Below are 144,179 nucleotides of genomic sequence, written 5' to 3'. Positions count from 1 at the left end.
GCTACCTCAATTTCTTTTCTTTGCTTTGGAAGAAAAGAGGCCGGTGATTCAGAATAGTAGGAAGAGTTGCCAAAGTTGTCTGGGTACTGCAGACAAAAATAAAATGAATGCAAGCATCCTTTGAGAGATGGACCTGGAAACCCAATTCTTCATTAATCCATCAGACATTGGTTGCAATTTACTGAATGTTAAGTATAATACTAGTTCTTAGGGTTACAAAAGCAAATATTACATTCATCCATCCAACACATATTGATTGGAACTTGCCAGGTGATAGAAACATAGCAGTGAACAGCACACTGGCCCTCAGGAGCTCACAGATTAGTGAAGAATTTAGGTGATTTATCCAAAAACTACCCAAAAGGGTGAGGACCAAGTTCATGGAAGAAGCACTTTATGGGCAAGACCACCTTGGAAGGGCAGATTAGTCATGTCTAGAGTCTGAGGGGGTCTCCCCAGGAACTTGGTACTCAAACTGGTATCTGAAGAAGGAGTTTGGCAGTCCCATGAGGGAGGACTATCCCCAGAAGAAGGGAAAACATCCACAAGTGTCAGGAGACAGAGGGGCCATGTCACCATGAGAGTGGAAACAAAGTTGTGTCCTACTACATGTTTTATTCCTGCAACAGAATCCATTTAACCATAAAAAGGAGACACTTCTGATACAAGCAACCACTTGGATGGATTTCAAAGGCCCCATTCTGTATAATTCCATTTGTGTTGCCTCTTTAAAAGAAAACCTTAGAGGTATGGAATAAAACTGTGTGTTTCAGGAGCTAGGGAGAGCAGAATGACTACACATAAGCACACCGGGGAGTGGTGGAGCTCTTTAGTGTTCTGGTTATAGTGATGCTGTGTGCATCACTACACATCCATTAAGACCTATAGAACTGTGGCCCAAAATAGAAGTCAACAATTTCAAAAATAAAATTTAAATTTACCAAAGAAGAGTTTGCCACTAATTACCTCAAAAAAGAAAAATGGAGGTGGAGAAGAGCGTACAGTGGATTTCAACAGTATCTGCAATGTTTTGTTTCTTAAAAGATCTAAAGAAAAATAATGTATGCTAAAGCCATGATTGTACATTATCCCGATGGTGCTGGGAGCCATTGAAGGGTTTTCAGCAAGGGAATTACATAACCAGATTTGCATTTTGAAACAACCCCTCCCTCTGGCTGCAGTGTATAGGGTGGATTATAGAGGGTCCCAGGGGGCGACTTGGGTGATTTAGGGAGGTCTGGATGGGTGAAAAGGTGACTTCAGGCAGGACAATGAAGAGGAACCACTATACACTCAACAGTAACTTCTGCTCCAGTACAAAGTCAATGGAAGGGAAGGAGGTAAGAGACCCAGGAGGGTCTGAGGGGCTCTGGAGAGAGACTCAAGGCCTGAGGCCACTCTGTCCCAAGCTCCATGGCACCTGCCTGTCTATCAGGTAGAGCATGTGATCACCTTCCTCATCTGTCACTCAGGTTAGTCACTCTTATTGCCCTGATTCTTCTCCCCAGAACAGCAGCAGCCTCAGATTCCAGGTCTCTGAGAGATATTTCTCTCTAATCTCCCCCACCTCCTTTTTCACTGGAGACAGTTTAAAGTTTGGGAGAGGAAGGGGTAAGAGATCCAAGGGCAGAGGAGAGCTGAGTTGTATTACTGTCCCCCAAGTCCTGCTGAGAAATGGCTTCTTAGTGCTTTATCTGCCCTGGATATCGACTGCTAGGATCTTATCAAACTGTAATTACCCAGCCTGGGTCTGTACTAATTGGTTCTCTGGAGTAAAGTTACCTCCAATCTATGTGTTATGGGTGCACAGCAGGAAGTGATTTGAGCCAAGGAGGCTCTTTGATGATATGTCAGGGAATCACCATGGTCTGTAAGAACCCAGGCTGGGCCAGACTGAGGGAGGGGAGTGTTCCTCTAACCTAAAATAATCAGCTGGCCTCATGGCATTTAGTTCCCCGGGGCCCACTTAGAGAACACAGAGTGGGAAATCATTTCCTCATTCTCAGAAAAGAGGGATGGAATGGGGAAAGAAGGAGGGGAAAGAAGGCAGGGAGGGAAGGAAGAAAGGGGAAGAAAAGGAGATTCAATATTGGACTCTGTTCTTTTGGTCATATGACCCATATTCTGGTACCACTCCATCACCACCACCACCACCAGAGGATATAGCACTTTGGGATAGGTGTACACACCTGACCCAAGGCCAGCCAAGACATAGGCTACATATTGCTGCAGTGTGACAGGTATACTTTTCACAAGTATAAAGAGGCAGGAATACTGAGCCTCTGAGTCACTTCATGGTGGGTGGGCTGAGAGGTCATTGTTGACCTGGAAAAACTGGGTTACTAAGGGAGAGGAAAAGATGAGTGATCAGAGAAAGGCAGTGGAGGGGAGAAGAGGGTGGAGAAGCTGTGTAGGGAGAAGGATCAATTCTTAGAAGAAGTGATTGTCAGAGAAAGAAGGATAGAAAGAGAGAGAGAGACAGATGGCCTAAGAAAGACAGAGGTAGTAGAAAGAGGAGCCTAGCATGGATCTTCCTGGGTTTCTCATTGACTTTCAGTTTCAGCGCCAATCCCCATCTTGTGCATCCTTGCAGTAGCTCCCTATCCATCACCTGTCACCTTACTCTGTACCTCGCTGTCAAACAGCTTGACCGGTGCCCAAGTTATCCTGATCTTCACTTCTTACCCCTGTGCCTTTCATCCCCACTGCCACATGTGGTCCTGAAATCTAGAATCTGGCTACTTGTTTTAAAAAATCTGAAAACCTTTTATCTGGCTACTCTCCTCCCCCCCACACGCCCCACCCCCACAACCAGAGGCTCTTAACTGCAGCTGCCTTATTTCTCTGGCTACAGAAGTGGGCCCTAGGACCGCTCATCATTCTACTTCCTTATTCAAGGCTTTAGGTGGCTTCCCAGTGGTTACTAGACAAAGTTCAAACTAACAGAGCTTTGAGGCCTTACATGTTTTGGTTTTTCAGACACGTCCATAACATTATCTCTCAACATGACAACTTGACACAGCCAGGCAGGGCCTACTCATGCCATCATGCCTCCACACCTCCCCAGCTTCCCCCTCACTTCCTAAAGCTACTTCCTTCTCCCTCTGCATTTTTTTTCTTCCTCGCTGTCTTTCCCAGTGTGTCTCTATTTCCATCTTCTTTTCTCTCTATGACAGCTGATTGTTTCCTTTCTTCACAACTCTGTGCTTAGTAACACAGGTCAGCAGTTTGAAATCAACCATGGTGAGAGTATTTACACCAGGAAAATTGGCAAACGTTAGAAATCAGGGCTTGTTTAAATCTTTACCAGCTCACTATTGGATCTCGCCAATACAGAAGAGGAAACTGACACACAGGCAAAATGACTTATCCAAGGTCACATAAACAGTTGACAATGGAAATGTCATGTCAGGTCACCTGACATCTATGCATTCCTATCAGTCTTTTCATTGGGAAGCTGAAGTATTGACTAATCCTTAGAGAATGCTTCTAAATAGATAAGAATGTATAAAATCAATGGCATTGATTATTATACAAAAGAAACAGATGCTGTGGTCTTCAAGTTAATAGCTTGCCAGGGCTAAAAGAGGAACATCCAAACTTTCCTCCATAGGTGGCTTTTTTGGACCCCTCCCCCACATTCCTGCTTCCCATGGGGAGGGGCTCCTGAGAGAGGAGAAGTAGAAGAGGAGAGACCAGTTTCTTCCAGCTTCTCACTAGAGGGGGTGACAGTGGCATCTCCCAGCCAATTGCCTTGACACTTTGGACTCCACTTTGCTCTGTAATTAGTGTCTATTTGTCTCTTTAGCTTAAACTGGTTTTTAGCAATTTAGATCCAGGGAGTCCATGTTATTTCAGTGAAGTGATAAAAAAAATGGATATGTAATTGAAATCCCGTTCTAGTCCTTTGGGAACCTGGGATGTTGCTTCACTCAGCTGAATGATAGACTCAGGGCCCTGATCACCGGCAGATAAGTAGGCTGGTTGATTAGGGTGAATCCCATAGGCCATCCCTAATCTACTAGTCTGTTTGTTAACTATCTGTCTTTTTAGGATATTTGGTTTGCATAATATGCTAATATAATAATGCACAAGCTCTTTACAGGTGGAAATGAACCCAAACTGAGGACAAAAGAGCCATAGATAGCATCTGCCCTCCCTTCTGCAACAGATCAACGGTCAATTAGCCACCAATTTTATTGAGCATCTATTGTTTGCACCACACTAGGGTAGAGGTAGAAGAGGTCAATGTCACAGGCATGCCTGCAGGAAATTAATAAAGGCTATAAGGAAGCAAATACTTTAGTACTGAATCAGACTGAAAGAGTTGCTCTAACAGGGAATGTGAATATTGGCAAAACAGAGCTGTGTAATTCTGAAGAATCTCAGAAGTCCCCAAAGGAAAGTCCTGGCCCAAAGTCAACCTCTGCATCTGACATGCAACACTCAGAAATTCCCTGCTTTGTCCATCCCCGGCCTGTCTAGAACCCACTCTGGTCCCTCTCTGCCTTCTGAAGTGAGGCCTGGGATGTTAACTGAGTGGATGATTTTTCTGTCTTCTCTGTTTCTACTGCACTTTAATAAGCATGCCAAGAGTGGCCACCCTCCAGGAGCAGCTGTCTAGTGCTACACTAGGGCCAGGTGCCTCACACACCCTGCTCTGACCCCACTCCTCCCACAAGCATCTCCAAAGCAGACGTTCAGGCTCAGAGAGGTGGGGGCACTCATCCAGCTTACACTCTGGCTTCACCCTGCACACTTGTTCCATGAACCCTGCCCAAGTAATTCAGAATTTGATATCTAGTCAGATATCAAAATGTACAGGAGCATGGGCCTCACCCCATACATTCTGATCCTCCAGATCTGGAGCAGAGGCCAAGCATGTGACTTCTGGATTTTTAAAAAACTTCCCAGGGGACACTATTCACCGTGCTTGAGAACAGGTGCCATCACCTGTTTGCTTGGGCTTTTTTTTTTTTTTTCTGTGCTTGAGTGCTAGTATTTTTTTTACATTTTTATTTGCATATATTATCTATTGTGATATTTACATATGTGCTTATAATGTATCTTAATTAGATTTACCCCCTCCGTCATTCTCCTTCATCTCCCTCTCCCGTTCTTAGAACAATTGCAACCGGTTTCGTTGTTCTATTTTCATACACGTATACAAAATATTTCTGTCATATTCACACTCCTTCACACTCTCTGTTTACTTTCTCCCTTCTCACTGTATTCATCACTGGACAAAACCTGTTTTATTTTTAAGTGTATATTTATTGTTCAAGGGGGGTTCGCCATGGTATTGTACCCATGTGCAGATTGTATTTTAATCAGATTAACCCCCTCTATTACTTTCTCTCTCACCCTGCTCCCCTATTATTCAACAGCTCTCGGTGCACTTTGTCATGCTGTCTTCAGACACAGATGCAGTGTATTTTGTTATTACTATCGTTCTCGTCTCGCCACCTCCCCATAGCTCCTCCAGCAGACCCACGATTACAATCATTTTCTCTCTCTCTCTTATTCTCGTTCTCTCTTTCTATAAGATCATATATGTATTTATGTATACATTTATCTTTTAGGTCTAGCTTCCACATATGACAGAAAACATGTGACCTTTGTCCTTCTGAGCCTGGCTTACTTCACTTAACATAACGATCTCTGCTTTCATCCATTTACCTGCCAAAAACTTAATTTCATTCTTCTCTATGGCTGGATAATAATATTCCATTGTGGGTATATACCACATTTTCCTATCCATTTTTCAGTTGTAGGGCAATTGTTTCCAAAGTTTGGCTATTGGGAATAGTGCTGCAAGTGGCTTCCTGTTCCCTTCCTCCCCCAGCCTGAGAGGACCCCATGGCGGGGACTGTATCTGAGTCACCTCTAGGCTTCTAGCTGCCAATGCAATACCTGGCCCAGTCTAAGTACTCAGGGCGTTTTTGGTGGTGATGTTAAGTGGCCTTACGTGGTTTTCTTCTCTTCCCTGGCATTCTACAGGTAGACTCTCAGCTCCCTGAAACTCCACTCACATACACCTCAGAGGGCTAGTTTGCACTATGGGCAATATGCATGCCTCTCAGGGCACTCCCAGTTACACACATGGACCTCAGTATCTGCTGGGTCCTCTGCCACCCGTGCCCGCCCCAGGAAAGCTGGCACAATCGGGAAGATTCAAATCCAAATAGGACATTCCAAAACAGCACAGTATTGCCCACTGGACAACTCTCAGTGTGGGGTTGGGTGCCCCTCTTCCTCCCCAGCTTGTATGGAGTTGCCACTGTATAAGTTTTATGGAGGCACAATATGTTTCAGAGGCAATGATCCAGGATGTCACTTTGTCACATATACCTCAAGGCATGATCTTGGGAGCATCAATGTCATGGGATGTTAAAGAGTTCGATACAATGCAAGCCAGACCAGGTTAAACAAAGACAGTTCTCCTTATTCTCAGATTTTAAAGAAACCCAGTATGCAAATCTGCACTCTGCTTATCATATGTGTCATGCATTTTTTTCTGGAACTCTTTTAAAGTTTCTGAACAAGTATACTTTAGAAATCATGATCCAATACAATTCTCTTTGTTCCCATGACTATTGCCCATTTTACAGACAAAAGAAACTGAGAGTCAAGAAAGGACAAAGCTCTTGCCAGTCCTCAGAGCTGGTTAGGGCTGGATGCTGGTCTCAGGCTCAGGGATGCTGAAATTGCTTTAGCTCCCAGGGTCTCACCTGAGATCGCCATATGCCTCCAAGTTGGTCCATTTAGCCAAGATCAATTTTGGCAGCTTTAGACTTTAAACTTCTGGGGAACATCTCTTCTCTCTTCTCCAGTGTCTACCCTTTCACTATACCCTAAGATGAGAAAATGAGTATCCTTGGGGTGCTCAGTCCTTGACATTCTACAGCATCCCAAACTGTTTCACTGGCTACAATTCCCAGAGCTCATACCCAGGAGTTCTGGACTTCAAGGATTCAGAGGCTTTAAGTGAAAGAATTTGTCTGAATCATTTAGTAAATAAAATGACAGAACTGTGACTTGAATCTAAGGCTCCAACTTATTCTGCACCCACCATTGACCACAGCTCCTGGTGCGGGAAGCTCTCTCTACTCACTCTTTGGTTGTTGAACACTGTACCTGGCCAGGGCTGCTTAGTAGGACGAGAAGCTCTTTGATACCCAGCTCAGGGCAGGGCTCCCTAACCTCGTCCTCCAGGGATGGAGAAGCTGAGTGAATGATACGTTCCTCCTGCTGTGACTACGTGTCTAATTCCTTCTCAGGGCCTTCTTAAGCCCTTGGCCTCAATTATGTTCCACGACCAGCAAGTGACACAAATTAATTATCTGCCAGGAAAAGAAGGGCTTTCTTTTATCTGTTTGAAAGTAGTCACCTTCTCATTTCAAGGATTGGCCTCAAAAATTCCAAGGAAGGACAAAGAAGATAGATTCCAGGAGGAGGGAGGGAAGGAGAGAGAAGAAAAGAGGAGAGAAAGACAGGCAAAGAGGGAGAGGGAGCAGGGCAGGAGAGATGAGGGCCCAGGTTATATAAGAGTTCATGCAATGTTAAAGGCATGAGAGAAGGACTTTGGACACCGGCAGGTATAAAAGACAGAGTGCTTTGATCTAAGAGAGGATGGATATCAAGAAGGCTATAATACATAAGCAACACATCAAGTGGTTGAGAAGATAAAAGCTTCATGAGGAAATAAACAATCTTTGTGCCCCAGTGCATATCACAGTGACTAGCATACAGTAGTTGCTCAATAAATGTCAATCTGTTGAATGAATGAATTAGTAAACATTAGCCAAGTGAATGGGACAGGAAAAACCATTTAGGAAAGAGATGGCAAGGTGAAAGAAGATAGTAGCAGTGATCAGCCACTCTCCATGTTGGCACACAGTGTGTGTGTTGAGGGGCAGAGGGGCACATGTGAGGTTAGGATGGGCAGGCAGGACCTGAAGATATTACTGGTCTGTGCTGGGTATCCTTGACAATAATGAAATGAAAATCCATTTACACCTAAAATCCCATTTCATCCTCAGAGTCGCTCTGCGAAGGACACGAGGAGGCTCCAAGAGATTTCAAATTCCCTGAGCAGGAGCAAGTTTCTGATTCTGACCCCAGATTTTTGGTCTTTCAGTGACAGGTGCTCACCCCTCAGAATGACCCCCACTTAGAGCTCTTCCTCTAGTCACTGATTGGCCTCTGGACTGGGTTTGGAGCATAGACTTGTTTTCATGGCAAATAAAGATGGCAACACTGAGTGACAGAAAATTCATATGATTTGTTCCAAACAAATTTCATTTCAACATTTTTCATCATATAGCACTTCCAACTCCTTATTGCCTTGTAGCTACCTTCATTTGCCTCAAGGGGAGGGTTGTCCAAGGATGGCTGCAGAAAAGGAGACAAGAGATGAGTGCATTCTCCTTATTGCTCCAGGCTAATGAAAAAGAGGGATGCGCCCTAGATATGCCCACAAACAGACATGGACCCCAAGACCTGGGCACTCTCTGAAGCATGATCTACCAGGAAGTATGTCAAGGATGGGATGCAAAAGATATAAAAGGTACAGTGACTGCCCTCAAGAGACCTGAACCCATGTGAATCAGGGGGCCAAGCAAGGCTAGGAGAGCAGATGGTGTGGAATGAACTGCCCTTCACGAAAGCTTCCTGCTGAGGCAATGATAGGCAGAGACACAGAAGAGTTGTGAAACCAGACAAACCTGAGTTTAAATCCTGCATCTGCTGCATGTTGGCTAGATGAGCTCTGATACCATAATAAAATCACACTCATGTAAAAGAATGCACATTGCATGTGTAGTCTCATCTGAACCTCATAATATGAACAGGTACTATGGGAGCAAGTGTTTCTTACAAATCCCATCTTCTAGATGAGGAAACTCAAGACCAGAGAGTGACTTGGCCAAAGTAATCCTGAAAGCAATAGCTCTGAGACTTACACACTCCTAACCCTAACCTCTCACTTGCAGCTCTGAAAAGGAGAAGCCAGGGCTCCTGAGCAGTGCCAGGAGCCTGCAATGGTATTCTGCAATCTTAGCAAGAACCAGAAAGCCAAAAGCCAGGGTGTAGATTTTACATCCTCATCGTCTGGTGCTAAGGGGCCTGGAGAAGGGAACACTGGGCCTCATTAACATAGAGGTGGGGACCCCAGCACTTCTGGGCTGCCTTCCTAGCTTCCTGGGTGCCTTCCCCACTGCCCTTCTCTACCAGGTTGCTGCTTAATTATAGAGCTGTAGATGCAAATTAGTCTAATAACTGGTGCTAATTTATGCACATTTACATATAATTTGCAATTCACTAGCTGTCCACATTTAGCCAAACTTCACTAATTCAGACCAAAGTAAGGAAACCTAATCTGAAATGAAAGTCTAGGTTACAGATTACTTCAACAGTCTGTCATGGTCAAATTCTATCTTAAGCAGGAGAGTCTGCTTTAAAATCAAGCACACAAAGTAAAATATAGGCATTGTCAAAATGGTCCTTGAAAATCCTTAAAGCCTTCAAAAGCTGGGCTCTCAGAAGATCAAAGGTCAAAAATTAATTCCTGTTATTTCTCTTAGATTCTGAGTGGTAGAAAACAGGACAACAAGAAAATAAAAGCTCTTTCTCTCTCTCTCCTCCTCCATCCTTCCCTCCCCCAATCTCTCTCTCTCTCTCTCTCTCTCTCTCTCTTTTTCTTAGTTTCTATGTAGAAATCTAGAATTGAAGTATAGTTATGTGATATCAGTCTCCCTACTAACTCAGTTTGAACTAGTTAAATTCTCCTAGTGCGAAATCCTCCATCCTTCAAATCATGTACATTGGGATTATTTAATGGAGATATGAGAACCAAAAAAAGCAAATTGGGCTTAGATATTGTGGGTCCTGTAGTCACTGAACATATGAACATGATCCAGGGAATGCAATGTGACAATTGGGCTTGTGATATAAGCACTGGACGGTGGCATTGGCAGGTTGTTGTGCTAAAATACTAAAACACACATAAATGCAAATATTATCTAGAAGCACATACCGAGAATAATTCACTCTTGCTCAAGTGAGTTATTGGGGCATAGTCTTAGCAGTGAAGGGGGTAGGAGAGGGAAGGAGAGCTGAGGAGCTGAGTAAAAGTATGGTCTCAGCTAGAAAGTGGCTTCATATAGAGTCCATGGTCAAGTGCTAATGGAAGGCACTCAATCCCCACAGAGCTAATCCCACCCCCATGCTAGTCATAAGCTGAGCTCTGCATCCAGAGTCTGGATATTATAGCCTCTCAAATCAGGTAGCCAAAACTCAAGCAGGACTACCAGCATCTGCTTCAGTCACCTTCTTCACAGCTCTGAGCCATTTACTTCTCCAACTAACTTCACCTCTCCTGACACAGCATCTCCAGAATTCTTCCAGGTCACAATTTCCTAGGATACATGCAAAAGGAAGGTGTATTAGTCTGTTTTCATTACTATAATGAAATACTTGAGGAAGGCTAACTTTATAAAGAAAAGAGCTTTATTTATCTCACAGTTCTGGAAGTTCAAGAGCACAGTACTAGTGTTGGCTCTGTTCTGGTGAAGACTTCATGGACTTCACAGTCATGGGAGGAAGTCACATCTCATAACGGGAAACCAGAGAAAGGCTGGGTGGGACTAGGTTCAGGTTCTTGTAAGAACAAGCCAGAGCACCATGAGAAATGCATTAAACCCTTCTCATTGGTCCAATTAACATGACAGCATCAATACATTGAACCATTCTTGTGCTTTGTAGGATGTCTGAAGAACCTAGGACACTTTAGACTGCATTATGAACAGACAATTAACATTCTCCCTGAGACAAGATGGTGAATGTATATTGTTGTCTATTCTGTATTGATGCTAACTATGTTTGATCTTTCTTACTGATGGGTTAAAAATGCCTTCACTAGATCAATAGTAACATACCATTTACCCAAGGCCATGTTCGTCTGCTCTAGTAATGCTACGATGACTGACATAGCAGCTACAATTGGGACTATTGTTTGGTCAACTTTGCAGTAGCCCAGTGTCATCTACCATTATCTATGATCCACCTGGGTTTTGCAGAAGCCAGACTGGAGACTTACATAGGACAGGAACTACCACCTCAGTGTCTTTTAAATTAGTTAGGGTGTCACTGATCCTTGTCATCTTCCCTGGAATACAATATTGGTTTTTCCTTTACTCTCTTGGTGGAGGCAGGGAGCTTTAAGAGTATTCTACTGGCCTTTCTTATTCACTAGTCTTTATTCAATAGTTCACATTATTAATGAAAAGGTTATATCTCTTGATAAATATGTCCATTCCAATTATATTTCAGTAAGCATGGAAGTAACCAACAGGTGGATCATTTTGAGACATGCCAGGGCTAGAACTCTATTAGCTAGACCCCTCTGACCTCTCTAACAGGGATGTCATAAATGTGCTTTCTGTTCTCAGCATCTACTCAGATCTTGCCTCCAATGGACCTCAAAGGGCCCTGGGTATTCTATTGCTTCATTGCCTGACTATACAAGTAAATAACTACAGTTCCTTTGGGGAAATATTGGGAGAATCACTACTGTACACAATTTATAGGCTCTTGGTGTTTACAGGAGCCCCTCTTCATGGAAACTTGGTCTCACCTTTAGACAGTAAGTTCTGGATGTGAGAATTGCTCAGATCCAGAAATCAGGCAAGGGATCTTGACTTTGTATGGAATGGCTGAAGTTGGCCTTATGCTCATCCATTCGAGATCTCTTTTGAATATATATGTGAGAGTTCTTGCCCGCTGCTCATCTATCTTACCATAGGAACACCATGATCTATGTGTACCATTTCTAGAAACCCCTGTGACCAGGCTCTCCTGGCTGCTGGTCCAACTTTGTCGGCTATTGCAGTAATGTCCAACTTGCTTCTGACAATTAGGTGCTACCAGCTGGCTTCTGCCATTCTGAAATTTTATCATCCCATTCCTTGTAGGGAGCTCAATTCAGTAACAGGAGCTCCATTTGTCCTACTACCAAACTCTGGTGATGTTAGTATCCTCTCACTAATGCTTTCCTTATCCACTGGGTAAACAGAGTGCTCTCCAGGGCCTCCTGAGGAACAGGGTTAGTTGGTGGACTTTCTGGTATTATATAACAGACCCACTCTAGTGTGCCCACTTCTCTGAGCCTCCTGATCTCTTCTTATGCACTTTACCATAGCAATGCTGGCAACTGTTTTGTTTTACACAGGCCATTGTTTTTCCCAAGCTTCCAAGAGGCATCTCAACAGGGCCTTAGAACTGTCACTTGGGGCTCTTGCCAGGGTGTTGTGTTTTGTGTCATGGGAGAATGCCCTGTGTAGAAAAGCTTTCCCTATTCAGCTTTATATTCTGGCCCCCTCCCCAATCCATGCTCTTTCTGGATCTGCCCCTGGTTCCTGGCTCTGCTATATTGTAGCCAGGTCCTACAGCTTTGGATATAATCCTCTAATCCCTTAGAAGGCCCAGGAATTCCCCAGCCTGGCTCTGCTGAGATTTGGCCCCAATTTATGATCTGGTGTCCAGGAGGGGAGGTGGGAACAGATCCTGAGTAGAGCAAGCACTGAACTGTTGCAAGACCTCATTTGAAGCCTCTGCTCATCTTCATGAAAACAAGGTTCTCTGTATTTTAACAGGACATTGGAGCAGTTTAGAAAACTCTGGAGGTTCATTTCTGAAGTACCTCCAGGCAGATATTCCCATCTCAAGAGTGAGAATCACATATCTTTCCTTTTAGGGCCATGTTTTCAGCATGATGCACCCAGGCTGAGAAGTCAGGCTTTCTGAAGTTCTGCCACTCTGACAATTAAGCCCCATGCCTGGCTTTCTGCCTGTCCATTCTGCCTGTAGGCATGGAGGGTCTCTTCAAATGCTGACAGTTTCCTTTAAATTGTTAATTATACATTTGAGCCCACCATCTTCTCTCTTCAGCTGGCTCAAATCACTTCATAGCTGCACACTTTTCTGGAGAATTGCCCTTGGCCAAAGGAGGACTGCTTTCCCCTGAAAGCTGTCACCTGCTGCTCCTTCCCCAGTGGGAGAACTCAGCCAATGGCTGACTGGCATGGGAGATAAAGGGTAGCCCTCTCACTTCAAGGATGGGTGGATAGATAGATAAATAGATACATACATGCATACATACATACATAGACAGAAATGCTAGATGATATGTAGGTAGATAGATAGATATGGTAGATACATATATACATACATAAATAGGTAAGTAGGTAGATGATAGATAGATACATAGATAGACAGAGAGGTAGATAGGCAGATAGGGTTTTGTAAGAATAGTGCATGAGAAGTTTGTCAAGATCAAACCAACAAACCTCTTCCAAAAAGAAAATAATAGCCTTGTTGCATTAGGCCCCTCCTACAGTGCTTCTTTCAACATCCTACTTACTGCTGCACACTGACGATGAGTACTAGAAAGAATATTACAGTAAGACTGAAGAGAATCACTGTTACAGGTTCCCCAGCAAGCAGACCCTGAGCTGGATTAGCATGCAAAACAGAAGGCAAGAGTGGGTAGAGGAGACACCGGGTTGAGATGGCCTCAGCTGACACCAAAGGAAACAGAAGCAGCATAGCATTCAGGCTGAAAGGAGAGGCCCTGAGCACCACATCTTTGTACGGGCAGTCCTTGAGTGAACAGCAGTGTCCACTACAATTACCTGACCTTAAGTCTACACAGTGAGATGGCCTACAAGCCAGATCATGAGAGATGAGTGGAGTCAGGTTGCTGGACCAGGCATAGCCCTGTTTCATTCAACGCTAGATTAGGACATACTCAATTAGACTACTTTACACTAAAGATTTTTGGGGAAAGAAAAAATTAGGAACAATTAACTAGGATACCTGTTCTCTCTCTTTTGTTTTTCCTTTTAAGAACAAGCTGGAAAATCTGCCTTAATTAACCTGCTTTTCATTTGAAGATAGTGGCAGAGCCTCCGAGCATGTCAGCCTGCTTGAAGATGAAATGGAAAAGAGCTTGTCAAACTTTTTCCTACAAGGGCAGGAAAGGGAAGTCAGGAAGGCAACAAAGGTTGGCTGGGAGGATTGCTCAGACTCAAGAAACTATCTGCAAGGCACTAATTGGGCTGCCCAAATGTGCCAGGGCAAAAAGGAAAAAGGCAGATAAGCAGTCTTGCAGCAAGGGGTCAATGGTGAGGCCAGGGGAAAAGTGCCACCAAGCCAGGGGCTGGGGATTAAGTGATTTCAGAATGAGGCTGGGGTAGCCCCCAGGAGCTGCTAGCCATTGAACTTCCTATTTCAATCTCATGTCTCCCCTCACCTCTGCAGCACATTGTGGAGGAAACTTCTGGTGGGAAACAGGGAAGGCGTGTTACTAACCACCTGTTTCCAAGAAGGAGGCTGAGAAGGGAGAGTCAGAGAGGCAGGTTCTTAGGGGCTCTCCAAAGGGAAAGGCCAGGGTCACCCAAGGAGGGAAGGGACAGGCACAATACTACTATGGCTAGGCAAAGAAGCTTTCACAGCTTGTGGGCAGAAAAGAAGGCTTAAGATAGAGAACAGGGTACAGGAAGGTAAAGGTCAAGTTTGACCTGATCACTCTCCACTCTGGTCCCCACTTTTCACCTCTCATTCACTTTCTTAGCAAATCAGGTAGACCAGGCAAAATGGCTCCACCCTCTCCCTTCTCCAAACCCACTGCTCGGTGCTGTTGCCTTTGGCCTCCATCTTAAGAGAGTCCCCAGAGACCAGCAGACAAAGGTGGAAATCTGTTTGGCCTCCATGACTAATTCCACTGTCTTCCTCCTCCCTGATTCTTCTAGTAAGAGAAATCTCTGGAAGCCAAGCAATAAGGACATTTCCCTGATGGCATGAATATTTTAGAAGAATAAAATTCTCCTTGGGAGTCTAATGTCATTCATTTATTCATTTGTTAATTTCTCACACACTGTTTAAGCACCTGGTGTGCCGGGCACCATATTGGAATGAACGCTATGTGGCTCCTACCTCTCTACACTCCCACCAGTAGGAGGGATAAGCTGCAGAATCCTAGCTACACTGAAGGAATGGCATGCTGTGTGGATGGAAAACGTAGCTCTGCTGGGATGGGGAAGTTCTGATAGGAGTTACAGGCTTTGAAAAGGTAAGTAGGCATTAGCTAGACAGAAAAGGAGGTGAGAGAAGACACTGCAGATAGCAGGAACAACATGTCCAAAGGTATAGGCACTGAAATTGTGCTGTGTATATTTAGAGAATGGTGAATAATCTAGTAAAGTGAGATATGGTTGGTAGAGGAAAGTAATGGAAAGCCATCACAGAAGGCTGCAAATGTGTGAGCCTTATGGGTTTAGTTGAAGTAAGAACTGAAGTGGACTTGGCAGTGAATTCAGCCCTGAATGGTTGTTTGTCAAATAAGCACAAGAGTGAGTTCTGAGAGAAGCTGAGCTCTCCCCAAGCCTGGGGTGGTTAGGGACTGTGGCAGCCCAGATGAAACAGTCAAAAGGTTGCGATGAACTTGTGTTCAAGCCCTTCCCTTGTATTTGCTTTCTGGCTGTTCTCCCTCCAGTAGAGGAGGGGATAGAGAGGCTGGGAGCACAGGTAGGAAGGCATGTTGTGGCTTTGACTGTGGTCGTGTCAGATGACTTCTGCTCTGACTTCCCCTTTCAATGTTTCACAGGACATGAAAAACTATGCTTGCCCCCTGGCAGTGAGATAAGAAGAGAAATTCCGGCCAGGCACAGTGGCTCACACCGGTAATCCTAGCTACTTGGGAGGATTGAGATATGCAGCCAGCCTGGGCAGAAAATTCTTGAGACCCTATCTCAACAACAGAAGTGGGGTGTGATAGTACACACCTGTCGTCATAACTACACGGGAAGCGTACATAGGAGGATCTCAGTCCAAGTCAGCCTGGGCATAAATATAAGAGCCTATTCAAAATATAACCAAAGCAAAAAGGGCTTGGGGAGTGGCTCAAGTGGCACAGAGAGAGAGAGTGAGAGATTACATAAAAGTAAATCAGATCCAGAGCTGATATGCTCATTGTCGACTGGCAATTCCTAGCTATCATCCTAATCCAGATATCCAGATCACACATGGTTGTTTAATCAGGTGACCAAAAATCATGGTTCTTCTAGGTCAGTACCAGTTATTCTGGCATGACTATTAATCTAGACCCTTCCACTCTCACCAGTGACCAAATTTTGGATAATAAATACATTAACTATATTTACCTCACACATTAGCTGCAGCCTTCTTTCTCCCTGAGCGCAGATGCAACCTCAAAGCCCTTCTCTGAAATCCACCTGCCACCTTTGATCGGAGGAGGAACATAGGTCTGATGCTACCTGAGCAATCTAGGCACGCGATCTGACCTCTCTGAGCCTTGGTCTCTTGGCTGGACAACCGTAATGATGGCATTACTTAACCCACAAGGCTGGTGTGAGCATCAATGAGAATGTGTGAAAAGTACCACATGAATGGCTTTTTACAATCACTCAAAGCACAGAAATAGCTGACATGATGGTCTCAGAGGCCTTGGCACCATCCTTCCCCCTGCCCTGGTTGGAGATCATGAGCCTCCTTGGGAAAGAGGCTGGTAATGCCAGAACTCCTCCCGGAGTTTAAACCTCTCCCCCCTTGCTCCTCCCTTCCTTTGAAGACAGACAGCAAACCCCTCAAGTGCCCCCACCACTCAGATCAACTCCATCAAGAAGCAAGGCTTCTCTTTGTACTTCAGCAAACACACGTCTGTTAGTGACAATCCCCGGGGACCCTCTGTGGCACCACGCACAGCTTTGAAGTTGCAAGTGTGTTTAATGGGAAAGGGCCCCGTTTTGGTTCAAGGACAGTATTTTAAGTCTCTAAGAAGAACAAAGTTTTGATCGCAGAAAGAAACAGATTCTTAAGAGACTTGAGTGATAAAATATCACAATCTCATCCGATGATAGCAGCCAGCTATGAAGGAGTAAAGGAAGAAACAATCGATGGGGAAACCTGACTTCTCTCCCAGCCAAAGCCAGATCCTGCCTTCAGCTGGTACCACTGTCTTGACTTAGTACAGCTGTAGAATGAAGGATTCAGGGTGCAGGCTGCTGAGGACAGTGGGCAGGGAAACAAATCTACCCAAAATGGAGGATTCCAGGACAATGATGGGGTATGGAGCAAACACCTCCTTTGAAAGATTACTGCCTGGAGGAGGGGTCACCTAACCAAATCATAAAAGCCCTAAGAGAGCCAGGTCCATCACCTGATCTAGATTGATTGGTAAGGGCATAGCACTTTCTTATCTTTATAAATGAACTTCGTTGTTCCAGAAACAAACCATAAAATCTGCCAGGTTTCAAGAAGGAAAATAAGAAAGAGTCTTCCAGGAGATCCTAGAGAAAAGAAATATGAGACAGATGGCAGATATTATGGTCCCCTAATGTATTCTAGAATGACCAAACTGTCCCAGAACCTGGGTATGGAACAAGGTCACTATCTCCAAACTAGCTTCACCAATTGCACTGCAGGCAGACAGACTTCGAAGATGGCAAGACCAGGACAGAAGCCACCCTGGGAGGCCTTGATAATCTTAGTGGTACCTGTGGTATGGGGAGTACATCTTACCCTGAGGAGGAAAGGAAAACAGGCTGGGCTCCTGAGGGAAGGGCAAGGAGAAGATTGTTTAAAGGAGTCATCAGAAAGTTTGGGACCCTGTTCATCAACCCTGAAATCAGAAATAGAATCCCCTAACTGCCAGGGTGATCAGTGCTGGGGGGATGATTTCCACTGAGAGAAGTGCATCTGATTCATCTTTGTATCTTCTGCAGATATGCACCATATATGGCATATGTCAGGTCAGTGATTCACACTGCCCCTTCCCCCCTACTGCTCATTAGAACAACCATTGCTCTATTAAAATCCAGTACATGGAAGCCATTCCTAAAGCTTCTGTATTATCTGGTAGGGGGTCAATCCTAGGCATGAGTGTTTTTAAAAGTGAAGTCAAGGCCATGAACCATTGCACCAAGTCATCAGGTACAGCTGAATGAATGAAAGAACCAAAGAATGAACTGAAGCATCAGCGTTGGAGTGAGCCAGCATGCTCAGTCACAAGGGCAGTGTCCCCTGAATAGCCACTGGCACGGGCATGGACTGGTAAACAAGTCCACTTGGGAGGACAAGGACTGGGGAGGGAAGACTATTCTTGCTCTTTTATAATAACCTCTCTTGTGGGAATTCACTAAAGTTCCACAAGAACTATGATATTAACCTCTTCTGAGATCAGAACTCCCAATGACCTCACAACTTCCTACTAAGCCACACCTCTTAAAGGTCCCATCACCTCTTAACATCACTACATTGGACACCAAGCCTCCAACATATGAACCCTTAGGGAACACATTCAAAACAGATCCAAACCACGACATTTAAGGATCACCTGGAAATCTAACCTCTTCTTCTGTGCATTTATTACACCCTGTGCCTCAGCACATAGGGGAGCACATATTTGCTAGGGCAACACAATCAGGCTTCCAATTAAACAGATAGCCATCTCAAGAAGGTCCATTTCCTCCACTGTGAACCTAGGAGGAATGATAAGGAAATGCAGGAGCCTCGTGTTGAAACACAAATTTACTAAACATTTTTGTCATTGTCTGGAGTCTGTTTTCTGTCAAAGCCTAAGGACATCTTGAGCTAACTTGTTGAGAGATTGCAGACTTCTTTGAGATCTCATGAGATGACATTCAAGGCAAGTTGAGCATGGGCACAAACACAGGTTCATTGAATAGGTACCCTGGTGCGCTCTCTCTCTCTCTCTCTCTCTCTCTGATTTGTGCATGTGCACACACACACCCTCCTCACAATGCCATAATGTCTATGTAAATTGGATCTTTAATTATCCTTCAGATAAATGGCTTCAGAAAGAACATGGATACAATAGTCTGTCTCTGAGTTAACATGATAGGCTCTGCCTCCCAAATTGGCTCAGAGAAATTAGCAGGAAGGAAGGAAGGATCAGACGAAATAATAAACCTGCTTACCTGCTCATTAACTTAATCTCCCCACCACCATCACCCTCCTTTTGCCTTGTGGTTTCACTACCCATAAAATAACTAGATAACTTCGAAGTCCTAGATGAAAGAGAAACCAGGACTGGAAGCGCTAAGATTAAAGGAGAATTTTTAGGATTAGTCTTTGATTTCCTTTTTTCTCCCTCTTTCTGTGTCTCTCTTATGTTTTTCTTTTTATCTCAAAGGTGACTGAGGAGGCTTCCCCCTTCTGTTCTCCTCTCTGCTGCGCTGGTCAAGCCTCCCCTGGGGTGCAGAGGCAGAGATCACAGCAGTTTGGGACCTGAGATAGAAGGTACAGGTTGAGGTTACTCTCGAGGAAATTGCCACCTGATGTTCACTGTGGGTACCTGTTGTTTAGGTAAGGTATGGTGTAAGGAAACTTCTCTTTTCTTACAGTTTGGGTGAGCCATCTTCTTGCAGATTCTTGAGCACCTTTCTGGATTGCTCTGGCTTTTAAGGCACCTCAGGTAAGATAGAGAAGACTTTGGCCTACCTGGTCTGCAGAGTTTAGACATCAGTGGTGTGTATCCAACCATTGCTCAACAGGACATGTTTCATACTAGTTTCACATGAGTGGCCCTGTGGAGGGCCACAGGGCAACTCTGCTCCTTGATATGGCTAATGAAGATGAGACCCCCCTGCCACTGTAAATTAGCTCCAATTCAGAGTTTGTTCTTAGACTTTTACACTTTTCTTGAGGGCTCTTGGCAGCTCAGGGTAATGAGTACCTGTCTGAAAAGGCCAAGTGACCAGGTCTTTCTTCATTTCTCCTGTGCCAAGGGTATCCCTGGCATCCTCCCTAAAGTCTAGTATGAAGAAACCAGGCAAGGTACACAGATACCATGTTCTCTGGGGAAAGACAAAAAGGAGCACAGAGCAGCAGCAGCAGGCTCTGATCAGCACATGGAAGTCCTGAGGGAACAGAGGAATTGGCATATGAAGCAGAGCAGCAACTCATCCTGATGCTCACATAGGGTGGCAGTAGAATTCCACTAAAGCTGCTTCTTACAAGGTCACCAATGACTCTCTCGCAGGTCATGCCTCTTCCAAACAACAGGAACTTCTCCATCACCAGTGCTCAGGTTCAGTGAAGGTTCAGGCATGTAACAACATTAACAGAAACAAAATGCCAGAGAGGCAAGTTCAGGGCAGTGGAAATGAACCAGGAGTCTTTTTGAAGCATCTCTGACATCCAAATGCAAATATCAATGAATCCTGAAACCCTCGACCCAAAGCTATCCTTATGGCTAATGTGCCACAAGACCTTGCCTACTCAAGTTCACTTTCAAGCTCAAGGACCTCACATTGAAAGGAAAGTTACTCTACTCTAGAATAGCAGCTTTCAAAATTTGTGGTCTTAGGATCTCTTCACAATCTTCAAATTACTGATAAGAGCTTGTGTTTATGTAGATTCTATTTATCCATATTTGCTGTTTCAAAAATTAAAACTGACAAAAATTTTTGATAGTTACTGCTTTATCTAAATATAACAAAAATAAATCTATTATGTGTAAATATAAGCTATGTGTTATTTTTTTTAAAAAAAGACTCTTCCAAAACAAAACAAAATTAATGAGAATAGTGACCTTGTTTTACATTTTCTCAAATCTCTTTAATGTCTGTCTTAATAGAAAACAGCTGGATTCTCATAGCTATTTCTAGATATGTTCTGTTGTAATATGTTGTTTTGTTGAGTATATGAATAAAATATGGCCTCACACAGACATGTACTTGAAAAAGGGAGGAATATTTTAATAGCCTTCTGATAATTGTAGATGTTCATGGAAATTACAGCAAGACTCAACAAATAGTAGTTTCTTAAAGGATAGTTACAGTGTAGAATCAGGAACATTTTCATATGCCATTACATTAAAATCCATTGATTCACCTTATTCTTCAAATGGAATTTACATCAAGAATTGATCACTTGGAAATACTGCTTCACTGCGTTATGCAGATCTTGCAAATGTTGATGTATTTCATGATATCACATATTGGAAAACCACATTTGTTAATATCACCTCTGATCTTGATATATTTCATGATATCACGTATTGGAAAATCACATTTGTTAATATCACCTCTGATCTCATCAGGAAAGTCTTTAGATAGTGAGAAGTTCACAGTGCCAGTGCCACAGGGATTCAGACTTCACCGAGAAGGTGTGGCTGTGGCCCAATGGATGGCAGAGTTCTCTGAGTAGCCCTGGACCAAACTGGACCACAGCCAATGTGCTGAGTCTGGCAAACAGAGAACTAGAAACTCCTGCAGGACTTCTGGTGGGACTTGCACGGAAAGCATCCTCAAGGGGGTTGTTGAACACATTGGTAAGCCAGCTGGCAACCTACAGAGCTCACCAGGAAGCTGCCTTCTGCCCACAGAGAAGTGTGATGCCAAGCAGAGGGAGCATCCTGGGCAGCCTCCCTTTGGGGTGTCAAGAGAAGTCACCTGTGGGGAGGTAGCAGGCTGCCAGGGATAAGCCCCTATCATCATTTTATATACAAACTTTATAATTTAGTTTTAGAAATTATTCAGTGGTAGCATGGTTAAACATAAAGAGATGTTAACGTAGCCAACCATGAATATAAGAACTGTGAAGACTGCGCATCCCCATGTTGGGGAAGGATGAGAACTTCCTTTCTTCAAAGGATAGCTATACTTATTGCGCAGAGTTGTTTAGTGTTGCTCACAGGTTCATGTGCAGAAGCTGACTAGGCAAAGGAGTGGATCGTGCCAGTTATCAAATGATTGCTGCTCAGACTCAAGTCCAAATGTATTCCTTCTTGTGATCTTAGACATTTCTTCCTTTCCAGGTGGAAGTTTTGTCAGTGGGTAGCACTGGAAAGACACTGAAGGATGAAAAGTGATAATAGCTGATTCTGACAACCTTCTAAATCTGCTCCTCTGATGCATGACACCCAGCTGATGGGGGACACTGAGTGGTACATTCACTCTGGTTCTGATAGCTCACCATCAGCTGCTTCCCTTGGCACCTCAAAAAGGAGCTTCCCAGGAAGTTCTGCCCACCATGGTTGAACCACAGAGAGGAGCTTTTTAGGGAGCTCTGTGGGTGCCACAGTCGGCTTTCTAGAATGTTCATCATTCTTCCATAACAGCTTCTGGGCCTTCTGTTGACACTGCACAACAGAAATGATCACAAGCTTTGGCTCACTGACTGTGGATGGCCTATAGCCCAGGGTAACTTCTCCATCATATGAAAGGTGGCTGCCATATATGCTCCAAAGAAATCTGTATGCCTCCCAGGAACGAGTCCCTGCCCAAGTTCCTTCCTTCCTTGGGTATTCTTCCTTAATCTTAGGATATTCTTTATTCTTTTTTATACTTGTAAATACTTCATTCTTTATAGTAAACCATCCTCTTGAAGTTGCTAGGTGGCTTCTTTCTCTTAACTAGACCATGACTGATATAGCATGAATACAAATTTTTTCATACCCTAATAGGCTTGAAAACGTGAATCTTCACAATGGCAACAAATGCTGTCAATTGCTTTCCTTGAAGTGACAGTCTCACTCTGTTCATTTGCAAGAAAATGTTTTCCACATACCCAAGTCTGGACAGTCATAATTTGTCTGCCAACCATTCTTTCAAGTAAAGGTTTTCTTGTGAAGAAAGCTGATGGTTCAGCTTACAATTCACTCACATGTGTGTTATTCCTTAAGACAAACGTGTCATGCATACTGCTTATTTCATTGCATAGACTATTAAATGGACATGTATTCAAGAGCCAAAGTTTCATAAAATTATTCATTTTTACCACCTCATCAGGACATTTCCCTTACAAGTGCATTCTATTGAAGAATATATTTAATAGTACAGTTTGGCGACACCACCTTGATTTAGGCTAATGTTCCAGCAGTTTTACTCACCATTCATTAATTTTGCATTGTCATTGCAAATACCAACACAGTGAAAAATGCTACTAACATCACGAAAATGGTTTTGATTTCATTGAACTCTGTAAGGAGTTTAGGGTGGGGCAGGGATGTAGCTCAGTGGTAGAGGGCTTGCCAGGCTATGTGCAAGACCCTGGATTCAATCCCCAGCACCATGAAAGGAAGAAAGAAAGAGAGAGAGAAAGACAAAGAAAGAAAGAAAGAGGGAGGAGGGAGGGAGGGAGGGAGAGAGGGGGAGGGAGAGAGAGAGAAGAGAGAAAGAAAGAAAGAAAGGGAGGGAGGGAGGGAGGGAAGGAGGGAAGGAGGGACGGATGGAGGGAAGGATGGAGAGAGGGTCGGAGGGAGGGAGGGAGAGAGAGAGAAGAGAGAAAGAAAGAATGAAAGAAAGAAAGAAAGAGGGAGAGAGGGAGGGAGGGAGGGAGGGAGGAGGGAATCTAGGACACCCAGGCATCTATGAGCCATACATTGAAAGCTTCTGGTCTTGAGGGAAAGAAGCACTTTGGCATTGAACATTCCCGAGTTTGAATCTTTTTGAATCTTGCTCTGTCAATCTTTAGCTAGATGATCTCAAACAATTTACTTGACTTCTCTATACCTTGGTTTTCTCATATGTTAAAGGGGATTAATAAGATTACCTTCCACACAGGGATATATAGGAATTCAATGAAATACAGACAGATATACAACATATAGTAAGTTCTCAATAAAGGGAGATTATGGTGGAGTAGTATGGAAGAGAAGTAGTGAAAGGAGAAAAAGTGTAGAGTCCTGTTACCTCACAGTGGGAGTAGAAGGAAACCATTACAGCAAAAGTACACTACAGGCTCATGCCTGTAATCCTGAGATCAAGAGGATTGAGGTTGGAGGCCAGCCCAGGCAACTAGTTTGCAAGACCCCAATTCCAAAAATAACCAGAGCAAAATGGACTGGAAGTGTGGCTCAAGAGGGAGAGTGCCTGCTCTGCAAGTAAGAAGCCCTGTGCTTGAACACAAACCCATACCATCAAAAAAAAAAAAAGTGACCTACTCCACAGTGGGTAGGTAAACCTGGACCCTGGTGTTCTTCTACCTTGTCCTCAGGGACTCTTGGAGGAGTTGCTATGCAGGTGCTGGAAGGAAGCTCCAAGGGTGTTTTGGAAAACCCTTCACACAGTTATGGGTCCCTTTAGAAGGCAGTCACAGAAGGGCTTTGTGTCTCTTCAGAGAATTTCTCTCCACCTCTAAACAAAGACACCCAGCGAGTGAGATACAGGATGGATGAGAATGGGCTTGATGAAGTTGGGACCTCTAACTAAAGTGTTCTATGTTGTCACTACAGAGCAAATTGGTGGTGAAGCAGCAGCCTAATTACATTAAAACTTCTCCTCTCTTCCTCTATTATTTGTTTCTGGAATGGCAAGAGACATAGAAATCTTCTCAGAAAAGTTGGGGGTAAAATCTGCAACACAAATCAGTCCATCTTCTATCGCTATAACAAAATACCCAAGCCTATGTAATTCATAAGGAACAGAAATTTATTTTGCTCTTGTTTTGGAGCTGGGAAGTATAGGAGATTAGTGCAGGTCCTTCTTACTGCATCCTAACATGGCAGAAAGCATCACATGGTGAGACAGAGCAAGAGTGTCACCTGTGGTTTCTTCCTCTTCTTATGAAGCCACTAATGCCTTTCTAGGGTCCCCATCCTTATGACCGCATATGACCTAAGTACTTCCCACCTCCACATTCCATTAACACATGACTTTGAGGATTAAGTTTCTAACACATGAATTTTTAGGAGACACACTCAACCACAGCACAAGGCAATGACTGATGAGTTGCTTCCATGTTCAGCTGTGTGCTGCTCCTAGGTTTTCACACTACTCTGTTACTACTTGTCGGGCTAACATACAGTTAGCCAGGTTACTTTCAGCTCTTGTAATGCCCTTTCCTTCTCCAGCCTTCTAAGAAAAAGACTAACAACAATGTCTTTGTCAACTAATCCCCAGCAATCAATATAATGGCTAGCATTTATAGAGAACTCACTTTTTTTAGGTATTATGCTAAATGCTACACATAATAGATTTCATTTCACCCTTAAAACCATCATGCTAGGCAAATACAATTTGTGCCCATTTTAAAGGTGAAGAAAATGAGTTCAGAGAGGTTAAGTGATTTATCAAATTTGCATAAATAGTGAAGGTCAAATTACTTGTCTACCTGACCCCAGAGGCGATGCTGGTACCACTTTCCTCTTCTGCCTCTTAATACAAGTGAATTCTCACAGGAGGTGAGTGAATTTGCTCCTCCTTTAATTTTGAAGTTTGGTCCACAATTCTTTGCTAATGTGTCTTGCTTCCACACTCTGCCAAAGCTGAGTGGTTTCTTTCAACAAGTTCTTTGTGAAGAATAGTTTTCCATATGTTCCTCAAATCAATTCTTACTGCAAATGTCCCTTGAACTCTGCTTTTCTTCTCATTGGCTTTCCTGACTTCACTTTGCCACCCTCTAGGCAGCTGCCATGATAGCCTGTCTGTACACATGTCCTTCCCTTGCTTAAGTATCCTCAGAGTCTTCCCATCTATCACTGGGTAAAAAAAAGAATTCAGTATGGTGTTCAAAGTAGTTCATTTCCTACCTCCCTCCACCCAACCTCTCCAAGATCATTTCTTCCTCTCCTCCTTGCCTTCTCTCCTATGCTTTGAGAATTCTGAATGGATCCCACAGCCTTCCCAACAGGGACTGAATCTTATTTCTCTTTGTGTTCTGATGTATTACTCCATTCTCGGCACACAGTCGCTATTCAGAACATGTGACTGAAGAAATGAATGATGGCTGGGTGCACAGGTGATTTTCAATGGCCCTCTCCTCTGTCTCCTTGAACTCTGCCTATTGAACATTTCCTGAATGCTAGCTTCACAAAATTGTGGATTTATTTATCACTTTATTTTATCTTCAAAAGCCACCTTATCAGGCTCTCCTGTCTCCAAAGATTTTTGGGGATAGGGTTCTGAGCACCCTAGTTCCAGGTCTTAATAGCTAAGGTCTCCCAGTCTTCTTTGTTCCTTCCAGCTTTCCTAGGAATAGATAGTCATAGCCCCTGTCACCGGGATCAGGTCCCTATGAGGTCTTCCCCAGACTACATATTTCCGTGTTCTAGGAATACTTTCAGTCCTCCTATGCTTGGCTGATAAGATGTCAGATCTGTGGAATGGCCCATGGCTTTCAAATTCCCTGCTGTTGTCTTCTTCATGAAGCTTCTGTCTCTCTACCAGAGCCCCCAAACCTTCCTCTCCACAGAAAGACTTCTTTCTGATTCATACTCTCTTGAAAGTCATCTTTAACAGAGTGAGTACCACAATTTAATTCCTTTCCAATCCCTCTATCCCCAGCCAGGCTGGGAGCCCTCCCCAATCCACTTAGACATTTTGCCTTGGGCTGCATGAAGGGAACATGTAGTGAGATGTTGCTGAAACACAGGGCAGAGCCAAGCAGCACAGCAGGTGTGCTACTTGTAAACATCACAAGAGTGTCACTAGAGACAACTTGGCCAGGGTGTTTCTAACATGAAAGATTTTGTGGAGCCAGTAGCCTCTCATAATCACCTAGAATGTGTGCCTATCAATAAGTTGGCATCACTCATGAGCTCAAGGTGAGGGTGGTGAGGGAACACCAAAAATTTCAAAGGATAATTCCTACTAGAGGACTTTACCCAACATGAGGCAGTGAGTAATACAGTGGGCATTATTCTAGGAAGAGAGACCACTGTGACTTGTGGACTGTGCTTGAGCTGGGTATGCACTGAGTTTGCACAGTAGCAAAGGCATCCACCTTGTCTGAACCCTGGATGTGCTCAGGTTATAGAAAGTCAAGGTGTAAATCATCACAGGTTTCTATTCTGCTAGACAGCTGTACCCAGTCCCATGGACCCAGATTCCTCTCAACACCATTGCTGTCTACAGCATCCCTGGCAGCCATTGTGAGCTCCAACACGGGATGCAGGTTATTTACAGTCCTTCAACCCATAGCAGCAAGAACAGAAGGGAGAAGTGGTCTTGGAACAGATTTGGAAATGATCTCAAGCAGGGAATAAAGGCAGGCATGAAGGTGCCTTGGGAGGCAAAGAACAGATAAAACAGACCACTGCTTCTTTCATGTCCCAGTACTTAGTATATTTGCCAACCAAAACATTGTAACTATTTATTTTATATAGTTGGTTACTATCTCACTTAACCATAAATCCTTTGAGAATTAGGAGTGTCTTAATTGTCCTTTATCCCCAGCACTTAGCACAATGTCAATATCAGACAAATATCAATAAATATGTATTGAATGAATGAGTGAAGGAATAAATGAATGAATGAGTAACTGACAGAACTGGAAACAAATGGTGATACATTCACAGAAATGGAAGAGGGAGGAGAGCTAGAAGAGTGTGACAGGAAGCTATAAAAACAATAGGTTTCACCTTGATATAAAAAAGAATTTTGTAGAGTCCAAGAAAATCTAAAAGAGTTATGCTTCATCAGGATGATGGTGGTAACAAAGAGGGCTACCACTTATCTCATGTTCATCTCCTGCAACCCTCACCTTAGCTGGTGACACAGGAAGGAACACTAGCCCCATTGTACAAGTTGGAAAACTGAGTCTCAAAGAGTTTTCATGAACCACCAACTGACAAAGCTGGTAAGCAACAACAACAGGCTTTAAAACCCAGGCTCAGGGGAGGATATAAGGAAAGGGTGTAGGAGGGTGAAGATGGTGGAAATATTAGGTACTCATGTATTAAATGGAAAAACGAGACCTGTTGAAACTATTTCAGGAATGGAGGTAGGGGAGATAAAGGAGAATGATAGAGGGGGTGAGTTCAACTGTGATACATTGTAAGAACTTTGGTAAGTGTCACAACGTACTCCCAGTACAACAATAATACATAAATAATACATACATACATATTATATAAATATATTTTCTAAAAACAGGCTTACCTGATTCTAACAGCAGTTCCAATCCCATTTGGCGCTCACAATGGCTGCTAGAGGGGGTTGGGGTTGAGAAGTCTAAGGCTGTGGGATAGTCTCTGACCAGCTCCCACGTCCTCATTCCTCCCCTGACACTGTGTTTAGACAGCCTCCCCCCTTAGACTTCTTCCTAGGAGACCAGTCCATGCCCAGGTGAGGAAGTCACCACAAGGCCTCCTCTGGACTTGATGTTTGTGACTCTCCAACTCATCCTTGAGGAGATGGGGTTGAAGAGGAGGATGGTTTCTTCTCAGGCAGGCCCAGATCCCGTGCCCTCTGGGGCCTGGTCTCCTGTACTTCCCCAGCCTCCTCCAGGGCACAGCTCCTGGGAGGTACCCTCCATGCTTCCATGACCAATTCTCCATGAAACCAGACACCAAAGTCCCTGTGCACTGCCCTGTTGGGCAATGCTTTGTGTCACACATTGCTACAAGAAATGTTGTCTTCAGTGTGCAGGGACATCCCTAAACCTGTGCCTGATGCTTTCCTGAATTCTGACTTAGCACTTTTGCACTGCTGATGTTCATCTGTAGCCTTTTGTTGAAATAAACTATTGGTATGATATTTTTGCTGAGCTCTGTGAGTCTTTCTAGTGAATTCTTGAGCCTGAAAGTCTTGGAGACCCCTAAACAGCAGTCCTCTTGACCTTCATGGCTCCTACCTTGAGTCTCAGGCTGGCTTTCTATGTGCCCCTTTACACCTGGCCTTTGGGTCACTTTGCCTTAAAGTTCGTATTGCCCAGAGGTGGCGCATGCAGCTCCCAGCCATGCCCCTGCCCAGTCCTAGCTCCTAGAGAGCCCAGCCCAGCTCAGAGCATTCAACTCTTCCCTCCCCAGGGAAGGGGACTCAGACAGGGCCCACCAAAGGTAGAGATGACAGAGATAATGAAGTGAAGAGGGTGAGAGAGCAACTAGATGGTCTGTAAGCTTCTCTCAAATACCTCAATGTGTTCATTTGGTTTGCATACTCTAAATTTGAAGCAATGGTAGGCTTTTCAAGAGGAAATGCCTTCTTGAATGTTCACAGAGAGATATATGGTGGGGGGAAGATATTGTCAGGACTGGACTTTAGGAGGTAAGAGGCAAGCAGGGAGCTTGGACTGCATGAAGGAAGTTGGGAATCCAGAAAACCAGTTAGCCAGACTGGGTTGGTTTTTTTTTGGGCGGGGGGTGGGGGGGAGTTTGAACTCAGGGCCTTATACTTGCTAGGTAGGCATTCTACCACTTGAGCCACACCTCCAGCCCTTTTTGCTCTCATTATTTTTCTGTTCCTTCCTTGTGGTTGTACTAGGGTTTGAACTCGGAGCCTTGTGCTTGCCAGGCTCTACTACTTGAGCCACATCCCCAGCTCTGCTTTAATTATTTTTCAAATAGGATTTTACATTTATGCCCAGGCTGGCCTGAACCATGATTCCCACATAGCTGGGATGGCAGGCACATACCACCATGCCCAGCCATTGTTTGAGATGGGATCTAGTGAATTTTTTTGCCCAAGTTAGTCTCAAATGGCAATCCAGATCTTCACTTCCCATGTAGCTAGGAAGTAGTTATGAGACACTGAGCCCAGCCATCAAGCTGCCTTTCCAGAACTTGCTGGGGAAGGCTCCCCTTTCCCCCTGACAACATGTCTTCTCCACCTGGCATTGAAGGGCCTAGCCTCCAAGTCACAATTATGAAAGCTATGCGAGGATGCTAATTGCTGAATCTGACCTCCCTTCAGATAACAAGGGAATCGCTCTCCCTAATTAGCCCTGCCGCTGGTAGACCAGCAAAGCCAAATGTTTATTATGGGATGAATGCACTTACTGTAAATTTTGACATATGCTGTGGAAAGATGTTGGATAAATAAGACTTCAGAGGCATGGGTTGTTTAAATAATGAATACCAACTACTGTGGGTGATAAGAGTGGAGGGGAGCAAGGTGCACAGAAGCAGTGGATCCTGGAACAGTGCTCAGAGCCTAGGAACAGACTCAGCCATCAGGAAAGACTATGAAGGGAGGTGACCTGGAGGTGTACAGGGGAAAGGAGAGAAAGTAAGGTGGTACATCTCCATCTCACTGGAGCCTCGGGCACTCTAGAGTCCCTGCAAAGGCTGGTGGAATGGCTCAAGTGGTAGAGCACCTGGCTAGATTCCATGCCCAAATCCCGCCCTCCCTCATCCCCACACTCCTCCCATTCACAGGACCCTGGGAAGCAAGGACAAATAGTTTGTGAAACAAAGTCAAAGAAAGGGTCAAGGGAAAATACCCCCCATCCCACTCATCTCCCCTGAGGCCAAGGCCTGTCTGGCTAAACCCTGAGTTTATTATTGATGTCTTGCTTCTCCCCAGGAAAAGGAGAGTGGGTAGATGGGAGCCTAAACTGCGTCTGAACTTCCTGTTCTGAGCCAAGAAATGCAGAGGAAAGCACTGCATCCAGTCAGGAATATCAAGACCATGAGGTTCTGAAGCATTTGAAAAAGGAGAATGATGGCTTTTCAGCTCCACAGATTCCCCCCGCAGGCTTCAACCTGGTAGAGCAGACCACAGAGTATGAAAGACACCCGCACCTGGGTAAGGAAAGGCCCATCCCTATCCCATGGGGCTCACACTTGGAGGGCTGATGTACAGGTCACTCTCACAAAGCTTGCTAACTATCTCTCTTAGTTCCTGGGTTCCATCTGATCAAGGAGACAGACATCCTTTCATGTCAGTGCAGGGGGTGGGGGTGTTGAACAAGTCTACATAGGTATCAGGGAAGCAGAGGGCCTCCCAGTAGCTACAAAGACAGCCAGGCCTGGTGAGAACCATGCTTCCTCAGACACATGGCGCTGCCCTGGACCTCTGCTGTCAGGTCTACACTTCCACCATTGATCCTCTGCAAATCGGGTGTCAGGAAGCTCTAAAATGACCCACACCAGGTGGGTCACACCAGGTTATGACCAAGCTCCAAGCAAGCCCAGTTCTCTGTCTTACCAACAACAAAGATGAATTTCCGCTCTTGATGCATATCTCATATAGGTCTGTGGAGGCCTCTGTTCCACTCACTCACCCAGGGCCCCCCACGCTTTGGAATTTGTTATGATGAGGAAGGGATAACTGGAGGGCAATTTGTTAACTTGTCTATGCCTCAGTTTAGACTTGACTGCTGATCTGCTCACAGCTCATTGACCAGACCTGGTCAATAGTCTGGAATATGTGGAGGGATATCTAAGGGACAGAGGAGCACCGTCAGAGATCTAGACAGTCCCTCAATTTGCCTGTGGAGAAACTGAGGCTTCAGGGTTCATGCTAGGCTTGGTTACACAGGAAGCCCCCAGCCAGATCCCCTGAGCTCCTGAACCCCTTTCCAGTGTAGTGGTGACCCTCCAGCACTATTTGCCTGGGTCTCTCCTGATCTGTTCACCGGCTCCTTCTCCCTTGTAATTTCTATTTCATTATTCTCCTCTCATTCTAAGGAACTTCCAAATGTCATTCTTTCTTTAGTTTTTCACCTCCACGGAGCCCTCCTTTCTTTGTCTCCCTCCCTTGGGCAGCCTCTTTCGCTGTGCAGGGCTTTTTTTTCCTCCTCCTACTGAGCACACTGACCTTTCCCTCTTCTCTGTAGGACAAAGCCGGACCTGGCGCGCTCCTAACGGGAATTGGCTCAAGAAGTTCCGGTAATTGCGCGTTCTTATTAGGATCTATGAGGCCAGTCTTCGCCACGGCTGCCCCTCCCCATTGCCCCTCACTTGCTGCAATCAGGCTGCAGATGGGCTGCTAACGAGGCGACCAATTAACAAGCGCCAAATAACCCCAAAAGGGTATTTTCCTCTTGGCCTGATTTCTAGGCCCCTTTGTTCCTCTTTGGGAATCTATCCTGTTTGACAGGGCCACAATGGGAACCGTTTCCAAACCTGACCTTGTGAGAACTGACCCACTCAAGGCCTGGTCACAAGACCCCATTACCCAACTCGTTTGCATCAGGGGGCATGGGAGCAAAGTGGAGTCTTGCCTCTCAGGAACAATAATACAGCTACCCACATTATCAGCCACTTACCATGTGCTATATAAACCTCGTGATACCTTTCCCTCACTCACTTATTCCGACAAACATGAACGAGTACTCCTGATGTGTCAGAGGCTACCCAGGGCAGATGTTCTTGACCTCAGACCTGAGCAAAAGGGACCCCCACCTTCAGGCTTTGGGGAAGCTTCTTGGCCAGTTTTTAGTCACCTGATGGAAATGACAGTGCTGGCCAGGTCAGGAACTCTGTGCTTCCCACGAGTCCCATCTCTGTTTCTCTCCAACACACACATACACACACACACACACTCTCACACATTGTCCACATGCTCTGTGACCACTCACACCTATGTCACCTCTTCCAGGAATGGTTGTGGGAAGCAAATTGTTCCTCTAGCTGTGACAATGCTTCCTTCGTGGGTCCCCCAGGATGGTGCTGACGCACCAACAATGGGTAACTCAAGCTGTTTATACAGACAGAGGTTCCATGAAAACAATTTCCCTGGACTTTATTCATCCTATAGGTGACCTTAAAGCTAGAGATGTCATACTGAGCAAGACTTATATGACACTGACTGTCCTCATCCCCAAGGAAGTTATAGTCATAAACATGATTCAAACAACCAGAAAGGAGAATAGGGGAGGTTGAGACTTCACAACAGAGACCTACTGTGTGATGAAGAGCTGCCATCAGCTCCACCTCACAAATGAGGAAACTAAGGCACAGTTCTTCCTAATGGTCTACTTCTAGTAAAACTGGAAACAGACAGAGGGATTTGCTTCCCCTAAGAAGTTCCCCATCTACCCAGGATGAAGGAGACATGGCCTAGATGCTAGGGGATGGAAATTATCAAGGTGATTTTATTAGCAAGTGAGAGAAAATCCAGCACTCTTGACTCAAGCAAAGGCAGTAAAGGGAAGTAAACCATTATTCCAGAGCTCAGGAGTGTTTATCTTCAGGCATGGGTGGATCCAGGGGCTAAGATGACATTTTCAAGAATCAGTCTTTTGCTGGGCACCAGTGGCTCATGCACCTGCAATCCTAGTTACTTGGGAGGCTGAGTTTGGGAGAATTGTGGTTTGAGACCAGTCTGGACAAATATTTTGTGAGACCCTATCTTCAAAATAACCAGAGCAAAATGGATTGGAGGTGTGGCTCAAGCAGTAGAGTGCCCTACTTTGCAAACCCTAGTCTGACCAAAACAAAACAGTCTTTTCTCTCTTTCCTATTCTGGAAAATTGTAGCAGAACTTATAGCATAAAATGTACAGATCTTAAAAACACAGTCCTGTGGATTTCCCCATGGAAAATCACCATGCAGGTGAAGGTACAGGATTTTCACACACTGTAAGACTTCCTTTGGCCCCATTATAGAAAACAAGACCTTAAGGTTATATACTATGTTGATTTCCGTCACCAGAGATTAGTCTTTCCTGTCCTGATTTCATATATATGACATCCTACAGTGGTACTCTCGTGTGGCTGACATGACTCAGTCGAGATCATGACTGTGAAGTGTGTGTTCCTTATGTGTATCAGAACTTTGTTCTCTTCATTGCTATAGTATTCCATCATCTGAATACAGCACGAATTATTGTTAATGAACACATAGATAATATCCGTTTTTGACTGTGATTAACAAAGTGCCGATGAGTATCTTTGAGCATATTTTTGTTGGACAAAGACATTCATTTCTGTTGAGCTTATATACTCAGAAGTAGAGATGCTGGCAGATGAAATATGTGTGCTTGGCCTTAGGTGTATATCCAAAGAGTTTTTCAGAGCATGTATCCCAACTTTCACTCCTCCTAGCATATATTCTGAATATTATAGTTATTCTGATAGATGAGTTGCAACCACCCTGTTCAAATCTGTAGTTTGTTTCTTCTCTCTCTTTTCATTGCTTATTTTAATTAACATACATTAACAGTGCAAGAGGGTTTCATTGTGATAATTCCATAGATGCGTACAGTGTGCTTTGAACAAGTTCACCCCCCTCTATTGTATTCCCTTAACTTCCTCTGCCCCCTTTCTAAACAGTGTTTAGTGGGTTTCATTATGCTGTCTTACTGTGCATGTGTGTATACATGTATATAATCTAAGTACAAATGACATGTACATGTGTCATCTTCAACCCCCAATACCCTCCTCTTTCACTCTCCTCTCTCCCACTGATCCGCTGTGCCAGCAGAGCCCCTCCCCACTTTCTATCTCTTAATGGTGTATTTTATGACTGGAAGCTCTTAATAAAGTCAAACTTAGCATTTATTTCATACTTTTGTGTGTGTGTGTGTGTGTGTGTGTGTGTGTGTGTGTGTGTATACTTCCCGTTGAAGAAAACTCAAACAACCCCAGTTATGAATATATACATTCTCCTTTGCTTTCTTCTAGAAACTTGATTGTTTTGGACTTCATGTTCAGATCTGTGATCCTTCACACATTAATTTTTTGTGAATGGAGTGAGTTAGGTTCATTTTTTCCCACATGAACATCCAGTTAACCCAAAGCCATCTATTGAAATGTTCATCACCCCCCTACTGAAATGTACTGGAGCATGGGTTGCAAATCAGCTGACTGTATGTGTGTCTCTGCTATTCTTTCCTCTTTAACAGCCACTGACATTGTCACTGATTTCGTGGCAAAATAGTCAGCTGTGGCCCCAGGCCTAGCAGCCTCAGGTGGAAAGAAAGCCTGCTTCCCATCAGGGTCCCAGCACCCCATTTGGCTGTCCATGCTAATCCTTTGATCCATCACTATAACCAAATGCCCACTGGCCATGCTTGTCTCTGAAAGTGGGGTGGAAGCTGGGAAGAGGAAGCCCACCCAAACTTCTGGAAGGGGTAGGGAAGGTGTGGCTCAATGGAAACTTAGGGTGCAGTTACCAAAAGAAAAGGAGATAAACGTTGAGGCAAACAGGAAACTAGAAAGGCTCCATGATGATTGGGGGCCCCTGAACCTTTGCAGTTCTCATTCTCTGCACATCATGGGAAGTTCTGGACACCAGACACTCTGGAAGCACTGCAGGGGATGCAGAGCTGCTTCAGGATTCCTTACACCCCCTTGGATGCCAGACTAGACTCAGGGAACCTAGAGCACTGCTGAATCTCTTGGGTGTCCAAGGGATCCTGGCTAGTGCTGGTACCTCCCAGTCACCACAGTCCAGCTGCCAGGGATGGAGGTCTGTGGAGTTACACATCATGCCTCATTTCACCAGGTGTGATTTCCGATGAGACATCGCTCCACTGGGGACTAATGACACAGGGAGAGAGGAGCAAGGAGGCTGTGATTTCCAATATGCACCAGCTAGTCATTACTAGCAGGAAATGGATTTTTGCTGGGTAATCAAACTCAAAGCCCTCACTTTCCCCACCCTTAAGTACCCCCCTCACCAGCTCCCATCACACACAAGGTGCCCTCAAGTCACCTTCCTCCCCAAGTTCTCAGCAAACCATGTCCAAACCCAGCTCCCTGACATTCCCCTCTGCCTTCCAGGAGACTTGACACCCTCTTCTCTTGGGACCCATGGATCCCTGAATGGGAAAGGTGGGGTATGTGAGAAGACAGGGAAGGAGGAGGGGCAAGGTTATAGGAGGGAGGTCTTCACCTGGCATCAAGTGCAGGAGAAATAGAGCAACAATGTCAGAGGTTTAATCAACCTTTGAAGACTTCACGGTGTTTGGACAGAAGTGTGTGAATAATATTCATTTGGATTGGCACCTGTGCACACCACTGAAAGGAAAATAGCATTTTGTCACCGTTGTGATGAGGAGCAAGCAGTCTGGGGAGACAGGCTGCACATCTCCTAGAAGCTGTGATGGTTAGGGTTTTTTTCCTTTTGTTTCCAGCTCAGTATGACCCTGTGACTCCTTAGAAATCCCATGGCTCAGAGTCAATGTCTGACAGTCTTCATTCTGCTTCTCCAAACAGAGAGAGAACAAGAAAATGCCCGGCAAGGGCAGCCAGCCATGGTGTGAGAAGCTGGGTTTCCATCCTGGCCCTGCCTGCCACAAACCTCTTGACGGCCTTGGACAAGTAGGGTCAGGCAATATGCAGCAAACCTGCCTGTCTCCTGTCCTTCCATGTTTGGTGACAGGATACAGTAGGAAGCCAGGAGGGTTGTGTGAAAGTGACACCATTCTCCTCTTCTGTAAAGAAGGCTGCAGAAATCCATCACCTATAACCTTCAAGATGATCGCATTGAGTGTCATCAAGGGACTCAGCTCTTCCATGAGCCCTCACCCTACTTCCCAGTGGGCAATCTTCACCAATCCCCATCCCTGCTCCTCTCCAGCATGGGATAGTCCTGTCACAAAAGTCAATAAGAATATCTTTGCCCCAATCACAGGAGGAGTGGAAAGTGGGAATTGCCAGTTTATGCTCCAAGTTCCTGGCCCAACTCCTCAGGCACAGTGGAGTCTGTGCTGCAACCCCCCCCCCCACACCCGTCTCCCAAACATCCCCCAGGGACATACCAGCTTTCTTCCTATTATTTACAGATGCCAATCCACTGTGGCCAGGAGGCTGCCTTGCATGACAAGATGTCCCAGGGAAGAGAACTTGAGGTGCTCCATACTTGCCAGCTGGCCCCACAGGGCACCTCCCTCTCCAGTGGTGCTCTTTCTCTCCTCTTCCTGGGGCCTCATGGCTGTACCCTGTCTCTTCCTTCCACCCTGCTTCCTTTGTCCTCTCTTCCCTCCTGTTTCTCTGATTTTCTCCCCCTTCCACTCCTTCTCCTATTTCAGCCTTCACTCCTCTTTCCTTCCCCCAACCTCCTTTTCTCCTTCTTCAATAAAGACATCCTTAGGGAACAAGCAGAGTTCCCCTCCCAGTCAGCTCCTCAACACTCCCAGTGTCGGACTTTCTAAACCATCACCCTGGCTATTTCCTGAGCACACATCGTACACCACAAACACAGAATCCCCCACCTGCACTAGGGTGCACTGTGGGTGAGATGTGTGATACACACACAGCTCAAAGGAGCCCACCTCTCTAGACGCACAAGATGTGATGGTGTCAGCTCCACTTTCTTTCTCAGGGCAACAAGTAGAGATGTGGAAATGTAGAGTGGAAGACTGGAAGGTCACGTGGACCCTAGTCCATTGTGATGCCTGCCAATAGTAGCAATGTAGCTTCTTCATAACTAGAACAGTATATTATTAGATATCAGTGCCTACCTAATATTAAATATGAGAATCCATACAGTGCTATCATATACCATACATCGGACATCATGGAACAGTATGTATACTAACAGTATAGCACCTATAGGTAACGTAATAGAGTTTGGCTTATGCAGTGTGAGTACTAAAGCCTAGTCTCTATATTATAATGTTAACGTTAATATCTATCTACAGCAAGAACTAAATTGGAAGAGCCACAGAGACTCTATACAAAAAGAATAAGAGACAGAAACTCCTCTAAAAGTTTAAAAATAGTTAAAAATTATCATAATTAAAATAACCCATTACTGGTGTGGGAAGGGAGAGACAATTCAATGGAAAACAATAGAGACCAGAAATATCCCTAAATATAAAAAAAAATTTAGCCAATGATAGAGGTGGCATTTCAAATTAATGGAGGCAAAGAAGGGCTTGATAAATGTTGGTGGGGTAATTGTCAAACCCTGAGCTCTCCCATGTGGTAGCAGCCTGCTTGACACCACCATTGTGCCCTTGAACTACAGCCAATCCACAATGTACACTGCATCTTAAACTTGATACAAAAAAGTGAAGAAACTCATTAATAATTTTTATATCAATTACATGATGAAATTATATTTTGGATAGAGTGGGTTAAATAATGTATGTTTTTATAATTACTTCCACCTGTTCCTTTTTACTTTTTAAAGTGTGGCTAATAGAAAATTTTAAATTACATATGTGACTCACTTTATATTTCTACTGGGTAGCACCAGTCTAACCACTTGTAGATAGTAAAAGTGGGTCCCTCTCTTACTGCTTATACCCAGATAAAACCCAAGGAGACTGATGATTTTAATGTAAAACCTGATGCCCTGGAAGAACATATGGACTCTGTATTTTATTTTGTGAACCCGGAGTACAGAAGACCTCTGGAAGCATGACAAAATTCCAAGACTGTTTTATTTTTTTTAAAAGGCTTATAAATCTAATGTCATAAAAAGAAAACTTGTACACAAAAGAACTTTAATGTCCAAAGACAAGTTTAATAGGGAAAATATTTGTAACATGACAAAAGTAAATTTCTTAAAGTAAGTCCTTACAAACTGGTAATAAAAGAAAAAAAAAGGCCCCAGTACCACCACCAAACCCCCCCCTCCAAAAAAAGTGAACAACCCTACTCAGTTGGCAAAGAATATAAATTAAATACTCAAAGAAAAATGGAATTTAAAATCCTCAATACACATATAACAAATACCCAGCTTCACAATGAAAGACACAAAAACTTCAAAGTAGGACATTATTTTTCTTCTAGCAGATTGATAACACTCAAAAGATCATGAGGATGACAGGAAACTGGCTCTGTAAGTAGCGTCAAGTAGCCACCTCTTTAAAAGGCACCTTTAGAAATAACTATCAAAATTGTAAATGCAGATATCTTTTGACCCAGGAATTTTCCTTCTAGGAATTTTACCTGCAAAGATGATAAAAATAAGTGTACTAGAATGATCGATCCAGTATTACAATAGCAATAGCAAAACCTAGAAACAACTTAATTATTCATCAGCAGTAACTAGGGAAATAATTTTGATACAGCCATACCCTGGAATACTACGCAGACACAAAGGGATGAGGAGGACTTCTGTATATTCATATATAAATCACTCCAATGTGTATCACTGCAAAAATAATTTACAAAAAAATAGGCATGATGTAACTATGTGTAATTTTATAAGGTTATAATTATGTATGTTGTAGTCACAGGAAACCTTCCTAGAAAGATCAATAATTTGCTGAAGGGAGGCACCCTCAGTGGTGGGAAGAATTCAAGAGTAGGGAAGGAAACTGTTTAATTTCTATGTTTATTATTTTGTGCTGCTTGAACTCTTGAAAACGATGTTTTGAAAAGGTGTTCAACATCACCTGTCATTGGGGAAATATAAATCAAAATTAAAATGAGTTGCCACCCCACACCCTGAAGAATGACTACTATTTTTAAGCAATAGATAATAAAAAGTAGTGATGAAGGTGTGAAGACGTTGGGACCCTGGTAAACTGTAACAACGCAAACTGGTAGAGCCTCTGTGGAAAGCAATATGATGACTCCTCAAAAATTTAAAAATAAAATTACTGTACAATCCAGCAGCTACACTTCAGGATGTGTGCCAGAAAGAATTGAAAGTGGACTCTTGAAGAGACATTTGTACACCCATGTTTATACCAACTGTGTTCACAGCAGCTAAGACGTGGAAGCAACCCGTGTGTCCACTGATGACTGAATGGATAAGCAGGGTGTGGTACATCCATACAACAGACTATCACTCAGCCTTTAAAAGGAAGAGAATTCTGACATATGATACCACATGGATGGACACTGCAGACATTATGCAAAATAAAATAAGACAGACACAAAAAGGACAAATATTGTGTGATTTCAATTATATGAGTGACAGTAGTCAGCGTCATAGAGACAGAAAGTAGAATGGTGGTTATTAAGAACCAGGGGAAGACAAGAATATGGAGTTATGGTCTAATAAGTACAGATGAAGTTTTCTAAAGTGAAAAAAGTTATGGAGATGGATGAAAGTTACAGGTCGTGCAACTTATGAGTAAATTTCACACTTAAAAATGTTTAAGGTAATATATTGTATGTTATATGTATTTCATTAAAACTAGATAAAAGTTCATTTACTATTTATTTAATTTTAAAACTATAACTTTTAAAATTGTCCAGTCTACTCATTTATTTTAGAGAAGGGACCCAACTGCGTTTCAGTTACTGTTGACAAATTACTTCAAGCCTCAGCAGTGTAGGGCAAAAATTATAGAGTGCTCAAATCCTGCAGGTCAGGAATTCAGGAGGATGTGATAGAGCAGCTCCCATGTGGTGTTGCTGTCAGTGGGCATTCACCCACTGGGTGGTGTTGGCACTCACCGAAGGCTGAGCCAGGCTGGGGAGCCAGCAGGGTGCGTTCCCACGGCTGGCAGCCATGGTTGGTGAGCTGGGGGCTCAGCTGGGGTGTGGCTGACACACCTCTGCAGCAGCGCAGCTCAGGTAGCTGCACATTCTCCATAGTGGCTGTCTTCCTCAAAAGAGTATACCCAGGAAAATCAAGCAGAAGCTGAATTTTTATGAGTCACACAGCATCAATGCCACCATTGTTTGTTAGTGGAAACAGTCACAAGTCCACAGTGATTCAAGACGAGAGGATGTAGATTTCTACCACTGTCACCACCACCACCTCTCATTGAGGTAAGTGTTAAAGAACTTTGTGATCATGTTTTTAAGACACTATAACAAGTCACTTGTCTAGCATAATAGAAAGTGTCAGAGGTCGATGGAGAGCAAGGGCTCCACCACTAAGCTCATTCTGAATGTGACTTACCTACTTCCATTGCCTGCTGAGTAACCACATGGTCCCCACTGCCACCATCTGAGCTCACCTCCACCCAATAACTGAGTCCAAGGTTGCATGGTTGTCTCAGCTCCTTCCTCAGAGGGCTCCAAAATGAGACTTTGGCCTCATTCATTTTGTGCAAATCTCAAATTGCTCTCCTGAGGTGCCCACTGGGCAGACAGACAGGCGCAGCTGGACTTGGAAGGGCCTCCTGTTGTCATCTATTTATTAGCCCAACTGAGTGAAGCTGGGGTGCCTGGGCCCTCTCCTCTGTTGGCTGTTCTGAGAGCTTAATTACTAAGCCACTTCTGGCCTCCCCTCCCCCCTCACTCCCTCTCCCTTCTCTGCTCACCCCCTCTTTCCCTCCTTCTTCAAGAGCGTTGGCAGAAATTGTCAGGGAGTTGATCAGATTTATTCAATTTAGACTTAACAGACCTGGGACTCCTATTTCTCCTTCAGGTTCATAAGGTTTTTGATTCCATTTACAGGTTTATTCATTTATCAGATATTCGTTTCAATTCACTTTAAACACCGGGCGCGGGCACGGGGAGATGAGTTCAGGGGAGGCACTCATCATTTATTGCTCAGGCTCCTCCGAGAGATCTGGCCACCACGTTTCCTTGTGGGCTGTAGCATCTGGTGAGAAATGCTTTAAAGGGACAGGACACCAAGTCTGCACATTCGGGACTTCTTTCCTAGGTGGCTTGTAGCACTCTTGGGTACCAGTGGAATCCCCACCCCAGGCAATGCTCCCACTTTCTGACTTCCAGTTCATGAGTTTCCTACCAGACTCATTTCTCTGGAGTGGCTAGGGAAAGCCCCAACAGTGACTTTCCTCATCATCGCTGACATCAAGTGTACTTCACCACTGCCCTCCTGTCCGCCATCATTATGCTGCCCAAGCCTCGTCTAGAGATTAGGAGACTTAGCCTGCTGTGAAAAGGAATTGGAAAAAAAATTTTAAAAGAGCTCCTTGTGAGACCCCCTTTACTCCTACCAGGTAGAACCCACTGCCCAGCAGTCATCTTCCCTGGGTCCAGAAGTCCCCACTGCCAGGACACCCGTGCACATAGCCATTCTCGTCCTGTCCATTTCACTCTCCATTTGCCATCAGTCCATCATATTAGAAAGGGAAAAAAGGAGGGAAATCTCCCCATGATTTCAAAGGCATTATTAAGCCTCTCTCTGTCTTGTAACTGATTAATTCTCCCACAAAAGAGATGCCAGTTCTATACAACCCTCAGACATATGTCTTTCTCCCCTACTCAATCTCTCACTACAAAAGTGGGAGATTGCATCCTGCCCTGGACATGTGGCCTGGGCCTAACCAATTACCTGTGTTCCCAGGCCCCTGGGTCTGGATGGGTAAGAGTCCTGGCCTGGGGTGGGGCTCCCAGGAAAGAGGAATCCAGGCAGTGGCTGTGAAGTGTGGATGGCAGAGCCTGTAACATGTTGCAGCAGAGGGATGTCCTGGACAGACTTTCTTCTGCTAAAAAGCAGTGGTTCCTCCCTCCCCCTCTCTCTCCAGTACCTAAACACCCTGAAACCCCTGGTGTTCTTCCCAAAACTCCCTCTTTCTGTTCACTCCACACTGAGCTTGTTTGCAGCTAAGAGCTTGCCCCTCCTTCCTGGAGACAGGAGGCCAGTCATTCTGTCACTAGGAGCAGAGCAGACAGGTGACAGATGTTGCTCCAGAGGTGGCTACCCTGCCCTAAAGTGGCTTTCCTGATGGCTGGCTCTACCCTGGACACAGGCAAGCGGCATGGGTGCTGGAGGCTAGTACCCCACTGACCGACATTTCTATCTTCATGTCTGTAGCTGGTCCACTGACCTTATGACCCCACTCCCAATGGGCCTGCACTTCAAATCTCAGATTTTTTGACAAGATGACATGTAAAAAAGAGAAACCAGCTATGGTGCTTCCTCTCTAAACCTCGAACTTGCCTCATACATCTTGCATGCACACACACGCATGAGTGTACACACACGCATGAGTGTACACACACATATCCCGTCTAATATCAGGTGCAGGCCAAGCCCAAACTCAGGTGAGAGTATATGAACACAAACAATGCCAACCTTCCACTCCCATCTGATATGGCTCTGGCAAGTCACTTAGCCCTTCCTGGCTCCAGGCCTTTCTGGTTGGAAGGCTGAGAGGGGACCCACTTTCATCTCCTCTATCTGTAAGGAGAAGTTGGGAAGGAGGAAGACACTGTCTGATCACTTTGTGTGCAATGCACACAGACTACTGCCAGTCTCGCCCCCTGTAGGGTTCCAAAGAGGGTGTTGGGGAGGAATGTCCTTGGAGGGACTACATACCAAATGCAAACAACTGTAGTCTTAGGGAAATAGAGAAAACGAGAAAGTCTTTTTCTTTTTTGTCCCTGAAGCAATGTACATGTGGGCCCAGGAAAAACTGTGATGTGATTGTTTTTCCTTTGAGACTGCTTATTCCAGAGAGGCCAGGGGAAGAGGAGCAAAGAGAAAGCACTACTTCAGAAAACATAAAGGGGACCTGTGATTGACTCACAGGTGTGCTCTGGGTGTGTCTCTAGTTAACTCCGTGACCATCAGCATGGGAAACTGGCACAGTAGGTTACTTTGTCTGACTCACGGAGTGTTAGGTAGAAGATTCTCCTGGAAGTCCTCCTCTCATTTCTCTTTGTAAAACCCTCCTCAATGCCATGGTGCCCATCAGAGTGACTTGCTCTGAGGCTCTTTGTGGACACTCAATATACATGCATATATTTGTCTAGATCCTGCCTTGTAAAAAGATTTGAAGTGGCTCCCGTGTTCAATAAATGTGCACAATGAATGAATCAATTAATGGGCTAATGGATGCTAAAGTGCTTTGAAAAATGTAAGATGAAAGAGATTTTTATCATCAGAGTAGTGACCCAGGAAAGCTGAATGGCACTTTCCAGGAGCAGAGACCCTCCTAGGAGCTCTGGCCTAAGGAGGGATGAGTTTATCTCTAGACCAGATGATGGCCAATTGACTTGTGAAAATGACACTACTCAGCACCACTTTTTAAAAGGGATTCCAATTTCCAGGGTTGTCATGTGTGGTCCATAAGTCATCAGTTTCTGTACAATGTTCCTCCTTCAGATTCAAGCTCTGAAGAGGGCTTTCTGCAGGTGCTGGCTCACATCCATCTGGGGAGTGTTACTATACCCAAACCTACTCCTGGGTCACTGCCTGTTACGTACTCCTTGCACAAGATGGGTCTACCCTAACTTCCTCCAAAATCCCAAAGTCACAACTGAAGGCTCCTCTCTAAGGGCCTTGAGTCTGGGCTCCAGGGACATGGACTGGGGACTAGTGGTCCTACTGGGGTTGGGGGTGCTCTGTGTAAAGTTCATGAGGAGGCAGAACTAGTGTAATACCTAGCAAGGTCAGTTGAACACTGCCACAGCAGGGCACTGCAAATGACTTTATAGTTATTGTTCATCAAACTGGACACCCCCCTTGGAGCTCACACGGTGTGAGATGAAGCAGCCTGCAGGAGGTTGTGAAGAGGCAGACATGGGAGGGAGTTTTATTGGCCCCTAAGGAGAATGCTCCAGACGCCATGCCCTCCTCTTCCTTCCCCCTCCACTGCTGTCACCAACCTCCAATGCTTTTATCTGGATGGGTTCACAGGATCTCCAGGATTGAAGTGGACTCTGTCCCCAGATACCTGTCCCCATAACTGGTGGGGTGAAGCCAGCACTTTGGGAAGGAAGGAAGGGTTAATTATAGAGAAAGGGAGGGTTGTGGCTGCAAGAAGCTATGTGGCAGTCTGTATCTACACAGGTATATGTCTTTTCCTTCACAAACCAGCATCAGTGTCTCTGTGATTGTATCATGTGTTTGTGGATTTGCATTGCATTGCATATGCGTGCATGTGTGCATGAAGGTAATTGTATGTGTTGGGCGGAGAGAAAGAGAGCATCCCTGCTAGCACAAGCCCTCCTAGCACAGTAGTTTGGGCTCTGTCTTACAGCTCTGTGCCTTGCTATTGCCGTTCAGCCAGAGCCCAATCATTACACCAGCTGGAGACATCATTTGGTGTCATTTGGCTTTACAGAGCTCTTACCAGTGAGGAAATCCAGAAGGGAAGAATTGTCTTGGAAAAGAACAAAAGTGAAAAAGAAACAAGAAGCGGAGGAGGCAGAGGGAGGGAAGGAATTACCAGCTTCTTGAGAACAATATAGAGAAGTGTGCATGTGTGTGGCAGGGGGATGATACTGCAGGTAAATGATTTGGGGAGGAGGCTGACCTTATAAAAAAGTAAGGCTTTTAATTACTATGCATCAATCAAACAAAAATAAAAAACAATAAAGATGAAAACCAGGAGAATTTTCTATGTCTTTGAGCCATTTGAAAGCCCACCTTTCATCTTCCCTCTTCATAAACCTATTGGAAAAGTTCATCAGAGCATAGGAGACATAGGAGCCTAGGAGACAGGTTCCTGGCAGGCATTCCCTCGGAGGAGATGTGCAGATTTGAATCCAATTGCTTTCACAGTTAGCTTTGCTTGGAGCCTGCCTCTGTGTATAGAGTTGGAAGAAGGCCAGGACAGAAACATGAGCGATTCCATACTCCTCAGGCCAATCTGATGTTAAAAGTCTAAGGGACTTCCTTGGTGAGCTCTGGGGTTTAGGTCCCTGGATTCCCTCCCTACCCTCCAGCCTACCACCTCCTGCATCCTTCTAGCTCCATGGACAGCAGCATGGATGAAGGCAATGGAAAAGATGGGCTGATCGTGTAGTTGGATGGAGGATGGACAGGCAGGAATTAGGTGTCAGTCAAAGACCTTCCAGTGGGTGTGGGGCCCCTGCGATTTCTCATAGAGTTAGGGCTGTAAATGGCATCTTCCTTGCTCTGACTCAAGAAATCCTTCCTTTGTAAATTCTCAGCAGTGAAGCATTCGTAACTGCCTCATTAACTTAGCCTTGACACCAGGAATTCTTAAGTCTTAGTTGGCTAGCATTGATAAGATTCAGAGAGGGCAACTCTTTTCCTTGGTAATAGCAAACCTCCATGGAGCACTGGCATGAAACATGGGCTACACATGGTCCTTTCTTAATGCTTGCCTCACAGCTTAAGTCTGTCCTCAGTTTCCTCTTTATTTAGAATAACACAGAATACAGTCTTGCATGAAGAAGAGGGAAACTCATTGAAAATACAACAGCTGGCATTAAGCACTATAGAATACCACAAACCGGTGTGCATAAGCAATGGTTTGCACATAATTGGTGCCAGATAAATGTTGAATAGATGAATGAATAAATGTAAAACAGAAGAGTGATCAAGAAAATACAGATGCACGCCCATTTCTTGTGTATTTTAAATGTACTGAATGCTGCTGAAACACGAATGAATTTCATGTTTGGTCCCTTGCACCAGCTACATGGAGGTAACCAAGGTGCTTGATAAATGCATGGGTCTCCTGGCCCAAAGCCACAATAACATCAGAATCTCGGGGAGGACCCAGAGCTTATATTTTCTAATAGGCATCTCAGGAGATTCTGATAAACAGCCAGATTATGGAATCCTTGGGTTGGTGTCTTAGGGGTTGTTTTAAAGCAGTGTAGAGAGGTTTAAACCTATAAATGAAGCAAAAGCAATGAACTCAGGCTGGAAGTTTTCAGTTTAGACCTGGAAGCCCACACTGTGTGTTCTTAGGCGGTGAGGCCCTTCTGGCATGGGTATGGTTTTCTGAAGAAGTTAAAAGTAAACCAAGGTCCCTTCCATCACAAAACTCCATGCTTTCTTAAAGTGGAAGAGATTTGCAGTCAGTTCAAGGTCACCTTGAGGATATCCTTGAAATGATGAGGGCCTTCCTTCCAGCCTCTCAGCTTCCCTTGCCTACAGGGCAAAAGGGGTCAAGAGTGGCAGGTGCTTGGATGCAGGTTGGCACACCTGTTTTACTTCTAGACCTTCCTGGAAGAGCAAGATCAAGACCCAGATTTGGGCTCCCTGCTCCTCCAACAGTCACCTATGTGTCCCGGAAATTGCACCATGTGGATTACAGTCGCTCTGTTTGCCTTTTTCCGCAGTAGATCCGATGATTTAAATTAGGTCTCGATTCTTGTTTAAATTATAGTTTACTGTTCTGCACCCCGCTCAGAAGTGAATTACCTTAAGCAGCGGTATTAATAACATGGTTATAATTAAGCCTCATTACTGCAGGCAGTTTGCTGAAACAAATTGCTTCTTCATTATTATTATAGCACCTTTGGTAAAAAGACATTTCCCCAGAATGCGACCTTGATGCTTTATATAGTAAAAGCTGAGATATGATGGAGATGTAAGGATGAATTAGCATCTTTTGCCTTCTCTATCCGGCTCATTAGAAGGAGAGGAAAGCAAGTCAAATCCAAACAGGCTTGATGGCAATTTTAATCTGTATGAAATGGATAATGAATAGTTTTGAACTTTCTGCGACATTTTTGTAATGGTGTTTTATTTATATGATGCTACTACTAAAATGAATAAATAAAAAAATACAAGCTGAAGAGCAGAGACAAGAAAAGCCAGGGAGGTCTCACCAGACAGCCAATGGCATTGAACTTGAGCTTGTAATCATCCATTGGTTTGAGAGTTTCTGGCCCAGAGCCAGTTACACTGGGGGCGGGGGATGGGGGAGAAAAGGGCAGGCAAGTCTGTTTTTTCATTCTAATTCTGAAGCCTTACTCTGGCCTTGAGACCTGGGAAATGAAGGAGCCTGGAAGGAATGACCTAGAAACTTTGCAAACCAAGTTTAAAGGCATGGAAGTCCTGCAAGTGCATGGAGCCCTAGGACAGTCTTTTTAATGCCCACAGGGTTTCTACACTCCCCATCTGTCCCATCCTTTCCATTCTCCACCCAAGTGTATACTGAGAAACACACACACACACACCTTTGCTGGTTGGAGGACTTGACTTGGTCATTTCCTGTTTTGCTTATTAATTATTCTTTCTGATGATAATTAAGGCTCTGAAAACTAATTTTGTTTGGTAATTGACTCTCTTTTTGTGATTTGATGTGGTGATTACAGACCCTTATGTATCATAGCAGAATTTTCTTGAAAAAGGCAGACAGACATTCAGGCTTTCATGCAAGGGAAGTGCAACCCCTTCCACAGGGAGAGCAATTTTGCCAAGAGGCCAGGCACAGCACCCAGCCCCACCTGAGCACCCATGGAGGAGGGGCTGAATGGGGCTCTTACTGCCTGCCTCCTTTTTTCCTGGGCCCTTTTCCCTGCCCACTGGGACCCTGACAGGATCTAATCCATCTCTCCTGACTTTATCTCCAGCTGGAGACTATCTGGCCCTGTAGTCAGCAGTGCCATAAAGACACTCTTTATTGGTGTGCATGTTTCTGTCACCTGGGCTGCCCCTAAAAGAACAGAACATGTGGCATAATAAGTAGAGTAAATCCTCTCTCTCTCTCTCTCTCTTTCTCTCCCCCTCTTCTTTCCTTTCCTCCCTCCCTCCTTTGCTCCTCTTCCTCTTTCTTCTTTCTCTTTCTCCTCCTTTTTCTTTTCTCTCTCTCTCACTTTCTCTCTCTTTCTCTCTCTCTCTCTCTCTCTCTTTCATCTCATACTCAAGGGGAGAGAGCAGCCCTCAAAAAACAACTGCCCATCCAGAACCCAGGAATCAACCTCTGGATAATAAATATCCCCCTGAGTAGCAGACAGCACTGCTAGTGGCCCGTCCCACCCCCCCACAGGGTAAAATGCCATGCTGAGAATAAGGACTTCTGGAGTCAGGCAAACCTGGGCCCAGATTCTAGCTCTGCTGGTTACGAGGCTGTGTGATCTTAGACAAGTGCTTTGACCATTCTGAACCTCACATTCTTACCATTCCTAATTCATGATGCTGCCTGTGCCATAAAGGTTAAGTGGGAGAATATATCCAATGTCATCAGCAGAGTGCCCAGGACATTGGAAATGTTCACTAAGTGGGAGCTGTTATTGTCATCCCTCTTTCTCTAGGGAGGTGGCTCTTGTACTATTCATGGAGCAATAACTCAGTCTTCAGGAGGCTTGAGGAAAGGTCAGCAGGCCAGTTAGGAGACTCTCTTTATTACACAAAAAGCTCCCAAGAATAGCTGGGCCCATTTGGAACAGGCCTCAGGCCTCCAACTCTATATCCTCTGTGGCAGGGCTGCTGAGCTCAGCCCAGCAAATGAATAATGAGAGAGAGAAGAGGCATCCACCCCTCCCTGCTTCTTTACTACCTTGCCCTTCCAGGACTTAGCTCTGGGGTTCATTACCATTCACCTCCAGCAAAGGCTTCTGGTTCATTTACTCACCCCTCCCTCCCTATGATTAGGCACTTGCTCTAAGTCTGGCATGGAGCTGGGTACAGGAAGAGTACCCAGTGATTTTCATGTAATTCTTGACCTTAGTTTGTAGCCTCATAGGTAGGAGCATGTCTCCAGTTACAGTTCAAGTCAAGAGGTGCCAGAAATGCTCACCTGAGGTCAGGGATGGTTTCTCAGAAGCCCTTGCAGCACAGGTCAAATGCACACATGGACAAAGAGGAGAAGGTAACAGAGACACAGGAAGCCCACGTTAGAAAAGGCCATAGGCTGGACAGAGTGGGCATGCTCAGGCAGCGGAGGGGGTGAGTTGGGGTGGGGGTGCTGCACCCCAAGGTGTGCAGAGGGAGGTTACAGAAGCAGAGACCTGAGTGCAGGTGCAGGCCAGGTCCTGCATGACCTGAAAGCCATAGCAAAGTCGGAACTTATTCTATAGGGTTTTAAGAGAAGGTGAAGTATGAGAGGGAAGGTAACTGGCTTCACCTGTAGTTTTCCAACGCTACCCTCAGAGCAGGGAGGGTGGGATGGAGGCAGGGAGGCCAGTCTGTGAGCAAGTGCAGTGGTCTTGGCAGGAGTCCAGAGCAAGGGTGGGCAGGCCCCATATGGGAGCCCAAATGAATGTACGCATTGCAGGAGCTGTGTGTTCTTCCTGTGCTCAGCCTGTGCCCCAGGGTGATGTGATTGAGACCTAGCCTTCTTCCTGCCTTGCTCGTTCAGTCTAGTTCTCAGGAAGCAAGAAGCACCTTCCATTCAGCTCTCCTGATGGCTCCACAGGTTACCTCCTCTTGTCTGGTCCTGCTCCAGTTTCTGCTTTCTCTGACCTGCCCAGTGAGTCCTCTGAAGAACACAGCTCAGCACTGCTTGTGCCTGGATGCTCACTGAGTTCTGTTGCCCTTCTCAGTGCCATCTTTGTGGCAACTAGGCATTGGAACCACATCCTCAGGGGTCCCCCACTGTCATCCATCTTCCCCTCTCCTTGCCACAGCTCCGACACCCACCCACCTCCCAAGCACTCCTACTATTAGGGCATTTAGACTTTGAGGCCACTGTTGCACTCCCTTCTACAGGGCTCTAGATGGCATTTGAGGCAAAAAGCCACAAAGCCAAGACTGAACTTTCAGGGCCCTTCAGTCTCTTGTCATTTTCCTACTAGCAAAGAATGGTGAGAATTGAATGATAGTGGGTGTGCAATTAGATCAAAGGTCACTGCAGAGGAAAAATTTTGCTATTGTGAGTGAGGAGATGGGCCAGGCAGGGCCAAGCGGAATCTTTTTTAACCCTCATGGGTTGAGAAGCTTCAAATATGCTCCTCACAGATTGTTCAAAGTCTCCTGCTGAGAAGAACCACACCCAGCAGCTTCCCGACCCTATACCCCACCAGCTGCCAGAGCCAGGTGCAGTCCCATCCTTGGGAGAGGGAGCCCAACAGAGGACAGAGACCAGAACAGTGAGTTTGGTTACTCTGGGGCTGATTTTTCCAACTTGCAGGAATTCTCAGTTCATCGTTTTTCTATGGTGGAGCAGAGCACAGGGCTGTGTGCTAGGGGAAGCCGAGAATGCAGTCATCCAGTAGGCAGCTCTGCTTCATGGTGGGGACAAGGAGGAAAGTAGAAAAATGATAGTAACTTGAAATGCATTTTCCCAGGACACCATAAATGCATGTAATGTTAGTATTGAATATTATATACTATTTAGATTACATATGAATGTTATTTAATATGCATCTCACTGCATTTATACATCAGAAAAGAAACATCATATGTTTTATAATGCATCATACCACTTTGGACATTTTTTTGGTAGGATTTCCTATCTTCATTTAAACCAACTGAAGACTGAAAATATTTGAAAAAATGCATCTGTATTGAATATGTACAGACATTTTTCTTGCCATTATTCTCTATACAATACAGTATAACAGCCATTTACATTATATTAGGTATTATAAATAATCTAGAGATAGTTTAAAATACACAGGACAATGTATGTACATTTTATACAATTACTACATCATTTTATATAAAGGATGTTATGGTTTGAATATGAAATATCCCCCACAGCTCATGGGTTGAGTTCTTGGTCCCCAGCAGGTGGCACTGTTTTGGGAAGTTATGGAAACTTTAGGAGGTGGAGTCTAACTGAGATCACTGAAGGCATGTCCTTGGGGACTGCATCCTGTCCTAGGGTCCCTTTTCCCCTCTCTCTGCTCCTTCTTTCATGATGTGAGCTGCTCTACCATGCCCTCCCTGACATGACAAGCTGAAACCTCTGAGACCGTGAGCAAAATAAATTTTTCTTCCCTTAATTTGTTTCTGTCAGGTATTTTGTCACAATGACACAAAAGTCTGACTATTATAAGGAGACTGAGCATTGTGGATTTTTAGTATCCAGGAGAGGCTCTGCAACCACTTCCCACAAACACTGCGGGGTCACTGTACTTATGTATGACTATCTTTAACTCCCTAGACTCTGAGCTAAATAAAGATCAGAAACTGTGTCATATTTATCTTTGATTTCTACCATGTAGCACAGTGCTGATAGACATGGTCAATTTCCAATTACTGTCTATTGAATCAATCAATAGCTAAATGAAAAGGAAGAAAGAGCATAAACATTCTTACCAGGTAGCAATGTAAGCATTTATTACCCATGCACCTCACACCAACCTTGTTAACTAGGGAGCATCAATGCAATGAGAAATTTAAACTCCAAGAAGTTTAAGACATTTGTTCAAGTCACATGAGTGTTTGAACCAGTATCCATTTGACTCTGAAGTCCATTTTTGGATTTTCTGTCCAAGATAGAAACTGTAATGAATGTCTTTCTGGGTCTTGAGTATCAGCTCTTCCTTCTTTAGTAACAATACTCCAATTTTTCTTTTATGAAACACACTTCCCTACCCTCAGTCCATGTGCTCCGGTAAAATTAACTCAACTTCTGGTTTCAGAGGGCTTGTGGCTCAAATGGACTTTTAAAAGCGTGTCAGATTCCACCACAGTACTTTGTCCAGTGACAGTCCAGGCAGAGTCCAGGTAGAGTCAACAGAAACCACTCCTTCATGAGAACTATCAAGAAAGGGGCTCTTTGTTGATACTCAGCTCTTCCCTGGCTCATAAGGCAGAAAATCTTGAAATTATCTTCCCCAGATTCCCTTGACAGCCTGGTCCCTGTTAAGAGTCCACCACAGAGAGGCTCTTGTGCAAGACGTGAAAGGTGGGAGAGAAAGAGAAGCCATGTTTTCTCCAGCCACATGGGGATTTGTAAGTATCCTCCCTTGTATCACTCACTTGGGTGCTCCAAGTCCCTGACACTCCTAAAGGCACTCCTAGAGGTTCCTGCTCCCCAGAATCCCTGGAGGTTAGCAGCTCCCTGCCTGGATTTTGCCTTTTCAGTGGCAACGTTTGAATGTGTAAGTTTGAATTCATTCCTCCTCCACTAACCTAAAGTGACTTCTAATCTCCTGAGCCAGGGGTGACATGTACAGGGTGCCCTTCACCTTCACTGGGACTGAAAACTCTAAGGAGGATCTCATCCTCACCTGCTTTAAGGCCTCCTAGGGAATCTGAGTAGAATGCTCTGGAAACCAGAGCTGAGAGATAAGAGATGAACTAAGATGGGATGACATCATTTGAACTCCTAAACCCAGATTTGCCTAAAAGCCAGTCCCAGCCTAGGGCTCATCAGTGGGGGCCTCTAATCAGATTCTCCTTCACAATTCTTGCATTTGGCCAGGGTTACGTGCACCTGAGGATTCTGAGTCATCCTTGACCTTCTGACAGATTTATCAAGACTTTTCCTCTGCAGATGCTTCTTCCAGCTTAGAATCACCTCCTATCCCTTCCCTAGGTTTCTCCAAATGCCAACAGCTCAAGGGCAATGGTTCTTTAAGTGCAAGTCTACAGAGTTCCAGTCCCGCCTCCTCAGTCCTCCCTTTTCCTGCTTGAGATTTTCTCCTTCCAAAACAAAAAGAGTTTATACCTGTGTGCCAAGATTCTAAAGAAGTAAAAAAATTCATTTCTCCCCTTGCTATTAAAAGAAACTTTGCCCCTTCCCCAGTTCACTACCTGACACTGCCCACTTTCCCCCATCCCCTAGGTGGTATTTGAAGATTCTACAATTAGATATTCATAGTTTTTTGCATTAACATAGGACCTCTGGCTACCATTAAAATGCAAATCCCTTGAGAGAGGAAACACAATAAGGTTTAGAGTCAGCAGGTATAATGGAAAGAACAGGCTATCTAGACCCTGGTGATGAAAGTCTGACTCACACCTCTGCTAGTGGCCTCAGGATAATTTCTCTGAGTCTCAGTTTCTTCCTGGGCAAAATAGGGACAACAAATGCCCTCTCACAGGGTATTTGTGAGGTTGAGTAAGGTAGCATGTTTGCTCACTCTGAAGTTCTGCTATTGCTATTGTGATGGAAGTTTATTAGTGTAGATTGAGGGCTTCCTGGAGACCAGGCCATTAAACACTTTACATACATTAAGTCATTGAATCTTTATAGATCCCTATACAAGTGGTGCTATGATTATCTATGATGGGGTTCAGGACATGCTACCCACAAATATGACACCTTGGCATTTGAGAAAACAACAGGAACGGGAAGTTCACTCTGATTTTCTCCTTACCCTTTGCCCATGAAGAATTTTCCCACCTTTCCATAAAATAGATCATAAGACCCTCATGTGAAAGGTACCCATACTACATCCAGAGGAAAGGAACATTCTTATCTCTGAAGGCACAGAGACACAGAAAAGAATCTGAAAACACAGGCTTACTAAGTTTCTCCCTGTCTACTACCATTAGCTTATTGGTTACTGCAATTAAGGGTTGGCCTGCCCACCACTCAAAGGCCAATACTAGAGAGACAAGAGTTGATGGGAAGGAGTCAGTCTTATTCAAGGACTGCAAAATCTTAAGAAGATAGAGGGGCTGTCACCTCAAAGCTCCATCTTCAGGGGATACAAAAAGCTTTTAAAGGGAGAGAAAGGAGGAGGAGGGCAGGAAGGCTATGTGCTCAATAGGTCTTCACTATCCAGGGTCCGTGTCTCCTTTTCCATCTTCTCTGGAACATCGAGATGGACCTCAGCCTCCTTAGGCTGGTTCTTTAGTTCCTTTTAGACTTTTCTGCAGTGCAAACATCTCAGCAATTTACATGCATTGTGTCAGTTGATGTAGATAAAAACATTACAAAGGTCATCCAATGTTCTAGGTTCTGTAAATCTAAGAAAAGATTTAGCAGTTAACATCTTAAACATAAGGTTGGGGCCTCTGTTTAGAATTTAGAAAGCTGGGCAATTAGGAAAGGCATCATAGCAGGATTAAGGAGTGGTAACAATCTTTGAGTACTCTACAAAGGACAGCTCCTCCCAAAAAAGCTGCCCTGTTACAAACCCCTTGTGTCCAGTCATGCAGCTGTTTCCTTTCTCATCAAACTTAGCATATAATTATGCTATTTCCCTTATTTCTTTGGGGCTTTATTTCTATAGGTTCCATATCATATAAAACTTATACTAAACAAATTTGTATGCTTTCCTTTTGCTCATTTGTCTTTTGTTTCAGGGGCTTCTGCCATGATGCTAAGACAGGAAGAAAGATTATTTCTTTTTCTGCTACATCTGCCTATACAAATAAGGAAATTACAGCCTGGAGAGGTTGAGTTGCTGTATCAACTGGGAGGACAGACAATAGGAGAACCTAAGCATCTGACACCGAAGTCCACACCCCTCACACTTCACATGGTTTCCTGGTCAGGTATTTTGCTGAAACTTTTTTTGAAACTTTTTTATGTGAAAAACATGTGGTCCCTAAGGAATGAGACAAAGGGGGCTTTGTTAGGGCCAGAAAGACAAGCTGGCTCAGGATTGCCACCTGCCCCTGCTTGGCCCAGCCTAGGGTTCATATATTCCTCTTTTGTTTTTCAGTTAAAGTAAGTGCAAGTTTATTGAGCAACTATTGCCTTAGATGTTTGTGGGGGATATATTCTGCCAAATAAAAGAAAAGAAAGGTTAGTAAAATTTTTCAGAAGAATAAAATGTAAATATGTATCACATATTTTTAATAGCGGCAAATTTATGAACGTATAAACTATCTCATACACACAATAAAGCTATGAATAAAATATACGGACAATCCCCTACAGTTTGACTTGATTCTGGAGGCAAACATCATTGTAGACAGGGCTGTGTGAGGAGAAGGAAGCCCAGATTGCTGTGGGCAGTGGGGCACAGGCAATCCATCCTTGCTGTCCTACTCTTGGTCGGCTTTCCCAGGAAAGACAGGGCAAGTCCAGGACTCTGAGATGAAGTTGCATCCTTCAGTTCATTTCTGGGCCAGTAGTGCTTTCCGGCCTCTTCGTTTGCATCCATAATTGACAGCTCCTTAGCAGCTCATTAGGAAAGTAGGACTCTGAGACCAACAAAAAGGGGAACAATTCCCTGGGGGTGGGGTGTCCTTGAGAACCCATTTAAGAATCTTGGAAAGACAGAAAACAGAGTCACAGGAGCCAAGAGCTCCAAGGGACTCAGCTGGAATCGCTGGCCACAAGCGGTCAGATTTTAACATTCAACAGTGAGCCTAGAACCTGCACCTGCCTGGGTAGTGGATCAGGGAAAGCAGGAAGAGTAGACAGGCAAGCACAGGGCCCTGTGCCCTGGACACTCAGTAAGGTCAGCTAGTGACCTCCTGTGTGTCTCACTAGGTACATTTTGGGCTCTCGGGTCCTCATGACATTAGCAGGCAGTGGCTGACTCCTCACAGTAACTGCTGGATAAGCAGTCATGGGTAGAGAAAACCAGCCATTCAATCTATAAGCATTTATTAGACCCTGTTTATTAATCATACCCATACACTAGGTTGTTTTAATCCTCACAATAGAATTATAACACAATAACCCTCTGCATTTATTTTATTAAAATGGAAATCACAGCACAAAAAAAGGTTTATTAACTATAGAAAGTTACACAGGCTCTGAAGTCAGATCTTTTGAGACCAGTAACTCGTCTCCACAGCTGCATGATGAACATTGCAAGGACAATAGGTTAGTGAGGAAGGATGCATGGACAACAAATTCTACAGGAATTCAAGGGAGGCAGACACTGCTTCATGCTAGAGAAATCAGGGAGGCTTGAGATAGGACCCAAAAGATGAGTAGGACCTGGAAAGACCATTGGAGGGAAAAGGACATGGGTTGGGGTCAGGGGAAAAAGTGGGCCAAGTAGTGCAATCTTAACAGGAAGTCCTCATCATTTACTGGGGAACAGGAGCACAGCAGCAGCGAATATGGCTGGTCTCCACAGTATGCTGTGACCAGAGCCCAGAGAACAGTGAATGCTGGGTCAGGTTCAGGGCCCTTGAGAGTTGGAAGCTACATAAAAAGCTTGAGGAAAAAATATGGTGCTTCAAGAAGATAGTGCACAGCAAGGAGGAGGTCTTTGTCCACTCATGACCGACCCAGGCAGCCAGACCAAGACTGGGGCTGGGCTTCAGGCTACCTCTGGGCTTCAGTTGGTTTACTCCCTGGGTTAGCTTTCAGTCACAATATCAAATAGCTGAGATAATGTAGTTAAAAAGAGAAAACAGTTATTTTGGTACAAAATTTTGGAGGTTCTAGTCCATGGTTGGTTGGACCTGTGTTGGGGCAACACATCATGTGGGAGCATGTAGCAGAAAACCACTCAATTCCCCACTAGAGAGCAAAAGAGAATGAGGAAGGGAGCAGGGTCTCGCAATGCTCTTTGGATGGGGTCACAACCTCATTGACCTGGAGACCTCTCACCAGGCACCACTTCTTAAAGGTTCTACCACCTCCCAAAAGCACTGTGGGCTGAGTACCAGACCATTAACACACTGGCCTTTAGGAGACATTTCAGGTCCAAACTATAGCACTCCCCTCCAGACCTCTTCAAGCTTTAATCCTCTTTGCCCAATGGTGGCAACTGCTGACTCTACCTGCCACCACCTCCTCCAGTCCTTCCTTTCTGGCATGCAGGTCCCTGCATGTACTCCAAAGCCCCCACCCCCTGCTAGGGTCTGGCTTTATGCACCTTTCCTCCCAGAATGTGCTCCCCTAACCATCCCTCAAGGAAGCATGTCATTAACTCCTCCCCCTGAAGACATCTGCCTCTGTTCTGTATGGCTTACTTCACATTTCCTGACATATTTATTAGTTTAAGTTACTCCATCATTTCTCATATATGTCTTTTCTTGTCAAGTAGATTATCAGCGTGGCACAAGCAGGAGCTGATTTTCTCTCTTCCTTTCCTGACAGGCCCTTCGATCCAGGGTCTCTTTCCTTTCTCAGACCCTCACTGCTCATTTGGACTCTGGAAAGCTTGTGTGGATATTTGCTTCCCATTCCTTCCTTCGCTTGCTCACTCATTATTCTTTGGGGGCAGCAACAACTACAGTGGGCCTGAACCTGTATCTCACTATCCAGCAAATCACTGAGGAAGGATAGATCAGGGAAAATGAAGAATGTGAGACCACAGTCAGAAATTTAGAAATAAATATTGTTTTACACACACACACTTTACTCAATCCTCTCCACAATAATTAAAGAAGCTAAAAATCATGAGGTCACACTAACAAAATTCTTATCACCACTAAAGACAAACTCTTTCATAAACTCAGATCCCATGGGCCATTTAGAGGCCTCCTCCCTTCTAAAGACTTCCTCCCTGGAACCTCTCCAGTTCCAGTAAAAACTGGACAATTCCCAACTGAAGTTACCTCATGTGTAGGATAGAACAAGGACAAATCTGGCAGAGAACTTTACAGACCCAAATAAGGTAATGTTTATGAACTCACAACACATTCCCAGGTACCAAAGTCAATTAATAAGTGTGGGACTGAACTGATGAATTCACCTTACCAGCATTCTTTGAGAATTCATATGATTTCTGGGGTCAAAAAAGCAGCAGACTGACTCACAAACCCTGTATTTACCACATCCCATTCTCCTTTTGCTCCTTTGACACCCTATTCCCTTTCCCATCCACTTGACCTCTGTGATGGTGAATGAGATTGTATTCTTAGGACAGCTCCCAGAGCACTTGGTCAATGTGGCACAGGCAGTGACCAAGGAGGTCTTGAAGTCCTAAGCAAGTTCTCCATCTCAGAGGACATTCCCACTGCTCTGACTGGCCAGTCAAGGCAGGAAGTGACTACAGGAAGACAATGGCAGGGCATCATGAGTGGATTCTTACTGGCATTGTCAGCCTTTCTGGCCTGGAGCTAGCAGAAACAGCCATGGTTCTTCCATGGGGCAGTGGAATTGGACCCTGGCTCCCACAAAATATCTCACATTCCAGATGGCTCCATTACTGGCCCCAAGTTCTTCCCCCTTGGGTCTGAAGAAATCCAGCTAGACTTGGGCCTGCTTCTTCTTCCACAAAACTGGTTGTGCCTAAGGGCATTTGGGGAGAAAGCCACTATTCAGCACTCAGGAGTAAACTCTGGGTATCCTTGGAGGACCAGCCCAAAGCAACTTGATAAGATGTGCCAATGTCCAGTTCTGCACAACATCCCAGACACTGGTGGCATCTCAAAGAATAAAAGATAACCCCACTTTTGGAGCCAAGATGAAGTAATAAGGAATGGATACAAAAATGTACCCAATACCAACAACTTAAAAAGTCAAAATAGAATGTATGACTTCCAAAGCAGAGACTCATTCACTTTGTATTTTATGTTAAATATAGTTGTAATAAAATTAAGTCAAAATTGAATGTTCAGCTTCTAAAATAGCAGGCAGAATGGCCCTTGGATCTTGGCCACCATATTGTGAGGGACTCCTAGCCATGTGGAAAGGCTACATGTAGTTTGTCTGGACCAATAACTCCAACTAAGTTCTCAGCAGACAACCATCATCAACCACCAGACATATATCAAACTTGTAACAATTGAAAGATCTTATTTGGCTTTATTTTATGACTCTAGAATTGGGCAACATTTCATTCCATAAAATGTTCCAACGGTCTGGGCAGAAAAGAGGTTGGTTTTATAGACATAGAAAGAATGAAGAAAGCAGAAACAAAGAACAACAAGGGGTTAGTTGCTTGAAAGTTCCTTTCCTTGGAAGATGGGGCAGAGAGACTAAATCATTTGGAAACTAAAGAGATAATAACTGATTGGTTAATATCAGAGCACTTCAAATTACTTTATGTGAGTATTGAGGGATGCAAAGATTAAAGCAGAAAGCCAGCTACATGGGACACTAAGATGGGGAGGATCACAGCTCCAAGCCAGCATGGGCAAAAAGTTCATTAGACCCTATCTCAACAGAGATAGGGGTGTGGTGGTGCACACCTGTTAGCTTAGCTACCTTGGGAAGTACAAAATAGGAAGATTGCAGCCAGGCCAGCCTGAATAAAAAGGAAGGCCCTATCTCAAAAAATGATTGGAGGCATGGCTCAAGCTCTATCTGCCTAACAAGCAGGAAGTGCTTCATTCAAACCTGGTACCACCAAAAAAGAAAAGAGAAAGAAAGGAAAAAAAAAAAAGCAGAAAGAACTTTGTGTCATGTTAGCTGGCCTGTTCAAGAAATTTGGCTATCAAACAAAATCAAATACCTAGGTGTAAACCTAACAAAAGATGTGAAAGACCTCTACAAGGAAAACTATACACTTCTGAAGAAAGATTGAGGAAGACTATAGAAAGTGGAGAGATCTCCCATGCTCATGGATTGGCAGAATCAACATAGTAAAAATGTCGATACTCCCCAAAGTAATCTACATGTTTAATGCAATTCCCACCAAAATTCCAATAACATTCATTAAAGAGATTGAAAAATCTACTGTTAAATTTATATGGAAACACAAGAGGCCACAAATAGCCAAGGCAATACTCAGTCAAAAGAACAATGCAGGAGGTATCACAATACCTGACTTCAAACTATATTACAAAGCAATAACAATAAAAACAGCATGGTACTGGCACAAAAACAGACATGAAGACCAGTGGAACAGAATAGAGGACCCAGATATGAAGCCACACAACTATGAGCAACTTATCTTTGACAAAGGAGCTAAAAATATACGATGGAGAAATAGCAGCCTCTTCAACAAAAACTGCTGGTAAAACTGGTTAGCAGTCTGCAAAAAACTGAAACTAGATCCATTATATCACCCTATACCAAGATTAACTCAAAATGGATCAAGGATCTTAATATCAGACCCCAAACTCTTAAGTTGATACAAGAAAGAGTAGGAAATACTCTGGAGTTAGTAGGTATAGGTAAGAACTTTCTCAATGAAACCCCCGCAGCACAGCAACTAAGAGATAGCATAGATAAATGGGACCTCATAAAACTAAAAAGCTTCTGTTCATCAAAAGAAATGGTCTCTAAACTGAAGAGAACACCCACAGAGTGGGAGAAAATATTTGCCAACTATACATCAGACAAAGGACTGATAACCAGAATATACAGGGAACTTAAAAAACTAAATTCTCCCAAAACTAATGAACCAATAAAGAAATGTGCAGGTGAACTAAACAGAACTTTCTCAAAAGAAGAAATTCAAATGGCCAGAAAACACATGAAAAAATCCTCACCATCTCTAGCAATAAAGGAAATGCAAATTAAAACCACGCTAAGATTCCACCTCACCCGTGTTAGAATAGCCATCATAAGCAACACCACCAACAACAGGTGTTGGTGAGGATGCAGGGAAAAAGGAACCCTCTTACACTGTTGGTGGGAATGTAGACTAGTACAACCACTCTGGAAAAAAAATTGGAGGCTACTTAAAAAGCTGGACATCGATCTACCATTTGATCCAGCAATACCACTCTTGGGGATATACCCAAAAGACTGTTACTCCAGAGGCACCTGCACATCCATGTTTATTGCGGCACTATTCACAATAGCCAAGTTATGGAAACAGCCAAGATGCCCCAGCACTGACGAATGGATTAAGAAAATGTGGTATCTATACACAATGGAATTTTATGCAGCCATGAAGAAGAACGAAATGTTATCATTCGCTGGTAAATGGATGGAATTGGAGAACATCATTCTGAGTGAGGTTAGCCTGGCTCAAAAAACCAAAAATCGTGTGTTCTCCCTCATATGTGGACATTAGATCAAGGGCAAACACAACAAGGGGATTGGACTATGAGCACATGATAAAAGCGAGAGCACACAAGGGAGGGGTGAGGATAGGTAAGACACCTAAAAAACTAGCTAGCATTTGTTGCCCTTAACGCAGAGAAACTAAAGCAGATACCTTAAAGCAACTGAGGCCAATAGGAGAAGGGGACTAGGAACTAGAGAAAAGGTGAGATCAAAAAGGATTAACCTAGAAGGTAACACCCACACACAGGAAATCAATGTGAATCAATGCCCTGTATAGCTGTCCTTATCTCAACCAGCAAAACCCCTTGTTCCTTCCTATTATTGCTTATACTCTCTCTACAACAAAATTAGAAATAAGGGCAAAATAGTTTCTGCTGGGTATTGGGGGGGAGAGGGAGGGGGCAGAGTGGGTGGTAAGGGAGGGGGTGGGGGCAGGGGGGAGAAATGAACCAAGCCCTGTATGCACATATAAATAATAAAAGAAAAAGGAAAAAAAATAATAAAATTAAAAAATTAAAAATGTATTTATAAAAAAAAAAATTAAAAAAAATAAATAAAAAAAAATAAAATAAACAAAAACTGGTATGAAACTTATTTTCATACCAGGCATGAAAATAAGTAGGAAAATATTACCTAATGAGAAGCAACACCAATTAATTAAAATCAATTAAGAATGGACAGTTGTTAGAATTAGCACATATTGATATGAAACTAGTTATTATTACCATATTTTGTATGTTGATGAACAAATGAAGATGTAGAAAATACAAAAAAGAAGATCTAAATTAAACTCCAGATGAAAACTCCAACATGCAAAATAACAAATACACAGCATAGGACTAATGGCAGATTAAGAAGAAGAAGAAAAGATTAATGCACTTGAAGACCTAGCAAAAGAAAAAAAAAAGCAAAACTAATGACAGAGAGAAAAGAGAATATTTAAAATGAACAGAGAAGTGGTAGCTGTAGAACAACTTCTAACACCTTAATGTACACATAATTACAGTCTCCAATGGTGGAGAGCTGAAAAAATATGTTTGATTGAAAGCCAATAATTTCCCAAGTTTAATGCAAAGCCTAAACTGGCATATCCAAGGATCTCTATGAACCCCAAGCACAAGAAACATGAAGAAAACTACAGCAAGGCATGTCAACATCAAAATATTCAAAATCAATGACAGATTCCAAGATGGCGGCTAGAGGGAGGAAGCAGAAAGCATGCCTCCTAAAGTAAAATCTTGAAGAGACACTGGAGATACACCCTACAGGAAAAACCACCGAGAAGAGGCAAAACTTTGACTCCTCCAGGCCTCCAGCCTGAGCATAGCATCTCCACTTCACGTTAAATGGAGAAACCATGAGGCTCCCATGCCGCCGCCAGATGATGGCATCCAGATGGCTTGGGAAGACGCGGATGGCAAGGTGAGCTAAGTGGCACATGGTACCTCCACAGACAACCCTGGTCCAGATCAGCATAGCCCCCTGGACTGACCGACCCCCATCCAGGGAAAAAAGAAAAAAAAACTGAATAATAAGCAATAACAGAAAAAAGACATGTAGCAAAGAGGGCGGGGCGCCCTGAGTGCCAAAGAGGGGGGAAGGGAAATCCCTCACAACAAGGCAGCTGGAGAAGGCAGGAGCTGTGGCACACGCCCAGCAAACAGGAGTGGGAAAGCTTGAAAAAGTGGCAGTGGGAGGAAAACCCCACAGGAGACGGGGGAAGACCCACTTCCCACATGAGCTATAAACAAACACGTAGGCCAGAGAAAGCAGGTGCAGTGTCACCTTTCCCAGTGTGCTTGGAAAGGGGAAAGCTTGTAGCACAGGCTGGTGCCAAGGAGAACTCTAAGTAAACAAAGCCTAAGGGGCCAGGTGAGTGTTAAGCTCACTCCTGAGATCTGCATAAATAAAGCCTCCAGCAACAGCAGGCTGACATCAATGGGCAGGCAAGCCACAGCCTCAGATAGTCATTCACAGAACTGCCTCCAGACTTTTTTTTCTCCCTACCTTTGATGAGACAACAACCAAACAACACCTGCATGCTGAAAAACTTACTGAAACTGTACTGCATTTGAACTTGGGACACTTTGTGGTGTTTTTTTTGTTTTGTGTTGTTTTGTTTTGTTTTTTTCCCCTTTGATGAGACAACGACAGAACTACTTCTGAGACACCATCTCCAGGATTGGAGGCTGTGGGACTAACACCAAAATTATTAAGACTGAAACTTTATTGCATTTGAACTTGGAGATTTTTTTTCATTTATTTATTTTTTAGGTTTTTTTTTTTTCAATCCTCTCTCTGTCTCTCTACTGCCTGTTCAGCTTACTCTTGATTAGTACACTATCTCTCCGTGTTTATATCTTTGAAACTTTTGTTTGTTTGTTTTGTTTTTTCTACTTGTTTGTTTATTTTTTTCCCTTTTTCTTTAACTTCTTTGCTTTCCGTCTCCTCTCACCCTTCCATTCTAAATATCACCATTGTTATTATTACAAGCTAGAAAATACTTAATTGCACACAATACAGGGACAATAACAACACCAAGGGCAATGATGGGAAGACAGAAAAAACAGGGAAACCAATTTTCCCACAGCAAAAAATTAGTACAGGAACCACAGGGGAATGAAGAAAACAGATACTCAGATCCAGACTCCAACAAAATGAAGATAAACTATGCCAAAGAACCCAACAAAGCCCACAAGAACAATCTAAAAAAAGAAATATACAGGTAATCAATGAGAATTTTATAGAGAAGATACTGGATATGGGCAACGAAAATGTACAGGAGACACTCAAGAAATTCCAAGACAACAAAAATAGAGAATTTGAAAAAGCACAAGAAGAAATAAAAGAAACCATACAAGCACTGTATAAACACCAAAGTGAAACAAAGAACACGATTAATAAAGAGATAAATAAACTCAGGACAAAAATAGACAATATTAAAGAGGAAACCACCCAGGATATGGAAAACCTCAGAAAAAAGAACAAAACAGAATTGCAAAACAAAATGAAAGGCCAATCCAGCAGAATAGAATAAACAGAAGACAGAATCTCAGAACTCGAAGATGAAATGGTAATTAAAGGAAAAACTGAAGAACCACTAATTAAACAACTCAAGACCTGTGAAAAGAAAATGCAAGAACTCACTGACTCCATCAAAAGACCAAACTTGAGAATCATGGGCATTGAAGAAGGAGAAGAGGTGCAAGCAAAGGGAATGTGTAATATATTCAACAAAATAATAACAGAAAATTTCCCAAATCTAGAGAAATCTATTCCCATATAGATGCAAGAGGCCTCCAGAACACCAAACAGACCAGACCAAAATAGATCTACTCCATGGCATATTATCATTAAAACAACAAATACAGACACTGCAGAAAGAATATTGAAGGCTGCAAGAGAGGAAAAACAAATAACATACAAAGGTAAACCCATCAAAATCACAGCAGACTTCTCAACAGAAACATTAAAAGCAAGAAGAGTTTGGGGTGAGATCTTCCAAGCACTGAATGAAAATAACTTCAACCCCAGGATACTCTACCAGCAAAACTATCATTCAAAATAGATGGAGCAATAAAAGTCTTCAATGATAAGCAGAAACTAAAACAATATGTGACCACAAAGCCACCACTACAAAAGATTCTTCAAGGGATTCTGCACACAGAAAGTGAAACTCAACATAACCATGAAAGGGCAGACAGCACCAAACTATAGGAAAAGAAAAAGCAAGAAAGTAGAGAGTAACCTCAACTTAGGTACACACAATCAAACCTTCAAACAACTAAGACAACTAAATGACAGGAATCACCACATATCTATCAGTACTAGCACTTAATGTAAATGGACTTAATTCCCCCATCAAAAGGTGCCCTTTGATGAAATGGATTAAAAAGGAAGATCCAACAATTTGTTGCTTACAGGAGACCCATCTCACCCACAGAAATAAGCATAGCCTTAGGATGAAAGGCTGGAAGAAGATTTACCAAGCCAGTGGCCCCCCAAAACAAGCAGAAGTAGCAATACTTATCTCTGACAAAGTAGACTTGAAACCTGCATTGATCAAATGAGATAAAGAAGGACATTCCATACTAATAAAAGGGGAAATAGACCAAAAGGAAATAACAATTATCAACCTATATGCACCCAATGTGCAATTTCATCAAATATACCCTGAAGGACCTAAAAGCATATATTAACTCCAACACAGTGGTTGTGGGAGACTTTAACACCCCATTATCATCAATAGATAGGTCATCCAAAAAAATCACTAAAGAAATCCTAGATCTAAAATATACAATAGATCAAATGGACCTACTTGATGTCTACAGAACATTTCATCCAACTTCTACACAATATACATTCTTCTCAGTAGCCCATGGAACCTTCTCCAAAATAGACCATATCCTAGGGCACAAAGCAAGCCTCAGCAAACATAAGAAAATAGAAATTATACCATGCATACTATCTGACCACAATGCGGTAAAACTAGAACTCAACAACAAAAGTAAAGACAAAAAACATGCAAACAGCTGGAAACTAAATAACTCATTACTTAATGAAGAATGGATCATCAATGAAATAAAAGAGGAAATTAAAAAGTTCCTGGAAGTCAATGAAAATGAAAACACAACCTACCAGAACCTATGGGACACAGCAAAGGCAGTCCTGAGAGGAAAGTTTATAGCCATGAGTGCATATATTAAAAAGAATGAAAGAGCCCAAATCAATGACCTAATGATAAATCTCAAACTCCTAGAAAAACAAGAACAAGCAAATCCCAAAACAAATAGGAGAGAAATAATAAAAATAAGAGCTGAAATCAATGAAATAGAAACCAAAAAACCATACAAAGAATTAATAAAACAAAAAGTTGGTTCTTTGAAAAAATAAACAAGATCGACAGACCCCTGGCAAACCTGACTAAAATGAGGAGAGAAAAAACCCAAATTAGTAGAATCAGGAACCCAAAAGGGGAGATAACAACAAACACCAGGGAAGTCCAGGAAATCATCAGAGACTACTTCGAGAACCTATATTCAAACAAATTTGAAAATCTTAAAGAAATAGACAGATTTCTATATACATATGATCATCCAAAACTGAACCAAGAGGAAATTAATCACCTGAATAGATCTATAACCCAAAATGAAATTGAAGAAGAAATCAAGAGTCTCCTCAAAAAGAAAAGTCCAGATGGATTCTCTGCTGAATTCTATCAGACCTTTAAAGAAGAACTGATACCAACCCTCCTTAAACTGTTCCATGAAATAGAAAGGGAAGGAAAACTGCTTAACACATTTTATGAAGCCACTATTACACTTATCCCAAAACCAGGCAAAGACACCTCCAAAAAGGAGAACTATAGGCCAATCTCCTTAATGAACATTGATACAAAAATCCTCAATAAAATAATGGCAAACAAAATTCAACAACACATCAAAAAGATCATTCACTATGACCAAGTAGGCTTCATCCCAGGGATGCAGGTGGTGGTTCAACATACGAAAATTAATAAACGTAATAAACCACATTAACAGAAGCAAAGACAAAAACCACTTGATCATCTGAATAGATGCAGAAAAAGCCTTTGATAAGATCCAACACCATTTCATGATAAAAGCTCTAAGAAAACTAGGAATAGAAGGAAAGTACCTCAACATTATAAAAGCTATATATGACAAACCTACAGCCAGCATTATACTTAACAGAGAAAAACTGAAACCATTCCCTCTAAAATCAGGAACTAGACAAGGATGCCCACTATCTCCACTCCTATTCAACATAGTACTGGAATTCCTAGCCAGAGCAATTAGGCAAGAAGAAGGAATAAAAGGAATACAAATAGGTAAAGAAACTGTAAAAATATCCCTTTTTGCAGACTACATGATCCTATACCTTAAAGACCCAAAAAACTCTACTCAAAAGCTCCTAGACATCATCAATAGGTATATCAAGGTAGCAGGATATAAAATCAACCTAGAAAAATCATTAGCATTTCTATACACTAACAATGAGCAAACTGAAAAAGAATGTATGAAAAAAATTCCATTTACAATAGCCTCAAAAAAAATCAAATACCTAGGTGTAAACCTAACAAAAGATGTGAAAGACCTCTACAAGGAAAACTATACACTTCTGAAGAAAGAGATTGAGGAAGACTATAGAAAGTGGAGAGATCTCCCATGCTCATGGATTGGTAGAATCAACATAGTAAAAATGTCTATACTCCCAAAAGTAATCTACATGTTTAATGCAATTCCCATCAAAATTCCAATGACATTCATCAAAGAGATTGAAAAATCTACTGTTAAATTTATATGGAAACACAAGAGGCCACGAATAGCCAAGGCAATACTCAGTCAAAAGAACAATGCAGGAGGTATCACAATACCTGACTTCAAACTATATTACAAAGCAATAACAATAAAAACAGCATGGTACTGGCACAAAAACAGACATGAAGACCAGTGGAACAGAATAGAGGACCCAGATATGAAGCCACACAACTATAACCAACTTGTCTTTTACAAAGGTGCTAAAAATATGCAATGGAGAAAAGACAGCCTCTTCAACAAAACCTGCTTGGAAAACTGGTTAGCAGTGTGCAAAAAACTGAAACTAGATCCATTATATCACCCTATACCAATATTAACTCAAAATGGATCAAGGATCTTAATATCAGACCCCAAACTCTAAAGTTGATACAGGAAAGAATAGGAAATACTCTGGAATTAATAGGTATAGGTAAGAATTTTCTCAATGGAACCCCAGCACCACAACAACTAAGAGATAACATAGATAAATGGGACCTCATAAAACTAAAAAGCTTCTGCTCAACAAAAGAAATGATCTCTAAACTGAAGAGAACACCCACAGAATGGGAGAAAATATTTTCCAGCAAAAATCAGACAAAGGACTGATAACCATAATATATAGGGAACTTAAAAAACTAAATTCTCCCAAAATTAGTGAACCAATAAAGAAATGGGCAAGTGAACTAAACAGAACTTTCCCAAAAGAAGAAATTCAAATGGCCAAAAAACACATGAAAAAATGCTCACCATCTCTAGCAGTAAAGGAAATGCAAATTAAAACCACACTAAGATTCCACCTCCCCCTGTTAGAATAGCCATCATTAGCAACACCACCAACAACAGGTGTTGGCGAGGATGCGGGGAAAAAGGAACCCTCTTACACTGCTGGTGGGAATGTAGACTAGTACAACCACTCTGGAAAAAAGTTTGGAGGCTACTTAAAAAGCTAAACATTGATCTACCATATGATCCAGCAATACCACTCTTGGGGATATACCCAAAAGAATGTGACACAGGTTACTCCAGAGGCACCTGCACCCCCATGTTTATTGCAGCACTATTCACAATAGCCAAGTTATGGAAACAGCCAAGATGCCCCACTACTGACAAATGGATCAAGAAAATGTATTTACACACAATGGAATTTTACGCAGCCATGAAGAAGAATGAAATGTTATCATTTGCTGGTAAATGGATGGAATTGGAGAACATCATTCTGAGTGAGGTTAGCCTGGCCCAAAAGATCAAAAATCGTATGTTCTCCCTCATATGCAGACATTAGATCAAGGGCAAACACAACAATGGGATTGGACTTTGAGCACATGATAAAAGCGAGAGCACACAAGGGAGGGGTGAAGGTAGGTAAGACACCTAAAAAACTAGCTAGCATTTGTTGCCCTCAATGCAGAGAAACTAAAGCAGATACCTTAAAAGCAACTGAGGCCAATAGGAAAAGGAGACCTGGAACTAGAGAAAAGGTTAGGTCAAGAAGAATTAACCTAGAAGGTAACACACACGCACAGGAAATCAATGTGAGTCAATGCCCTGTATAGCTATCCTTATCTCAACCAGCAAAAACCCTTGTTCCTTCCTATTATTGCTTATACTCTCTCTACAACAAAATTAGAAATAAGGGCAAAATAGTTTCTGCCGGGTAGCGAGGGGATGGGGGGGAGGGGGGACAAATGACCCAAGCATTGTATGCACATATGAATAATAAAAAAAATCAATGACAGAAAAACCTTCAGATCAGCTAGAAAATGAACATGTTATATAAAAGGGACAAAGGCAAAGATGACAGTAGATTTCTCATTGGAAAAAGGACCAGTGAGAAGACCATGGAGCAATATCATAAAGTATTGAAAGAAAAAATGGTCATCTTTGAATTCTATACCTTATAAAAATATATTCCCGGCTGAAATAATTCATTAGTATCAGACCCACACTGTAATAAATGTTAAAGGACGCCTGTTGGGTGGAAGGAACATCTTCCAGACATCACAGGTAAATACAGATCCACCTGAAGAAATGAAGAGAATCTGGAAGCATTATCTATGTAGGTAAGGACTGAGGATTTTCCCTGATTGTTTATATAGCTTTGTAAAATAATTGACTGAATGAACAAAGTATGGAGTTTATGACATAGGTAAAATGTGTGGCAATGATACCACAGAAAGTGAGCCAGGAGAAATAAAAGTATTCTGTGTTATATTTTCACACTGTGTTCTGTAAACTATGATGAGGTAAAGGTATATAAACCTTTAAAGTAACTGTTAAAAAGAAGTTTTACCTGGCATGGTAGCTCACGCCTATAATCCTAGCTACTCAGGAGGCAGAGATCAGGAGGATCATGGTTTGAGGCCAGCACAGGTAAAAAGTTCACAAGACTCCATGTCAACCAATGAAAAGCTCGGCATGGTGGCATGTGTCTGTCACCCCAGCTATGCAGGACGCATAAATACTCCTACTTACTATATTGCAGTCCAGGCAGACCTGGGGATAAATATGAGGCTCTTTATCATAAATAACTAAAGCAAAAGGAGCTGGAGGTATGACTTGAACTGTAGAGCACCTGCCTACTCAGCACACGATCCTGAGTTCAAACCCCAGTACCCCCAAAAATAAATTTTAAAAAATTAAGTTTCAGCTCATAAAATAAAGGAGAAAAATGGAATTATTTTTAAAATTCAATAATATATACTATGAAAAATGAACAGAACTTCACATACTTGTGAAGCTGTAATAAAATATCCAACACTTATGCTATCAGAGTTCAAGAAATAGAGAAGAAAAGGGTTAGGGAAACACTCTAAGGGATAATGACTGAAACTTTCCCAGATTTGTGTGAAGACATAAATCTATAGATGAGCAAATACCAAACAAGATGAACCAAATAATCCATGTCAAGATATACCATAATTAAACTTATTAAAATTAAAGAAAATACAAAGTTCTTGAAAGCAGACAGGCAAAAATGACATCTTACTTGTAGCAAAGAAACATTTCATATTACAGTAAATTTCTCATCAGAAATTATGCACTCCAGAGGGAAGTAGCACAATATTTTTCAAGTGCTGAGAGAAAATAACTTTCAACCCCAAATCCTATTGCCCAGTAGTGTTTACCTTATATCTACCAAACTATCTTTCAGACATGAAATAGAAATGAATGTTCTCAGAAAGAAAATCTGTTACCAAAAGACCCAACTTTAAAGGAGTGCCTAAAGAAAGTTCCCTAAAAAGAAAGGAAAAGATAGAAAGGAGAAAGCTTAGAACATCAGGAAGGAAGGAAAAAAGTAAGCAAATTACAGGTAGATTCAAAAGGCTTTCCTTCTCTCAAGTGCCCTGAGTTGAAGCAAAGATAACATTGCCTAATGTTGTTCTGACTGGATGTAGAGGAGGCAAGAAAATTGTTTTACAAAATTAAAGATAAGGGCAAAATAGTTTCTGCCGGGTATTGAGAGGGTGGGGGATTAAGGGAGGGGGTGGGGGAAGGGGGAAAAATGACCCAAACATTGTATGCACATATGAATTAAGAAAAATTGTTTTACAAATGGGAGAAGGTAAAGAGAGATATGAAGGGAAATATGTGTTTTTCACCTTCCTGGAGTATAGCCCAGTGGTATCAGCAGATTACGACATGCTGTGTGTATATAGTATGATACCTCGAGACATTCCTAGAAAAGCTGTACAGATTTACAAAACACTATTAATAAATAGAAGTAGAATCTTGTAATGTCCCAGATGAACTCAGTAAAACAAAAACAGTGAAGCTATGAAATCAAACAGCAAACAAAAATCAAGTGATAAATTGAACCCCAACATATTAATAATCACATTAAGTATAAATGGTACAAAACTCCCAATTAAAAGAGATGAGTTAAAAACATGACTGTCTATGTGCTGTCTTCAAGAAACTTGCTTTAAATATAGTGATATAGGCCAGTTGAAAGTACAAAGATGAAAACTTATATATAAGCAGACACTAATATATTGAAAGAAGAGGTATTTGTATTAACATCTGATAAAATAGACCTCTGAGCAAAGAAAATTAACAGAGATGAAAAAGAGCATATGTAACCATAGTAGAACTGATGTGCTGAGAAACACTAGCGCCATCTTGACAGGGCATGATCCAGACAACAGAGCTAAAAAGAGAAAAATACATGAAGCCAAATTGGTAGTAATGAAAGGAAAAATGGGGGAAAAATGCAATTGTAGTTGAGAATTTCAACATTCCACTGTCAATTGATGTAACAAATTTTCAATGATAGGACAATAGAGGGGATTCTCATCCAGACCATGCATGCAGCAACTCTATAGCCATACTGCTGCAACTGTGATGAAATGAACCAATTCCTAGGAAAACACACTACCACAATTCATCCAATAGGAAACAGGTCATTTGAAGAGCCTCATAACTACTAAGGGAAACAAGTTCATAATAAAAAGGTTTTAAACTTTTTATTTTTTAACATATAAATATATTATATATATGTAAAGTTTATATACAAACTTTACATATATATTTGGCAGTACTGGGGCTTTGTGCTTCCAAGGCAGGTGCTCCCCAGCCATTTTTGCTCTGGTTATTTTGGAGACAGGGTCTTGCTTTCAGCCCAGGTCAGTCTAGACTGTGACCCTCCTATCTTTATCTTTATCCACCGTATCTGGAATGACAGGCACTCACCACCATGTCCAGCTTTTTTCTGTGGAGATGGAGTCTCGCAAACTTTTTTGCCTAGCCTGATCCTCCAGACCTCAGCCTCCCGTGTAACTTGAGGTGAGAAGCCCACCCAATATTCCCTGATATTGGCTGAGATAGGATCTCATGAACTACCTCCCAGGTCATCTCAAATGACGATCCTCCTGATCTCAGTCTCCCAAGTAATTAGGATTACAGGCACGAGCCCCTGTTGCCTGGCTAGAAAAGCTAATTGTCAGGCTAAAATAGTTTCATTGGAGAACTCTCTCTACTACACAAAGAATTAGCATCAAGTTTACACAATTTTGTCTAGAAAATAGATAAGAGAACCCTTTCCAGTATTTTTATGAAATTACTCTAATACCAAACCAGACAAAGACAATACAAAACAAGGAAAATTACAAACCAATATTCCCTGAGAATGCAGACACAGAAATTTTAAAAAACATATCAGCAAACAAAAACTTCAGCAACATATAAAAAAGGATTACAATCCCATGACCAAGTGGGGTTTATTCCAGGGATGCTACATTGGTTCACTACTCAGAAATTAATCAATGTTTAAAGAAGAAAAATGAAGCTGGGCAAGGTGGCTTACCCTTGCAATTCCCACCTGCTTGGGAAGCAGAGTTCAAGAAGGTCACAATCCCAGACCAGCTGGGCAAAAAGTTAGCAAGATTCCTCTCGAAATGATCAAATGAAGCAGGGCACCAGTGGCTCATGTCTGCAGTCCTAGTTACTTGGAAGGCTGAGATCTGGAGGATCATGGTTCAAGGCCAGCCCAGCCAAGTATTTCACTAGATCCCATCCCCAAAATATAACCAGAGCAAAATGGACTGGAGATGTGGTTTATGTGACAGAGCACCTGCTTCGTAAGCATGGAACCCTAAGTTCAAACCCCAGTCCCACCAAAAGACAAACAAACAAAAAAATGGAAAAAGTGATGGACATAGTGGCACACCTGTCATCCTAGCTATGTGGGAGGCATAAGTAGGAGGATCACAGACCAGGTAGCCAGGGAAAAAATGTGAGGCTCTATTGGAAAAATAACTTAAAAAAACACTAAGAAAAAATAACTTTTAAAAAGGGCTGGAGGTATGACTCAAGTAGTAGAGTCCCTGCCTATCAAGGACAAAGCTCTGAGTTCAAACCCCAGTACCACGAAGAAGAAAGAAGAAGAAGAAGAAGACCATATAGATCAATGAAGAAAAAAATACTTGACAAAATTCAGTGTCCATTATGACAAAATAAAATCTCAGAGAAATAAGAATGGAGTTCTCCCTTACTATATAAAGAATACAAAGGGCTTCTAAAAGAAACCAACTGGCAATATACTAAACGGTAGACAAGTGAATGGCTTCTCTCTAAAACTGGGGACAAAAGAAGGCTGTCCACACTGAGCACCCTCACTCAACAGAGTGCTGGAGGTTCTAGCCAGTATAATAAGGCAAGAAAAAGAATTGGAAAAGGGACACGTAAAACTGTCCCTATCTATAGATGAAATGACTGCCCGTGTAGAAATCTCAAATACTCCACACACACAAAAAAAAAACCCCTGTGGAACTAATTAATAAGTTTAGTAAGATCCTAGGGTGCAAGATAAATATACACAAATCAAACATTTTTTTGGATACTGGAAATGAACACGTGGAAATCAAGATTTTAAATGTAATACATTTAAAAATCACTCACAAAATAAGAAATATGCAGGTGTCTAGGTAACAAAATGACTAAATGTTAATGAAAAACAACATTTAGCTAAAAACTACTTAATGTTGATAAGTCAATAAAGTGTAAATAAATGAGGAAACATCAGTGTTCATGCATCAGTAGATTCACCAAAGATGATAATTCTCCCCAAGTTAATATATAATTTTAACAGAATTTCTGTCATACCCTAGCCAGATTTTTATAGATATAGACAGGATTATTCTCAAATTTGTATGGAAAGATACAGGAACTAGAATAACACAATTTTTAAAATGAAGACTAGAATGGAAACAGTCAGTGCATTTGATTTCTTGACTAATAGAGCTACAATGGTCAAGGCTCTGCGGTATTGACAGAGAGATAGACACAAGGATAAATGGAATTCGCTAGAAAATCCAGAAATAGGCTCACACAAATATGGTGAATTGATTTATGACAAAGGTGCAAAAGCAATTCAAATGAAGGAAAAATAGCCTTTACAACAAATGGTGCTGGAGCAATTGGACATCCACAAGCACACAAAAAAAGCTTGGACCTGAATCTTATGCTTTATACAAGGAGTAACTGAAATGGATCACAGAGGTAAATATTAAACTTATAAAAATATGTAGATAAAGAAGGGAAAAGTTTAGGGTTAGGCAAAGAGTTCTTCGACTTGGTTCTAAAGCAAGACTGAAAAAGGGAAAATTGATAGATTTCATTAAATGAAAAAACTTTTGCTCTGTAAAAGACCTTGTGAAAGGATTGAGAAAACAAGCTACAGAGTGAGAATACATTTGAAAACTGCATATGCAACAAAGGACTGTATCTAAAATATATTTTAGAAACATCAAAACTTAGTAGTGACTGCCTAGCAAGTGTGAGGCCCTGAGTTCATACCCCAGTATTGTCTCCCCCCCAAAAAAACCTAACTTATCAGTTAATAAACTCCACTTAGAAAATGTGCAAAAAATATGGAGAGACACTTCACAATGAAGATACACAGAAAGTAAGAACCTGAAAAAAGAGTTCAATATTGTTATCTTTTAGGAAAATGCATTTTCTTTTTTGGCAGTACTGGGGTTTGAACTCAGAGGTTTGCACTTGCTATACTGCTTGACCCATGCCTCCAGCTTATGAAATGCAAATTAAAACTATAGTGAAATATCACTACATACCCATCAAAGTGGCTAACATTTGCTGATGAGGATTTAGAGAAACAAGGTCACTTATACATTATTGGTGGCTATGTCAAATGGTACAGACATTCAGAAAAACTACCTTTCAGTTTTTGTTAAAAAAAAAAAAAAAAAAAAGAAGCAAAAACCTAACTTGCAACTACCAGACAACTTAGCAATTGGGTTCTTGAGTTTGTATCCCTGAGAAATGGAGACTTACATTCACATAAAAACCTGTACATGTATGTTTATAGCAACCATACTCAAAATAGCTAAAAGACAGAAAATGTCCAAGATGTCTTCCAAAGAATGAATTGGGTAAGCAAACTGTGGTATGTCTATACCATAGAATACTACACAGTAATAAAAAGGAACAAAACTATTCCTGCATACGACAACTTCATACATCTCCAGAGAACTATAAGGGGCGAAAAAAAAATCATAAATAATTACATGCTGCATGAATTCATTTATATATCATTCTCGAAATGACAGCATTATGGAAAGATTAAGGAGAAAGTGAAGATAAAAGGAAAGTGTAGAAAGATAGCATGAGAGATCCCTGTAGTGATGAAAGTGTTCTGTGTCTTGATTGCTTCTATGTACATATCTTAGTATGATAGTGCCCAAATTTTGCAAGTTGAGGCAACTGGTTAAAGAGTACATGTGATCTCTCTATGCTATTTCTTAAAAATGCATATGAATCTGTAATAATTATGTCAAAAATAGTTCTTAAGACCACAACTTCAATGACCACATATTGGGTAATTCCATTTATATGGAATGGCCAGAAGACAAAGCTATAAAATCTCTAAAAAAGAGAAAATGGTTGATTAAGGCTGAGGGTAGGAGAGAAAAGAATAGGGGTGACGGCTCATGTACACGAGATTTCCTTTGGGATGAGGAAAATGATTTAACATTACTATGTGGTGATGAATGCACAAGTCTATAGACTTTTACACTAAAAACCATTGAATTTTGCATTTGAAGTGGGTGAATTTATACTATGTAACACACCTTAATAAACCTATGAAAAAGAAAGAAAGCTACAGTGGTTATATTCTATCAGGTAAAGATGATTCAGTGCAAAAATATTGCCAGGGTTTTTTAAAAAAATGGTTACATCATAACGAAACAAGGGGTTGATTCATCTAGAGGACATAGAATCCTAAATGCTGGTGCAACTAATGACAAAGTTTTAAACGACATAAAACAAAAACAACTGCAAGAAGCAAAGGAGAAGTCAAAGATTAAAATATAGCCAATATTTAATGATGAAATACATATTCTGAAAAACACCTCATTGAGCAATTTAGCCCTCGTGCAAATGCTGTGTACCTGCACAAATCTGGACAGGATAGGTGAATCATTCCATGTGGCCACTTTATACAATCAAGAGACGCTATGAAAATCAGATGTAGGAGATTGCCTTGAGCCTCACCTCCAGCCCTTTTTGCTCTGGTTATTGTAGAGAAAAAAAAAAAAGTGAGACAGTGTCTCACTTTTGCCCAGGCTGCCCTGGACCATAATCCTCCTGTTTTATGCTCCCTGCCATAGCTGGGATCACAGGCATAAGCTACCATACCTAGCTTTTTTTCTGTTGAGATGGGGATCTCACAAACTTTTTTTTTTTGTCTGGGCTGGCCCGGCCTGGAACTGTGATCCTCCCTATGTCAGCTTCTCAAGTAGCTTGAATTACAGTCATGAGCCATGGGTGCCCGGATCTCATGTTATTTCACAGTAAACTTTTTTTGTAAGCATACTGTAAAATATTGATTAAAAATGTGGTATAACACCTCCTTCTGCAGCCCATCACCTCGTGCTCTTGTGTGGCTACAGTCCAGTCCTATGCTTTCACCTCCTGTCTCCAGGTCATTTTTTTAATGTGCCTCATGCATATTCAGTTCTTGTTACGTGCTCTTGTAAAAAGTGTACTGTGTGGTGTACATATGTTTTTAATGGACATGAAAGGTCAGGTACTGCAGAATAAAAGTGTGGTATAATAAATACATAAATCAATAAGATAGTCATTTATTCTCATTACTAGGTGTTATGTACTTTCCTAATTGTATGTGCTATACTTTCACACAGCTGGCAGTACACTAGGTATGTTTACACAAATGCATCACACTACGACGCCATGAAGGCTACATTGTGAGCTATTCTCCAGGTGCATCATAAATTTATGGTATCATTATCATAGAGGTGTTCCATCATTGACCAAAATGCTGTTCACTGGTGCGTGACTACACTCTTTTCTTAGTATTTGTTGTAACAAGTAGACAGAAAATCATATAGATTTGGATAACACTATCAAATTAACCCAATTAACACTATTGGAAAACTCCACCTAACAGAAATTTGCATAGTGTACTTCAAATTGTTTCAAGTGTACAAAGAATATTTTCTAAGTTGGAACATAGTTTGTACCACAAACAAGTCAGGAAATATAAAACAGCTTGAGCTATACACAATGTTTTTTCAATTTAACTGGATTAAATTAGAAACTGATAACAGAATATCTCTGGAAAAACCCCAAATATTTGGAAAATAAATACCATACTTCTAAATAACCTGTGATCATGGAGAATTCAAAGTGGAAATTAGAAAGAACTTTTAGTTGGATAAAAATAAGGCAAGCATAATCAAAATTGTGGAAAACCACTAAACCATACTTGGTGGAGGAGGAGTAATTTTACACTAAATGCCTCTAGTAGAAAAGAAGGAAAGGGGAAATTGTCCAAACATAGAACTCAACTTCCATTTTAAGAAACTTGAAAACAAGAAAGAAATTAAGCCCAAAGTAAACCAAAACAATAAAATTACTAATAAAAATCAGAACAGAAATCAATGAAGTAGAAACCAGAAAAACATTAAAGAAAATCAATGCAATCAAAATTTGGAAAATATCAAAAAATATTGATCAATATCAATAAATATTGATAAGTTTTTGACCAGGCTGATCAGTAAAAATAGAAAGAAGACACAATATAAATAATGGAAGACATTGCAACTCTATAGATTCCACATCAAAGAATAATAAAAGCTTATCATAAATAACTATACGCCAATAAATACAATAACTCAGAAAAATCAATAGACTGAAAAATACAAATAACCAACTCTCCCTAAAGAACGAGACAATCTGAAAAGATCTGTATCTGAAAGAGAAATTGAATTTGAAGTTTTGAAGTTAAAATCTTCTGATGAAACTTCAAGACCAGATAGGTTCACTGGTGACATTCACCAAATATTAAAAAAAGAAAAATACCAACTTTACAACTTTTCTAAGAAACTAAAGACAAGGAAAAACTTCCCCAGCTCATTCTATGAGGTCAGCATCACCTGCTATTCACAATCAGATAAAAATATTACAAAGAAGAAAGCTACAGTTCAATATTGCAGATGAGAAATATCTAAACAAAATTTGAGCAAGTTGAATCCTACTGAGGAATGCAAGGTTAGCTAAACATTTAAATTTATCAGTGCAATTCGCTATAGGAACAAATTTTAAAAAGAAAAGCCATGTGCTGTTTATACATGCCAATAAAGCATTAGAAAAAAATCCCACATTCATTTTCAAAAATTTCCATCAAAGTAGGAATAGAACTTTTTAACCTGACAATGGACATCTATAAAGATTTGTGCCTCCCTTACCCTCCCACATGCACCACCAAGACTAAGGACACAGAACGTTCTTTTCTATTTACATTGTGATGAAGATTCCATCTAGTAATACGCATAAGAGAATATAATTTAAAAAATGAGGCTGGAAGGAAAGAGAAAAGCTCCTTTATCCATAGGCAATGTGATTATTCACATAAAAATTCACTAGATCTCTAAAAAGTTAGTACAGGTAACAAATGAGTTTTTCAAGGCTGAAGGAGATTAAAAAAGTCAAAGTCAATTATCTCATATTAACAATAAATCTTTCAAAAATAGAAATTAAAAGCTTGACATGGTGGTTTACACCTATCATCTCAGTTCAAGGCCAACCCTGGCAAAGACACCAGACCCTATCTCAAAAATAACCAGAGCAAAAAGAGCTGGGGATGTGGCTCAAAAGAGCCAAGTAAAGCACCTGCCTCGCAAGCGGGAGCCCTGACTTAAAACTTCAGCACCACCAAAATTAATTAACTAATTAATTAAGAAAACTGTCATTTATAATATCACCAACAGTGTGAAATATTTAGAGCAGAACCTTCCAATTGTTGAAAGACACGTACACAGAGGGTCTGAAACATTGTGGAGAGAAAATTATAAATTCCCATATAATAGAAATATACATTCTGCTGATGAGTTAGATGATTCAATATTGCCAAAATGTAGATTTTCTCCACATTCATTAATAGATTTAATGCAGTTCCAACCAATATTCCAGCATGCTTTTTGAGACAGGGTCTCACTATGTAGCTCAGCATGGTCTTGAACTTGCTAAACAGCCAGTCTTGAACTTATGATCTTCTTGCCTCCATCTCCGGCATGCCAGGATTATAGCATGCACCACCACACATCTAGCTCCAGCAGGCTTTTTAATAGATTGACAACTTGATTCTAAATTTTTTTTATGAAAATGCAAAAACAAAAAACAAAATATCCCTGAAGTGGGCAATAAAACTTGAAAAAGAAGTTAGAGGGTTAGTGCTATCTGCTTTAAGAGTCATTATAAAGTTATAGTAAGATCTAGGTAGAAGTAGATACCATTTTTGACAAATTTATTCAGCCTATTTGGTAGAGGAAGGTTAATATTTTCAACTAAAAGTAATAGAACAATTGGATATCTACATACAGAAATAAGAATTTTGATCTATTCTACATACAAAAACTAACTCAAAAGAGTGCACAGCCCTGTGTTAGGCAGAATTTTCATCGCTATGATAAGCACCTGAAAGAAATAGTTTGAGGGAGGAAAGATTTATTTTGGCTCATGGTTTCAGAAGTTTCAGGCCATGATGGTGAAAGGACATGATGGAGAAAGGTTGCTTATCTCATGGTGGCCAGAAAGCAAACAGATGGAGAGCAAGGAGTGGGGGACAAGATACATCCTTCAAAGGATGCCTCCAGTGACATATTTTCTCTAGCCAGACCCCACCTCCAACATTTCCATCTGCTCCCAATAACACCATCAAATTATAAATCTACCTGCAGATTTATCCACAGAGACCTTCTGACTAATTATTTCCCTAAATGCTCCTTTTGGGGGGACATTCTGTATCCAGGCCTAAAGATAAAATCTGAAACTTTAAAACTTATAAAAGTTTATGTCTCCATAAGCCCATTTTGCCATCGTGAGAATATCATGGGGTATACTTACACAAACCTCGATAGCATAGGTCTGTCACTACTGTGGCTGTTTGATACAATCCACACTTTATGACCTTGGATTAGGCCAAGACTTCTCAGATACAAATGTAAAAAAGAATAAATTGATAAATTGATGTCATCAACATTTACAACTTCAAAGATACCATTACAAAAATGAAAGGACAAGCCATAGAGTGAGAGAAAATATTTCTAAATCATATTTGATGATGGATTTGTTTCTATAATACATAAGTACTTCTCAAAACTTGATAAGAACATAAATAACACAATTTAAAACCTGGAGTGAAAGGTTTTACTTCACCAAAGAAGATACACAGATAGAAAAGAAGTATATGAAAAGATATTCAACATCATTATTCATTAGGGAAATGCAAATTAAGCCCACAGTTTAATGTACATCCCTTGGAATAAGGAACCAACTGGAATTCTCATATGCACTTCTGGGGAATGTAAAATGGCACAACTGATTTGGAAAGCAGCATGGCAGTTTCTCAAAAATTTAAACAGCCATGATCCAGTCATTCCTCTCTTAGGAATTACCCAGAAGTAAAAGCATACATCCGTAGCAAGACTTCTACCCACATGTTCACAACAGTACTATTTGTAATAACCCCAAACTGGAAACATCCCAAATGTCCATCAATTGGTGGTGGAGAAACAAACTGTTATAGTCACATAACGAAGTGCTATCAGACGAAGAGGAATGAACTATTGATATATACTACAACACAGATGGATCTCAAAATAATTATGCTGAGTGAAAGAAGGCAGGCAAAAAGAGTGCATACTGTATGCTTCCATTTATATAATTATAGGAAATGCAAATGAATCCATAGTGACAGCCAGCAGATCTGTGCTTGCCTAGGGATTGGGTGGAGGGGCAGGAGAGAAGGATTTCAAAGGGGCACTTTGGGGGATGATGGATATATTCATTATCTTGAATATACATGTGTCAAAACTTATCAAATGGTACACTTTAAATATGTTCAGTTTATTGTATGCCAATTATGTTTTAATGAAATGAAAATAAAAGGTGAAAAGAAAGGGTTTATGAAGAGATATGGGAGCAGTAGTGAAGACGATTGCTTTATCTCTTCCTTTTTCCCTGATCCTATCTTTCTAGTCAGGACCTGGGGATGAGGGAGTGGTGTTGGAATAGAGAAGACCAAGGACATTTTGACTCAGGCCAGCCCCAGGACAGCAAATGTTTCTCTGTACTTCCTACCTACTACCTGATCCCCTCCATTGCTTATTTCTTAAATTAATGATTATGACAAGTGACAGGGACCTGAGAGATGATAAATTCATGAAATAGTCAATAAACATTTAAAGTCCCACAAAACACAAAAGGCTTCATGTTGAAGCCTTGGTTCCAGGCTGATGGATTCAGTCACTGAGAGGTAGTTAGATCATGAGGGCTCTGACATAATCAATGGATTAATCCACTTATAGGGTCATAGTTTTATGACATTGTTGGAAGGTGATGGAACTTTTGTAGATAGGCATAGTTGGAGGAAGTAGTCACTGGAGGCATGTCCTTGGAGGCTATATGTTGTCTTGGGTCTCTCTCTCTCTCTCTCTCTCTCTCTCTCTCTCTTTGTCTCTCTCTCTCTCTTTCTCTCTGTCTCTCTCTCTCTCTCTTTCTCTTTGTTTCCTGGCCTCCAGAAGATGAACAGCTCTGTTCCACCATGAAGATGAACAGCTCTGTTCCACCATGCCCTTCCACTATGATGTTCTGGTTCACCACAGGCCCAGAAACAATGGAGCCAGCTGACCATGGACTGTTAGCTCTGAAACCATGAGCCAAAATAAACCTTTCTTCCTTTTAAGTTGCTTCTCTCTGTTATTTGTCACAAAGAAAAAAAGTCTGACTAAAGCACGAGATCTGCAGTTGGCATACTGGAGAGGGAGAGCTGATGGTGCAAGCTCCGGTCTGAGGGTCTGAGAGCAGAAGACTCATATACCAGCTCAGAACAATGAAGTGTTCCCCTCCTTCAGTGCTTTCTTCTATTCAGTTGATTGGATGAGGTTTATCACATCAGGAAGGGCAATCTGCTAAACTCTTTTACTGTTTTAAATGTTAATTTCATTCAGAAACACCCTCATAGACTCACCAGAATAACGTGTAAACAGCTATCTGGGCACTTCATAGCCCAGACAAGTTGACACATAAAGCTAACCATCACACTCACTGAAGGGACTCTTCTCAAAGATGAAGTCATGGTTAGAGGGAAGTGACAAGGGATAGTGCAGCACTACTGGACTAGCAATAGCCAGGAGCCATTGCTACTCCTTAGGAAGCCACTTCTTTCATCCCTTGGAAGGAACAGTGACCAGAACCTGGACTCAGGATCTGTAGAAGAGGAAGAGACTGAAACAGTAGCATTTTCTTTTTTTTTTTTTCTTTTATTATTCATGTGTGCATACAAGGCTTGGGTCATTTCTCTCCCCTGCCCCCACCCCCTCCCTTACCACCCACTCCGCCCCCTCCCTCTCCCCCCCCCAATACCCAGCAGAAACTATTTTGCCCTTATTTCTAATTTTGTTGTAGAGAGAATATAAGCAATAATAGGAAGGACCAAGGGTTTTTGCTGGTTGAGATAAGGATAGCTATACAGGGCATTGACTCACATTGATTTCCTGTGCGTGGGTGTTACCTTCTAGGTTAATTCTTTTTGATCTAACCTTTTCTCTAGTTCCTGGTCCCCTTCTCCTATTGGCCTCAGTTGCTTTAAGGTATCTGCGTTAGTTTCTCTGCGTTAAGGGCAACAAATGCTAGCTAGTTTTTTAGGTGTCTTACCTATCCTCGCCCCTCCCTTGTGTGCTCTCGCTTTTATCATGTGCTCATAATCCATTTTCAAGGGTGAAGACAACCCAACGAGCAGTAGGAAGGAATCAGGGGAAATACATGCCTTAACCTCACTCTCCTGACCTCTCTATACTGATCCTTCCCACCAGCCAAGCCAGAGGGAAAGAAATTCTATTAATGAAGACCATTGTGGTTTGGATCTGAAATGTACCCCAAAGCCCATGTATTGAAAGTTGGTCCCCAGCTGATGATGAAAGGAAGTCAGGTCACTGGGGAGGTGTGTCCTTGAAAGGGCTATTGAGAACCCGGCCCTTTCCTCTCCTTTTGCTTTACAGCTGACATGTGGTGCATAGGCCCCTCCACCACAAGCTCCTTCTTCCATGGTGTACTGTGGCACCATAAGTCCCAAGCAATTGGGCTAAGTGACCATAGACAGAAACCATGAGGTACAGTAACATTTTCCTCCTTTTAAGTTGATTTTTCTCAGGTGTTTTGTCACAATAATGGGAAGCTGACTAAGACAGTCTGGGTCAGCCTCCTGGAAACCATTGCAAGGCAGAGAAGGGTGCACAGTGATTCTGGAAGGGCTGACAGAAAATACACAGTGAATTTCATTGTAGGTGAGGACACTGAGTCTCAGAGCAGTAAATATAATAATAATAAAAAAAAAACAATTAGCAGAGAACTGAACTGACTTTTTTAACACTAAAGTCCCAAATTCTCCCCAGTTCCTCTCCCTGGCAGGTCTATCTCTCTCTTCCTACAGGGTAGACCAAGAACCTCTTTGGGACACAAGGTTCAGGTATTAAAGAATAGCCTCTTTATCTGTGAGAATGGTGGGCACCCCATGAGCTGCATCTCCTAGTCCTGATGGCTTACCCTGAGACCCCTGCTCCTAATCCTCACCACCTTCACTAGACACTTTGTGTCCCCTTAGTCACACTACTAATCGGTCTTCCTTCTCCAAGTTTTGAACATGCACTTGCCTCTTCCAGGAATGCCCTCCCTTCTCACCTGTCACCACATTCACTCCTGACTTTCCTTCCCTTGCACAGGTACCTCCATTACCTATCCACCATTTAAATTCAGCCCTTACTGTCCCTGTTTCTCTCCTTACAGTTCTTATAGAATATGTAACTATATATCTAGTAATGCTGCCTTTTGTCTTACAACTCTTACCCACTAGTAGATCACTAAGTGTCTGTTTAATTAATGAAGCATCTGGCCCTATGACAGTTGTGTGTGTGTGTGTGAGAGAGAGAGAGAGAGAGAGAGGAATATCACTCATCAGGCAGAGTATCAGACTGTGATTCAGAGATTTGAGGAGCAACTCTGCTTTACAGCTAGTTTATAGAGCACCAAGCCTCTGGATTTGACAAATTGTTTTATTCCCTCAGGAAGAGTTGTTTTTAAGGTCAGTAACTTACACTTCAGTGTGAATGGGTTTATTGGATCCTTTGATCCTTTAACAGAGAACATGGTGCCCAGAGGGAGCAGGAGAAAGAACCACCATGAAGAAAAAGGAGATCAAGGAGGCCAAGGGAGGCCCTGCCTAGATTCTGGGGTGGGGGAAAGATGGTGACTCCCACCTTGAAGATTTATTGGGCCATTTGTAGAACATAATGAAGTGACTTGCCCACAACTGGACAGTGTGCAAATGATGCAACTGGGGTTTGAACCTTGACCTATCTAAAATGTCAGATTTTCTCCTCTAATTTGACAACACTTCCCCAAAGTCACAGGATAATCTAAGAAGACAGTCATCAACTTAACCCTCCTTGTGGAAGAAGAACGGATGGACTCAGCCAGACATTCCCACAAAAAGCAAAGAAAACCTGTAATAGGTAGCAACAGTAACAGTAGCAGTTGTGGTAAGAGTAATAGTAACATCAGGAGTGGCAGAAGCTTATGAAGCCCTCCTGCCAGGACCATATGAAGCCTTTGCACAGAACCTCTCCTTTATCCCTCACGTCAAGCTGACCTCAGTGTCTTTATTAGCCTCATTTCACAGAGGGGGAAGCTGAGAGTCACTGAGGTTAAATACCTCTCCAAGTCACACAGCTGCTAAACCAGGAGCCAGACCCCCGTGTTGCAGCCCTGCCTGCTCTACCCCATCAATGGAGCCTAGCCCTGAACTCGTCATTGGGTGCTGCTCTTTCTCTGGGGTGGAGTGGGGGGATCACCCTGGCCCCTCCCCAGATGCCACCTGGGGCCCATCCTGCCCTTCCTTGCCTTCCCTAGACCCCCTCCCCAACAGCCATGTGGGCAAACACCCTACCTCTCCCCAGGCAGGGGACACCCGATTTGCATAACTTAATTAAATTCTGCATTCTTGTTTTCAGAGGAGCAGGCTATGAAGGATGCTGAGTGCATGGTCTTAAGGCAAATCAACGCCGATGATGAAAGAGCCTATTTCGGTTAAGCAAATTATGAGGAGGCGGGCGATGTCCTCAGTCTAATAATTTCCCGTGAATTATTTATATGGAAACTGCAATTACATCGGGCAAAACAGTGTTGTGTGCATAAAGCTCACTTAATTACCCAACCACCTGTTGGGACACAGGGTCCTCCACCAGCTCATTCCTTCCCCCAACAGGTCACTCCGCTGGGAGGACAGGGGATCCAGGGACCTGAGGCAGGCGGGGCTGAGAGAAACCAGGATTGCAAGGAGAGAAGGCACATCTTTCGCTATCAGTCCTGGACCCCCAGCTGGCTGCCTCTGGTCCATCCTGAAACTACCATTCTTGTGCTTTAGGGCATGACAGCCCTGACCCATCAGGGCCCCAACCTTGTTTCTGAAAAGATGTTTCTGAGATGGAAAGGCATATAGTGAGAGAACAGACAAAATAGGAAGGAAGAAAGGAGCCCCACACCCTTCCCAACAAACCCTTTAACCAAAGCAAACGAGACCCCTTTCATCAGTGCCCGGTTGTTTAACTGGAAATGAGAGTTGCCATGGCAACCATCCTGTCACACAGTATTTCTTAGCACTTGCCAGCAGGAGAGGCGTTGATGTGTGGAGGAGAACTGTGGCTGGGTGGGGAAGGTCGGGAGGGAGGGGTGCATTGTTTGTGATCAATTTGCTGAAACACAAGGTCACACAGGCCTGTCCCTAACCTGGGGACATCTCAGTTCATCTCTCCCTTTCTGGGATCATAGGGGTGAAACCTGGGGGTAAACATCTCCTTTTATTCATCCCCCAGGAGAAAATCATTGTAAATGTCAAAAATGTGATGGAACTGTCAAAAATACATGCAATTGTTGATAGAATAAATGGTGAAACATATATTCTTCTTTGTTCTGTGACTGTAAAAATCATGAAATTTTCTTAGAGTAAAAAGAAAGAAAATGTGTGACCACGGGGAAAGGTGGAACAGGAAACATAAGTATCTGTCCCAGGATTGGGGGAAGGAGCCATGCCTCTATTCCAGTGTTGAAATCAAGGTTAATCCAGGGCCCAGGCAGTGCACCTGGGTCTGATTAAAAAGTAGACAAAACTACGGTTGGTTGAGGATCCTGCAGACTCAAGGGCAGAGGGCACAGAGATTGGGGCTGCCTTAAGAACTGCTGAGTATTGGGAGTTACCATGGACCAAGAATCTTGGGTTCAAATCCAATCATCACTTTCCACTGTATGTTTCTGTTGTGAAACTGATCAACAGAAAGGTCTTTAGTCAGCACTGAATCTCAGCTACAATGATTATAGAACTTATTTATTTCACAATGATACACAGCATAAGTGGATAAAATCTTAATTGTAGTTAAATAGTTTAAAAATCATGGTATCAGTTTCTGTGCATGGAGCACTGAGAATATGCCCAACTCTATATTGAGTTATATCCGTTTCTCATGGTTCCCATCTTTTGGACTAAGAAACTGAGACTGAGACAGATTCAGCAATGTGCCCCAGGTACAAAGTCAGGAAGCAACAAAGCCAGCCTGGAAATCCAGCTTTTACTGGCTCAGAATTTGTAGTCTTCTGGCTCAGAAGTTCAGGGGTGATGGTTAAGTTCTCTGAGAGTTGAGCTCCCAGCCCACTTTGTTACTGTACTCGGTTTCCATCCAGTCTAGGACCAGCTGCTTAACAGGAATGAAATGGAGTGTTTTTTCTCCTTTAAAGATTTACCATGTATAAATGTATGAGAATATTAAAGGCAACAATTAACTTTATTGGAAACCTTATATTCTCCAGCCTCATTAGAGCTGCCAACAAGATCTATTATTAGTATTACTATGCAGATACTGTAATAAAAAGGGTATTTAAAGTGGATAGTTTGGCAATGAAATAGAATAGCTTTTCTCACTCTTTCTTTTTCTTTTTAAGATATATGTTTGTATCAGAGATGGTCTGGAGCAAGACAAAAGCCCCATGGGACTTGAGGAATGACAAGCTCATAAAATTTCCTCTTACTTCTGTGGCAGACAATGGGAACAGGTGGAGGTAGGGGTGGAGGTCATGGGAGCCCTCCAGCCTCTCAGTGAGCTTGCAGGAGATAAAACCCCTGCTCATTGGAGCAGAGATGTGCTGCAGGGTCCAGCTGCTGTCTTTGCACAAGTGAGTGTCTAACTACGTCCCTCCTAGTAGTTGCAACTTTTTTCATCTTATCATCTCATTATCTTCATCTCAAAGATAATGTAAAGCCAGAGAGCCACTCCTCTCATCCCTTCCTTTTCTCCTCCTCTGTTTACCCCCTCATCCCCTGCATTGGGTCATGGAAAGGCAGTAAAAAGAGCAGCCAGTCTCCTTGTTTTACAATTTCTGGCTTGTTTCAACTGCTAGCTGAGTCTTTCTCCAGCCCCCTTGCAACTCATAAGGCTACCTGGATGAAGTAGGAATTTGTCCCAGGCCTGTCCTGGGAAGCCATGGAGCATGGGGTACTCTTGTCTCCTTGCTCACTGACTGGTATGCTTATAGTTACAGCACAGAGGAGATGCTGCCCTTCTTCTGAGAACACCTGTCCACTCCTTCCTGCATGGTGACAGCCACCAGGCTTGCTGAGTACCAAGCGATGCCCTTCAACAAGAATCTGGATGAGCAAGTCAGGAGAGATTGGAAAGATCCAATCTTTCACTCACTGGAAGCTCTACCTGGTCTTACTGAACAGAGAAGTCCTGACTTAATTCTAAGTCCATTTCTCCTGTGAGGGCTCACCTAGCCTGGCTCGCACTTACAATCATCCCTTCTTTTATCATTACTGATGGCTACCATTTATGGCACACCAAGTGTTCACTCATTTAGTCTCCATCGCTATTCTGTAAAATGAGGAAAGTGAAGTTAGAGAGTTGATCTAATTCAATCCAAGCATTATCATTGCTGTTCTGGACCATTGCAGTAGCTTTCCAACTAATCTGCCTACATCCACCTTGATGTGTTCACTCTCCACATGACAACAAGCTAGAAACCTATAGGACTTCTCAGGTGCTCCCTTATTTGTGCCACAGGTACCTTGCACTGGTTGTCTCCTTTGTCTCCATAGAATGTGTTCCCTCCATATTACCTCATCATTCAATCAGGTTTCAATCCAAAGAGGCCACACTTCAAGGCATTTAGTGAGGTATCTGACACCATCTTCCCAATCATGTGACTAGTCCTAGCATGTCCACCTACCTGTCCTAATGTACATATTACACCACTACATGCTCCATATCTAGAGTAGTACATTGCTCAATGCAGATGCTCTGTATGCATGCATTGAATAAATGTTGGCAAATAGAGCTAGGTTATAGGCTGGTCAGTGATGAAAGGCAAATTCAAGATTATGTCACCTTAAAATATATTTGTGTGTGATTTTGCAATTCAAGTAAAGAAAGAGAGGAACAGGGAGTGCCTGGGGCCACTCACAGGCAACTCACCAAGCGTCCAAAAGCAAATCCTTCTCAGTATCTAACTAGAAGCACAGGCAGCGGGAAGACCAGGCATGGGCTATCTACAACTTGGAGGATGAAGTCTAGGAAGGAGAGAGAGGCACAGGTCCATCAGACAGACTCACTGCAAATCCTGATTCAGCAGTTGACAATTTGGGCAATTGTCTTTAGTCACCAAAGTGCCGGTTTCCCATGTGCGTATGTACGTGCACCTCACAGCACCACTGTGAGAGTTTGCAAGGTGTCTGGCACCTACATGCACAATGAATGATGCTAGTGGTTGTTGTTACAGGAAACAACCCACAGGTCACATATTAAGAAGCATAAATAAATGAATTAATTCTAGGCTAATGCAGCTTATAAATGCCGAGAAGACCATGATGAAGAATTATCATTGAACAATGTTTCAGGACATACTTCTTAAAAGAAGTGCTTGAATCTGGAAGATGACTCACACATATTAGCCATGTTATCTTGGTAAAGACCTCAGGAATGACTTCTAGGGCTTCTCTGCTTTTAAATTTTTTTTTTATCATGGTACACAGAGAAAATGGTAATATTTGTTTGTCACAACAGGGCCAATAGCACAAGGTACTCCCAATTGGAGGAGACTCTGTCAGGGGCTGTCCTGATCCACCCAGGCACCTCAAGGGCTGGGGCCTCATTGTCTCAAGGCACAGGTTGCCCATTTGTGGCTCAGAAGTGCCACACCACATATCTACAAAGAAGCTCTGAGTTAGAACAAACTCTTCAATTGACAGATTAGAAGAAAGATCAGGAGATTAAAAGTGACTTGGCTAAGGTCCCCTTGGGCAAGCACCATGTGCAGAGCTAAAGGTCCTGTTCTATATTGTCTGCTCTTGAACAGCAGGAGAACATCAAGTCAAGGGAGAAAGTCAAGGAGCTCAGTCCGGGGCAAGAGAGAGGGGCTAACCAGCATTACTAGGAAAGACCTGCCCCTGAACTGAGTATCCAGTGTCTTGGGTGCTGGGCTGAGTGCGTTACTGGCCTTATCTCATCTGGTGATGATGACCAACCTGGGAGAAAGACCTATGTTAGCTGAGTTGTTACGCCAGCCTAGACAGTCACCAGGGGGTCTTTAAAGCTCTGCCAGTCACACTTGCCTAGAGCAGGATGCAGGCCGATTCTATAGCCTCACACCTTCACAGCCAGAGCCAGAAAAGACAGAGAGGAATGGCAGACACTGCTCTATTTAAGCTATCCACCCATTCTCCTCCTTGCCTTCCCTGCCTCATATCCATGGGAGAGACCTCGTTTTAGTGGTGCTTGGTGGTTTAACTCTGAGTCTTGCACTTGCTAGTCAGGAGTTCTACCACTTCAGCCATCCCCCGAGCCTGTTTTGATTTAGTTATTTTTGAGTTAGGGACTCCTTTCTGTCCAGACCAGCCTGAACTATGATCATTCTACTCACACTTCCCTCACAGATAGGATGGCAGGTGTATACCACTATAACCAGCATTTTTTGTTAAGATGTGGTCTCACTAACTTTTGCCCAAGCTGGCCTTGAATGACAATACTCACGGGAGTGATTGTTGAACCTGGTCCTGCTGCTTTGCCCACATATATCTCTTCTCTCATATAAGAGGTCTGTCAGCCTTGCATACATCCTACCTGCTATTTTGAGTCACTGCCCAGGCCTCTTGGGGGCACCAGCAACACACAAGGAAGTAAACTACAGCTTAATCCTAGAGTCACTTGGCACACCTCTTCCCTAAGTAAGGAACCATGATATAAGAATGGGCTCCCACCAGCTCAAATAGCCTAATTGAACAGAGCCTAAAATAGAGGCAGCCCTGGGGCTGGTAGGCCTCGGGCCCACTGGGCACAATGGGGACTCATTATAGGAAGAGTGATGCCCAGGCTGTAATCCAGAGCTGATAGGGGAATAGATAATCTAGATCCTTACATTGGCAGAGATCAGCATTCTTATAGACAGCGGCCCCTGGGACTTGGGATAGGCACAGGCTTATCATCATAAACAGAAAGCTGTTTAATCCATGTTTTAAGTTTTAAGTGAATTCACCTGAGACATCCATTCCCTTTCAGCACAATGTTTTTTCAGATTCTATTTGTGCCCTCACATCCTTGAGAGGGGGTAGGTCTGTCTCAAGTCTTTCACATTTATTTCAATTTTGGGCCCCCTGTTCCACCTCTGCAAGTTCCTTGACCCAAAGATATCTCCAGAAGCCACACTGGGTTTCCCTATTCACTGTCTTCTAGGTATGCTGAGTGTCCAACAGGTCAGCCCCAACCTCAGGAAAGTATCTGAGAGACTGAAGATCTCAGGGCTCCTGCTTTCTGAGGAACCACCAGCTTACTTCCTGGCACATACACCATTTTGTCTCCTCCTTCAGCCTGACTTCAGTTATGCTGATGTTTGGAGCAGACATTGACTGTTGGAGTGTGTGCTGGACCTAGATTAGTAAGCAATATCACAAATAATTTCTCCTCTACTTTATCCATCTAAGCTTCAAACATGGGCCAGACCTCAACACTTGATTCTCAGTTGGCAATGGCTTGAATGGGGGTTTCATCAGCCACCAAGGTGCTACAAGGTTCAGGGGCTCAGAGAGATTTTCCTAAGATCTTTTCTCTTTTCATATTTGTTCCTTATTACATCCCTAGCAGCTGTCTGGTGGGGTCAAAAAGTCAGGAACTAGGAGTTCAGGTTCAGATTCTGTTCCTCCCTTGCCATGAGATTGGAAAGGTCACAGTCTCTGATCCCTGTTTCACAAAGGAAAGAAATGGAACCTGATGAACAAGGGACCTCTAGGTTTTAATATTCTAGAGTGGCAGAGCAGGCCATAATAACTTTATTCTACAAAAGGTAAAACTGAGTCTTAAATCCCAGAGGTGATTTGCTCAGGATCTCAGAATAGTTGGCTAAAGAACCAACCCTGAGTTGTCTGTGGCAGTGCATACCTGTAATCCTAGTCCTTGTGAGGCTGAAGCAGCCTCACAAGTGAGTTCAAGGTCAGCCTGGGCTACATAGTAAGACTGGGTTTCAAAAAAACAACGAACCAACCTTTGAATCCCTGACAGTGCCCTGTTCTCCAGTTATTTCAGGAGGCCACACTGGACAGCACCGAATGTTTCCATCATCAAAGACATTTTCATCAGATGGCATTGGTTTGGAATTTACCTGTGTCCACATTTCTCCACTCTGTTAGATTGATGTCCTGAAGGGCAGGTTATCAGCATCCTCATCTTTGTTCTTCCAGTGCCTGGCACTGTGTTTGGTATCAAAAGTGCTCAAGGCCAAGTGTGGTGGTTCATGCTTGTAACTGGGAGACCCCTATCTGAAAAACAAACTAAAAGTGAGAAGACTGGGAGCATGGCTCAAGTGCTTGCCTAGCAAGCACGAGGCCCTAAATTCAATCCCCAGTACTGAAAAAAAAAGACAAAAAATCCAAAGGGCTCAGACATTTATTTGGTGGAGGTGTCTGCTGGCAGGAAGCTTACCTCCCAACCAGGACCTAGAACTGAAGTTCAGGCTGGGGACACTGTAATGGGGTCTACATGGCATGGGGAGACCCCCTCCTCAGAGGCAGCAGCCGGGAGCCCACAGCTGCAATAGAAGATATCACTAATCCATCTGTGCTCTGTAAGGATGGGTGAAGAGAGAATCTGGCACAGGTGGGAGCCAAGTGGATGGGAAGGAGCAGACACCACCCAGGAGGGAAGCCAGCAGAGGGCACCGCCTTCCCCGCTGCCACAGATAGCTCCAGCTGGGCAGCTGCCTGGTTAGCACCAGGAGGCAACCCTACTAATTACCAAACCCAAACTTGGGATTTGCATTTTTATGAAATGCTCACACAGAAAGCAAATCTTTTCCCTTAAAAAAAAAAAAGTTGAGATGGATAGGGGGAGAAAAAGCTCATACCAGTACATACTAATTCAATCTAATCTTGGTCATTTTCGTTTCCATAAGAAAGTGCTTTCACAAAGCTACAAAGCTAACATCCATAACTCTCCAGTTTCCCCAGACAGGACACCTCTGCATTAAGTTTCCCATTCATCTTCAGAGATGGCAAATCAGCCATTTATAATGGGATCTAATAAAGCAAGCTCCTGTTGCAGTCCCAGCTGCAGGAATGCTTCTCAACAGAGAGGCTGCTGCTTCGGGGGCTATGACTATTTTATCATCTTGGGGACCCCTGGCTAGGTAGGCTAGGAATGCTATGGTTGGTGTATCAGAGTACGACAGGGTTGTGGTGATGGTGTGCTGGAGGAAGGGACTATGACTGTAGAACTATGTACCCTGAGCCCTCCCTCTGCAATGTGTGTGCTCACACACATGAGCACACCTGCCTAAGACCAATAGGGAATGAGCTGGGCCTGGCCCACACCACCCCCTGCCAAGACAAAAAGTGCTTGCTATAAAGGAAATAACTTGGGAATTATCAATTGACTATTTTAGGGTTTGGCAGACTGATTCAGAGATTCACATAAGCCAGCAGAGATAAAGTCCCACTGTCTCAAGGTAAGGTCCCTGGGAGGAACCTCTCGTTGGAGTTTCACCAGCAGAGTACTTACCGAGGGCAGCCTTGGCCAACCCCCGAGGGCCTGCTAAAACCCAGGCCTTCCCGTTCATGTGGCAATCTGTTCTTGGATGCGGACCACTCCAGAAGGGGCTCATCCTTGGGCAGGAGGCTCTCTGCAGCTGTAGTGCTCTCTGAATGGGGCCAATCACTGCCCCTTTTCTAGCAGCTGGTCTAGAAGTTCTTACTGACAGGGGAACTGGCAGCCACGACAGTGCCTACCACACCTACCAAATAACCTGTGTCTCTTTTCCCTCCCCTTTCCATTAGGAAATACAGTGCCACTGTGGTACACCTGTGGACATGGGTACACTGGCTCCAGTCAGTGCCTGGCCTCGTGGGGTGGCAGACAATGAGCCTGGCCCTGCTGCCTGCTCGGTTCTGTACCCTGACCTTTCTCTGTCTGGTGACATAGAAAAGGCCTCGGACTAGTGCTGTTCACCCCTGGTTCATCGACTACTTGAAACAGAGTTACATGGGAGGGTAGACGTGGCCCAGCCCTGATTAGAGCTAGCGTAGGCCAAGGGGTACCAAGATCAGACAGAGCCACATCAACAAGCCTGTTGGAATATTCTGAGCCCAAAAGCCAGTGCTATGCTCTGACAGACACAGAAGACAAGGGCTCACCTGGAAAGAAGTTTATCCCTACTGCTTTCAGGGCACCTCCTGAGCTGGTCAGAAAGCGGGTTGGGCGTCCTCTGTTGTCTCAGATGAATGATAAATGTTCTGTGCTCAATTGCCAGCTGGGATAGGAAGGCCTAGGCTGGATCTGACACCATTCCCTAGTTTAGTCAGAGCCCAGAAATTACGAGTATTAGGAATGGAAGGAGGGGATCCTCGGAGGGTTCAGCCCCCACTCAGGGAAGATTCCTTGTCTTTCTCTGGATTCTCCCAGAAGCAGACACGGAGACCAGCACCCACATGTAAGCATTCATTCTGGAAGTGAGATCAGGAAATATCAGTAAGGAGGTGGGGAAAGAAGACAGGGGAGGGACAGCCGAGACTGGAGTATTCAAAGTGTGCACTGTAGGGAACAGAGCTGAATCCTGTCGGGGACTCTGGGAAGTGGTGGAAAGCACACTTATGTGATAGTGTGGTCCTGTCCCAGAGAGGATGGAGCTGGGACATACTGGCTCCAGGTGACCATCAGTAGAGGGCTGTTCCCAGGAACCACCCATTGCCTGGAACTTCCAGCCAGCAAGTGGACAGTAAAACAGACCCTGAGGGCAAAGAAAGCTCACAAGCACAGACATGCAGGGCTGGCAGATGAGGGCCAGTCAGCGTGCACTGAGAAAATAGGGGAAGAGACCATACGAGGGAAGATCTACCTCGTCCTCTTCTGCATCCCTGTCAATTGCCCACACAGCCTCTGTTCAGACCTCCCCAACAAGAGAGCTTACAACCTCACACATACCGCACTGTGCGACATTTCCACTTCTCAGAAAGCCACTACTTAGGTCAAGCCAGAATTTGTCCACTCCCAGTCTTTCCAGTACACTTCACCCAAACTGGGGCAGTGCTGCTGTCTCCTCGGTATTTATAAAGAACCTCTGGCACATGTTAGGCTCAGTAGACACATTTCAAATAAATGAACGTACTCATGCTGGGCCCCTGCTTCCAAGGAATTCACAACTTTTTCCTGTTTCTAGTTTGCTTTTCCACTGACTCTGAATGTGATTGGATCCCAATTTTCCCAGCATGAAAGCACATAACACAGTACCTGGAACAAAGTTCAGCTCTAGTGTTAGTTTGCATTCACTCAACAAGCATTCAGCCAACTTCTACTCTGTGTCAAATGTCCCAGCACTCTGGGCTCTCTGATCCACCAGAGCATAAAGTATTAGAAGGAGAGAGAAGGCAAAAAATAGCAGCAATTATCATGATTTTAGATAAGACGATGCTAAGCGTTTAATCAGGGAACCATGGGTAAATGCCGCCCCCCTCACACACACTCATTCTTGCTCACAGCTCACTTGTATATTTCCTTTGACAGAGCCAAGTTCTAATGCAGACATTGAAGCCCAGCCAGCCCGTGAAACACAATCTTCAGGAAAATCAGCCACCTGGTCTCTCCCACCAACACCCTTCAGGAGAAAGTATACAGAGTGACTTTACCCACAAACGCAGGGCTCCTTGATTCTTGAGGTCAATTAGGTGGAGGGGAACTTGGCTCTCAGAGGCCCTCCCTAAGGGAGCCATAACCCCCTCTGCCATTGGATATTTCTTTTGAGATGTCCGTGTGTGTGGCATTGGGGGAGCGGATTAGCAGCCCTTTCTGAAATATGGCTGGGATGCCAGGAAGAGTGGGCACGCATCAGCTAGGCGAGTTAAGCTTTCTGCCTCGAGCTGCAGGCTTAGCGGTACAGATTACAGCAGCAGGTGACGAGCGACACTCGCGCTGCTGTGGAGACTGTGGAAATCCTGTTACAGGGCAAAGGCGTTTTAGCTACAGCTCCAAATTTCAAAGAATGATTGAGTTGGAACGTGGCAGGCAGGAGGCAACTGGGGACCAAAGTTATTTGACTTAAACTGAGAACCAGGCCTGAGGGGGATGCTGGGGGAGACAATTCCAGGGAGGAACCCAGGTGTGCAGCCCTCCTCCCCACCATCCAGAGAAAAGCCTTGGTCCTCTCTCTCTAACACACACTCCCACTCCAGCCGTCCTCCCCTCCCCTACCCATCCATCAGCAGAAGGAGCCTCCATCTGCTTCGAATCCTGCTTCCTCACCAAACTGTAAGCTCCTGTTGATCAGAGCCTGTGGTTTCTTCAACCCCGTGGGGCTTAGCACAGCTCCTGGCACATCTAAATGCTCAATAAAGTTTGCAGAATGATCAATTGGTTACTGCCTCAAAGCCCAGTCTTCCTTGCCTTGTTCTGCCTGGTTTCTGGATTCTCCCACCACACCCCCCCCCCCCACTGAACACTCCTGGAAACTCACATCATTATACAGCCATCCTCCATTCCTTGGAAAAGAAGCAGTGCCTGGCTAACAGAACGAAATCCCACTGCAAATGAGACACTTAAGGCAAAGGAAAGGTTTTTAACACCAACCCAGGGAAAGAAGGAGACTGAGTATTTGCTTTGCCCTATTAAGTGGAAGAAATGATTAAGTCACAGGAGTTAGAGACTCCACTAAAGTCCAGCACCCCGTCACAGTACCTCATCACCCCCTGCACCCGCTATCTCTGTATTGTCCCTAACTTGCCTTAACAAGAACCAGTTTGATGCAGTAGAAAGAGTACTTGTGCTTGGAGGCCATTCAGGATCTGGGTTCAAATCCTAGTTTTTCAAGTCTTTTAACCTTTCAGAACCTGGGTCTCCTCATCTGAGAAACATCTGCTTTATAAACTACACATTGAGACAACATCTATAAAGAAACATCTTAGTGGAAATTAATCTTCAAATAATGTCTTTACATTGCTAATGTTGGAATCCTAATTCTTCTTAACTAAACCAGCTCCTTGCCCTGCATACCTAAGCAAACGTTTTATAGAGCATATCAGGTCCTTTGATCTGATTTAATCCCCACAACAGCCCTACAGAAAGTGGGTGACTAGTAGTTTCTTTTTGTTGTTGTTTTGATGGTACTGGGATTTGAACACAGGGCCTTACTCTTACCAGGCAGGTGCTCTGTCACTTATGTCATATCCTCAGCCCTTTTAGCTTTAGTTATTTTTCAGATAGGGTCTCAAGTTTTTGCACAAACCCACCTGAACCTCAATCCTCTTGTTTATACCTCCTGCTGACAGGCACACACTACTCCCAGCTTATTGGTTGAGATGGGGTCTTGCTAACTTTTTGCCTGGGCTGGCCTTGAACCAGAATCTTCCTGATTTCCACTTTCCTCACAGTTGTGATTACAGACATGAGTCACTGAGCCTTGTCCTGTTATTTCCTTTCTTTCTACAGTGGATCCTGGGGTTTGGGTTGTTTGTGAAATACAAAGCCCAGAAGTGGAACCCAGATACGGATGCCAGAGCCCAAAACTGTTTTCCATGACAACGTACCTCTCAGCCAGGAACAACTGACTGTCACAGAGGATCCTCACCTGGGTACAGACTTATTGTCCAGTAGACAAAAAAAAAAAAAAAGATGAAAGCAAATCTTTTCTTTTTCTAACTCCCTCCCTTCCTTTCTTCTTTCCTTGTTTCCACCATCCAGTGATTAAGCACCTGTCAAACACTCAGCTCTCTAGTGGTGAATACGAGGGATATAAAAGATGGAGTCGATTTGGTCCCTGCTGAGGGCAGCTTACAGTCCAGCTGAGAGAATGAAATGAGTAATGCAGAGCAGTGGGCCATACTCTCAGCAGAGTGTGAAGTTTCTCTAAGTATGATGAGAATATGGGATTAGCAGACAAGTGTCATGGTCAGCAGTGCTATGAAGCAAGGGGGAGAAAAAGCTCCTAGGCTCAGGAGCTCCTCAATGGTGAACCGAAGTTCCTGGGAGACAGACTGACTAGGAAGCCGTGCACAGATGAAATGGGTGGCCCTGGGGGAAGAGGGAGTTGGAGCTGCAGGTACCCAAGTAGTACCAGGTGATTATGTTCAGGCCCCTCCAGCCCCAAGCCTCTCCAAACCAATGACAGAGTTATCTTTAACTCCTGTTAGAGTCTGTTGTAAGAGAAGCCAGGAATCCAGAAAGGTCAGCCCACATTCTCTCCTGAGAAGGCAGCACATCTCTGAGCTGGGCGCAGATCGACTGCTCCCTTGCTCAGCTTAACAAGGCTTCAGTCTCCTCATCTCACATAAGCCATCCTCCCCTCCAACTTCTCATGCCTGGCTCCTTCAGGCCAAGATTTAGAGTAGCGGCCAGCCGCCTCTCCCTCCAAGGGAAAACAAAGGAGGAGGCTTGCAAAGACCATCTGAAAATCCCCTTGTTTGCTTTCCTCTTCTGAGTCTCTGCAGAACACGGCTGGCAGTGTCCCAGACAAACAGGAAGCCGGCCTCCACCGCTGCTGTGCCCTTTGCAAAGGCTCCTGGCTGCATCTCCTCCCCCTAACAAGGTCCTGGCTCCCAGAACAGGGGAAGGCGCTGCTGCCCATGAGGCATGCTGAGGCTGCTGTCCTCTCATTTTTTGACCTCTCCCTTTCCTCAGGGCTATGAAAATGCAGAGGTTTCTAAGCTGCCTGCTCTAGGGATCTTCCTATGTCAGCCAAAAGGCCATCATCCCTAGGATCACAGAAAGGGCAAAGTAGCCTTTAGGGTGATCACCTCAAGCCTCCTCCTTCACTGTCTCCCGAAGGTGACACAGCAGTCCCAAACCTGTGGCAACTCCCTAGGCTGGTCACCAGCTGAGATCCCTGGACACCTGGGAAGAGCTACATTGCTATTGTTGAAATAATGTTAAACTTGACCATTGTCTCTCTACCCCCACAGTTTACACAGCCTGTGCCAGTGCCTAATACCCCAAAGTATGACAGAAAAAGGAGGTTTTTGCTGTCCACTTCTGATGGATTCAAGTCCTCATTCCTGCAGTTAGGAACTACATGACTCTGAGTCTGTCACATAGTCTCTTCATGCCTCAGTGGTTAAAGAGAGTCAAAGATTTGCCATGCTGGGTGTTCCTGCAGCTGAAAGGATGAGATAAACACAGAGCCTTTGCATTTAAATAGGACCCCCCCTTTAGTCTCTGAGGACCCTGGTGGATAGAAATGAGATTTCCTATAGATTAGCCCCAGTTCCTACTGGCTCCAGTTTTTTGTGATGCAGAGAGGGACAGGGAAAGAAGTATCCTTAGGCTGAGAACCAGGTGCTTTCTCTTAAGATCTGAGCACAGACTGCTCACTGTCGCCCTCTCTGGCGAGAGCAGCCCTGACATGTCCAGCACAGCCCCATACCTACTTACAGAAGGGGTGGGAAGCAGGCAGACATCCACAAAGGGCAACTGAGGCCAGGGGAACTGACCACTGCACTGTGGAGAGAGACTACCCATGGGAATGGGGCACATCTGCTAGCTGGGGTACTGAGTCCCTTTCCAAGAGCAGCCAGCTGGGCTGAACACTGTAGGCCCCTGTGGAGGGCTTCTCCCCATCTCTGTTAGACCAGATAAGGAGGACCACCCTCATAGGGGAATGGTAGAAAGAAAGTGTGGTGGTTAATTTTAAGTATTAACTTGAATGAGCTACAGTGTACCCATTATTCTAAATGTTTCTGTCAGCGTGTTTCAGGATATGTTTAATGTTAATGTTTGCATTGATAGACTAAATAAAGCAGATTGTCTCATCCCCCTCCCCCATCTTGGTGTGAGTGGGCCTCATATAACCAGATGAAGGTCTCAACAGAATAAAAAGGCTGAGCTTTCCCAGAGGAAGAAAAAATTCCCTCTGACTCTTGAACTTAGGACATCAGCTTTTTCCTTCCTCGAGTCACAAGACCAACTCTGTCAGCCTTTGGACTGGAACTTACACCTTTAGCTATCCAGGGTCTCCAACTGGTTGACTTGGGACTTGTCAACCTTTATAGTCATATGAGCCAATTCCTTGAGCTATCATTCAATACTGTGTGTGTGTGTGTGTGTGCTATCAGTTCTGTTTCTCTGGCGAGCCGTGACTAATCCAGGAAGAATCCTACTCCACATTGGAAAAGGTGTTCCAACATTTTGCCCTGCCTGGCCATTGACCAACCGCCCAGCAGAGAGAGGGAGGAAGCCATCCTTGCTCCTGGATTTTTGGAAGCAGAGCTCCAGCCAACACTTGCACACCCATTAGAGAGATGAGTTCTGTATCTCGTAATGACTTTTCCATCTCTCTGTCTTGTGCTTTTAGGATAGACACAGAGAGGATCTGATGTGGACATCCTTCAGAGGGGTCGGCCAGAGCAGGGCAACCAGAGTGATGGAGTCGTGTGAAGTCCACTTGCTCTACCACTTTCCCTCTCTGCCCCAGCACCCTCTAGTTACCTAAAGCATGTGACAATGAGCTCTTCTGATTCCCAGCCCTGTGCTCTCCTTGTACCATAACACTGAGAGACCAGTGTGACAGCTAAGAAGGGGGAGAGGGGGAGGAAACACAGAGGGGGCCTGGGACCCCTCAGGAGTAGAAGCCTGGATGACAGATTATGGGTCAGCTAAAAAGAACAAAAAGAAGTCCCTGTGCCCAGTTCCATAGTTCAAATCACAGTGTGGCTTGAGGGCCTTAGAATGATGGTAGAAACCCACCTTCTCCATCTCCAGAAGGCAATAAGGAACACAATGAAGATATAAGCACTACTTAACCTGGAACAGAAAATTCTGATCTTTATGTACTCTAAATAAAGATTTAAAAGAAAACAGCATTTTTCTTGCTTGAAATGTTTTTGGAATAATCCTATTAGGAGGAAAAAATGTGGGTAAAGGGTTTTCTCTGTGGCACTGACAGCCAGTTTGGAATAAAAGATAGTCCAGCTAATTTCCACTCATCTTTCTCTTTTGCTCATCTTTTCCACTCTCTCCTACCTCTCTGACCACCCGCCTCACAAACCCCACCCCCAAGTCTTCCTACAAAGTGCTCCTTCTTACTCTCTGGCTGGCTCTGCTGGAGACATACCTGTGCCCTCAGCCTCTTTTCTAAGTGAACCCAGGTGGCAGAGTAAGCCAAAGTGTTAGGGACTGACTGGGTTCCCCCACCCCAAATTCTTATGCTGACACTCTAACCCCCAAGACCTTACCTTTACGAAGGTAGTCAAGTTAAAGCGAGATCATTAGGGTGAGCCCTATTCCACTATGACTTGTGTCCCTCTCATTCATTTGTTGAAGCCCAACCCCCAGGGTGACCATATTGGAAATAGGGCCTGTGAGTTGATAAAAGTTAAGTAAGGTTGTGAAGGCAGGGCCCGAATCTGATGGGACTGTGTCCTCACAGGAGGAAGAGGTACCAGAGTTCTTTCCCTGTGCCACGTGAGGGCACATAAGAAGGTCCAGCTGAAGAGTCCTCACCCAGAAATCAACTGTGCTGGACTTTGATCTTGGGTTTTCCAGACTCCAGAACTGTGGGAAAATAAATTTCTATTGTCTAAGCCATGTAGTCTGTAGCATTTTGTCATGGCACCCAGAGCACACTAATATAACAGGTATTAATTAGTCCTTACAAAAGGAGAAATTTGGTCACATGGACACACACAAAAGGAAGACAATCTTAAGAGACAGAGAGAAGATGGCTATTCTACAATCCACAAGCCAAAGAGACCCAGACCAGATCCTCCCCTCACAGACACCTTTATGTGAGGCCACCCAGTCTGCAGTCCTTTCTATGGCAGCCCTTTCACAGTCACACAGTGGGCTAGACAGGTAAATCACAGGTCTCAAGCCAGCCAGACCAGGTTCACACTCCATGAAGCCCTCTACTCTGAGACCTCCCTTCACCTGGAGGGGCGATCATTCCCACATCTCAGGAGCCTTCTTTCCTATGACTACACTGTAGGTCCCTGAAGTTCCAACTTTCCATCTCATTGTGGAGTGGACTTCAGACAAGAACCTATTTTGCTTTGCAAGAAGGAATCATTTTTAATCAGGCAACTGTGAGTCTGAGAGAGAAATCCACGGAGATAGTACAGGCCTCATGCCAATGCGAAGGCCAGTTGCCAAAGCCCAAGTCCCTGCTTTAATTCCCTGACTCAGAGGGGAGGGCACCTCTACCCTGCCGAAGGGAAGGAGAAAGGCAGGGCTACTTATCAGCAGAAGCAGACGCCCTCCCAGAGGCCTGGCTGGTGTCCTGCTCTTGTGGGGACCTGTCCCAACACGACATCAAGCTGGAATGGAAGGACTGGAGGCAAAGGCAGGTAAAGCAAAGGAAAGGGACAGGGGCCCCTGTCCCTCCTCCCTCATCATTACCTGCTCCCCAGACAGGAGGAAGGAGCTGCTGCCGCACAGTTGAGAGGAGAGACAAGAAACGGGGAACAGAGGTAAGAAGAAACCTGGTGGAGGTCCAGAGGAGGCTAGCATGGGAACAAGGGACAGAGACAGGAGAAAAACACACTCATGCCTACAATGCTGCCTCCAAAGCTTGCAGAGATGCTTCAGAAGCCCATCAGTCCAAATTGCCCATGTTCTGCAGATTGTACCCCCAGTGCCTTTGGGATTTGCCCATGGCTAGAAACTAGTGACACCACAGCAGCCTGTACCCCAAGCCATCTGCCCCTGTCCAGCTGAACTGCAACCCCCTTCAGCCCTGAATGTGGTCAGTGTGACAGCTGGAGACAAGAGTCTGCTTCACAGCAAGGTGGGGGGCAAGGGAAAAGGAAGCACAGTCTTCAAGGATTTCTGGATCATAAGATGAAATCCCTACACCATCGGGTGGATTTTGGCAGACAAGCCAATGAGTAGATGAGAAGATGTGAGGGCAGCTTAACGAATGCATTTGCACCAAAAGATGACTGTGTGGGAAACAGTCACTCACCCAATGGACCCCCTTAAGAGAGCTTTGAATTCTCAGGGATGGATACGGAAAACAGACCAACATCTCAGCCAGCAGTGGTGGCAGTCCTTGTTTTCAGGAGCCAAACACATGGAGTGCTGTTCCAGCAAGTGTGCTGAAGGTGTTGAGTCTTAGGACAGTCTTTCAAGTCACTGTGGAAGGCAATGAACTTGGGAGCAGGTGGGTCCGACTTTGAATCCTAGCTCTACCTTTTGCTAGCTGGTAGCAAGGACTGGTTGCATAAATCACTGTGCTTGCTTTCCTTATTTTAAAAATGGGGATAAAAACATCTACCTTGGGGGTTTTTTGAGTGGGTTCCCTGAGATTACATAAGAGCCAGGCACATAGTAGATGGTCAGTTAATACTCCTCTCATTACCCTCTATACCAACTTCCTGCCTGACACCCCAACTCTCAGGCTCCATTTGAAAGGGATAGAGTGATGGAGAGCTCACGACTGTGTGAGAGAGAGCCAGTGCATTTGGCTAGCTCTTGTGGTCAGGATGCTATCTTGTTTATTATAAAGGAAGTTAAAACCAGCCTGTCCTCGATGCCTTGTCGCTCCTCTGCTGCCCCGACACTGTCATAAACAAGACATAAGAAAAGCAGGTGTGTGCTCCTTCTCCTTTAATAGCAATTTCTGTCACCATTTGTGCCTCCTCCACTCATCCATCACGTCACCCACTTACTTACTTATTCATTCCACAGGTGACTAAATATCCAAGCCACTGTGACCAGACACAGAGTCCCAAATTCATTCCCAAAAAGACACTCCCTGCTAGCTAAGATCTGAGTGGCTTTGTAAACTTTCTTTTCTCACTCCCCAGAGGCAGTGCAGAAAGAAGGAAAAGAACGATCTAACTGTAGCAGTGTCTTGAAATAGAAGGCCATGCTCTGGGGTCTCCAGAGACGATCAAGGTGGGTCACAGAAGAAGCACAGTGGTCTTAATTCCTCATTCCCAGTAGGGACTGGACCCGAGGCACATGCCAGAAAACCAGTCTTTACTTTGAGATGAGCCAGCTCAGCCTTATTTGCAAAACTGTCCCCAGAGCCTCCATAGGAAGGATAATATCGCCATAAAGAATCCTTATCTTCTCCTGTGACTACTTCTCTCTCTGTTAGCAGAGAGAGTTTGCAGTGAGCAAGCTGCCTTCTCTGCCCCCCTCCTTTACCTGATACTATTTCGGCTCTTGATAATTACATTAGGTATAGAAACTGACTTTATGATGCTAATAATTATACATGCTTACAAAACAGATGGGTCTGGGATCCGGAGGGGGGAGCGTTTATGGACTCGGAAATGAGACGTTTTGTGGGTAGGAAGTGGATAGTTATTTCCAGGTTTTATTGCTGTGTTCTGTAGGACTCTCCTTAAATCTTGTTGATAACACTGTGCCTGCATTGCCTTCCGTGCATTTTGTAAGACTTAGCTCATCAGTCTTGGGTGCACTGAGAAAATGTCATTAACTGTGTGGACCAGGAGAAATCAGATATAATGGGGACAGGCCGGTGCCTCAAGACAGAGGCACGCACCCACCTGGGAGGTGAGAGATGCTTCTTGCCAATGGAAAACAGGTGATAGAGGTAGGGCAGTGAAGTGGGAATGAATGTTCCACAGGATGTCTGAATCTGCAGGAACCTCAGGCATCATTTAAACACCAGTTCTCAAAGTGGGGTTCCCAGGCAACAGTAATATCACCATCATCTGGGAATCTTCTGGAAGTACAAATTCTCAGGCCCTGCACAGATACTGCCCTTTATTTCAGTTCACCAAAAACTGCTAAAGATTGAGAACCACTGATTGGGTTCAATCCTTTCATATTAAAAATGAGTCAACAAGGGCCTAGAGGAGTCATGGCAGGCCCAACTCATGCAGCCAGTGAATGAAGAGTGGAGGTGGAGCTACCAATCCCCACTGCCTCTCTCCCCAGGACACCATATTTCTCCCAACACATGAGGCCTACGTTAGAGTTGACGGGACTCAGGCTTGGCGTACACTGAAATCACACGGGTTCCTGTTAAATCCAGGAGCTCTGGCATTGCAGCCTGAGATTTTTGTGTTTTTAACAAAGCTCCTAGACGATGGGGTCCTTTGGCTCAGATGTCACCATTTGAGCAGCAAAGTTCTGGCATAAACTAGAATGGGATGCGGGGAAAGTCATCTGGGCAGCAGGACCCACAAAGAGGGGCTACCGTCTCTGATCTGCCTCTCGTGGGGTGCATTTACAGCCCACCCTGAAGCATCCCCTCAGTGGCCTGGAGCTCAGGTCAATGGGCCACAGGCCAGGGGTCATTGCCATCTTGACCTGCTGACTTCTCACCTCACAGGCTGCCATTTTACCTTGAGGAAATCCAGCTCCATTTTCTCCAAAATTCTACACGATGCCTTTCTTTCAAGAGATAAAAATCCTAGAACCTGTGCTTGATCTTTTGAGTTCCTATTTCTTTTTGTTCATTGAGCTCTTTATGACATCTGACCTCAGTTCCTCTGGCTACTTTGAAAGTCACTTATTTATTCACTCAACAAGTGTGTTTTGAGAGCTTGGGGTTGTTGTTATTGTTGTGGTGGTACTGGGGACTGAACTCATGGACTCATGTCTGCTAGGAAGCACTCTACCACTTAAGCCACACCCCCAGTCTTTTTGCTTTAATTATTTTTCAGATACAGTCTCATTCTTTTGCCCAGGTGGGCCTTGGACCAAGATATGCCTACGTCTACCTCCTGGGTAGCTGGGATTACAGGCATGTACCACCAGCTTGAGTACTTTTTAAGTACGAGCACTGGGAAACAGACTAGGTAAATGGATTTCTTCTTCCTTACCTTCTGTCTCCCTTCCTTTGGGGCTTAAAAGGAACTAGGTTCAAACCTAAAAACCTGGCAAAGACTCCTTCTCATTGGACATATTTATTGACTTTTCTCTCATTTCATTTGACTTACTTCTCCCCCTGCCCACCAGGTGGCCTTGCCTCATCCCCCTAATTGGGAACACCCCATCTCCAGCCCCCAAACACACCTATTCATCAACAGCCAGCAGATTGGGTTCTGCCCCTTTCGTATCCCACCCCCTCTCAGAGTCTCATTCCCTCCCCATCAGGTCCCTCTCACAGACAAACATTGATAATGAATAAATCTCTTTCAGAGCTGGGAGTGGGCTGGCGTATCCGTGGGGAAGGCCCTGCAGACACAGGCAGGATGGATGGTTGATGGGAGCGGTGCCTCAGCTCTAATTAACGTATTGTTCTCTGGGCTCCAACAGGATTATGGATGAGCTCCACAAAGCGGCCCACTTAACCTGAGCGTCCTGGTCCCAATCTATTACTTTCTCCATTGGCTTCAGCCTACAGTTTGGCCTGGTGTGATGGGGCTGAGGATGGGCAAAAAGCCGAGAGAGCTCAATTTGAGGAGCTCCCCAATGGCATATGCCCAGCTTGCTTCTACTGACAGTTTAGCTTATTGGGGGCCTGGCCTTGTCCCCCCAGTAGGGGAAAAAATGCAACCTGAAGTATCCAAAATCTCTGATCTGAGGTCATCCACATAAACTTGCAGATAGACACAGAAAGATTACCAGCCCAGTGTGGGAGCTGCCTCCTGACTGCTGGCTCATAGAAAATAGCAAAGCCACTTGAATGGTGGCCTTGAAGTCAATTTTTTTCATTTACATATCATAAAAAGTCTGCCTTTCATCTCCAACCATTCTTTCATTTGACAACTTTTGTCTGAAGGCTGTTATAGCCAAGGGTGCAAATTATGCAAGGTGTAGCTGTAGCCCTCATGAAGCTTACAATTTACTGAAGATGGTAAGAAATGTTCAAGCACCCATAGGCCCTCGGGGGACAGCCTGCGTGAGGGTTCAAATGCAGGACGGAGAGCCCAGATGAGTGAAATGATTAGCATGGGGCTCTTACAAGTGGCGCAAGTGGGCAGACAAGGAGGGCCACCTGACCATGGAGTTTCACAGAGATGCTAAGGACAACAAAGCAGGAGCACTTGATGTATGTAGTGGGGCAAAGTGTCTGGACAGATAACATGGCAGGGCTCATACAAGGACGAACAAGGAGTCCATTGTGGAGTCTGGACTTTTTACTAAGGGACAGTCGTGAATTGGTTGAGCAGACAGAAGGCATGGTGAAAATGTATGCATGTAATTAAGAAAGAAGGTGAACATGCAATGATGTGAAGAGAAACGGTGTGTTACTAAGAGACAGCCTGATAGGGTCTGGAATAAGAATGGTTCCCATGGTCTCCAATTTGCAGGAGAACAAGGATGGTGGTACAGTGAGTCCTAGAGACATCAAGTAAAATGCTTAACCTTCACAGTTAGTTACAGTATGAATGCCTCTTGATTCCGCATCCAGGATGCTCTGCTCAAGATCATATAACCAGAAATTGCTTTACAATATATCCAGTATATGTTTATCAACTAAACTAAGTTACAATGTCCAAAGCCCTCACATTTTTTCAGATGCTTACCAGAGCAGACAGGCTGCAAGAACTCTATCCACATCACTAGCATCTTACATAAGTTTCATCAGGGAATTCTGCCCTGCAGGATTAAGAATGACTCTCTACACCCCTCCCTGCAATCCCATGGCCAATGGGAGCCATAGCAGCTTAGAAGAATAGTGGAACATGATAGCCAAAAAGCCCTTGGCCCACAGTCTTTCTCTCCCACAACCTCAGATGAGCTGCTTAAACTCTCTGAGCTATAATGTCCTCAGTTAGGAGGTTGGGTTATGGGGTGGTGACAAGGATTAAATGAGCAAGTGTGCATAACAGAACATACAGGAACCCAATAAATCATTAGGTATTATTATCATTATCTTATAAATGCAAGGACTTCTGGACCTAAAATAAAGAGCAAGAGCAGTGTTCTGTTGGTAAAGCTCAATACATCAAAATAAAGTGCTGGAAGGGGAAAACATATGGCCTGAAATAGGAAAACCTAGGTCTGAGACTGGATTCCACCTTGATTAGCTGTAAGACACTGCATATGGTGGAGACCGTTAGCACCCAACAATGTCTGTATTCTCCTCTTCTTCCTGGATCTGAGATGGACTACATCTCCCAGCCTCCGTGGTCAGTAGCTGTAGCCATCTGACTATATTCTGGCCTACAGAACATGAGCAGAGGTGATGCATGCTATCTGCAGGCCTGCATGGCCCAGAAAAAGTAATCCACATACAGCCCTCCCAGCCTTCCAACCACCTGCCTAATCAAGATACTCCAAGAACCTGGTGAAGAGCAGAGCCACAAGGCAGAAGCAGCTTGGGCATCCTGCCAACACTCACTGAAGAGGGATACAGTGAAGAAACCGAAGTGCCCCACTGAAATCTGGGGGGTGTTTGTTACAGCAGTAGCCTACCCTGACTGACACGCTTTGCAAGTTGTTTGTCTTACCTGAGCCCTTGATAACTCATCTGTATGACAGGTCTGCTAACAAGTACCCGTCCCGTTTATATTACAAGATGACTAAAGAAAAAGGAAGCATTTGTGCAAGCAGCCAAGGACTCACTAATGTCAGTTATTAGTGCTGTAGTTAGCAGCCTCCCCCTCAATCCATGCCTGGAGCCCTTCACACACTTTATCTTGTGCCTTAACCACCGAGTGTGTGTGAATACAGGTAAACACATCAGGCAAAGGCATTAGATTTAGCTATTTCCCCCTACTTTCTTTCAGAGAGAAAACGCCATCACTTTACTTACATCCCCATACTCCCATTTCTCTTCCAAACATGCATCCATACAGAGATTTTGTAACTCTACTAAGACTCAGGACAGGTGCCTGACTGGTCCTACTGAAGCTATCACACCTCTAGCCTAGAGTAGGTCTGGCATCAATTATTCATTTTTATAGCAAAGAAGCCACAGGGGACTGTCACCACTTGTTGATACGATTATCGCAAAAGTCAATAGGGATGCAGAATGTCAAGTACCCCCACACCACCAGGGCAGGAAGAAGAGTAGACACAGCTCACCAAAAATGCACTGGCATTGCCTTGAGTGGCACCCATGCAGAAGAAAGCACATGTGTGCCTAAGTGCATGTGTGTGACTGTTAAGGTGTGTTTGAGATGCATGAGTATATGTGCATTTATTTGAGAGATAGGTATATGTTTGTGTACATGTGTACAAGGTGTACATGTATGTGTCTGTGTGTGTTTGAGGGCTGTATGTAGATGTGTTTGAGATGCATGCATACATGTGTATTTGGGAGGTACCTGTGTGTGTTTAAACTGCATGCACATGTGAGTTTGCATGTTTGAAGGGGTGTGTGTATCTGAGTGGATATACATGAATGCTCATACATGTGTTGTGCATATGTGTATGTGTGAGCCAATGTGCGTGTGCCCTGGTTGGGAGGTAAAGGAGGAAGAAAGACACAGGGACCAGCTTTAGGAAGACCACAGGGAAGTCATTACTGTTATGAAAATTCCCAGACGCTTTCCTAAATTATTTTCTTGGGAATTTTGATGTAGGAAAATTTCCAGGAAATAGACATTGATTGGTGGGCTCTTCTACATCGTCACCTCACATTTTGTTCTCCTTGCAGCAGACCAAGGGCTAGGCTGGACTCCAGAACCTGAACCCTCCGCCCATGCAGCCTCTCCTCTCCAGCCCTGGCTGAGTTGACAGTGTGCAAGAGAGTCTTCCCAGGAACAAAGAAGGCTGGGAGGCCAGGTGGGTGTGGGAGCAGAAGGGGGGGCAGCGCTGAGGGGGACAGAGCAGAGGGAGGCTCTCAATTGTCAGCCCCGCAGGAGGCCCAGGGAGAAGCGGCTGGCAGCCTTGCGGGGCTGCCGGGTTAGGAACAAGCCCCTGGCACACGGGGCTTGCACAGGCGCACAAATGAAAGAAAATCAGAGGAGGTGAAACCATACAAATTTCGGGTAATAGAAAGAGAGGAAAGAGATGTGCGTGTGGCCTGGGTCTCAGCTCAGATAGGTCGATTCCAAGAAAACGACACCCAACTTTATATTACTTTGCAGAAAGCCAGTGAGCTGAAAAATAACTCTCACCTTTTTTATATTATTATTCGTAGCTTCAGAGTTTCTTCTTCACATTGTTTTCTGCATCTCAGTTGTTCATTTCTCCCCGGCCTGATTTCATTTGGAGATTTGGCCTGGAGCCTGGAGGGGAAGATGGCTCTTGTTAGAATGTAAATCCTCCACAGCCACTGCTGGCTGGACCCCGTCCAGGGTGGGGCCCCTGGCAGGGGAGTAGGGTGTGGCTGAGGTAGAGAGGGAGGGGAGCTGACCCTCTCCTTCTGTTCATAGGAGTCTGTGTGCTATTTATGGGGGGCACATGTATACATAAGTGTGTGTGTGTGTGTGTGTGTACCTGACGGCTCCTGAAAAGGAATGTGTGTAAATCTGAACATCCATGGGAGTGTACAGATTCCCAGGCTTATGAGTGCATATGTGAGTGTTTGTGAGACATCCATAAGTGTGTACGTGTGTGTGTGACTGGGACTGCAGAGTGCACATGTGGAGGAGAGTGTATGTGTGTGTGACACCCATGAACGTGAGGACTACAAAGTGAACATGTGGGGAGGAGCATGTGTGACACCCATGTGTGTGCATGTGCGTGTGGCAGAGACAACAGACTGCACATGTGGGGGGAGTGTGCCTGTGTGTGAGTGCATGTGCCCTCCCTGCGGTGGGAGGGACCCGGAGTGGCTGGGTTTCTGTCTCACTTGAGTCTGCAATGGCAGTGGCTCCTTCACCTTTTGCCAGGCTCTGCGAGGCGCAGCTGTTGTTTGAACCAGGGAAAATGTCAGCCCCCAGGAGGAGCCCAGTTTTAACTTAGAGTGAGCCCCTAGGAAGCATGGCAGTGTATTCTGGGTATTGTGCTTTGGGTCCATTTGCATTTGCTCTTTCCAGTAACTAAGGACTGTGGGTGGTGAGAAGAAGGAGGTACTCTTCTTCAGAGCCCACTGCCCCTCCCAGCTCCCCTGGGCTCCTGATGAGCCTGGCACCAAAGATGCCCAAAGCAGTAAAAAGAGCTCTGCTCAGCCTGCCCCTCACCCCTCGCCCGCATGGCTACCCAGGAGGATTCTTACTGGCCTACAGGTTCCAGGTGGGGATCTCACAGCTGGATGCTCCAGTGTTTGTCATGCCCCAGCACAGGCACATCTGCAATCTGCCTCTGGTGTTCAACATCCTCTTTGAGGATGATGGCAGAGTCTGAGTTCGCTGACACAGCAGAGCAAAAGGTACAAATGTCCCTCCCTCCGTCCCTCCTTGTAAGCATAACCTTTCACTAAGCCCCAGAGTTAGGGGCTCCACGGAGCACCTACCCCTTCCTCAGAGACTGTACTGGAACCCAACACTTAACAAAGGGCCCTGGAAAGGGAACCACACACTCTGGGTTCCATCACCCAGGACCCATGAATCATTAAGATCACTCCGCAATTTAGGCAGGTAGGGAAACTTTGGCACAGAATGGGTAAGTGAGTTACCTAGGGACACACAATCAGTAAGCAGAAGAAAAGCCAAGTTCAAACTTGGCTTGTGTCTGTCTCATCACAGAGGCAACTGCTTGCAGGGCTGACTCCTAGACTAGGCAAACTGGGAAGAGAGAGAGTCCAGAGAGAGCAAGAAGACGTGCTTTAAGCTTGAGTTCTACCACGTCACAGGCAGACTGTGGGCTCAGGCTGCAGCAGTTTTACCAGTGTCTGGTAAAATAGGACCTTCAGGGAGATGGTGGAGTCACAGGTGTGCCAGCTGCAAGAGCCCCACAAGGCTGCTTTCCAGTGTAATCCTCGGTTGTCATCAATCTCTATAGAATGACAAGAGAGGCAAGGGGTGTGGTGAGAGGATTCTGTGTGACCACCTTTGAGTCACTTAAATGCTTGGCATCTTCAAAATGGTGGTGTGCATGGAAGCCTAACTCTCCGGGTTGGTGTGAACTTTGAAGATGCTGGTGGGGTGCAGACGCCTTGATTAGACACATCCTCTTCTTCTTCGGTGAGCCAAAGTAGCCAGCCCATAGGTGAGCTCATCTGTGGTCACCTTTCTACCCAGTGCCCCTCACAGCCATCAGAAACTGAGGGTGCAGTAGTAGTGGAGGTCACCTAACCCGAGGGAGCCCCCTCCCAAAGGTAACTCCTTCCCTGTTCTTATTCTGTTGTGCCTGCTGTAAGCAGAGAGACTTTCTTCTCCCCCTCCTCCCTACTCAGGACCAGAGCAACTGACTGGCTGCACCAGGAAGGTTCTGGTTTGCCCTAAGAAGGTCCCAGAGAGCAGACAGTCTAGGGATCCCATCTTTTCACTAGCACCCTGGTTCCAACTCCCCAATTGGGAGTTTCCCCCTTGGCAGCTGCCCCCCAGTGTTTGTGCACTGAAATGTGTAGCTGTTTGCAGTGAGAAGCACCTTTTCCTGATGGTAAGAAATGTGGGTTTGGATTCAGTAGACGAAGCTGGCTCCTTCCCTCCCACATGAACTAGGGGGCAGTGACCCCACCCCAAGGGGATGTCAGGGAATTGAATGAAGTAATAGATGAATTTGTGTGACCTGGTACCCTAATTAGTCGAAAATGAACATAATAACCCTGGCTGTGTGACCTTGTGCAAATTACTTACACCTTCTGTGTCTCCATTTCCTTATCCATGAAATGAGCCTAATAATAGAATCTAGCTCATAGGGTTAAGTGAGGATTAAATAGGGCTTAACGGAGGATTATTCCAGCTAATATTTATAAGGCACTTAGAACAGTACCTGCTACATGAAGAGTACTCAATGAATTATAATTATAATCCTTGCAAGGATTATTTTGGCCATCACAACTACTCTTTGAAGTAAGCAGTTGCTATTCCATTCCATAGATGAGGAAGCTGAGGTTACAGGAGCTAAGTCAATGGCCTGACATTTGAACCTGGGAGTTTCTGTTGCCAACTGAAGCTTTCCCACTCCCCTCCCCCAGTGGCTTTGATGGCTTTTCCTCTGTGAAGGACTGTCCAGGGGGACTCCAGCCTTTCTTTGTGTCCCTTATAGCCTCTCCTCCTCCCTTCTGATGGAGCTGCCACTGACCAGTTGGGAGCTGGGTCTGGTTTTCCCTAAGGAGACAAAGACATCTGTTTCTCCCAAATGAGAGAGCAGCCTCAGGAGAAGGGGTCACCAGGCTGACTTGGGATAGCTCCCATTCCAGGGTTTTCCAGCTGTCACTGTGGGCATGTGAATGTGTGTGTGTGTGTGTGTGTGTGTGTGTGTGTGAATGTGTGTGTTGGGTGGGGGAGGTGGGAAGCAGGAGCTCCTCTTCCCAAACCACCTCCAGGCAGGCTCTCAACCACAATCAAGAGCCACAATGATGGCCGGAATGACAGGGTACCTTTCAAAGGTGCCTACTGAGGGAGTTTGAGGAGCCTTCCCCAGCCAGTAACACACACACACACACACACACACAGACATACACAGAGGAAATGATCAAGCACAAAGAATCCTCATGTGCTACTTTATATGGCAAATAATTGAACCATACCCTTGTGGTCTCAGTGAGGAGTTTCATCCATATTCATGCCTCGCGTTTCCTGTGGAAACGAACACGCCAGACATTCCAGCTCAGCGGCAGGGGCAGGAAATCTCAAGCACTAATTCAACGCCTCTCGTTCTCCATTCTCGGCTTCGGAGAGCAGATTTAGACAGTGTTTAACCAGCTGGGAGTCGGTGTGTCCGCCAAGGATGCTGGTCCTTCCTTCTATGTCCCTGCCTTTGTTTCTTTCCTCCTTCCTTTCCTCTCTCCTTCTTCACTTCCTTTTCCCTGCCTCTCTGCTCTCCTCCTCATCTCTTCCTCCCTTTCCTCTCCTCTGCTATCTCCCCAACATCACCCCCACTGTCTCTCCTCCACCTTTCTCTGCCTTCAAGGCCTCCTTCTCCACCCAGCACTGGAAAGTGCTGTCTGGCTCTGAGTTTCACTTTCCTTGCCTGGTTATAATGGGGAGGGGTATGGCAGGGGTGCTGGGAAGCCAGTTTGGAGGGTGCGTGTCTACGAATACCAAGCATGTTAATAGGTTAAAGTAAATCTAGAGTAACATTTGAAAGCAGAGAGATGAAAGCAGATCACAGGCCAAAGATCAAACAATCTAGAGCCACTTCTAAGCCTTTTACAGCTGGAGATTATTAGCATTTGAAAGTGAAGAGCATTAGAGGGAGAGAGGGAGGAAAAAAAGTTGGAAGGAATTTTTGTTGTGGAGATAAAAACTGAAATAAATGACAGTGGAAAGGGAGAACCAGAGAGAGGCTGCCTTTAAAAAAAAAAAAAAACAACCACATTAAGACAGTGGTGGGGAGGAAACCCAGAGCTATATTTTTAGCTCATCAATCAGCATGGGTGCTGATGCTTGAGGCTTCCCAACCTTCCCAACCATCCTCTCCAGCTCTCTCCTCAACTTCTGGTTCCAGTGGGCATTCCCTACCCTCCAGCTGGGACACAAAAGCCCCACCTCTGGGCAGGAAGAGAGGCAGGCATTGGGGCTGGAGCCAGGCCTTTCCTCTGAGCTCCTGGGCCCCCCACAACCCCTATCACACACTCCCTTTGGGAGCTGTCCAGCCAATCTTTATTCGCATAGAATACTTGAGTTGATGGAACCAGAGATTACCCACCTGTGATTCTTTCTGCAACCCAGCATGACCAACCATAACTGCTAACCTCCCAGTAAAATCCAGCTTCCTGTGTCACAAAGAAGGCTGGGGCCCTGAGTTCAGTGAAGCAGACATTGCACAGAAAGAAACCTTACTGCCTCTACACTTTTAATTTAGTCAACACCTACTTCCTAAGTTCCTAGTCTGTGTCGGGCACTCTTCTAGGTGCTGAGAAAACTGTAGGACAAAGCAGGCCGGGTCTCTGTCTGTGGGGCTCTTCTAGGCTAGTAGGGAAGGCAGATGTTGAATAAACAGATTTCAGGTTAGACACGGTGGACCGAGCCGAATTATTTATCACAGTTCCCTCCTGAAATGACACCAGCGTGAGATTTGAGTCACTAAGTTCCCACCAGGTAGAGGAAAGTGGAAAAGATGGACAACAGCAGAGGAGAAAAGTCTTTAAATTTTTTAGAAGATCAAAAGCAAATGTCTAGTGAATGGAGGAAGCTTAAATGTCCCAGCCTGCAGAAGGAGGCCTGTGTAATAAGATGTGGCCTTGTGGTCCCCTTGAAGACTGAGGCATTGAGGATGTGGGGGATGGCAGAAGCTGGGGTGCGGATAGGTTAAAGCAGGCTAGACCGCCACATCCCCTCTCCCCAACCTGGGTGGGTAAGGGAACCGTCCTCTGAAAAAGGTAAACAGAAGATGGTTGGAAAGCACCAGACCCATGGATGAACATCCGACATCATCAAGGAAGATGAGGTACAATTCTGGACTGCACTAGGACATCTTCCCCCTTCCCCAGCTGAGAGCTCAGAATGATAGCAGCCAGGTTATCTCACAATCCCAGACCGGAGGCAGAAGCTAGACACAGCTGCCACTCAGGTTCTCTAAATGACTCACACTCTTGAGGATGGACAACTAAATGCCCTTGACATTTTAGGAATGCCTATGCCACTGAGACCACATCAGTTAATAGAAATAAAAACAGAATTCAAAGGAAGCAGAGTCTAGGTTGGGAGTAGACGAAAACTTCAAAAATGTATATCGTAAATACCCTCATCGAGATAAAAGCAGATATTTCACTTGAAACAAGAGCAGAAGGGAGATAGACAGATAATAGATGGATAGATATATAGACACTGACTACCACATATAGCAATCAAGGCACAAGAGAGAGCTCTTGACTATTAAAAGTGATAGCAAAAATTCAAAATTCAATAAAAGGCTTGAAAGATAAAATAGATGAAATCTCCCCAAAAGTGGAGCAGAAAGAGAGAGAATAAGAGAGAGAGAGAGACAGATAATAACAGAGAAAATGAGAACACTAAAGTATCAGTGCAGGAGGCTGGTCATTTGACCGTGAGGAATTCTAGAAAGGTTCAGAGAAAATGGAGGGATAATTATCAAAGAAATAATGGGAGAAAATGTCCCAGAACTGAGAAATGTTGGTCTGCAGATTGAAAGGGCCATTAAAGGTCTAAGGTATGTGACCATGACGTCTCAGAGATGAGAGGCTCCTAAAAGCCTGGGCAAAGCCACCCTCAACTGATGGAAAGGCAGTTTCCCTAGGGAAAAGAAAAAGTAAGTTACAGATTATTTGATACATTGGTGCAAGTGGCAAATAAGGTTGATAGGGATTTTTCCAGGTCTGTTCAATTGCAAAGAAAAATTATGAGAGGTGCATAGAAAAGAGAGCAAACCGGAAAGTTGTACAAGAAAAGAAGCATCTTATGGGATAGCACTGTCTCAGGAGAGACCAGTTTTGCTTGTTGTTGTGTAAGAAGAGCATATTGCTTCTTACAATACAGTACAGTATGGAAAGGAAGTACAGTATGGAAAGGAAGGCAAAGCTATAACTCAGATTTCTGTCATAATGGGAAGTCAGTAGATAAGCTCAAAATCTTTCTGTCAAAAAAAGTAGAGGAGAGTCAGGCATGATGGCTCACAGCTATAATCCCAGCTACTCAGGAGGTAGAGACTGGGAAGACTGAAGTTTGAGGCTAGCCCAGGAAAAAAGTTAGCAATATCCCATTGCAACAAGAAGGCTTGGCATGGTAGTGTATACCTGTAATTCCAGCTGCACAGGATGCATGAGTAGGAGGATCAAGTTTTCACCAGGCTAGCCCCTGGTATAAACTCAAGACCCTATTTAAAAAATAACTAAAAGCAAAAAGGGCTAGGGGGTGTGGCTCAAATAGTAAGTGTCTGCCTAGTAAGTGTGAGACCCTGAGTTCAATCCCCAGTACCACAAAGAAAAAAAAATTAGAGAGAGAATGAGCAGTGGTCACTTGCCTTATGAAGGCAGCAGTTAGTATTTACTGAGAAGGTGTGTAAGGGAACAGCCTGGGGTGATGAAGTTCTGGTTCTTAGTGATGGTTTCATTATACAGTTGTCTGCATTTCTCTGAACTCATGGATTGGTACACAAGATCTATGCATTTTCTGCAGGTAAAATTTACCTCAGAAGAAAAAAGAACCATAAGCAAATAGCGAACTCTCATGAGAGGCATGACGAAGCATTTAGCAATAAAGCATGCTCACATCTGGTGCACAAATGCTCCAAAAATAAGATGGATGGAAAGAAGGGAGGGAGGGAGGGAGAAAAGAAGGGAGGGAGCAAGGAAGGGAGGGAGGAAGGGAGGGAGGATTGGGCTTAACACCTGTAATCCTGGTTACTCAGGAGGATCACATTTCGAAGCCAGCCCCAACAAATAGTTTGTGAGACCCTATCTTGAAAAAAACCCATCACAAAAAAGGGCTGGCAGAGTGGCTCAAATGAGAGCACCTACCTAGCAAGTGTGAAACCCTGGGTTCAAAAAAAAAAGAGGACATATGAGATGATGTATATATTGAATCATGAAAAGTATTTGCACAAAAACATAGGACTTCATGCTTTGGAAGTGTAATGCAAAACAAGAACAAGGTACTGTGACTGGGACTCCTCAGATACATATTCTAGAAGGCCTCTCTGAGCAGAAGCAGTGCAGTTTTAGGCAAAAGCAAGAAGAATGACAAAGGCCCAAGAACTAAGAGAAAGCCAATGGGGCTGGGAGTATGGAGGAGAAGGAAGAGAAGGAGGAGATAGAGGAGGATAGGGAGGAGGGGGGATGGGGAGGAAGAGGAGGATGGGGCGGAGGAAGAGAAGAGGAGGATGGGGAGGAGGAAGAGAAGAGGAGGATGGGGAGGCGGAGGAGGAGGAGGGTGGAAAGTAGAGTAGATAGTTCCTGGCAGACCAGCAGACTCAGGGCAGAAGAGGGCTCTTGAGCTGTTTGCTTGCTGTAATTGCTACTCTTTTGTCTTCTGCCAGTTTTGCTTTGTGTTCATAAAACCTGTGCTCTGGAAACCCAGGCCCTTATCTATGTGCCCAAGATACAAAGTTTGGAGATGTGACAGCAAGACCTTGGCTGAAGGGGCTTCCAGAGAAAGAACCCTTTACCTATCCTTCCTGTCTGCACCCTGCCCCAGTCTTCTCTTCATTTAACTTTGGGATCCTGCCATTTTTTTTTACAAGGACAACTGTGGTCTCACATATCCCCACCCACAGTGCAAAGACTCACTGCCCGAGAAGGAATATGGGAGTCTGTCCCCTGAACAAGACTGAGATCTTCACCTTTAACAGCACTTTGCAAAGTCTCTCTTGCCCGGAATAGGGAGAAGTTGAGGGTGGAGACAGGCATCTCAGCTCAGTGGGAAAATGAGAAGGACAAGAGAGCAGAACCTTCTAGTCAGGAGAGTGGAGTGGACTGGAGCAATCAGGGTTCTTCATGGGAGAGGGAAAGACTAGGAAAGAGGCTGAGAGATGCCCAGAGTCTGGGGAGCAACTATGAGAGACAGCCATGCACCTCTGGCTGGCAGGTGCCTGCCCCCAGTGACAGTGAATGGCACCAAGTAGGGACTCCCTGGGCTCTGGCACCGAGCCAGCAGCTGCCACTGCAGAGGATTTTATGCTAATACCACTTGTCAAGCCATCAGCTTTCAGGGCAGCTGTACCTGACAGGGAAGCAGCTGGGTCCCCTGGGTTTTGCTTCCCCCAGCCTCTCCAAGTCCTCAGAGGTATCCACCGTGAGCTCAGAGATGACTTTCCAGAACTGGAGGGGCAGGAGGGGACCTGAAGAAGGGCATGGATGCTACAAAGGGTAGAGAGGACCATTGGTCCTCCCCAGAGTTACTCTCCAGAAAGTTCCATTCTCCCCTATAAATATCAAAAGAGGGACTTCAGTAGCTAGAATAGATGAGCTTTCCCAGTGGGAAGGTATATTAGTCAACTTTCAGTCTCTATAATTAAATGCCTGAGATAATTAATTTACAAAGAGAAAAGGTTATTTTGGCTCACAGTTTTGGAAATTCCAGTCCAAGATGAGTTGGACGCATTATTTTGGACCTTTGGGGGATGAGCCAGATGGCAATGGTGGAGAAAACTGTTTACCTCATGACCAGGAAGCAAAAGAGAGGAAAATGGCAGAGCTGCCCTTTGAGAGGGCTGCACCCCAAATAACCTACAAACCTCTCATGAGGCCCCACCTCCTAAAGGTCCATTGTATCACCCTGGGGACCAAGCCTTTAACAAATAGAACTTTGGGGACACTCAGAATCCAAACACTCAGAATCATAACAGACAGAAATAGAGAATTCATTCTGCATAATTTAGTTCAGCCTAAGAGCTCTGGCTGAGGTAGAGGGAAGACTACAGGGGATTAGGAGACAGAGGCCTGGCTCCTAGTCCTGGTTCTATCTCACCATGTGACCTTGGACAAGTGATCTTACTTCTATGGCTTCAATATCCTCCTCTGCAGAGAAGGTGGTTGGTGGAAGCTCAGATGTAGTCATTCATCTGTTGAATTCACCCGCTGTCTCTACTGTGCCAGATCCCATGTTAAATGGTGCAAGGATGGGTCAATATGGGCCCTGAGATCGAGTAGATGGGCATTCTAGTAAGGAGGATGGGTGTGCACCAGATCTAGCCATCTAGGACCTGGGTGGGAAGAATCCAGGGAAGATGCCCGGTAGGGAATGGTGAGCTCCCCCAGTCAGCACCAATGGCGTCACCTGAACCTGAGGTCCGTGAGAGTCCTGAAAATGACCTTCAGAGCTGTGTGGTAGGCAGAATCTACAGGGAAACCTGCTTTCTGCTTTTTCCCACAGGAAGATTGGGAGCATTGGTGGCCTAGAAAAACACTGAACTTGGAGTCTGGAGACTCATCATTAGTTCCCACTCTATTCTTCATACAACCTTGAGCTCCTCATGTAAGGTGGGCCCTATCTGTCCTGAGAATGAACTGTTTCTAAATGAAGAACACACTACAGACAGCTCCTGGGGAGCTGTCCCACCTGAGTTCCCACCTTCAGAGGTGATGGGCACAAATTTGAACTTCCTCATCACCCACCCACCAGAATTCTGGAAGATGTGTGGGGAAGTTTCCTATCATTGGTTTATAGACTGTTCGCTCAGCATTGTGTCTGACTATAAAATATGCTCACTTAATTGTCTCCAAGGAGCTTCGAGGCCTTTCAGCCTATAATTCCAAGTCCCCAGACCCTCCTGCCTTGTCTGACACCTTGTTTGGTGAATCTGATTTGATTTTGATCTTAAATCTGCCCTGAATGCCTCAGAGCAGTGTCTCTGGGGAGGTGACAGGAGGGGGAAGAGGTGGATAGTTGCTGAGAATTATGACTTGGGCAGATTAGAATGGGATGACCGCACAGCACAGCCCCTTCTAAATCACCCCCAGGGTGACTGCCAGCAGGCTCTGGCTGGCAGGCAGAGAGAGCAGTCAGAAAGGAGGAAACATGGGGACTTCCCTCCTGGCCTGGGTTTCCTCCAGGCTGGGACCACAGCATTCTGCCTGGGCCTTCTGTTGATTGCTGGGTCCTAGACAATTCTCTCACCTCCACCCACCAGTCTCTTCCTCCCTGTGTAGGACTCTGAGAAGCTGGTCCCAAGAGGTAGTGTGTTCCAGGGCACAGGAACCCTGCGGTCACAGGGTTAATAAGTCCAAGTATTACCCTCAGATAGAGGGTAAGCATATCGGAAGTGCTTCTGTGACCTCACCAGGAAGGGGTAGGCACAAAAAGATGAAGTGATGCTGTTGTCAGCTCCCTCTACCAGTCAATTAGGGTATACCAGCTGCTGGCCAGAGGTGAGGTTCCTAGTCACTTGTGTTTGCAGAGTGCAGAATAGATTCCAACATGAGGGGCACTTCATATACCTGAGCTCTTCTCTCACACCCTCTCCTCCATGAAACCCTTCCCAGTCCTCCTTGGGAAAATGGAGTCCTCCTGCCTCTCTTTGCACTTAACCTTTGGGTCAGGAGACCAGTTTAACGCAGTGGCTAAGGACCCAGGTTCTGAAGTCAGACTGCATAGATGACCTTGGACAAGGCCAATGGAAGGCCCAGGCATAGGCACCTGCCTGTACCTCAGTTTCCTTAACAATACAGTGCAGGATAATGAGAGTACATGCCTTTTAGGATCACTGTCAATTCTCCACACAGAGGACTCAGAGCAGGAGCTGGCACACAGAGGGAAATTAATCAGTGTAAGCTGCTCTCCTTTTTGCTGGTATTCTAGGATAAGGGAACGATGGTGGGAAAGGGTTCAGGAATTATCTGGATGTGGAATATCCACCAAACCATGTCATTTTTATATGTCCTAGGACTAGGACAGAATGAATGAATGAGCCTGAATGTATTGGGGGAGGGGGGTTGCAAAGACTCCACCGTGCTTACAATATCGGGAGCCAGGACACCCATCACACACCATGTTTCCTGGCCAGATCAAAGGTGCCCACCAACACCATGAGTGCTGAGAGAGAATGAAACATGAATCTGAGGCTAACTAAGACCCACCACCTCTTCCTAAGATCACAGCCCTTTAGGGAGCACAGAGGGACACTCATGTCCAAAAAGTTTCTGTGTGAAAGAGCAGGAAACCCCAGTTCACAAAATTTACTCTAAATTAATTAACCTTCTAAGCTTCAACTGAGATTTCCCGGGACACTTTGATCTGAGTATTAGCCAAAGGATCATTTAGTGTCAGAGGCTAAGGATTTGAAAACGTCACAAAGCTATGGTTTGTGTATTTATTTATTTGTTAGAACCGGAAAGGCTAGAGCCCAAGTAACTTTGCCCCTCATTTGAGAGACAGGAAAACTAAAGCTCAGAGAGATGAAAAGGCTTTTTCTAAGTTTACCTGTCCTCTCTTCCCAAATTTGTCCCTTATAACTGGTTGCTATGTCCCTATCCTCATCATTGGTGAAGAGAAATAGAGATAAATTTTTTCCCAGGCTTGGGGACTTGAAAGGAAGAGTTGCCACTCAGATAGATAAAATGGTTGAGCTAAAGCTACACTATAGGTTAAAGGAACAGCTCAAACAGGGGTCTGACCTCCACCTACACTGTCCCTAGTGTCAGGGAACCCCAGTCCTAGGCACCTGAAGCCTCTGAAGGGTGCCTAGGCAGATGCTCCTGCACAGGATGACAGCTGCCCTCCCCACAGAGCACCTGCAGGCAAGTGGCTGCCACGGGGCCTTTGTCAGCTGCTCCCCTGTGCTCAGCACAGCACAGCCTGAGAGGAGTCTTGAGTGCCAGGGAGGCCCGGGCTGGTATCAAGAGGATTTCCGTAAACACAACAGCCTGTGTCTGGGCAGCCATGTGGAAAGTTGCAATATAACCCACTGATGTCATGTGGCAGGGGAAACAAGATTTCCGGAGGCAGTGCAAAGCTCTTCCAACCTCTGCATGGAGCACAATCCCAGGCAGGCTTCTGAAAGAAAAGGAAAGAAAACACCCAGCCACAAATGGCCAAACCAAACTCTCTTCTCAGGTTCTGAGGGAGGGTGGGAAAGAAGTTGGGGGAGCCTAGAGAGGCTGGGGAGAACTGAGCCCAGGCTCCTGGAATGGGGCCCAACTGCCACACTCTGAGGTTGGTCTGGGTTAGGGGGCTGTTCTGAGGAGTGGGCAGCCTCAGCAGGAGTCACCACATGGCCTGTGGTGTACACTAGGCTCTCCGCACCATCTGATATCTCAGAAATCACCTGGTGCCTCCTCTTGCTTAAGACAGATTTTATTCCTAGCCTTGACCATACACTCACTTTCCTGGTCTCTAAGGACTTCACATTTCAGATTTCTACAGATCATTCTACCAGTAATTCTGGGATAACATCTGAAGTCCAAGCAAATCTGTCCTGATGCCTCATTTAAGCACAGCCCTGGTAACTCCAAAAGGCAGATCTGTGGAGGAGGGGAGGGGGTGGGGGTGGGGCAACCTTAGCCTTCCCTGCTGGTGTCTCCTGGGACCTTATTTCCCCTTGTCTCTTCGGGCTAGCAGACCTTCGCTGGGTCTCTGGCTGCAGTTTACTCTTTTTTTTTTTAAATGGGGAAGAGGGGACTATATGACATTTAGATTTCCTTTTAGCTCAGAAACTCTATTCTTTTATGACTATTTACAGACCAGGAGAAGCAGAATAGTGCAGGTGACATAATGAATGTTCTGAGCTTTATTAATGTATCTTGGGATTTTTTAAACTATAAAAGTAACCGTTCTAATTACACAGAACTTGGGAACAAAGAGTAAGCATTTAAAAAAAAAAAAAAAACCCTAGGACTGAGGTGTGGCTCAAGTGGTAGAGCACTTGCCTTGAAAGCACAAAGCTCTGAGTTCAAACCCCAGTACCACCAAAAACAAACAAACGAAAAATACCTATTTCCCAAATAACCCAGAGACAATCTCTATTAACCTGTAGAAGTTTTGTTGTTGTTGTTTTATTAATTATTGCTTTAATTGTATATATTTATGAGTCTATTAATCTTCTGGAATGTGTTATTTTAAGTCTTTAGACTTTATATATTTTTAAATAAAAATATAATGGTCTGGTAATAAATATAAATATTATAGTATAGTAATATATATTAAATATAGTATAATAATATTCTGTTGCCTGTACTTTAATCACTTTGTAATGTATTGTAAATATTTTCTTACATCGATCTTCTGCAAAATGGCACTTTCTTTTTATTCTAGAAAATCACAAATGAAGAAATACAAATGGCCAATAAATAAAAACATTCAACCTCCACCATAATCAAAGACAAGGAATGAGATACTGTTTTTACACATCAGATTAGCATTGATTTTTTTTTTAAGCTGACAAAATCTTGTTTGTTACCTGGAAGAAGAAATGGAGAATCTCTTGCATGGCTGAAGGCAGAAAACCTACAGTTTTATGTATCAAAATATTAACTATGGATGATTTTTCACTTAGTAGTTCTAAGAACTTACCCTATGGGAGTAATTGCCTAAATAGGAAAAGATATAAAAGTACACGAATGGCTGTTGAAACATTATTTATAATAGCAAAATTTTAGTGACACACTACACGTCAATCAATAAAATGGTTAGGAAAAGCACAAGACATACAAACTGTAATATACTATGTGATCATTAAAAATGATAATGCAGTTCTATAGTTATTGACTTGGAAAAATGCCTTTGACATTTTGTGGAGTAAAAAAGGAAAAAAATAAATTGGATAACAGAACAGCATGCAAAGACCAAGCCCATTTATGTAAAGTCATACGCACCAATCTGTATGTGTCTTACAGAACGAAATGCCTGAAGCATTGTTGGCTTCGGATAGGAGGGGCTTAAAGGTTGCAATCTGGTTAGAACAGGGTGGGTGGTGGTGGGGACAGGAGTGGGTTCTCACTTTGAAGCTGCATTTGCTAACCAGCCATCAGATTTTAATTTTTTTTCTTAGAATGTGCATTCATTTGGGACAGCAGGGACACTGGTGGAGGTTAGGGACACCTCCATCTGCTGACAGGTGTTAACCAACATTTTAATAGTGATTATCTCTTAGAGGCGGAATTTGGGATGTTTTGATTTTGGCTTCGAACTTCTAGCTATTATTTAAATATTTTACAAAACAAATTTTGTAATATTTATAGTTAAGGAAGGCTCACAAGTGCTGGAACTTTTTGGGGTTTGTTTTTTTTTTTCCTTGGATTTTTTTTTTCTTGGATTTCTGTGTCCTGCCAGTCAACCTCTGTAACCTCATGCACTTCCTCACCTTGCAGCTTCTAAGATCTTCAGTCCTCTATCACCAGGTTTGGAGTGGCTAGGGAGGTGCAAGCCATGGGAAGCGCCACCTCAGAGCCTACCCCACGAGCCTTCCTCATCACAGTCAGAAGCACGGTGTCTAAAGTGCTTCTGCCTGGGCTACCCAGCATTTTCTAGATATAGGCCCTCTGCCACCTTTTCTCACATCTGTTCCTTGGATTCTGACTCTGCTACTGAGCTCTCATCAGACATGGAAATCCTGCCACCAAATCAGTTCCTGACCTCAGCTCTATTAATCCTGGCAATACCCCACCTGGCACCTGACCCTGTTTTGTCTTTCATCTTTGACTTTGCTGTTCCCTGGCAATTTCAAGACACTCCTGTGTGAACTGCTTTATCCTACTAGATCCAACAGTTCAAAAGACTTCTACTGAGTGCTCGTTGTGTGTGTGACTCCTGGCTGGGTCTTCTGGACATGGAAGCCGTGAATTTAGGTCCCCACCCTTGAGGGGAGCTCACTTGGCCAGAGACTGAGGAATAGCATCTGACATTGTAGGTTTATTACTGCCAGGCACTGTTTTAAATACTTTGTGTATATTACCCTGTTTAGTCCTCAATATTACCCCCATGAAGTGAGTGCTGTTATTATACCCATTTGAAAGATCAGGCAATTGAGGTATGGCGGGTCAGGAACTGGAACCCAGATAATCTAGCTCCTGAAGCATCCTTCTTCTCCTCCTCCCCCTCTTCCTCCCCCTCCTCCTCCTCCATCCCCTCCCCCTTCCTCCTCCCCCCTCCCCCTCCCCCTCCACCTCCTCCTTCTTGGTGGTACTGGGGATTGAACTCAGGACCTTCATCTTGAGCCACTCTACCAGCCCTATTTTTGTGATGGGTTTTTTCAAGATAGGGTCTCATGAACTATTTGCCTGAGCTGGCTTTGAACCTCAATCCTCCTGACTCTGCCTCCTGAGTAGCTAGGATTACAGATGGAGCCACTGGTGCCCAGCTCCGAGGCATTCTTCTTAAATGCCATGTGCTATGAAAAGAAGGGACCCACCTGCTGAGCAGATGAGAGGTATTTAAGCAAAGAGCCGAGCCGCAAAAGCTCAGCAAAGCCTGTCCTGAGTTCTTCTGGCTCCTTGCTTCTCTTGGCTTCTTGCATGAGACACAGACATATTCCCAGCACCCTCTGTGCTGCTTACCTGCTTAACCAATGGCTCATGTCCCCCCAGTGTTGTGCTGGCCCGAACTCTGCTCTGCACCACCTCGGACCCAACAGGTCAAGTGCCTGATCCCCACCCCAGGGGATTGGGAGCACAGAGCTGTCCTCCCGGCTCCAAGCTTCCTCCACACCTTCCATGAGAACCGCATTTGGAAAAGGGACTGATAACCGTGCCTTCACCACACTTCTACTTCCATCGGTAGCCATGCATTCTGCAACAAAGGTATTCCAGAAAAGCTTTGTCTAAACTAAACATTTGCAAATTGAATCCCATTTAGAATATATTGGGATTGTCAGCTGACAACACAGTAGCACTAACAGACATGGAGCACTTCTTATGTACAGGGATCTTTCTTGTAATAATCATTTAATTCTTAAACACTTCTGTTAGACCATTTTTATCATCCTCATACAACCAATGATGAAACAAAGCCCAGAGAAGTTAACAGACCTGCCAAAGGTCACACAGCTAACAAGTGGCAACTGACTGGTGACCAGGCACTCAGTCTAAAAATATTAATGTGTCTTCTCAAAGATTCACTCGGCTAATTTTTAGGCAGTCTCTGGGAGAAGCAAGGTTTCTAAGCTCTAATTCATGTTTTTCAAAAGAGGACAGACTTCATTTTCTTGGCTCAATCCTCAGCCTCCACGCTGGAGTGAGAAGAAATCTATGAGCCACCTGGACAGTTTCTAAGGTGAGAACTGCAGCGGGTGCTCACCACGGTCACCCAGAAAGGGGTGTGCTAGAGCTGCCCCTAGCAGAACAAGCAAGCACGTAAGCAAGCGCTTGCGCATGCGCATGCCCACAGACACGCGCGTGCCTTTCCTGGTCCAGCCCAGAACTGTCTCCTTCCACCAGGGCAGCTGCTTGGGCCCCCCAGGACAGAGTCACTAGAAGCCTGGGCAATCGAGGGAAAAGGAGCAGAATAAAGGCAGCTAATACTATATGATATGCAGCTTTGGTTGTAATAAACACTGCAGCTGAATATTCCCATGGGACCTCCTAATGGAGGAGATGGATACACTCCAGAGCAACCCCAGGGGTTTTACACGCAGCTCTGACTAAACTCCCTATAAAATCAATCCTGCCTTTTCACCGGTTGTGACAGGGTGTTCTAATATTAATCCACTCTCCTTGTCAGGCAACCCCCCCCCCCAAAGGCTTTAAAGATCTTTAGCCAGGCATAATAAACACTACACACTGAAGCAAGAGCCACCGCCCCTCACCACAACACTTGGAGGTTCAAGAGGGACAAAGGAGACCCTCTCAGTCCCCTGGAACCACTGTCTTCTCTTCCTGCAGGCTAGGCTATGGAGGAAGACAGTCTCCAGGGAAGGGCTGGCTGGGTGGGTGGGAGGGTGCAGCTCTGCCCAGAATGCTCAGCGGGACCCCGGCTGCTGCCAATCTAGACAGGCTGTCTGGATACTGATTGTTCCCGACAGCCCTGCTTCTGCAACCCTGCCTCTTCTTCCTGGATCTTGGGCTTCTCCACTGGGCCTCTGACAGCTCCCTTCTTTGTAGAGGGGCACTGGGTCTGGACAGAGGATCCTAGCAGCCAAGGGAAGAAATGGAATTGCCTGGGAGTCAGCCGCTATGTCTGTCCCTCCCAGCACCCCAAACCAGCCTGTCCAAACCTTGTAACCTCCCACTCCTCCCCTGCATCTCTCTTGCTCCCTCCTGCCCTGTTCTCTTCCTTGGACCTTCTGTGTCCCTTAGAGGTCCCAGGGAGGGTAGATCTGGGGTGAGAACCAAGAAGCAGACAGTTGGGGGATAGGAGGAATGAGCAGACAGGTAGAGGGGGGCTGCAGGTGGAGACCCTGGGGTAAGCAAATACATGTGAGGATCTAATCCTTCTAGGTCTTTCCTTCTACCTCCAGCTCCATCTCTGAGTCTTCAAGGCCCTGTAGTGTTTATGTGAGCCAAGCAGGGGCCTTCGGTGGGTGTTGGAAAGGCTCTGGAAGGCTCCTCTCCTACAGGAGCTGTACAGTATAAACCAGCTGCAGTATAAGCTGCCTAGCAGTGTCTGCCTGAACCTCCCAACAAACTCCCTCGGGCGACAGCAAGCTCAGAGCCTTGAGTTTGGCCTCTGACTTCAGAAAATCACCTAAACCAGCCAAAGATGTTTATTGCAGCTCACTGCCTTGCAGAGAGGGACAGACAGATCAGCAGGACCCAGAGGCCTCCTTAGTGGGCCCAGCTTCCCCTGTGGCCCTAAAGGCCCTAGGTACCTGTGTGAAGCTTAAGAAGTCAGTAAGGTGATTTCACCCTCTTCATAAAACTTAGTTTCAGGGCTGGCAGAGTGGCTCAAGTTGTAAAGTTCCTCCTGAGGGATCTGAGTTCAAACCTCAGTGCTACCAAAAAAAAAAAAAACTTAGTTTCATTTTTTTTACATTACAAAAAACATATTTTACTTAAAAATATGAACAAAAATTAAAGTAGAAGGGAAGTCGAATCCTGCATTTCAACCAGTGCCAACATTTGGATGCATTTTCTTCCAACAGTTTTTCTTTAAAGTGTTGATTAGGACTTTGCCCTTGGACGTGTACCAGAGACCTATGTATGATCTTTTGCCTGCAAGAGACCCCCTTGCAGGGGAGGGGAAAGGTTAATATTTGTGCCTCCATTCACTCACTATAAAAAGATGCTAATAGTACTGATCTCAGGGCGATTGTAAGGATTCCCCCTTTTTCCGAGGTGCTGGGGATCAAACCCAGGGCTTTGCAAATGCTCAGCCAGCATTTTACTACTGAGTTCAGCCCCTGCTTTTTTGAGACAGGGTTATCAGGTTGGCTTTGAACTCAAGATCCTCTTGCCTCTGCTCCCAAGCGCTGGGATTATAGACATGAGCCACCATGCCTGGCTTGATCTCAAGGATTTCTATGAGCAAAATACTGACAGCATGTAGCAAACATGAAATAAATGTGATGGCACTGTCACTGATAGCATTATTATAATTATTTGTTCTACTTCCCCATAAGGAATTGGGTGTGTGAACTGCTTCTCCCATCCCGCAGCAACCAGTGGCTTCCCTGGGGGTAGTCTAAACACCCTGATGTGTAACAAATGGGCAGGACAGGATGTCACTCTGGGAGGACAGAGAAGTAAGCATCAACAATCCAGGACTCTGCCTTTTTGTTGTTGTTGTTGTTGTTGTTGCTTTGGCAGCATTGGAGTTTGAACTCAGGGCTTGCAAGGCAGGCACCCTACCCCTTAAGCCACTCTCTAGCCCTTTATTTGTTGGTTATTTTTGGAGATGTGGGTCTCACTTTATGCACTGGCAGATCTGGGCCACATCCTCCTATGTGTGCTTCCCCTTGTAGCTGGGATGACAAGTGCAGCCACTGTGCCCAGTCATTTGTTGAGGGGTCTCTCAAACTTTTTGCTCAGGGTTAGCCTTGAACTGTGACCCTTCGGATCTCAGCCTTCTGCATAGCTAGGATTATGGTCAAGAGTCATTGCATCCAACTCATTGAACCCAGTCTTTGACTGGGTGGGAGGGTCAAGGCCCAGACCCATCCCTCATGAGCCCTTCAGCCTATCTAGCTCCATGCTGGTGTGCATCCTTGCCTCCCATGCCCTTGCAGAGATCCTGTATCCAACACCTCCCTCTTATCCACTGAGCCAGCCCAGGCTGCAGATTGCTCCTAACCTTGTAGTCCAGTGGGATCCTCCAGTAGACAAGGCTGATTATCAAAGAGTGCTTATTTTGCCCAGACTTCATGTAGCTTTTAACATTTTCATCAGAATATCAGAATATCCTTGGAAGGAATCCTAGAGATCCCCAATAGCAATGACAATAGAAGCCCATATTTATTTGGCACTTACTGTGTGTCCAACTTATAACATATTATCTCATTTAACACTAGCAGGACGCTGAGGTTAGGAATTACCATTATCTCCATTTCACAGGTGAAATCATGGCTCAGAAAGATCAATTCATCTGCCCAGGACCCATGCCCTGCCACATCTGTCACCAAGGTCATTTGAATTTAACTATGGACCGACTGCCCTTTCTTCTGAGAAGCATCACTATGGATCTTTCCGTTTTCTACAGCTATTCTTCTAGGGGAAACCTGATGTCATTGTTATCCTCAATGCCAAGTTGAAAAATGTTTATTATGTAAGCAAGGTGTATCTCTTCCCTAGAAGATGAGAAGCAGAAGAAAGTGAGGCCCAGGAAGGATAGTTCCTTTCTGCAGTCATATGGTTAACACATCACAGAGTTGGAGTCAGAACCCAAGTCCCCTCAATCTCCTCATCGTTCTAGCACATCTAGCTGCTCTCCTCTCCCCTTCCAGAGGCCTGAGACCAGAATCATGTCCTCTGCTTCTCTAGTATTTGGCACACCGTGCCCAGATCAGCCTGGAGCACAGAGTAGGTGCTCACTCAGTCCCTGAAGGCAAACTGATGTCAACTTCCTGCGGAACAGGTAGCAGCACATCTGCTATGTAGCTCTGAGCTCCCCTTATAATCTGTGTGTAGCTCTGAGCTTATACTTAAGTTGTTCATATTGGCACCTGAATTTGGGAAAACCATGTCTGCATTCCCACATTCTTCATTCAGCTCACCCTTCTTCCTCCTCCCTCTCAGAACACTGGGCGTACCTACCCGAAGTTGGGGTCCCTTAAGAAGTTAACATTATAAAAAAAGAATCCCAGAGAGGCAGAGCTGAACCGAGTTTTTGCCATTTATACTGGTACTCAACTTCCCATGGGCACTGCTTAGTTTCTCTCATTCACAGGTTGGGGACACTTCTTTCCCACTTCCTGACAGTGTCTGTGCAGGCTCAGCTGTCACTGGAACCACAGACTGAAGGCATGTGGCTTGGGCAGGTTTCCTCTAACCGGGGCACGTCTGGGTGGTAAGAACCATGCATTTTTTAGAGTGTAAGTGAGTTAATGGGCAGGTAAAACATACACAACTTGTCAGCCCGCTAGCTGCTGCCATAGCCACGGTGACTCTTCCACCTCAGGCTCAGCTAAACCGCTCATCTGCTTACTCTTGTCTCACCTCGCCTTCGCCCTCTTCCCTTGCTTATATTTCTTTTTCTTAAAGTCCCTCTTTCTCTCCAACCTGTGCCTCCCTCCCTCCCCAAACAGCTAAAGGTTCCTGGGAACATTTTTATATATTTAATTTTAATTGTCGTCCTGGGCATCCAGCTCCGAGAGGTCTCCGCCATGCGGGTTCATCCACCTTCGCTGAGTTAAGGCTTTGTCCTCTGTCCCTGCCCAGAAGGCCAGTTCTCAAGGACACCAGCAGCCTAGAGAGAGCTTCAGCTGGAAGAAAAAAGAGGCATGTAGCTTGAGAGCATTATTGTCTGCATGGACGCCCCTTCTGCTTGTACACACTGGACTGCCTTCACTGGCAGGCCCTTCGACAATGTACGCCCACCTGCAATAGTCTGTGACACACACCTCCAGGCACACACAGCTCCCGAGCCCCGTGTCTGCTTGCACATACTCAGCAGTCAGGCCTGCACAGATAGACTGCAACATACAAACATTGTCCCAAACCTTTGTTCACAATGAGTGCACCCGAATACTCACACTTGAAAGAGCTTCAGCTGCATGCTCACCCCACAGTGAATCCCTTTGTGTTTCTCTCTAAGATGCCTTCTCGAGTCTGCAAACCCACTTCTCATATGTACACACTGTGAACAGCACAGCTCATTAGGCACACCAAGTTTGCATATCCTATACAGTCCACATCTGCGTTCACGCCCCCGAGATACCACTTCAGCAAAAGACTGCTATTTGTGTACCTTCCCATGTGGAGGCACCTTCAGTACTGATGCTAACAGCCACAGTCCTACACATGCACTCATAACTGTCAATTTCCACATGCAACCCCCACGACTTATATACAACCAACAGCCAAAGCCTGCTCCCACACTTCCAATGTGCAAGTGACTTTAACAGGCCATATCTGCACGTACACGACCCGGATGATTTCAGTCTCAACAAGCCACAGCACACTCTCTGATGCACATACACCATGGGCAGTTCATGTATGCATGTAGAGCGACCATATACACACTTTCCCTAAGCCCCCACATCTGTCATATATTCATGTAAACCACCATTCTCACCAGCCTGCCTGTGAGTAGCCAGTAGTAGGTCTTTCAGGTGTACTTGTCCATACCTCATGTGCACATGTACACTACATCCCATTGTATGTGTTTATTTCCCATGCACAAGCCTCTAATCCCCTGTTTTATGCATGTCTCATGTAAATAATATCTGTATGCATATCTCAGATTACCTCCACTGTACATGTGCACGAATGTGTGTGCCTAATACAGGGAAATTCTCCAAACCTGCCACCTCCTCAGGCAAACACAGCCATATACCATCCCTCGAGCCCCTCCCCATGGCTGTATTGAATGCCCATCCCCAATTCAATTTAAACTAACAGTTTAGTTAAACCCAAAACTCAACCATTATGCCCTTACTAAGTATCAAACCCTGTGCTAAGTGCTGGAAATAAGTAAATGAAGAACAGCCACTACCCTCAAGGAGTTTCCTGTCCCAGGAAAGAAATGGACAATAGGGAAGACAGTTATAACACAGCGTGGTGAGCTCAGTAATATAAGTATGCACTCCCCCCCCACACACACACACCTTTCAGTAGCTTCAAATTTGCTGGAATATTCTACATGCACCACTTAGAATCACAAATGGGCACAGCTTAATCACATTCACACATACCCTTCTCTGCTTAAATTCCACAATTTTAACTGCAATTAGTTACTTCATTTAGACATGGTAGCTCAATGTATCCCCCATCAGGCTCCTCCCCAGGCAACTCCAGAGCCCCCACTAGGGCAGGACGCTCACCCTTGACCACTGTCACTGTTTGCATGGAATTTCTTCTCTTGGACTACACACTGAGAGATGGATTCTCAGGTACTGAAGTAGTTTCCCCAGCATGGTCCAGCTTCATCCTCAGCCTGAACTCACACAAGTCCTGGGTCTTATAGTTAACCTACTCCTCTACGCCTCCTACAGAGGCTGCTGTTGCCATAAAAGCCCTTAGGGCTCTTTCCTGCTCACACCATGCTTGGGTGGGTGGCACTAGGTCTCTGACAGGTTATTTTCAAAAGCTAATTCATTAGCAGCCTGAATTCCTAAAACTTGAGCATCTATAGGAGCAAACAATGGCCTGCAGGACATATGTGGCCTGCCACCTATATTTGTAAATAAAGTTTTATTGCAACACAGTCACATCCTTTTTCTACACAGTATTTATGGTGACTTTATCACTGACAGAGTTCAGCAGTGAGAACTGAGACCATAATACTCATTGACTGACCGTTTATAGAAAAAGCTTGCCAACGTGGTAGAACGATCAAAACAAAATTATACAAGTTAAGAAGCAAATAGAGAAATTAAGTTTCTTATAGGCAGAAGAGAAAGAAAATAAAGGAATGCTAACCATGTTTTTAATCCATCCACCAAATGTTTTGAGTGTCTCCTATTTGCCAGAACTTTGCTGGGCATTGGGTTAGAGCAGTGAACAGAACATAGCTCCTCCCCTCTGAGGTACACAGTCTATGGGGAGACATTAACACACAACTTACACACATGACTATGTAGTAAGATTTGTGACAAATATTGGAAAGGGGAAAGTATGAATTCCTGAAGCCAAGAAAAGAAACTTAGATGTCCTTTGACAGTTGAATTTAAGTGTGTGATAAAAGGTGATAGTAGGGGGATTGCAAAAACTCTCTGGATGCATCTACATGTGTCCAGGACCAATAACTCACAGAATCACAAGTGATTCTAGCTTAGTGCAAGAATGAGGTTTGAACCCTAAGCACTGCTCTACACTGGATTCTATTCCACAGGAGCCTATGCGCTCCACATTATCAGGAAAAGGACATCATCATTTAGAGAGGGGAGAGGGAATTGATGCTTGGTATTGACCTTCATCATCTCTTGGGTCTTTCTGACTACAAGAGGCTCAGTGCCCAAGTGTGAGGCTGAGCACTGTCTCTGACAGCATAGGACTAGGCTTTGCCAATATCCTTCTTTCCTTCCCAGCATCCTCTGCTCTCCTGTGGCAGATGTAAGGGTTGACATCTCCTGACCTGGCCCTTGGGTGGCCATGCACAGCACCTATCACAGAGTACTGTGAGGGTGTTCACGACTCCTCTGAACACTGTGGGTTAGAATGTAAGTTTCCATCCCAGCTGGCCTCTAGAAAGACCATCAGACCCTCCTCTTCCCCTTTTCACACTGGACTCAACATCCTTCTTCTTGCTCTCTTGCTCCCAGTTTCAAATTTTTCCATCCCTATGTTGAGCCTTCCAGCATCTCTCCTCTCTAGCTCCCCAGTCACATGGTGCTTGATGCCACCATGCAGAGGATTCAGAAGAGGGTGTCAAAGTTCTACCCCATCTTTAATCCAGGACCCTCAGGGCCCACTCCTTGTTCACCCCATGCTACGATAGGCTAAGCTTCCAGTGCAGGACACAAGGACATGGGAGAAGGTAAGCAGAAGGAGAGGCTGGTGAAAAGAAGGAAGGGAAGCCCTAGAGGAAAAAAAAGGAGAGAAAGGAAATGCAAGGAAGACCCAGGGACAAGTAAAGAGCCTCAGGAAGCCTGTGGTTAAGTGGTCTGATAATTAAATGAACAGTGTTTGGTGGGGAAGCCCACCTTTGGTAGGGCATATAAAAACCTGAAAAGCAAATATTTACTTGGAATTAACTCGGAGCAGATCCCATCAAGCAACCTTAGGGCTGTTTCCGGAGTCTTACCTTAATGTCTTGTGTGAATGAGGGCTCAGGCAGGCACTAGACCTGGTGTAATATGCTAAACAAATCTAATGGCGTGCTTTTCCCCCCTCAGCAGAACTCTTAATTATGTATCTTGAAAATGCACAGAGAAAATGGATTAGCTACAGCAGCTGTTCACTGCTAGAGCTCACCTCCCCAGAAACCCTTGCAAGGAGACCATGAGCCAGCCCCCCAGTCTGGCCAGGGAGCTGGCAGAACTCTGAACAACCATGAAAGTAGAGACTGTTACAAGGTTGGAATTTCCGGCCAGGAGCCGTCTGCTTCCTGGCACTGAGAGGAAGAGGCAGCATGCGAGTGAAGGGGTGCGTGGTAGTGGAGCCAGGCCAGTTCTGTGGCTGCTGGAGCAGGATCTTTGAAATACTTCTCTGCTACAGCCATCTCTCCTTGTCCACCCCCCAGAATGCTAAATGCCAACATGTGGCAAGGTGACTCACTACTGCCCCCTTATGACTCCTTAGCTAATTGTAAGACTGTGAAGGAAGAGAGGCCTTGGAGAGGTCAGAATTTGGGGCTTTAATGGCGGGGGGGCGGGGGGGGGGAAGGTAGCCCAAGGGAGAAAGAAAGGGACTATGCCTTGTTTTGAGGCTTCCAGCTTCTTGGACTGAGCAGCTACTGGGTTTTCTGGCTCTCCAGCAAGTAGACAGCTATTGTTGGACTATCCAACCTCTGATTGAGTAAGCCAATCTAAAAAATCCCCCTTTACAAATTCTATTGGTTCTTTTCCTCTAAAGAATACTTACTAATATGAGAGCCTTCTCTGTCTTTGGCACTGTCGTCTTGGGCAGGAGAATGTCAAGCAGCCATGGATGTCAGCCTCCTCTAACAAGTCACCCAGGATTGGGGTCTGAGTCCCATTCTACTACTCACTAGAAGCTCTCATAACTTTTTGGGACCTCAGTTTTTCCTGTTGTATCATAAGTATCAAGGTATGATCCTTGAACTTGCCAAAAATAATATTGCATCTGAATATGCTGAGTGGTCATTTTACTTATAAAGAGCTAGGAGTTTTACTTCTCCAAAGCTATCAGAGAGTGAAACTCACGAAATGGCTTTATAAACTAGAAAGTGCAGTAATAATCCTAACAATGACTGTATGTATTGAGCTCTTGCTATGTGCTGAGAACTATGCTGCATTGTCATATATGTTATCTTTCAGTCCTGACAATAATCCTATGTTACAGTTCTATTAGTATCCTGATTATTCAGAAAGGACACTGAGGCACAGAGAGGTTGCATAAGTAGTAGATGGAAGATTCAAACCCTGGTGTTTCACAAGTGTTATTCATTAGAAGACAGTGGTGCTCAGCAGAGGGCAGAAAGCAGCAGCTCTATGCACTGCCCAGAATTATAAAAACTGGAAGTCAAGACAAAGCTTTGGGCTCATGTGAGCAACCAGGACCCAGCATTTATGTAAAATTTCAAAGTCAGAATCAGGTGGTCAGGTGGAATGACTCAAATGGCAAAGCACCTGCCTAGCAAGTGTGAGGCCCTGAGTTCTAACTCCAGTACCACCAGAAAAAAATAGTTTGTTTAAAAAAAAAAAAAAAGAAGAAGAATCAGAAGTTTAAGGCCAGGGCAGGGTCTAGGGAGCAGCACAGGGACACTATACCAAAGATAATGGAAACTTAGAAACAAGACGATGTTGTTTCCCATGCCCCGCCCCCCCATGGTGCTGTGAAGTGTTTCCATCAAGCGCCTATCCATTCCATTCACCTAGGCAGATCTCTATGGTGTACATGTAAGCACCAGGCTTGGGGAATACTGTGATAGGGTGTGCTCCTTGTCCTCATGTAACTTTTAGTCTAGCAAGGAAGGTTAATATTGCACAAGGAATTTCAAGCATGATGAGATTAAAGAAAAAAATGGGTTGAGTATATATTAGGGCAAAACTAACTACAAAAAAAGGGAAGGTGGTTTCAAAATGTATTCTGACTAAACTCAAGAACTTCATTCCTTACTCACATAACAGGACAGGATGAATGATCCTAAGTGGCAAGAGCAGCTGACCTCTTCACTTCTTTCCAAGAAAGGCTAACAGAGCTTTGGTATCTTCAATACCTATCTTTCAAGGCCTTGGTCAAAGGTCACCATCCCAGTCTTGTTCTTTTGCAAGAAAGACTGTGCATGAAGGTTTTCATGAGCCAGGTTCAAGAGTAATACACATTGTCCATCCACATTTAATGGTTAGACCTCAGTCACATGCCATGCCACACCTAACTCTAAGGGCAGAGCTAGATTCGCAGAAAAAAGATGAGGCCATGGACTTGGTAAACAGGAAGCAGACTGTCCCAGCGGGCTATGAGGATCTTTGTACGCTGTGATCTTTTTGCTTGAAATACCTCACCTTGCCCAAATTCCTCTTTCTATGCAGAAAATTCTGTGCCTTTGTAAACAACAGCAGATAATATTCAATATTAATTTTTCTTTTCTTGGACATATGACCCCCCCTCTGTTTTTAAAAGGCCTATAAACATTGTCACTCATGACAGGCAATGAGGGCAGAAGACGAGATATCAAGAGAGAGGACTTCAGAACTGAGACAGGAATAAGAAGTCATAAGCACAAGAAATCAGCATAACATTGGATCACCCAGGGAATTCTCTGAACTCCTGCAGAGAGTGACTTTCCAGAGGTGCACATGTGGGATGGATGCTCACATACTTTTATTTAGACATTAAGAAAAAGGTGAAGGGCTATTAATAAATCCTGGAGGAAACCAAGGAATTAATAAAGACTAACTCAATGTGCTTTACAGATACTCATTAGATCAAAGACTAAGAGACACTATTTATTATCATGTACCAAGTACTATTCTTCTAATCAGGTAAGAATTATTATGCCCAGTTTGACAGATAAGTGAATCATCCCAGAGAAAGTTACATAATCCACACATAGGAGAGCTAGATTCAAGTTCAGGTACATTCTTAAACACTACACTGCCTCCTGCCTAAAAGCAAGAATGACTGGACGAGGAGCAAGTACTAAGAGCTTGGGATGAGGATGGACAAGCAAAAGATGTGATTGTAATGAGGAAGTAAGCCTTCCTAAGGCAGGTCTTCCAGGAGAGAGGGAAGAAAGTCATGAAGAGCAAGAAGGGCCTCTGGGTGCCCGTGGGAAAGAGGTTGGTGATCCAGCTAGCCAGCCTCCCCAAGGGGAGGAGGCAAAAGCCTGCTGGCCCAGTCAGAGGCTGCTCCTCTCAGCCGGGGTAGAAGGAAGAGAGCTGTTGGCAATGCTTGACTTGCCAAGCCTCAGGGGAGAATAACCAGGGAGTTTGTGAGAGCAGCTCCCTAAGGTACCTCAGGCAGGATGCAGAGCTTTCCAGCAGGGAGCAAAATCAGGAGGAAGAGAATCAAGACCAGATGGAGTTAGTGTTCCAGCAAGAGCATGTGGTTTCAGAAATAAAGGAGAAATGTGGATTGAGGCCAAATTCAGTCCTCAGAGTTCCACAAACCTGCAGCCTCTGGGGAATCGCTTAGACATAGGATGTCAAGACTAGAAGGCTTTGTACAGAGCAGTGTGTCCATGCTGCTTGTTTTACAACAGAGGAAACTGAGATTTGGACAAAGTAAGTTAGTGGAAGGGCTGGGACCATGTCCCAGATCATGGATGGGTGGTGAGCACATGCAAGGTCACCTTCACTCCCTCCTGTCCCACCACTCTTAGTCCTACTAACTAGTTACAGTTTGCAGGAGGGCTGCCTGCATGCCAACTTCTACCTCTCCCTCTGCCCCATCCCTTAGTACATGGCCCCTTTTCTAAGGGCCTCCAAGTGCTTCACTGATGCATGACTTTGGTAAGATACTATGCCTATCAATAACTCAATTTCTTTGCCTATAAAATGAGGAAATAAAGCAAGAACATTTCTAAGACCCCATGCTGTGTCAACTGAGGCATTAGACCCTTTACCAATGCCTCCAAGGGCTCCAACATGAGTGTAGGGCTGAAACTGGGGGAGTTGAGCAAAATGGCCCCTTCCAACATTGGCAAGGCCCAGAGCAAGGACACAGAGGCCCACACACATTGTAAGTCCCCATATTAAAAAAATACAACTTAAGACACTGATAAAAATACATTTATCCTCTGCTATAAATTGAAAGCTTCTACCCCTCCCTAATTCATATGTTAAAATCCTAGCCCCCAAGATGATAGAATTAGGAGGTAGGGCCTTCAGGATGTGATTAGTTCCTGAGGTTGGAGTCTTAATCATTGGGTTTAGTGCCTTTGTAAAGGAGGCCAAGAGAGTTCCCTTTCTCTTTCCACCATGTGAGGACACCTATGCACCAGAAAGAAGACTCCCACCCAACACTGGACACGGAGTCTGCTGGCACCTTGATCTTGGAATTCCTAGCTTCCAGAACTCTGTTAAATAAATTTCTGTTGTTTTAAAGTTACATAGCTTATGGTATTTGATTATAGTACTGTTACAGTTTGAATATGAAATGTCCCCTACTGACTTACATGTCAAAGTCCAAGTCCCTAGTTGGTGGCCCTGTTTTGGAAGGCTATGAAAACTTTGGGAGGAGGGGTCTAGCTGGAGGAAGTAGGTCACCGGGGGCAGGTGTTTGGAGCTATAGTTTGCCTTGATCCCTTCCTGTATTGCCTTTCTCTACTTCCTTTTGGCAATGAGGCAAAGGAGCTCCTGTAGCACCACACACTCTTACTGCCATGGTGTTCTGCCCAAGTGTATGAAGCAAAGAGACCATGGATTGAACCTTCTGAAACTATAAGCTGAAATAAATCTTTCCTCCTTTCAGTTGTTTCTGTTAGGCTATTTGGTCACAGTGACAAGAAAAGTAACTAATATGAGTAGCCCAAGTGAACTAGGACATCTTCCTGCTTTGATTAATATAATACTTTCATGGAAACAAAATGCAAGTATAAAGCCATGAATTTCTTTTATGATAACTGAAAGGTGACAAATATCAAAACTAGATGAATTTATTATTGCACATGTTTGGGTGCTGACACCTTTTGGATGAATAATAAAACAAAGATAAAATAATTCAAAACTATTATATATTTACTCCCAAACTACTTCACTTGCCTTTATTTAAACAGAATGCCTACTTGTGTTGTTATAATCAAAATGTTTACATAATTTGTGCTCTACTGAAAGCAATGTCAGCATAGACAACATTTCTTGAGTCATTGTGGTTCTTAGATAGTTCTTTTTCATTTCAATTTGGAGAAACTTCTCTGTTGAAGCAATAGAAACAGGAAATGGCAACAAAATTCTTAAAGCCACACTTTTATGCACTCAGAAATGAACATTGAATTTTACTTATTTTTAACATTGTGATATGGTGACATACTATAAATTATCATCTGAGAAAATATAATAGTTTATTTTTATCACTGTTTCCTATAGCAATGTCTAGATCCATATAGCAATATAGAGACTGTATCCCTTTATGCATGTCATAGCTAGACCTATATACAGCTAGCCCTTGATGTCCATGGCTTCTGCATCTGTGGATTCAAGCAACCATAGATTGGAAACACTTTTTAAAAAAAAAAAAACCTACATCTCTATTGAACATGCACAGATTTTTTCTTGTCATTTTTCCTTAAACAATACAGTATAGCAACTATTTATGCCTGGTTCCTGTGGTTCACACCTATAATCCTAGCCACTTAGGAGACAGAGATCAGGAGGATTGCCATTTGAAGTCAGCCCAGTCAAATAGTTTGCAAGACCCTATGCGGAAAAATACTCAACACAAAAAGCAGGACTGGAAGAGTGGCTCAGGTGGTAGATGCCTGCCTAGTAAGGATGAGGTTGCCTTGAGTTCAAACCCCAGTACCACTAAAAAAAACCCCTATTTCCATAGCGTTCCTATTGTATTAGCTATCATAAGTAGTCTAGAAATGATTTAAAGTATACAGGAGGATGTGTATAGCTTGTATGCAAATATTACATGATTTTTTATAAGAGACATAAGCATCTGTGGATTCTGGTATCCATAGGGGTCCTAAAACCAATTCCCTGAAAATACTGAAGGGACTCTATACACAAATTTAAGAGAAATATGAATTATTTAATGTTGCAAAACATTTCTCAGTCTTTACATGCCACTATTACAAATGCCACACTAATTAGTGAGTACCTCCGGAACTACAAACTTGAACACAAAGAAAACAAGTAAATGGATGTTCAGCACTGTGGATGCTTCATTATGAAAGAACCCATTGTGCCCAGATTATCTGAGAAGAAGGATTTGACAGGCTAATTTAGTAGTCTTATAGCTAAGTACTTCTGTTGCTTAAGTTCCTGATCCCCCTCCACCCACTCCACAGCACTGACTCCTTGACATGGCCTTCTGACTCTGTTGCCTTTTGTCTCAGGCACATAGAGCAGGAGACATGGACAGGATTTCCCTGGGGCTTTTGGGACTCAGTAACAGAGGCATCCACGTGTCCTTTAAAAAACTTATTAGTAGAAGGCCCAAGCAAAGTTCTCCACTTGCCCAGATAACAGTGTTACTAGAAACCATTTCCAAGTTCTTTCTGAGAGCACGTGAGGGCCCCACACCCCACTCTCCCCTTCTTCATGCCCTTGTCCACCAGTGTTACTGGGCCACGCACACTTCTCACCACAGGATCTCATTACTCTGTGGTTCTGCTCATGAAGTCACCTCTACTTGGAATGACCTTTCCCCTTTTCTCTGTGTAACTCAAAACTATGTGTTATGATTTGAATGTGAAGTGTCTCCTCCAAAGGCTCATATGTTGAAGCCTTAGTCCCCAGATGTAAGATCTAAACATTGAGAGGTACTTGGATCATGATGGCTCTGACTTAATCAATAGATTAATTCATCCATGGATTCATAAGTTGACGGCATCCTGGGGAGGTAGTAGGTCACTGGGGCATGCCTTTACAGGTCATCTTGTCCCTGCCCTTCCTGTCTGTCTCTCTGCTTCCTGGCCACCATGAGGTGAGCAACTTTGCTCTACCACGTGTTCTTGCTGCCATGATAGTCTGCCCCACCCCGGGCCCCCAGCAATGGGGCAAGCTAGTCTCTGAAACCATGAGTCTAAACAAATCTTTCCTCCTTTCAAATTCTCTCAGATAGTTATCACAACAAAAAACTGACTAATACAGTTTAAACTCGGTGGGGCATCAATAAGGTAAATTTTTTTCTGGCAACAAACTCTTGGGAATTTCTCATTAACAGCCTCATAAAAAGGAACTCTAAGTTTCTTGGGTCTGAATCCACTAGTACTGGGAACAGGGAAGGGGAATAGGGGAGATGTCAAATTTCTGTGAGTAACTGGTGACCTGATCGCCTGGTGAAGTCTCTAGTGGACTCAGCCTGGTTGCTGGTGTCTCCGCCCATGTTGTGGTCTCTGTGCCAAAGATACACAAACTTGCCTTATGTGAGTGTTCAGTTTCACCTACCTCTCCCCTTGGCACTGGGGATAGTGTCAGCACAGATCAGTCAAGGCAGGTAGCCATTCATGGCTATCCCAATCCCCTAAATGGAGGAATCCCCTTCATTTAGTGGCCATCTGGACAGTTCTACAGCTGCCCCTCCTCTATTCCTTGTTCCTCAGATATGTGAGATCTCTGGGTCTTCTCCCAAGAGGTAGAGAGAGTTAGGATGGAGGAAACACTAACACATCTTCCTCCCAGACCCATTACCCTTCAGTGCCTTCTTTCCTTGGTCCAACCTTTTTCAATAAGCCACTCTGCCCCTAACTTTCCATCACCCCTCCTCCCACTTCGGAAATCTCCAGGGAAAGAGCCAGCACTCCTTACCATCCTCAACTCCAGTCAAAGCATCAGAGTATTTAATTTGGCCCAGGAGTAAGATGTCAATCTCTCTTCTTGCAATCACTCCCAATATCCATAAATAATTTCCCTAGACCCTCCCCACACCTACCCTCACCTGGCTTACAGAAGGAAGATAAAAAAACAGCCTCCACTGAACTCATGCTTTGCCCTTTTTCTCCTCTTCCATAGACTAAGGGGCTGGCCCTAAGGTGTGGTAAGGGGGTGGTAACAGGCCCAAATCTCCCTCTTAATAAGGTCCAAAGAACCCCCAGTGGCTTTGGGACATGTTTCTCTTGCCATTGCTTTGTACCAACTGTTTCTAGCTTTTGAGGTCATTGCCAAGTCAGCATCTTAATATATTCACCTGCTCCAAATCCTTCAGGGTTGGGTTTCACCCTCCCTGGAGGTTGCTGTAGCCTCCCATACAGCCAGACTCACTTTGGATTCATTTGAGGCTTACTGTAGTATCCTTAGCTGCTTGTGACCTATTTCTTTGGCATGATTTGAACACCTAAAGGGAAGAAGCTGGGGTTTCGCATCTCTGCCATCCAGGGTCAAGTGCTGCATGGGGCATCTCTCAGGCCCACCATAAAAGTTTATTGAATGAAGGAATGAAACAAATGAACATAAGAAAAAATGAATATGTCAATTATTGGGTAAAGAAGGAAATGAATAAGTGAATGAAGAAATGAAGAAGGGAGCATACTGGTCCACACTTCTGTTCTCCAGCCTCCCGGAGTACTCCCAGGAATCCCATTTGCTGATGGACCTTAGCTCTCAGATTCCAGGAGAGCAGGCGTCCCAGCCCCTGGTAATGGAACTGTTAGCTCAGGAGGCAACAACCCCACCGTGTAAAATCACAGTTTATTCTAGTCAAATTAACTAGGTAATACTCTGCATTAGTGTAAAATTCTCTATCAGACCATGAAGACTGGCATTTAAAACATTCAAGACCTGACAAGGGGAGGAGAGGGCAGAGAAAGCAAAAAAGAATTGTTGCTTTTCCGGGCAAGTAATGTTCAAAAGGCTTCCTAGCCCCTCCCCAAGCAGCAGTGGGGGAGGGGGGTTCCTCCTGGGATCCTCAAAGCCAGGGCAATGCTTCTGGTTGAGCCTCCTCACCCAGGGCTCTGACTGCCTCATGTGTTCTTTCTTTTCTTTTCTTGGGGTCATTGACAGTGTATTGGACCCTCCACAGGGGCTTGGTTGGATGAACCTGAGGGCGTCAGGCAGAAGGAAGACAGAATCTCCTTAAGGCAAACATACCATGTCATTCCTGATGCCACCCACATAAGCATAACTACAAGGAAGCCACCACTGCACCAATTCTAGAGCCCCCTCCATTCCTGAAGGAAGGTGCAGTCACCATACATTCCCAGCAGTGCCCAGGGGACCCCTGGTGGCCCCATAATTGAAATGAACACAGACCATCCTGAGTCTTGGCTGGATATATGAACAGAATCATTTGCTGTCAGTAACATTTACTGGGCACCTTGGACAGCCTGGTGCAAAGTAATGGAGGAGGAGACTTCTGTGAGGGGTCACGGGCCCAGATCACCAGTGACTTGTTAGCCTGAAGGACAAGACTGTGTGTGTCTTTTAACTTTCTGATGCCCACCGTGGCATCCAGTTGGTGCTTAGCAAGTGCTGTAACAGATTCTTTCTTGCATTCAGCAATATAAAGGTAAGTAAGAGAATTCCTGATTCAGGGTACCTCCACGTACATCCATCAAACTGGCAGCCACTCATCCCAGCCCCTCAGGGCTCAGACCTGGAGCCCCCACAGCAGGGGAGGAGAAAAGGAGGCAGCCTCCCAGGGGATTGTTCCATGCTGAGGTAGCATTCTGGCTGCTGTGCCCTGGGGAGCCAGCTCCTTTCGTAAATGCACAGCTAGACAGATAGATCGTATTAAGCATACAATATTCAGGGGCTCGTTTGGGAAAGACATTGATTCTAAATGGCTGTTTGCCATTGACAAGCCACATCACCAAGGCTAAAACACACAGCTTTGGGTTATCCAGCTTGCATCCCCCCATCTCCACAATTCCCTGTGTGGGCACACGTGC

The 144,179-nt window shown here is 44.2% G+C and overlaps 1 long non-coding RNA gene across 1 annotated transcript; it reads right to left on the bottom strand.

The window, feature by feature from the left end:
- Nucleotides 1–51,400: 51,400 nt before the first annotated feature.
- On the bottom strand, nt 51,401–113,571 carry LOC141420896 (uncharacterized). The gene is made up of 3 exons (XR_012445614.1): nt 113,165–113,571; nt 109,704–109,814; nt 51,401–53,998 (listed from the first exon to the last, which is right to left on the bottom strand). It is a non-coding gene; the product is annotated as an uncharacterized lncRNA (long non-coding RNA).
- Nucleotides 113,572–144,179: the final 30,608 nt, after the last annotated feature.

This window comes from Castor canadensis, chromosome 2 (genome assembly GCF_047511655.1).
Source record: "Castor canadensis chromosome 2, mCasCan1.hap1v2, whole genome shotgun sequence".
Lineage (NCBI taxonomy): Eukaryota > Metazoa > Chordata > Mammalia > Rodentia > Castoridae > Castor > Castor canadensis.
This window is presented reverse-complemented; position numbering and strand designations above follow the sequence as displayed.